Genomic DNA, 144179 nt, shown 5'->3' on the forward strand with positions numbered 1-144179 from the left:
TGAAAATAATTTAATTAAAGATCTTTAAAAATTGTCACAGCACACCTAAGATCCTTTCATGGCATGCTGATTGATGATCAGTGCTTTACAGGCTTGGGTCATGTGAATATGCTATACTTAAAAAGATCATTATAGTAGAGGGTCAGAAACAGTTGTTCCCAATGTTTGAGCTGTTATTTCTTTATGTGTTAGTGGAAAAAACAGATTTTTTTTTTTTTTTTTTTGATGCAGAGTTTTACTCTGTCACCCAGGCTAGAGTATAGTGGCATCATCCTAGGTCACAGCAGCCTCAGACTCTTTCTGCTCAAGCAATCCTCCTGCCTCAGCCTCCCAAGTAGCTGGGACTACAGGTGTACACTACCAGGTCCAGCTAATTTTTCTATTTTTTGTAGAGATAGAGTCTAACTCTTGCTCAGGTTGGGAAAAATATGATTTTCAAGACAATTTGTCTTCATTCATGAACCTCAGTGAAATACAGACAAAAGCACGTTTCATTTTACTTTTTTTTTTTTTGTTCTTAAAGTGGTTCTTACTTATTTTTTAGCCTTTGGGGTGATGCCTGGGTCTGTTTATTGAGGATGGGATAAATGAGGAACCCCAAAGTATCTGGTATTTATTAAGGGTGTTTCCATTTGTCACCCTATATAGTCCTGTGACAACTCTGTGAGTTGTGTGCTATGATCGTCCTTTTTATAGATGAGCAACCTGGCCCTTAGGGAACAAGACTTTTACTAGCCAAGTAAAATGAGAAAACCACCATCCAAACCCAGCTGCGCCTCCCGCCAAGGCCTGGGCCATTTCCACCTCTCTGAGCTTTCCTGGCTTCTTAACCTGCGCATGCTCCTTCCAGCTTCTAGCACCATGGATTCACACTGCACCACGGGCTGGAGACACTGGGGGTGGGGGTTGGGGGGAGGGCAGACGGCTACAATAATCTCCAGTTATAGGTTTGCTGTGTTTTCTGCTACTTTTCATTACGGATGCCAGATTTTCCTCCTTCCCTAAAAGCTATCTTTGGACATGTGTGTATGTAAATATATCTGGTTTGGGGTAGGAGGAGAAGTGAAAATGAAAGACAATCAAAGTACACATTAGATTCAAGTGTGTCATTCTGTGAATTCTGAGTGTCACTGATTCTATGAGGAATGCTTTCTCCTGCTTGAACTGCTCCAAAATCTCCGTGCCCACTGTGGGCTGTGAGCATCAAAGCTCAGGGAATCCATGTCAGACTTGGAGGAAAGTCTGGAAGGCAACTGTGGGGCACTTTTAAAAGAAACACAGCCTCACCCAAACTCTCCTAGAAGTTCTTGATGGCTCATGGTTCAACAGTATCTGGGAAGACATGGATATAAAAGGTCAAAGAGTGATTTTAAAGAGTTAGATTCCCACTGTGAAGAAGCTTTCAGTGTATCTTAACTCATTTACTTACCTATCTTTCCATCTTTGCATAGGCAGAAGAGTGATCTATGTCTAATAAATTCTAAGCACAAATAGGCTTAACTTTGGGAGGCCAAGATGGGAGAATTGCTTGAGGTCAGGAGTTCAAGACCAGCCTGAGCAGAAGTGAAACCCTATCTCTATAAAAAATTAGCTGGGCATGGTGGCATGTGCTTAAGTAGTCCCAGCTACTTAGGAGACCAAGGCAGGAGGATTGCTTCAGCCCAGGAGTTTAAAGTTGCAGTGAGTTATGATGATGCTGGGGTGACAAAGGGAGACCCTATCTCCAAACAATAACAGTGGTAACAACAAACCCAAATAGGCCTAAGAGAGCTCTTTTAAAATGTTTGAAAGATAAGTGATAAGAAAACACCATGACAGATATAGTTATGTGTCAGCGTTTTTTCTTAGCTCTTAATTAAATAATGGTGCATCTTATACTGTTGCAGTTTTAGATTCCATAAAATATGGTAGTAGTTATGTTTTATGTTTCAATAGTCATCAGTCTGTTTCTAATGGATTCATGGAAAAATATGTGAGCCATCTTGCCATTAAACTATTTTTGAAATCTCATGGAAGCCTGCCAATGTTTTTGCAATTTAGCTAAGAAGCTTTCTTGCGTTTGAAAGGGGAGTTCCAATATTGTAAGGCTATGTAAATTTTTGGTTAAAGTTTTTGCTAATCCTGGCTGTGTCCACAACAGAAATAAAATAAATGAAAGGTGAACACAGTTAAAAATGTTTGCATTATAAAATGTGTGTTCTAGAAAACAAAAAATTGTTTGTGCAAAGTTGGTATGGTTTTTATAAAATTATTTCAGTTCCAAAGCCTTGCCCATTTGCTCCAGTATTGACTGACTTGTGATTAGGGACGAGTAATTCCTTTAGTTGCCCCAGGTTGTCTCATGGTTTTATTTCTTAATATATTTAAATACACTATTTAGACCTTATCATTGGTGCTTCAGGTGTATTTATTTATATCATCTTTCTTTTAGAAAAACGCCATTATCATTGATGTACACAGCTATGATTTAATTAAAAAAAAGAAAGAAAAACACCATTATATCATAAAAAATTTTAACCTTAAATGAATTCCCACAGGCTTTAAATTTCATGCCGTTCATATCTAGGCATAAAGAGAAATCAATATATTCTGGCCTGAAGGGCAATGGACTTTGGATTTTGTCATGATTTTGCAGATAACAAGTGTCCTACATAAAATAGATCTAGTCTTTCCATTTTGTGCTATTTCTTTGAATATGACCACAGCTGTGCAGCCATCCTGTCTGGAATGATAGGACTTTCTAGGCGTGGAGGAAATGGTGTTTCTAAGAAAGCAGAACACAGACAGGTCTTAATATATGAACACCTGTATTAAACAGAGCCCCCTCCTAAAAAGAGCTCCTCTGTCTGAGATTTAGTGGGACTTGGTGTCTTGTTGGCCCCTCCCTCTCCTTGGTCCCTCTCCCATCCCCACACTGCAGCCAAGAGCTTCAGGGTCCCACCCTGTGAACCACGGCAGGAGCCCAGGGTCTCACTGCTTGTCACTCTCTTCCCTGCTGTCCAACCATTGCAGCTCCAGGTCTGGGCTGTAGAGTTTGCTCCTGCTACAGCAATAACTTGAAGGGAGGAGGGTTTCAGCCTCTCTGATCAGCTGGCTCCTTTACTTAAAACCTTTAACTGGCACCCCATTATCTTTAGAGTAAATTCCAAATCCCCTAAAGTGGCCTCTAAAATTCTTGACCCTGTGATGGTCTTCTAAGAACCTTCTCTCTCTGTTCCTTGCTCTCCTCATCAATTCTCTGGCCATCGGAACTCAGCTCAGTCCCCTGAAAGTGCTAGACTTTCCCTGGCTTCACTCCCTCTGCAGGAGGACTAGTGTGGGCTCAACTGGCTTTTGAGGGAATTCCAGAAACACACCCACCTCAAGCCTTACTGTTTTGATGAAAAAACAGATTCCAAACCAACGTTTGGGGCACAGTCTGCTGTAAGCCAGGGCCTGTACAGGTTTTGTTAAAGGAATCCAAGTTGGGCCTGGCAGCAAACTATTTCCTGCTGTAAGACTCTTTTAGAACCTTGGAAACTTCCACAGGGAAGGCAGTACCATTCTGTCCCTAGGTGTTGGGCGTGGGAAGTCATTTGGAATAGGTCTGAGCAAATGTTGATGAACTCCGACTTGGTGCTCGTAAATAGCATGAGTTCCGATGAGACTGCAGGGCATGGATAGGGTGGGTTGGACACTGGGCGTAGACGGCACACCTAGTTCCCTTGCAAGAAGCACCTGGGGCTGGTGTAAGCTCATTCTCTGTGGTTAATAGGTGTGAAATAGGTATTTATTAGCAGCCACTTTTCACTGTGTGGTTTATGTGAGTTTCCACCTTTTTTCTAACCTTGGCAGAACTAACCTTCCTTTCCCCGTAGTTCAAATATGTGCTACACAGCCCCAGCTTAATCTCAAGGCTTCTGGTGCTATAGAAACAAATGTTTCCTAGCGACTTATCAAAATCAGCTGTGACTTTTCTCTGGTGAAAGTGGAAGCCTGCTCCAGGGAGCCCTGGAATGATGGATTAGAGGTAGTACAACTCACAGAGGTACAGAATCTGAGATTGAGAGGGTTGGGTGGGGGTCGGGGGACCTTCTGAAGCATTTTCAGGCAGATGATAAAAGGGAAAACTCCAGGGCATCTTGGCTGAAGCATCTAAGGGATTCTCAGCAGAACTGGTGAGTGTGAGATGGGGGAGGGACCTTCTGTGTGTGTGGAGGGACTGGTGGGAAAGCCAAGTCTCTGCCTAAGATAATTACTGTTTACTGAGCACTCACCATTGGTCAGTGACTTACATATATGATCTTGTTCAATTTTCACAGAACCCTTCCATACGGACCACTGCCCCTGTGGGACACAGGAGGAAACTCACTCTCCTTTTCATTTATTTATTTATTATTATTATTTTTTTTTCTAGAGACAGAGTCTCACTTTATGGCCCTCGGTAGAGTGCTGTGGCCTCACACAGCTCACAGCAACCTCCAACTCCTGGGCTTAAGCGATTCTCTTGCCTCAGCCTCCCAAGTAGCTGGGACTACAGGCGCCCACCACAACGCCCGGCTATTTTTTGGTTGCAGTTTGGCCGGGGCCGGGTTTGAACCCGCCACCCTTGGTATATGGGGCCGGCGTGTTACCGACTGAGCCACAGGCGCCGCCCAACTCACTCTCCTTTTCTACATCCCGAGCCTGGTTCCCTCAGAGACCACAGCACAGGAGCCCTTCTGCCCCTAGTCATTTCCAGGGTAAGCCTGTGGAGATGCGGCTGCTTACCTAAAAGATCATAAAGGGCTTTGGAGCAGAGAAAGGAGACTAAGCGTACATTTCCAGACTTTTCTTCAGCATTCTTCATGATGCTGCGATTCAGAGATGATAGAAAACCTAGAAGAGCAATTACGCGCCCGGTCTGAGAGACTAACACAAGCGGATTAAGCCTGGGAAGGGGTGAGGGAGGGGACTGGACAGCTCTCCCCTGATGGACACATGGTGAGGGTGTACAGCACACCCCCGGGATGAAGGGCTCGACTGCCTCAACTTCAAGTTGAATTTTACCTTAGAAACACAAACAGTGTAATCTAATCATTGATACCTTCATGTTAATCCGAATTGAACCCTACTCAGCTCCCTGCCTTCCTACAGCTGCCTTTCTAGGCCACTTCTAAACTCCTTGCGCCATCCATGCTATTCCCTGCTGTAAAACATGTCAGTGGTATTGTTGCCTTCGGGGTAAGGTCTGGAGTCTTACTGTGGCTTTCCACAGCCTTTCGGACCCTTCATCGTCTGAATAGACATCCCAGTGTCCTGTAGTTTAAATGGCGGCAAGAATGCAACATCGCTTCGGAGAGACATCTGACCTGTGTCTGCAGGAGAAAGACGGCTGGGTGCCCTGCGGGAAGGCGATTGGCTGAGTGAGTCAGGACTTGGGTGCATGGGCCTTTGCTCAGCGCGTACAGCGCATTGTTCAGCTCCTTGTTATTTCCTGTAGAATCCTGAGCTTACTCGGCCTCGCCAGGGTTAAGATCAGTCTGGCAGCAGGCAGGACTTGGTATTCCTCTTTTACGCACCTTCCCATCACCCCAGGGGGAGGCCTGAGGTCCTAGGGGCTTGGACAGGGGGAGTTTGCCCTCTCTGCTTCCTAAATTGTGCAGCTGCATTTGGCTGTTGGGAAAAATATTTATTGAAGTTTGGCTGTAACTGGGAGAGTGTGACAACTTGTAAGGCACAAACGTTCTTTATCTGCAGGATGAGGTTAGTTTCTGTTTGGGCCTGATGTTTTTGAAAGAAGGAAATCTCTTTCATAAGCATCAGATTAGATACAGGAAGCATCCGCAGGACAGGGAGAAGCTGATAGAGGCAGGGTGTGAGGATCTTGTCATTGGTTACTATCGCCACCTCCTGGCTGCATTTGTGAACTACACAGCACGGGCTTGCTGGCCAAACGTATTAAGGTTTACTTAACTCTTCCACCACTCCCTTTCTACAAGTTCTCTGCGGTGCAAAAGGGAAATGAAAAAAGTTACTTTTTTAGATAGAGTATTTATCGTTATATTTCATATTAACTGTGAAAAAAAAGTAGACACAAGAATAAGGAATAAAATCATAGTGGATTTTTCTCATTGCGGGCCAATAGGGAAAAGGATTCATCAGAGCAATTTACTGTTACCTGAAGTGAACAGTCTTAGGAACAGTGTTCCTAAGATCACTCCCTAAAGACTTCTTAACATATTTAGGAAAATCTACCAGTCATTTTGGAAAATCAGAGCAAAATTAAGGGATTAAAGTGAAAATTGCAATATAAAAATTATTGAATCTAAACCATGTCTTTAAATTATGCAGTAAAAATTGGAGAATTTGATATCTACCCTCTTCATTATTTCATAATGGCTTTACACTTAGGCCCTTAGCCTCTAGAAATGTAAATTCTAAGTTAGATAAAGGATTTTTGTAGCATACGTGTAGTACACATACATTGATAGAGATGGGCTTTTTCAGTTATTTAAATTTTATATTTTAAGGAGGTTGTATTTTATCTGTAATATAAACAGTGCTGAGATCCTTTGGGGGGTGTTGTTAGAACTGTATTAAGGATACTGATAGAGAATCCTCAGAGCTCTCTCTCCCCTTCTTCCTCAGTAACAGGACCCCCAGATTCTAGCTCGCCCAATGGCCACTGTGTTAGTCTGGGTCCTCTGAGAAGCAGATGCTGATAAGGGATTCAATATGCAAAGGAAAGGAGCAAACAAACACACCACCTGATTCCCTGGGTTCCCCTAGGGCAAGTAAAAACTAGTTCTTTGCAGACCCTGGGTTAGGTCTCACAGTTGCAGTGAAAAGAACCCTAGGAGAAAACTCAAGAATAAAAATGGACAAAGTGAGACTTCAGACCGAAACTAATAGAAATGCTCAGGAAGTAAAGAAGGAAAAAGAAATCAAGAAACCAGAAAAACCTTGAGACCAGTTAATTAGCCCTTGGAGTGACCAAGAGATCTAGAGCTTTCCAAAATAATGAAGATCTCTTTTTTTTTTTTTTTATTGTTGGGGATTCATTGAGGGTACAATAAGCCAGGTTACACTGATTGCAATTGTTAGGTAAAGTCCCTCTTGCAATCATGTTTTGCCCCCATAAAGTGTGAAAGAAGAATCTTGAATGTTGACAGGCATGTCCAACAGGGGCCCATGGGCTACATGGAGATTATGTGAGGACTTTTCTGCTTATCTGTGGTGGCAGATATCACAAAAATTATGCATGGACCTTTTTTTTCTCATCAACTTTTGTTAGCGTTTGTGTATTTAATGTGTGGCCCAAGACAATGCTGCTTCTTACAGTGTGGTACAGAGAAGCCAAAAAATTGTATATCCCTTGCCCATTTTCTCAAACAAAGGAGCATAAATAGCTGGCAAGAGTGTCTCCAGATGGTGACAAGTTTGTAGGACTTTGCTGAACTACTCACGAGGCCAATCAGAGATGAAGAAGCCAGCCGTGGCCCTGTCCTCATGGAGAAACCCTACACATGATTCTGGGATACAGATGGAGGGACATCTTTGCAGGTCCTTCCTGTGCAGATGTGCTCGTATTTCCAACTCCTGAGTTCCAGCCCCAAGCCCGTGCCATCCCATTCACTTTGAGGGGCCTCTGTGGGCTTCTCCACCCATGAGCCACTTGCAGGATCCTTAGGTACCCAATGTGGGAGCCCTGGAGCATGAGCCTTCCTTGGCCGGCTAGCTCTATGCCTATTTCCTCCCCTTCTCCCAGTAGCCCCTGGCCCCCCTCCCACCCCACCCTGTAGCAGCCATTAGTTACTCTCTGCTGATAGTGATCTAGATCTTGAAATTGGAGTCAGAACCTGGGTCCCATTTATGTCTGAAAGCAACAGAATAACATGATATACACACTGGTGCATGACCCAGCCCAATGTAACGAGAATAAAATGTACAATGAATGAATGATCATGAAAAACTATGCAAAGAATTTATTGTGGAGAAACTCTGTTGGAGAAGATGAGGAGGGAGCTGGAGGAAGGCTGAGAAGGTTATCAGACTGAAGTTCAGGTCTGAGCCCAAGTGCAGGAGAGTGGGAAGGGGGGAAGAACATGGGAAAGGGAGGGTGGATGGAAGCATCTTGGGCTATAGAGTAGTTCTGAGGGAAGTTTGGCAAGCCTGTCAGGATCCTTGTGATGCACACATTTCAAAGATGACCCTCAGTGATCCCTCCTGGTTGCGTGGCCTTGTGTAATACCTTCCCTTGGAGGGTAGGCTAAACATAGTGACTGGCTTCTGCTGAATAGCATGTGGCCAAAGTGATGGTATGTCACTGTCTTGCTAGAGTCTCCCTTTCACTGAATCTTGTTTTGGTGAGGCGAGCTGCTAGGTTGGAGAGTCCCATGTTACAAGGAATTGTGTGTGACCTCCAGCCAACAACTAAGGAAGAATGGAGGCCCTCAGTCCAACACCCCTTAAGGAGTTGAATACTGACTACAACCACTATGTCAGTTTGGAAGTAGATCCTTCTCTAGTCAGGCCTCAGATGAGACCCAGCCCAAGAATATACCTTGGTGGCAGCCTTATGAGATACCTAGAAGCAGAGGACGCAGCTAACTTGTGCCAGATAGGTGAAATCAGAAATATGTGATGATATATGTGAAATGTGAAATGATAAATGTGTGATGTTTTAAGCTTACTAAGTTTGGGGGCAATTATATAGCAACAGATAGTGAATGTAGTCCTTGAGCTAATCTCTCTCATGAAAGAAGCTTTATGACTCCCGGAAATGAGCCTTAGTATTCCTTATGCACTCACTCATTAACTCAGAACAGCCTGCAGGAAATGTGGTCTCACTGCAGATGTTGTGATGGCTTTCAGAGTGCAGCAGCTGGGGACCTTGGATAATTATATTCCCTGTAATCAGAGACCTGAGAGGCATAATCTCATGGCTACCACAAACACTGAGAGATAAGGTTACATTTCTTATCCTCCCTTGGAGCTTGGGTATCTCTCTCTTGCTGGATCTTGTTCTCACAAAGCAAGCTGCCATTTTGGAAAGTCCCATGTAACAAGAAACTGTTTGCCTTGCAGCCAACAGGCAGGAAACAACTGAAGGCTTCCGTCTTCTGAGGTGTACACATGAGTTGTGTACACAACTTCCAAAGAGTCCTTAAAAGAAAATGCCTTTCACCTCCTTGTCCTCTCTTGTCTGTTAGTGGCTGGAATGTGCTGAGATTACTGGATCTCTAGCAGCTATTTGGGACCACATGGCAGAACCATGTGTAGAGGGTGATGGAGCTACAACATAAAAGAAATCTAAACCCCGCTATGGACCACTGTGGAGTGCCTAGGTTCATGGGAGAGAGAAATAAACTTCTAACTTGTATAAGTCACTGTTGCTTACAATAGAACTTAATCCTAACTGAAATAAAAATTCTACATTTTCTATGTAAAATCCAAAGGTTAAAGGGACAAATATTTCCCAGAGGATAAATCACAGCAAAAATAAAAATTTAATTACCCATGACTATCTCTGGGAGATGTAACTTGCTCTAAATGATGAAGGTGGTAGCAGATTTCCCCTTCCTGTTGCTAGGACGGTGTTCCACTTAGTTAGCAAGGACAAGAGAAGGAAACCATTGATGTTCTTTTTGGAGAAGTCTCTGAAAACAGCATGTGAGAAAGCAACTAAAAGCCCCCCACTGTGTGCCAGGCTAAGGGCATCAGCCTCAGAGGCTTAGAGTTTGATGAATGAAGGGACCAAGGAGGAAACCAGCTTGATTTTAATTGTCTATTACATCTGTCAAAAGCTAACTTTTTCTAAATGAATTCTTACTGAAGCTTTCAAAGCTTGAGAGTGCACCTGTGGCTCAGTCAGTAAGGTGCCGGCCCCATATACCGAGGGTGACGGGTTCAAACCCAGCCCCGGCCAAACTACAACCAAAAAAAAAAAAAAAAAAAAGCCGGGCGTTGTGGCGGGCGCCTGTAGTCCCAGCTACTCGGGAGGCTGAGGCAAGAGAATCGCTTAAGCCCAGGAGTTGGAGGTTACTGTGAGCTGTGTGAGGCCATGGCACTCTACTGAGGGCCATAAAGTGAGACTCTGTCTCTACAAAAAAAAAAAAAAAAAAAAGAGAGCATAATAAATATTACCCTTTGTTGAGCTTGTCATTTATTCGGCCCAGTACCTTTCTTTGGCTGTGGCACTGGGGGGTATTTTCTGGAAGGATATGGTTATCCTCTCTGATGACTTTCAAAACATGAGCTTACCCACCAAAACTTTTCATGGCTATGTTATCCATATCATTTTTAGTCCTCTCATGTATTTTCAGTGTGTGGCAACTTAAGGTTAGCTAATTCTATAACTTTATGAACTGAATCAGAGGTGAGGAAATGGTGTCATGGGAATCATGAATGCATGAACCTGGAGACCCACCAGTCTGCTCCTAGCTTTTTGGCTCTGCCACTCCACAGCTTATGCCATCCTCAGCAAGGGCTTAATCTGTAAGACTGTTTCTTCAATTACAGGAAGAAACAGGGGGATTACAAACAGTTCCTAACTCATGAGGTTACTGTGAGAAGTAAGTTTCATAATATGTGGAAAGTCTTTAGGGCTCGCAGAGTGCTGGGCAGAATCTAAATACACAGTAAGTATTAGCTGTTATTATTATTGTTATTGATATTAATACCTTAATCAAGTCATGTGCTATTCAGTACAGTATCCACTGGCCACTCAACATGAGGCTAGTCCAAACTGAGATGTTCTGTGAATATAAAATACAGATTTGGTTTTAAAGTCTTAGTATAAAAACAAGAATGTAAAATCTCTCTGTAATAATTTTAAAATATTCATTGCATATTGAAATTATAACATTTTGGATAATTGGATTAAATAAAATACATTATTAAAATGAATTTCACCTGTTTGTTTCTTTCTTTAAAAAAAATGACTGCTAAAAATTTTAAAATTACCCCTATGGTTTGCATATGAGATTTCTTTTGGATGAGGCCTCTGCAGACAGATGGGTTGGAGGTGGTTGTTAAGGGAGCCAGGAAATCATGGTTTACTTTATCAGTATCCAGTGGTTATTAGGGGATCAGACAAAAGAGTCAGAGGTCTGGGGAAGGAAATCTATTTCCCAAGGGCACTGTGGGTACAGATATAATTCAATTCCTCAGACACTGACTGAGTTCAAGGAGTGGTTGTGTCAGGAGCAACACTCAGTCCCATGAGTGAAAATAGGCTGGAAATCCAGCAGTTCAAGCAATGGGGACTTAGAGAGGTACAAATATCATCTGAGGTGGAGTCTATGAGCCAGGGTGAAGCATGTTGTTGACAAAGAACCAATGGGAAGTTGTTATCGGGGACCTTGAGACAGGAGGCCAGAAATCAGGGTAGGAAATCTACTTTCGAGAGACACTATTGGTACCCAAGTTCAATTCCACAGGTGTTGATTGAGAACTTACTACATGCCAGACCTGCTATTAGAAACTGGTAAAGACACAGTGGCTGCCTTCAAGGTGCTCACTGTCTACTGGGGAAAACAGATAAACAGACAATCATAGCACAGATTGATTAAGAGTTGTAACAAGATGCACTGGGAGCTCATAATGGGATAAACTAATCAATTTTTGTGGCTAAGGAAGCATTCGCTAGAGAAAGCAGTGTCTCTACTAAGACCTATGGGAAAGAAACTGGGGAGAGAAGGGAGAAGCACATTAAAGGTAAGGAAGACATGTGTGCTATGGCTGGGAGATCAGGAGAGTGTTGTGTGTTCCAGGAGCTGTGTGTGAGTCAGTGTTGGGCTGAGCAGGGCAAGAGGGGGGAATAGTGGGAAGTTGAAGAGAGGAGAGAACAGATTACAAGGGTGATGGCATCACAGATGGAGGTATTTGAGGGCATTGAGGTCTTTAAAAACTTTAAGGATGGGGGTGACATGACTAAATTTGAACTTTGACAGGCTCTATTTAGTTTCATTATGGGGCCTCTGGCTCCACCTCTACCCTGTTTCTCTCATTGAATTCAGCTATAAAACCTGGACAGAGTACAAGGAGCAGCTACTTGAGGACTCCAAAAAGTAAATAGTAGTAGGTGAATAAATAGAGGGCGGTGCCTGTGGCTCAAGGAGTAGGGCACTGGCCCCATATACTGGGGGTGGTGAGTTCAAACCTGGCCCCAGCTAAAAACTGCAAAATAATAATAATAATGATAATTAAAAAAAAAAGACTAGAATTTGATGTATTGCTCAACTAGTAGTGAGTTTACATTTTTTCCCCAGTAGTATTTCCTGAACTCAATACAACCTGAAACATGATACAGAGAAAGATCCAGGAGAAGCTCACTGGTTCAGGTTTGAGAAGCAGGAGAGGTGTTACTCAATGCTAAGAGAGAGCTGGGGAAATTTTCTTTTTTATTTCTTATCTTCGATCTTCTGTATCTCACACCCCAAGCAATCCTGAGGTGGCAGCAGAGACAGTGGCAGCAGTGGGGTCCCACAGGAGGGAGCAAACCTTTGAGGGAGGGGCAAATTTCTCTCCCACTGGAAGGGGACTGTGGTCCCAAGAGTATGGGCTGAACCCTTGTTGTTTTTTAAAATTCTTCATTTTATCTCTTGGTCCCAGATATGGGCTCAGTTGCAGCAAGTGCATGGCAGAGTGTGGTAAATAAAGTCCCAGCTTTCTAGACAGAAACAGAAAAAAGAGAGCCTCAGGGAGCCACAAAGCACTGGAGAGATTGTGGAGAGGAAGGATCTAAGAAAATCAACCTTAGAAAACTTGCTTTGTTTTCCTGAGCTCGCTCCTAAGCTGCATGCATTGGATCTGACCCTAAACAGAATTTTGTGCTGTAGTTCAGCACCCAGACTCACGACTGGATGGCATACATGTAAGACACATTTGAATAGCACTGCAAAAGTTTAGAAAATGACATTGACCTTGAAACTACCTAGACAGAAAGGTGGTTAGAACTTGCAGCCTGAATTCAACAGCATTTGCTAAACAAAGGAGTTTGCCTGCCTAAATGAAAATATCAACATTTTCCCTAGGTTCTAAATAAGACCCATCTAAAGCCTTATAATACAATATCTAAAATACTCAGGAAACCATACAAAATTAGTTAGTATACAAGAATCCAAGAAAATATTGAGTTACATAGGAAAAATAAACTCCAACAAATGTCAAAGTCAGGATATCACAGATGTTGAAATTATCTGACAAAGACGTTAAAGCAGCAATTACAAAAATGCTCAACACAGTAAGGGCAAACCCTCTTGAAATGAATGGAAAGACAGAAAGTTTCAGCATACAAATAAAGATACTAAATGGAAAAAGGAACCAAATGGAAATTTTAGAAGCAAAAAATATAATACTCAAATGAGGACAATTAATGACAATTAAGGTCATGGGGGGGAAGCAGAAAGAGGGATGGAGGGAGGGGGGTGGGGCCTTAGTGTGTGTCACACTTTATGGGGGCAAGACATGATTGCAAGAGGGACTTTACCTAACAATTGTAATCAGTGTAACTGGCTTATTGTACCCTCAATGAATCCCCAACAATAAAAAAAATATATATATAATACTCAAAATTTTAAAAACTAACTGAATATACTCCATGGAAATGACAAAAAGCATAGGTGAACTTGTATGCAGAGCAAGAGAAATGATCTGATATGAATGACAGAGAGCATATTCAGCTTGGAAATTTGTTATAACAGCTGACAATAGGACTTGGGAAAGGAAAACATTTTTAGCTCCTATTTAGCATCTCAAGAATGAACCTTGGAGAGCTCAGATCTTGGAGTTCATGCATAAGTGTAGAGAAGATGCCTATCATGGCTGTGAAGCTTGCTGCTCTTGGTATTAAAAAAAGGGGAGGGAATTTATTCCTTCTCATTCTTGTAAATGATAAAAAAATAGGAAAAAAACAGAAGAGGTAGCTGGTTGAAACTTTGTTGCAATTTTCTCTCTTTATGCTGGAGAGGATTAAGAGTGTCTGACAGTGGTGAGCTGGAACTGGTTTGTATTAGCACTTGAGAGCTGATGGTTTAAATTCCAGTAACTTTGCAAACTGATAGTTAAATAGAAGCTTGAGATTGGACATGGTTGGACTATTTATACCATGGTAATTGCAAACATTTCAAATCCCCAAAAATCCTGTTGTTAAATTACCAGCACACTGTTGGTGAAGATAAAATCAAAGAGAACACCAGAGTGGGTAGAGGAGTCAGGCAAGCTTTCTCTGTTTACCACATTAGAAAAATGCTATGCAGGGACTTAGGCCAGTGTGGGGTGACCCAACTTGGTAGTGTGACATGGTTGTATAGAGGATGAGACACTCTCAACCCCACCTGACAGAAAGTCAGTGAGTCTGCCATGGGCCCCACCATAGAGCCTGGGCCCAGGAACTCAGCCTCGGTGGTCTGTTGGCCAGCTAAAGCTGAGAAGACTGAGATAACTGGCAAGGAAGGGGCAAAGGTTAGTGGGGCACAGATATCATCAGCACACTGGCAGATCCAACAGACAAAATCAGCCAGGTTGGCCAAGACAGACAGGCTGAGGATAGTCCTTGGATTTCAAAGTCCCCTGATTCCACCATCATGAGATCACAGGAAGCTTCTCTCATGTACCAGATACCACCCTGGAAAGGGTGAGCATGGAGACAGCTTTCCCCTAAAACTGAGTACCAAAAGGACCGCTTAAGTTACTGTATCTAACAAAGGCTGAAAACCAGTCCATATATTAATTATATTTCCTGCATCCCCTGACAGGTGGGAGCTCAGGAGAAGGACCAGATCAGTTATAGACCAAAGCTGAAGAGACTATATTTTCATTCTCCTCTGTGACTGGTAGTGTAAATTTGCAATCCAGTGACACATGTAAAGTAAATGAATAGTATAACTTGTGCTTACTCAAATGTATAATTCATGAAGTTTTTTTTTTTCTTAAACAATCATTCTTCACAAACTGAAGTTTAGCTTTGCTTTTATTTTTTCAGATGGAAAAGAGGCTAGAGCTTATGTATTTGAAGAATTTGAAGACGGAATTACTAAATTTTGGGCATCTCTCCATAAGGCAGTGCTTTTCTCTGAGGTTAGTAAATCCAGAAACTAAACTTTTGTTATTTCCCTCTGGAATAACCAGGATTGGAGAAAGTTGCACATCTAAATCAACCCCAGGAGAGGTCAATTGATAGAAGAATACTGGGTTCATTTAGGTGCTATGAAAAATCAAACTGCCAGTGGATTAGAATGGTCAAAGTTATAGGAGGGCCAAAGAGATATCTGAGATAATTGAGTCCAAGAAACCGAGATCCAGAGAGGCAAAGGCACACACTGAAAGTCAATCCTTGATCCCATTTTATATAAGGAGCCCAGGATTAGACACCACCCATCTCCCTTTGCAGGGGAGTGTACGTGAGAAACCAAGTTACAATTATGGAACTGGACCAAGAATTTCATTCCACCTGCCGAGCAGTTGGCTTCTCCCCAGACGTCCATCTTTCAGAAACAGAAATTCTGACTCTTCTGATCCTAGTTTTCTAAACTCTGCAGAAAGACCACTGTGTCTGTCTTCGGTCATAAAATGTTTAATTCAGGGATACTGTTTTTCACTTAAGTGTAAAGCCAGCATACATTCTGGATTGTATTCAAGTATGTCACAAAACATTTAGTAAGAATGACAACAGATGATGGTCCCTCTTGTTAACATGCACTTGCTGTATATGTGTGAAGTGTTGCTTTGTGCATTTCACCTATGTCTTCATCCACAGACCTACCAACTGTCTCTGAGGGTCTGCTTGCTTCCATCTCAGAATGTGGTCCTTTGACCACAAAATGTGAACATTGGACATGATAGTACCCAATTATATTAGTTACCCATGGTCTGTGACCCTCTATACATATATCTTTACAGAGTTATGTGGCCGCCCAGAAATCTCATCTCTTCTCTCCCCACCACCAGAGGTGAGAGAAGAGCTTTTGGAGGGCTGGGGAGCCCATGGGATTGAATTTGGTTCTGCCGATAACCTACTCACCCTCTCACAGGGATTTGAGCCTCTGTTGTGGCTTGTGAGCCATCTTGCCAGCCACTTTGGAGAGAACTGAATTCTTGTTTTCAACAAGGAGGAGGGCAGACCAGAGGCACTGACTAAACATTGGAAATGTTTAAGGGAAATGTAATCTTCCAGGGATGCAAACATAATACTGAGAACTGTGTGTAAGGGATCTGGGTTTATTGTCACATCTGAAGATTTGGAGCCGTGGGCCCCTTCACAAGAGCTAACGGCGCAAGCAGCTTCGTGCTGCCCCAGGGCTGTGAGGAAGGCGGACCCATGTGGACAAGTTACAGTAGCAGATGCTGGCGGGACAGCTGGCCTGTTGCAGAGCTACTGGAAAACTGACTGAAATGGGAGAAATGACAAAGAAAAAGGACATAAAATGTCTTTACCCTGTTACCATACACGGTAAAGAGACTTTTTCAGGTGTATTAAGGACCTCTAGATGTGAAGACGATTCTGGATTATCCAGATACAACCAATGTAATCAGGGTCCTTAAAGGTGAACAAGGGGAAAGGAGAGACTCAGAGGAAGGTGTGACTATGGGAGAAAGGCACAGACAGATGTAACATTTTGAAGATGGAGGAAGATGCCAGGAGCCAAGGAATGTGGGTGGCCCTAGAAACTGCAAAGGGCAAAGAAATGGATTTTCCCCTAACACCTCCTGAAGGAAGATAATTCTACTTACACCTTGATTTTAGTCCTGTGAGGCCCATTTCAGATTTTTGCCTTCCAGAATTGAAAGATGATAAATTTGTATTGTGTACGCCATTGAGTTTGTGATAATTTTTTACAGCAGTGATGAGTAACTAATATAATTGGGTACTATCATGTCTTATGTTCACATTTTTTACTTTATAACAAGTAAATTTCCCTGTTACACCAGAAGGAACCTGAGTGCAGACACTGTGCTCACTCACCAGGCCTGGGCTTTGTTCACACAGTGCCCTGGCCTCCATCATTAAGCCTTTGGGGAGAAACTTAATGAACACTTACTGAGGAGGCCCTAGTTGCACTGTGAGTCCACACAAAGGGCAGGAAGGGCAAGCCAGACTGCCCCCCAAACATACATCAGCTGTGAGTGAAACTGTGGCCTTTGGGGACTTTGCGCAGCAGCCCTGGGGTGGGCAGGGAGGATGGAGACCTTTCCTGACATACATACACCTGAGCTCAGAAACATGGTTCTGTCAAGAACAGCTCTACTTAAATTACTCTGACCAGGTGTCAGCTTCAATAGTGGTAAATGGGTAATTTATTTAACCTCTTTGAACCTCATTCAAAATTCTTTTGTAAATGGGGATAGTAATATTTCACAGGATAGTGGTAACTTTTAAATAACCTAATTTATGAAAAAGTACCTAGCATAGCACCCTTAACAGCAAGCCCGTAAGAAGCATTTAAGAATGGAAGAAACCACTTAAAATGGATTCAGGATCAAGGTTCCCAAGGCCACTGATTGTCGGTGAAACACTATCTTCTCTCTCTTTTAGGAGTATTTGAACCAATTTATTTGCTTGCATAGCATCATAGTTCTTTGCTTCCTTCCTTTTTCTTCCTCAGAAAAGATAGATAGATGACAGAGACAGAGAAAGAGAGAGAGAAAGAGAGAGAGAGAATCTTCTTAGTATCTTAGTGTCATGAAGCCCCATGGGATGTGCTTCTCTGATAAGAGAACCTCAGGTAAAGAACCATTACCCTTAAAAAGAACAAAGCATTTGAGATACTTTTAAATTTTGAGAAAAATTATAAATTTTTATTATAGTGTCAATGTCTGACAACATTTCAGGATCAAAGAAATCTGAATAGACTTATTCAATAGAGGACACTTTGTAAAAATTGTTAAATTTTTGGGAAAGGCAACATTTTCTTTTCCTTGTCCAGGAAGGAAAATAAGTTCAGAGTGAACTCTTTTCTACTTTCTCAATTACAACATTTTTAATTCATGTATTTTAATTTTAAGTATTTTATATTTTGATAAAATAGAGCATAAAGTTTACCCTTTTGACTATTTTTTAAAGTGTTTTCTGGTATTAAGTATATTTGCTTTGTTATGTAGCCATCCCCACTATCTGCAGGACTTATTATCTTCCCAAGCTGACTTTTCTATTTTGTAAAATGCTGGTTGCATTGATGAATTTAGAGTCCACGTTTTCTTCTTGACTATATTTAAAATCATTCTAATGTTCTACATAAATATCTCGTATTTATGCATGTAGTTAAAAAGGACTCAAAGGAAGAAGGGAAGGGAAGAGGAAATAATATTTGGATTGCCACCACGCCTGACATGTTGCATATTCCACCCGATGATCTGTGAAGCAGATTGTCAACCCATTTTACAGATGAGGAAGCTGAGGCATAAAAATTAAGAAGCTTGCCTAAGGTCACACAGCCAGGAAGTGATGAAAGAAAAAAAAAGAAAAGAAAAAGTGGGGGGAGGGTAAGAAAAGGTAAAAGCAGAAGGACTTGGGTTACATGTGAACTTTAGGACTGTAGAGGTGCTAGTTACCAAAAGATACTTTCAAAGAAAACATTAGTTGGCCAGGTGCAGTGGATCACACCTGTAATCCTAGCAATCTGAGAGACCAAGGCAGGAGAATCTCTTGAGTTCGAGAGTTTGAGACCAGTCTGAGCAAGAGCAAGATACTGTCTCTACTAAAAATAGAAAAATTAGCTGGGTGTTGTGGCAGGAACCTATAGTCCCAGTTACTCCAGAGGCTGGGGCAGGAGGATCACTTGAACCTAGGAGTCTGAGGTTGCTGTGAGCTAGGCTGTTGCTAAGACACTGTAGCCTGGGCAACAGTGAGACCCTGTCTCAAAATAAAAAAAGAAAGAAAAGAAAAAGAAATCGTGAGTTTTGCTTTCTTGGGAATTTTTAAGGACTCATTATCAGTTCTTCTCCTACTTAGGGAGCCCTTTGACTGAAAGGCCCACTAAAGGCTTTCTATGACTGTGGCCACCTTAAAGAACCTCCATTGTTACTTGTCTTCATGAAATAGTGACAAAGATGAGGATGTGACACATCTACAGAGCTCACAACAATGGAACGTACAGCAGGCAGGGGAGGGTCTGGAGTGGGCTGCTCCTGACACCCTCGTTTTCCTGAAAATATTACATCTGAGCAGAGGATGATGGAGCTGAGACTTGAAGAGGAAACAGATGCTTCTGTATATGTAGAAATCCCTGGGCATGCTTCTTGGGAAGACTCAGTTCAAGCAATATTGTGGTATAATATGAGCCAATTTTTGTAGTCTCTGTGCTGCACATCATATGCTGATTATTCTGTCATTGTCCCTATTTAACAGATGAGGAAGCAGGACTCACAGCCTGTAGGTGTCCAGGCATTAAGGTCCATCTGTACCCCAGTCAGAGATGGTCTCTGCCCTGGTGCTCTGGCTGTCTGGTGTTGAAGTACCATGGTTATTCAGCCTGGCTTCACAAATAACTGACTTATGATCTCTTCTTGAGTCTCAGTTTCCTAATATTCTGAATAATGGGAATTATACCACCCACTTCATGGGATTTCTGTGAAGATTAAGTCAAAGTACCCACCTGACAATGCTGGCCAGATCATAGGCAAATGGTAGGGGTTGAATTGTGTCCCCCTCCCCTAAAAAGATTTGTTGATGTCTTGAGTCCCATTACTATAGAAAGTGACTCCATTTGGAAATGGGGTCTTTAGGGAGGTAATAAACTTAACATAAAGCCATGAGGGGGGCTCAAATCCAATAAGACTGGTGTCCTTATTAGAAGGGGGGATTTGAACACAGAAACAGCTCGGCATAGAAGGAAGATGACTTGAAAACACACTGACAGAAAGCTGTATGGAGACAGTGTAGAATGAGGCACCTCCAAACCAAGAATAGCTGGGGCTACTATAGGTGAGGAGACAGGCAAACACGGGTCCTTTCCCAGCACCTTGATTTTAGACTTCTGGGCCCCAGAACTGAGACAACTAATAGAGCACACAGTCAATGTTCTCTTTCTTTCTTAGACTATTAATTCAACAAATATTTTAAGCCAAGTGCTGGAGATTTTTTCAGAGGTGAATGAGATCCTAGTTCTGCTCTTGGGTTGCTCAGGTCCCAGTGGGGAAGAAAACAAATAAACAAGCATCTATAGGAGAATGTGCTTAGTGTCATGCCGTGGGCGAGGCAAGGGGAGAGCACTTCTGGACCCCCAAAGTGGAGCTATTATCCCTGCCTGGGCATCAGAGAATGACAGATTCTTTGAGGGAGTGATATTCCAAAAAATAATGGAGTTGTAGTTTTATTTGGAAACAAATCAGACTGTTATGATGAAAGGGAGTTAATGACTTTTTGTTGTTAAAATGGAACAAGTCCAGTTCCAAGTATATATGAAAAATGACAGAAATAAGCAAGATTAGATGGAACAAGATGATGTGTTTGTTTTACTTAGCAGTTCTACCTCCAGGATAACTTTGAGCTGGGGTGTTTCCTTATTAAGGTTAGGGATTGGTTGGTAGTGATAAATGGGCGCTGTAGCAGGGTAGGGTGATATTGAGATTAGGGACCATCAAAGAACAGTCAGAGACTTGTGTCTTTTGAGGCATAATATCCCCTTTGTATAGCTCTTTTTTCAATATGTACTGTATTTCAGGAGGAGATTCTAAATCATGGCCTGCACTGCTGGGCAAAGTTGTATTGGTTGTGGACTGCACAAAGGCCCTTGATCAAAAGACAGTGGGGACTGAAATTCAGCTTGTGCTCAGTTGCCCAAGCTGTGTGTCTTAGGATGCCCCTTTCTTTAGCACAAAGGTGCCACCTGCTTGCTAAATCATATGCCACTGATCCTGGTTCCACCCAGCAGGGCAGTGATTTTCAACTGGTGTGTGGTGAGAGGATCTTAGGTGTGCCAAGAAAAATTTTAAAAATCATTAATTAAGTCAAGGCTATTCTTAGTAATAAAAACAGAGGCATCACCCTACCAGACTTTAGTCTATGTTACAAGTCTACAGTAATCAAAACAGCATGGTATTGGCACAAAAATAGAGACATAGACATATGGAACAGAATAGAAAACCAAGAGATGAAATCAGTGTCTAGTTGCCACCTAATCTTTGATAAACCAAACAAAAGCATACAGTGGGGAAAAGAATCCCTGTTCACACAAATGGTGCTGGGAGAACTCCTTAACCACATGTAAAAGACTGAAAATGGACCCACATCTTTCACCACTTACAAAAAATTAAACTCAAGATGGATAAAAGATTTAAATCTAAGAGATGAAATGATAAAAATATTAAAAGAAAGTGTGGGAAAAACTCTTGACAATGTTGGACTGGGCAATGATTTTATGACAAAGATTTCAGCAGCCATTGCAACAACAACAGAAATAAACAAATGGGAGTTAATTAAGCTGAAAAGCTTCTGCATAGCTAAGGATACCAGTAAAGCAAAAAGACAACCTTCAGAATGGGAAAGGATATTTGCAGGGTCTGAATCTGACAAACAGTTGAAATGAGAATCTACAGAAAGCTCAATTAATCAACAAAAAACAAGCAAACAATCACATCTACCACTGGGCAAGAGAAATGAACCTTCTCTGATGAAGACAGAAGAATAACTACCAAACATTTGAAAAAATGCTCATAGTACCTGATTATCAGAGAAATGCAAATCAAACTCCCCTCACTTATCCCCAGTGAGAATAGCACACATCACAAAGTCTCAAAGCTGCAGATGCTGGCCTGGATGTGAAGAAGAGGGAACACTTTTACACTGTTTGTGGGACTGCAAACTAATACAACTTTTTAGAAGGAAGTATGGAGAATACTCAAAGAACTCAAATTAGACTCCCAATTTGATCTTGCAATCCCATTACTAAGTGTTTACTCAGGAAAAAAAATCATTTTATCATAAGGACTCTTGTACTAGATTGATTATCACAGCTCAATTTACAATCACCAAAATGTGGAAACAACCTAAATGCCCACCAACCTAGGAATGGATTAACATATTGTGGTGTGTGTATTCCAAGGATTACAGCCATTAAAAAAAGGAGACTTTACATCTTTTGTTTTAATCCGGATGGAGATGGAACACATTCTTAGTAAAGTATCACAAGAATGGAAAACAAGAATCCAATGTACTCAATTTTAATATGAAGCCAGTAAATGATTTAATACACACCAATGTAAGAGAAAAACTCAAGTCAATTGAAGGATTTTGGGGTCCTGACTCCAGGATCTGCTAAGACCTGTGGCACTGGTGTGATCAACTGAAGAAATATAAAGTTAGGAATGATGATAAAGAAAGAGGCGCAAGACACAGAATAGAATTTTCAAAGGTAGGAGCTCAGGGGACCACTGCCCATTTGTGGGCTCTGATGAGTGGCCCCAAGTTTCTGTTCCATTCAGCTTTTATTCAAATTTCTTCGTCCAGGTGGTAAGCTGAGGGAGGGAACAAAGACACCAGCAGTTTCTCTGAGTGAGCATGTCAGCTCCTATTGTTATTATTATTAACATTAAGGATTTGAGCAGTTTTGAGGAATCTGAAACTTGAGCCTTCTGTTGGGGAGGCCTCCTGTCTGGAGTCACACACACAGATTCCTAGGGAGGTGTTAAACTCTGCTAGTTCACTGTGGAGTAAAACACCACTGGTGTTAATCTCCTCTGAGGAATTGATGGGAGAGAAGGATACGTTCCTTCCAGAAGGAACGTATTAGTGTGCATTCCCACCAGCAGTGTAGAAGTGTGCCCTTTCCTCCACATCCATGCCAACATCTCTGATTTTGGGATTTTGTTATGTGGGCTACTCTTACTGGGGTTAGGTGATATCTCAAAGCAGTTTTGATTTGCATTTCTCTGATGATTAAGGATGATGAGCTTTTTTTCATGTGTTTGTAGATTGTGCATCTGTCTTCTTTAGAGAAGTTTCTCTTCAAGTCCCTTGCCCACCCTGAGATGGGATCACTTGCCCTTTTCTTGCTAATACATTTGAGTTCTCTGTGGATTCTGGTTATTACACCTTTATCGGAGGTATAACCCACAAATATTTTCTCCATTCTGAGGGCTGTCTGTTTGCTTTACTTACTGTTTTCTTGGCTGTGCAGAAGCTTTTTAGTTTGATCAGGTCCCAGTAATGTATTTTTGATACTGCTTTAATTGCCTGGGAAGTCCTCCTCATAAAATATTCACCCAGGCGGATTCCTTCAAGAGTTTTCCCTGTATTTTCTTCAAGTATTTTTATAGTTTCATGTTTTAAGTTTAAATCTTTTATCCAGTGAGAGTCTATCTTAGTAATGCTGAAAGGTGTGGGTCCAGTTTCAGTCTTTTACAGATCGCCAGCCAGTTCACCCAGTACCATTTGTTAAATAGGGAATCTTTCCCCCACTGAATGTTTTTAATTGGCTTGTCAAAGATCAAATAATGGTAAGTAGCTGGATTCATCTCTTGGTTCTCTATTCTGTTCCAGACATCTACTTCTCTGTTTTTGTGCCAGTACCATGCTGTTTTGATCACTATCGATTTATAGTACAGTCTCAGGTCTGGTAGCGTGATTCCTCCTGCTGTGTTTTTATTGCTGAGTAATGTTTTGGCTATTCGAGGTTTTTTCTGATTCCATATAAAATGAAGTATTACTTTTTCAAGATCTTTAAAATATGACAATGGAGCTTTAATAGGAATTGCATTAAAATTATATATTGCTTTGGATAGTATAGACATTTAAACAATATTGATTCTTCCCAGCCATGAGCATGGTATGTTTTTCCATTTGTTAACATCTTCAGCTATTTCTTTTCTTAAAGTTTCATAGTTCTCTTTGTAGAGATCTTTCATGTCCTTTGTTAGGTATACTCCCAAATATTTCATCTCCTTTGGCACTACTTTGAAAGGAATAGAGTCCTTGACTGTTTTGTTCGGCTTGGTTATTGTTGGTATATATAAAGGCTACAGATTTATGGGTATTGATTTTGTAGCCTGAGACATTGCTGTATTCCTTGATCACTTCTAAAAGTTTTGTAGTAGAATCCCTAGTGTTTTCCAGATATACGATCATATCATCTGCGAAGAGTGAAAGTTTGATGTCTTCTGACCCTATGTGGATACCCTTGATTGCCTTTTCTTCCCTAATTGCAATGGCTAAAACTTCCATTACAATGTTAAAGAGCAATGGAGACATCGGGCAAACTTGCCTGGTTCCTGATCTAAGTGGAAATGATTTCAATTTAACTCCATTCAATATGATATTGGCTGCGGGTTTGCTGTCGATGGCCTCTATTAGTTTAAGAAATGTCCCTTCTAAACCAATTTTCTTAAGTGTTCTGATCATGAAGGGTGCTGGATAAAAGCTTTTTCTGCATCAATTGAAAGAATCATATGGTACTTATTTTTTAGTTTGTTTATGTGCTGAATTACATTTATAGATTTACATATATTGAACCAGCCTTGAGACCCTGGGATAAATCCCACTTGGTTGTGGTATATAATTTTTTTGATGTGTTGTTGGATTCTGTTTGTTAGGATCTTATTGAGTATTTTAGCATCAATATTCATTAGTGATATTGGTCTATAATTTTCTTTTCTTGTTGGGTCTTTCCCTGGTTTGGGGATCAAGGTGATGTTTGCTTCATAGAATGTGTTGGGTAATATTCCTTCTTTTTCTATATTTTGGAAGAGATTTAGTAATATAGGTACTAGTTCTTCTTTAAAGGTTTGGTAGAATTCTGACGTAAAGCCATCTGATCCTGGGCTTTTCTTTTTAGGGAGATTTTGTATAGTTGATGCTATTTCAGAACTTGATATAAGCCTGTTAAACATTTCCACTTCATTCTGGCTAAGTCTTGGTAGGTGGCGTACTTCCAGGTATTGGTTGATTTCTTTCAGATTTTCATATTTCTGAGAGTATAGTTTCATGTAGTATTCATTAAGGATTATTTGAATTTCTGAGGGGTCTGTTGTTATTTCATCGTTACCATTTCTACTTGATGAAATTAGAGATTTTACTCTTTTTTTCCTGGTTAGGTTGGCCAAAGGTTTATTTTATTGATCTTTTCAAAAAACCAACTTTTAGATTTATTGATTTGTTGTATAATTCTTTTGTTTTCAATTTCATTTAATTCTGCTCTGATTTTGGTAATTTCTTTTCTTCTGCTGGGTTTGGGGTTGGAGTGTTCTTCCTTTCCAGTTGCTTGAGATGTCCCATTAAGTTATTAACTTCCTGTCTTTCTGTTCTCTTGAGGAAGGCTTGCAGTGCCATAAATTTCCCTCTTAGGACTGCCTTTGCAGTATCCCAGAGGTTCTGGTAATTCGTGTCTTGATTGTTGTTTTGTTCCAAAAATTTGGTGATTTCCTTCTTAATGTTGTCTATAACCCATCTATCCTTCAGCATAAGGTTGCTTAGTTTCCATGTTTTTGTATGGGTATGCAGGTTCCTGTTGTTATTGAGTTCAACTTTTATTCCATGATGGTCTGAGAAGATGCAAGGAATAATTTCTATTTTTTAAAATTTGTTGAGTTTAGATTTGTGTCCTAGGATGTGGTTGATTTTGGAGTTGTTCCAATGGCTGATGAGAAGAATGTGTATTCAGTTTTGTTGAGATGAAATGTTCTGTAGATGTCTGTCAAGTCCAGATGTGAAATGGTTAAGTTTAAATCTAAAATTTCTTGGCTTAGCTTCTTTTTGGAGGATCTATCCAGCCTTGCTAAAGGGGTGTTAAAATCTCCAACTACTATGGAACTGGAGGAAATCAAGTTGCTCATGTCTGTTAGAATTTCTCTTATAAATTGAGGTGCATTCTGGTTGGGTGCATAAATATTAATAATTGAAATCTCATAATATTGAGTATTACCTTTAACAAATATGAAGTGTCCATCCTTATCCTTCCTTATTTCGGTTGGTTTAAAGCCTATTGCATCTGCGAATAGGATTGCAATGCCTGCTTTTTTCTGCTTTCCGTTTGCCTGAAGTATAGATGACCATCCTTTCACCTTGAGTCTATATTTGTCTTTTAATTTAAGATGAGATTCTTGTATGCAGCAAATATCTGGCTTGAGTTTTTGTATCCAGTCAGCCAAACTGTGCCTCTTTAGAGGACAATTTAAACCATTCACATTAATTGAGAATATTGATAAGCTTTTTGAGAGTCCTGTGGACATTTTTAATCCTTTTGTGACTGTGGAAGTTGGAATTTGATCAAAATTTTCTGGGTGGGTTTACTTTTGTGGTGGAGGCTTACACTGTTCTTTATGGAGGACAGGTCTGAGAATATCCTGGAGAGCTGTTTCAGATATGGCAAATTTCTTCAACAAGTGAATGTCATTGAAGTATTTAATTTCTCCATTATACATGAAACTCAGTTTAGCTGGGTTCAGGATCCTGGGTTGAAAGTTATTTTGTTTTAGAGATTAAAAATTGATGACCCCTCACAAGAATGGAGAGGCAAGAATCCCATGTACTCAATTCTTTTACAAGGACAATTAATGACCTAATACACAGTGGGGGGTGGGGGAAGGGGAGAGCAGAGAGAGGGAAGGAGGGAGGGGGTGGGGGGTCATAGTGTGTGACACTCCTTTTGGAGGTGGGACACAATTATAAGAGGGACTTTACCTAACAAATGCAATCATTGTAACCTGGTTCTATGTACCCTCAATGAATTCCCAACAATAAAAAAAAGAAATTAAAAAGAAAAAATTGATGACCCCATGAGAGAGCAAGATGGCGGCTGAGTAACAGCTTCCTTGCATCTGGGCACTGTGAGTCTGGGGAGATAAGACTCCAGGCATCTCTGGCTGGTGGGGTCTGCCTATAATCATCCCTTTGAGGATACATGGAGTCAGCGAGGGACTTCTGGACCCCAAGAGGAGGACAAAAACAGTGGTAAACTGGCAAGTAATCGTGTGTGTTTGATCGGTCTAATCCCGCTGACAGCTGTAAGTGCAGTAGCAGCGAGACTGCAAACCGAAAAGGCCTTACCTGTGAACTGTTTTGGTGTTTTTGGACATGACACTCAGTTGAACTGCCTTGGGGAGAACTTGGGAAGGACTGTGGAGAACTTTGGGCATTGTCTGGGGCCCCAGACTGAGCCGCTGAGCCGGCCAGACGGAGCTAATAGTGTTTGGCTGTGGGCTCCAGGGAGCCATTGTGAGAGAACTGCCCTAACAAGGTCCGCCCTCAGGGTTGCAGAGCAAGGACTGGGTGGGAGCTAGTAACCTAGTGACTGAGCAGCCTAAAGATGAGCACTGAGCCGCCTTAGAGCCTAACCATCAGGGGCAGAGTGAGACTGGTTTTGGCACACTGGGTAAGTGGATAGCCACTTCACCAGTAATTCCAGCGACAAGCACTTTCCTGGGAAAGCTTCTGCTTAGCAAGTTTAGAAGCTTAAAGTATCTTTTAAGAGGGCTGAAGAGAGACTTAGGGTGTCTATCCCATGGGGTTTAGAAATCAGTGGAGGCCTCCAGTCGTATCGGCATTGTAATTAACATCTCAGACCCCAGAAGACCACCTGTTGCCCAGACAATATTCAACAAGATATATATAGTGCTTTGTTTTTGGTTGTCTTTTTTGTTTGTTTGTTTGCTTTTTGTTTATTTTGATGATGTTGTTGTTGTTTTGTTTTTTAATTTCAACCTTTTCCATACAGATTTTTTCTTTTATTTCTCCAGTTTTCTAGTTTAAATACAATCTCCCATCGCTCCCTTTTTCAATAACCAGAATTTCATTTTTGCTAGTGTTTCTACCCCTATTATTTGGTTTTTCACCCACTTTTATCCCGTAAAGTTTCCTGTTTGCTTGTTTTGGTTTGATTTATAACATTTTTGTCTTTCTTCTCTACTTGGTGGAGGTGGGCTACTGTGTCTGATCAGGTTAGCAAAGAGCTGCTGATCTCAAGGGAACAACCCAACTGGGCACCCCCCGAGGTTGGGGGTTTTTAAGGTTGTGTCAAAGTACCCTACAGTACATCTGTATTGCTTTGTCTCCCTATTTCTGTGCCTCTCTTCTTTTTGTCAATATTCCTTTTACCCACCCCCTCTCCTTTCTCTATTTTCTTTTTGTTCTCTCCTCCTTTCTTTCATCCCTTCTTGCTTTTCAACCTTCTCATCCTTCTGGTCCTATACCAAAAGGACTCATTGAAATCTTAGTCCACAGGCATGGGAACTTAAAGAGCAAGAGGAAGTGAAAGGAAAATTAGGGCAAGGAAACAGATAAAAGAAATCACTCATGAGGAAGAATCAGCAGAAAACTCCAGGCAACATGAAGAACCAGTCCAGAACAACACCTCCAAGGGACCATGAGGTAGCTACTGCAGAGGATTCCACCAATAAAGAAATGTTAGGAATGACAGAAAGGGAATTCAGAATACACATGATGAAAACAATAAAGGAAACTGCTAATAAAGTGGAAAATAACCAAAAGGAAATCCAAAAACAAAATCAAATAAGAGATGAACGATATGAAGAATATAGAAAGGATATAGCAGAGCTAAAGGAACTGAAGCAGTCAATTAGGAAACTTAAAGATGCAATGGAAAGTATCAGCAACAGGTTAGACCATGCGGAAGAAAGAATTTCAGAGGTAGAAGACAACGTTCTTGAGATAACTCAGATAGTAAAAGAGACAGAAAAGAAGAGAGAGAAAGCAGAATGTTCACTGTCAGAATTATGGGACCTTATGAAGTGTTCCAACATATGAGTTATAGGAATCCCAGAAGGGTAAGAAGAATGCCCCCAGAGGAATGGAAGCCATACTAGACAATATTAAAAATGAAAATTTCCCAAATATCACCAAAGATTCTGATACACTGCTTTCAGAGGGATATCGGACCCCAGGTCTCCTCAACTCTAACCAAGCTTCTATAAGACAATTGTGATGAACATGTCCAAAGTCAAGACAAAAGAAAAGATTCTGCAAGATGCCAGGAGTAAGCGCCAGTTGACCTACAGGGGCAAATCTATCAGAGTGACTGCAGACTTCTCTAATGAAACTTTCCAAACAAGAAGACAGTGGTTATCTACCTTTAATCTACTTAAACAGAACAATTTCCAGCCCAGAATTTGTACCCTGCTAAGCTAAGCTTTAAAATTGATGGAGAAACAAATCATTTACAGATATACAAACATTGAGGAAATTCGCCACAACAAGACCAGCTCTACAGGAAATACTTCAACCTGTTCTGCACACTGACCACCACAATGGATCAGCATCAAAGTAAAAACTCAGAAATTAAAGGACAGAACCTAACCTCCACACTAATGCAAAAGATAAAGCTAAGCAATGGACTCTCACAAAATAAGATGACTAGAACACTACAACACTAATCAATTATCTCAATAAATGTTAATGGCTTGAATTCCCCACTGAAGAGACATAGATTGGCTGACTGGATTAAAAAACACAAGCCATCCATTCGCTGTCTGCAAGAAACACACCTGGCTTCAAAAGACAAATTAAAACTCCAAGTCAAGGGTCGGAAGACAATTTTTCAGGCAAATGGAATTCAGAAGAAAAGAGGAGTTGCAATCTTATTTTTGGATACATGTGGATTTAAAGCAACTAAAGTCAAAAAAGACAAAGATGGTCTCTTTACATTGGTCAATGGAAAAATACAACAAGAAGACGTTTCAATTCTAAATATTTATGTACCAAATTTAAATGCTCCCAGATTCTTGAAACAGACCTTTCTCAGTCTGAGCAATATGATATCCGATAATACAATAATAACAGAGGACTTTAACACTCCTCTTATAGAGCTGGACAGATCCTCTAAACAGAAATTAAACAAAGATATAAGAGATTTGATAGAGACCCTAGAACAACTGTGCTTGATAGACGCATAAGGAACACTCCATCCCAAAGATAAAGAATATACATTCTTCTCATCACCCCATGGAACATTCTCCAAAATTGATCATATCCTGGGACACAAAACAAATATCAGAAGAATAAAAAGAATTGAAATTTTACCTTGTATCTTCTCAGACCATAAGGCACTAAAGGTGGAACTCAACTCTAACAAAAACGTTTGACCCCACACAAAGGCATAGAAATTAAACAACCTTCTGTTGAATAACAGATGGGTGCAGGAAGAAATAAAACAGGAAATCATTAACTTCCTTGAGCATAACAACAATGAAGACACAAGCTACCAAAACCTGTGGGATACTGCAAAAGCAGCTTTGAGAGGAAAATTTATCGCTTTAGATGCCTGCATTCGAAAGACAGAAAGAGAGAGCATCAACAAACTCACAAGCCATCTTATGGAGTTGGAAAAAGAAGAACAATTTAAGCCTAAACTCAATAGAATAAAAGAAATATCAAAAATCAAATCAGAGATCAATGAAATTGAAAACAAAAGAATTATTCAGAAAATTAATGAAACAAGGAGTTGTTTTTTTGAAAAAATAAATAAAATAGATAAACCATTGGCCAGACTAATAAGAAATAGAAAAGTAAAATCTCTAGTAACCTCAATCAGAAATGATAAAGGGGAAATAACATCTGATTCCATAGAGATACAAGAGATCATCTCTGAATACTTCCAGAAACTCTATGTCCAGAAATTTAACAATCTGAAGGAAATGTATCAATACTTGGAATCACACCCTCTCCCTAGACTCAGTCAGCAAGAAATAGAGCTCCTGAACAGGTCAATTTCAAGCACTGAGATTAAAGAAACAATAAAAAATCTTCCAACCAAAAAATGCCCTGGTCCAGATGGCTTCACAACAGAATTCTATTCTTCAAGGAAGAACTTATTCATGTACTGCAGAAACTATTCCAAAAAATTGAGGAAGAAGGAATCTTCCCCAACACATTCTATGAAGCAATCATCACCCTAATACCAAAACCAGGATAAGACCCAACCAACAAGGAGTATTTCAGACCAATCTCACTCATGAATATAGATGCAAAAATTCTCAACAAAATCCTAGCCAATAGATTACAACTTATTATCAAAAAAGTCGTACATCATGATCAAGTAGGTTTCATCCCAGAGATGCAAGGCTGGTTTAACATATGCAAGTCCATAAACATTATCCACCATATTAACAGAGGTAAAAATAAAGATCATATGACCCTCTCAATAAATGCAGAAAAAGTATTTGATAAAATCCATCCTCCTTTTCTAATTAGAACACTGAAGAGTATAGGCATAGGTGGCACATTTCTAAAACTGATTGAAGCTATCTATGACAAACCCACAGCCAATATTTTACTGTATGGAGTAAAACTGAAAGCTCTTCCTCTTAAAACTAGGAACCAGACAAGATTGTCCTCTGTCACCTTTACTATTCAACATAGTGCTGGAAGTTCTAGCTAATACAATTAGGCAAGACAATGAAATAAAGGGAATCCAAATGGGAGCAGAGGAGGCCAAACTATCTCTCTTTGCTGATGACATGATCTTATACTTAGAGAACCCCAAAGACTCAACCACAAGACTCCTAGAAATCATCAAAAAATACAGTCATGTTTCAGGATATAAAATCAATATCCACAAGTCAGTAGCCTTTGTATACGCCAATAACAGTGAAGATGAGAAGCTAATTAAGGACACAACACCCTTCACCATAGTTTCAAAGAAAATGAAATACCTAGGAATATACCTAACGAAGGAGGTGAAGGACCTCTATATAGAAAATTATGAAATCCTCAGAAAGGAAATAGCAGAGGTTATTAACAAATGGAAGAACACACCATGGTCAGGGATGGACAGAATCAACATTGTTAAAATGTCTATACTTCCAAAAGCAATCTACCTATTCAATGCCATTCCTATCAAAATACCAACATCGTACTTTCAAGATTTGGAAAAAATGATTCTGTTTTATATGGAACCAGAAAAAACTGCGTATAACTAAGGCAGTTCTCAGTAATAAAAATAAAGCTGGGGGCATCAGCATACCAGATTTTAGTCTGTACTACAAAGCCATAGTGGTCAAGACAGCATGGTACTGGCTCAAAAATAGAGACATAGACACTTGGAATCAAATAGAAAACCAAGAAATGAAACTAACATCTTATAACCACCTAATCTTTGATAAACCAAATAAGAACATACCTTGGGGGAAAGATTCCCTATTCAATAAATGGTGTTGGGAGAACTGGATATCCACATGTAAAAGACTGAAACTGGACCCACACCTTTCCCCACTCACAAAAATTGATTCAAGATGGATAAAGGACTTAAACTTAAGGCATGAAACAATAAAAATCCTCAAAGAAAGCACAGGAAAAACACTGGAAGATATTGGCCTGGGGAAAGACTTCATGAAGAAGACTGCCATGGCAATTGCAACAACAACAAAAATAAACAAATGGGACTTCATTAAACTGAAAAGTTTCTGTATAGCCAAGGAGACAACAACCAAAGCAAATAGAAAACCTACACAATGGGAAAGGATATTTTGCATATTTTGAATCAGACAAAAGCTTGATAACTAGGATCTATAGAAAACTCAAATTAATCCATATGAAAAAAGCCAAAAATCCCATATATCAATGGGCAAGAGACATGAATAGAACCTTCTCTAAAGAAGACAGATGAATGGCTAATAAATATATGAAAAAATGTTCATCATCCCTATATATTAGAGAAATGCAAATCAAAATCACCCTGAGATACCATCTAACCCCAGTGAGAATGGCCCACATCACAATATCTCAAAACTGCAGATGCTGGTGTGGATGTGGAGAGAAGGGAACACTTTTACACTGCTGGTGGGACTGCAAACTAGTACAACTTTTCTGGAAGGAAGTATGGAGAAACCTCAAAGCACTCAAGCTGACCTCCCATTTGATCCTGCAATCCCATTACTGGGCATCTACCCAGAAGGAAAAAAATCCTTTTATCATAAGGACACTTGTACTAGACTGTTTATTGCAGCTCAATTTACAATCGCCAAAATGTGGAAACAGCCTAAATGCCCACCAACCCAGGAATGGATTAACAAGCTGTGGTATATGTATACCATGGAATAGTATTCAGCTATTTAAAAAAATGGAGACTTTACATCCTTCGTATTAACCTGGATGGAAGTGGAAGACATTATTCTTAGTAAAGCATCACAAGAATAGAGAAGCATGAATCCTATGTACTCAATTTTGATATGAGGACAATTAATGACAATTAAGGTCATTGGGGGGGGGGAAGAAAAAAAAGGCGATGACCATCCTCTTCTAGCTTGAAAGGTTTCAGCAGAGAGATCTGCAGTTATTCTAATATTCTTCCCCTTGTAGGTGATGGTTTTCTTTCGTCTGGCTGCTTTCAGAATTTTGTCCTTCATATTAACTTTAGTGAAATTTATTAGGATGTTTCTGGGGAGGATGTCTTATTTGGGTTGAGTCATGCTGGAGTTCTGAAACTGTCTGCTGTCTGAATTTCAGAATCTCTTGGCATGTCTGGAAAGTTCTCTTTCATAATCTCATGTAGAAGAGACTCTGTGCCTTGTGAAGCCACTTCATCACTTTCAGGGATCCCTATAAGACGAATATTGATTTTCTTCAAACTATCCCAGAGCTCTCTGAGAGAGTGATCTGTTTTTGCCCTCCATTTCTCTTCCTCTATGAGAGTTTGGGAGTGTTCGGAAGCTTTGTCTTCAATGTCAGAAATTCTTTCTTCTGCTTACTCCATTCTGTTACTGAGGGATTATACTGTGTTTCTCAGATCTTTGAGGGCTGCAACTTCTTGTCTCAATGTGTCAAATCTTTGGTCATTTGGTCTTTGAATTTGTTGAATTCTTGAGATATCTTTTGGGTTACTGCTTAGAATTCTAATTTGATCTTATTTGCTATCCACATTCTGAATTCAATTTCTGACATCTCAACTATTCGTTTCTGCATGGGATCTTGTGCTGTGTCTGTCCCATTGATCCTTGGGGGAGTTGATCTACTCTGATTATTCATATTGCCAGAGTTTTTCTGTTGATTTTGCCTCATGATTGTTTTTCACCATTGCCTCAGGCCGTCCTCAGAGTTGGGGAGGTGTCTCTCCAAGATTAGACCTCAGCGGGATCACTCTATTGTTGCTGGATCTTTGTAGGGAGTGACCCTGTGTGGTTCCTGTGGGGCTGCCCCAGCCAGGGAGTTCTGGTTGTGGAAGCAGCTCCAGAGTGTGACACACCCAGATCCAGCAACAAGGTGGGAGGTGGTGCGCACAGTTCTGGGAGTGCCTGGCGCCCAGTGACTTTGGCACAGAGAGCCCAAGTCTCCAGCAGTCTTTGGCCAGAAGAAGGGCTATGCACAGAGGAAGGGAGGGCTCCAATGGGCACGTGGCTACCAGAGTCCCTGGCCAGATGAAGGGCCGGTGTGGAGGCAGGGAGGATACAGGAGGGAGGACGCAGGGCTGCACGGCTCCCACAGTTGTTGTTCAGGGCATGTGGAGGCCCGGGCATGGGTCACGAGTCAGGGGTCATGGTGCAGTTTTTATGGAGGTCTGGGCAGTGCCAAGCCCAGGTGTTTGAGGTTGCTATGAGCTGTGACACCACGGCACTCTACCCAGGGAAACAGCCCAAGCTTCCAGTGTGCCAAAAGTCGTCTCACTCTGCCCCTGAGGGTTAAGGCTGTAAGGCAGCTCATTTCCCGCCTTTAGGCTGCTCAGTCACTAGGTTACTAGCTCCCGCCCAATCCTTGCTCTGTGACCCTGAGGGCGGAGCTTGCCGGGGCAGTTCTCTCACAATGGTTCCCTGCGGCCCACAGCCAAACACTATTAGCTCCGTCTGGCTCAGCGGCTCAGTCTGGGGCCCTAGACAATGCCCAAAGTTCTCTGCACTCCTGCTCAAGCTCTCCCAAGGCAGTTTAACTGAGTGCCAAGTCCAAAATCACTGAAACAGTTCACAGGTAAGGCCTTTCCTGTTTGCATTCTCACTGCTACTTGTACTTACGGCTGCCGGTGGGATTAGGTCGATCAAATACATGCAACCACTTGCCAGTTTTCCATTGTTTTTGTCTTCCTCTTGGGGTCCAGAAGTCCCTTGCTGACTCCCTGTATCCTCAAAGGGATGATTATTGGCAGATCCCACCAGCCAGAGATGCCTGGAGTCTTATCTCCCCAGACTCACCGTGCCCAGTTGCAGGGAAGCTGTTACTCGGCCACCATCTTGCTCCACCTCCAGCTTACTTTTTTTTTTTTTTGCAGTTTTTGGCTGGGGCTGGGTTTGAACCCTCCACCTCTGGCATATGGGGCCAGTGCTCTACTCCTTTGAACCACAGGTGCTGCCCATCCTTCACCTTACTTTTAATTTTCCCTTTGTCTGGGGGTGCCCTCCCCTGCCAAGAATGGGGTCTTCAGTCCCCATTATGCCTGCACAGGTGAGGGGCAGGGGACTGAGGGAGCAGAGAGAAGGAAGGAGGGACGGGAATGGGCGTACTCTTACTTAATGGGCAGAAGGTTAGGATGTAGGGCACACTTCTTGGGGTGGAACACAATTATAAGAAGGACTTTACCTAACAAATGCAAACATTGTAACCTAATTCTTTGTACCCTCATTTAACCTGAAACAATAAAAAAAAAAGAAAAAAAAGATTATTAATTAAATTATTTTCCAAAGAAGTTCAAAGAACAGTAAGTATATTCTTCTTTTTACTTTTTTTTTTTTTTTTTTTTTGGCTCAACATAATTTAAGTGTGTTGTCAAAGTTTAACTATAGGTTGAAGTGTGCCAGGAGATAAAAAAGGTTGAAAACATTGCAATAGGGGCATCTTTTTCTAATTTACACAAATGTACTATCTATGTTAGTAGAATCCCAAGCATAGTTTTGGGGTCTGGCTCCCTGATGAGACATCTGTTTGTTTCAAAAAAAGGTCATTGTACATGTTGGAAAGCTGCCAAGGAATTTCTGCTATACAATTGGAGCCTGGCTCTACATAACCCTGAAGTGCACTCTCATGTCATTAGCTGCATTTCTACCTCCCAGTTAACTTCCTGCCCTGAACTCTTACTATGTGGCTTTTGGCTTATACACTTGAAGTCAAGGGTGCATCTGTTTTGTTTGGAGCCTAGAAAGCCAAGGACCACAATAAAGTTCTAAATAATTGGAGAATAAATGTGAATTATAAATAGTTTGGGTTCCTCGGACAACATTCTCTACAAATTCCATTCTCATTAAATATTTAAATGTCTGATACTTTGCAAATTACATTGAGTTTGGAGTTTCTTCTCCTCTACAACCACCCCCTGCCCCAGTTTTCTTTGGGAGTGAGGTAAATGGGTAGGGGGGCCAGGAGCTCTGCCCCCAGAATACAAACAGATGGTGAGGAAGAGACTCTATTCACAACAGGGGCAATGCAGCCCGTCTGTCTGAGAGCAGAGGGGAAAACGATGATATAGGGACAGTGCAGGCATCACAAGTAGATCCACATGGACATCCAGATGGCAGTGGGGGGAAACAGAAGGAGCTGGGGTGGAGTTCTGGGTAAGGAAATGGGGTCCGTATTCTGGTGTGGCTCCGAGGGGGAGGGGAAAAGCCTGTTCACTGGAGAAACTGGAATTTCTTGTGTGCCAATAGTCTATGGGTTCATACGAAGACATTTTAGCAGTAATAACTATAAGTATCATTGACGCCTAATCCTACCTGCATATTACAGAATCTCTTTAGGCTCTCCTTGTCTTCTACCCTGGTTACTATTGAAAGTCTCAAGAGTAGTTCTTTCATATTTCACCCTTCAGTACCCTGCTCCTGGGCTGTAATCCAAGCTTTTGAAGCTCTATGTAGGCAGAACCTCACTAGTGTTGTTTGGGGACAGCATGGTGCCTGTGACCAGGCTTGGCTTGGCTTCCGTCCCCTTTGTGCTGGGTCCTTCTGATTCCAAGAACAAGCCACGCTGTGTCCTACTCTCTTGCAGTCCCTTGTCATTGGGACTCCACAAAATGTTGCAGGTGCCCTAATGTTTCTCTGAATCCCTTGTAACATCAGCTCCTGGTTTCAGCTTCTATCTCCAGAGGGCTCTGTTAACATCCTAGGGGTGACAGGACACCAGGCCATCCTTCTGTCCCCAGGAGCTTGTCCATAGCACAGTGCCAACATCATCACTTCCACCCTGAGAATTTTCAGAAGAGATGGCATGGTGTTGTTTTCTAAGGTGAAAACCAGGTTCTTTCAAAAAGGCATGTTTATTTTTTTAGGACTCTTTTCAAGCTTTAAGTGGTCTCTGGTGATGAGCTGTCTGAGACCAAGGGTGGGTGTGACCAAGCTTTCCCATTAGTAATTTGTATCTGATTCCAAGATTCTGGAAGCTGGAATGTAACTGTGGGACTTCAATAAGTCAAAACACATGCAACATTGAACAATGCAAGCCAGTTTTAAAAGGAAAAAGAATCAGCCAGTTGCGGTGGCTCACACCTGTAATCCCAGTACTCTGGGAGGCCAAGGTGTGTGGATTGCCTGAGCTCCTGAGTTCAAGACCAGCCTGAGCTAGAGCAAGACCCCATCTTTAAGGAAATAGCTAGGTATTGTGGTGGGTGGTTGTAGTCCCAGCTACTTGGGAGGCTGAGGCAAGAGGATCACTTGAGCCCAAGAGTCTGAGATTGCTGTGAGCTATGATGTCATAGCACTCTACTGGGGGTGACAAAGTGAGAGAGAGAAAAAAGAAAAAGAAACAAAAATGGTTGTCAGACAGGTCTCAGGGTATACTTGTAAAGGGGAGAATAAACAAAACCAAACTAACACAGACAAATAGTTTGGTACCTTGGGAGATAAGAGTGGGAAAATTCAGTATGATAATGAAAAATTGTGTCTGGGGAATAGGCAGGAGAAATAAGAACCTTTCTCTTCTAAATGATTCCAGATAAGATGTTTGCCACCTGGCTAGCAGGGGAATAGTGGCTAAGAGCTATGGACGAGGCCATGTTGGACTTGACCAGGTAGGGTAGGGGAGTTTCTGCATTAACCTGTCTTTCAAAATCTTTCAAGTCATTGTCAAACACTAGGTAGGAAAAGTTAAAAACACGAGGGAGGAAGAAAAGTCCGAGATCATTTTCCTGGTTTCTGTGAAAGTTATGGCTCGTGAGTATTACTTTTTATTGAGTGCTACATCAGGCTCTGCAAAGTCAACATGAAAAGAAAGCTGAAGAGCAGAGAGTCCCAGATGGTTGGTGGCTGGGCAGGATCTCCCAGCACACATCCAGGCTGCTGTGGGGACTCTGTCTCTGGCATCTGGTGGCACCTCCTGCTCATACCCCTCAAGATGGCAGCTCTCTGCTCCTGATTCTCTGATTCTGTGCTCTGCTCCCCTGACTTAGCTTTGGTCCTGTGTTCTGACACTGCCTCCCTGTTCTAATTCTCTTTTCTAGCTGACTTTCCTCCCTTCATCCAATCCTCAGGAAACCCTCCATAGAACCTTCCATAGAACCTCACTCACTGGATCAACTTCCCAACTTCTACCCCTGGAGAGGACTCAGACCACACGAGTCAAACATGCAAAGAGGCGAGGACATGCTAGGTGAAAAGAATAAACTCTACCCAGGCAAGGGCACAAAAGCAGTTGTTCAGGAGGGTCACCAGGGTGCTCTTGGCAGGGGGCCAGGATTAGAGCGGTCATAGAGTATATGGGTCCCCAGCAGGTCTTAAGAAACACTTGCTGATTCACTGAGTATCAGGAATCACAACTGCGTATATGCAGAAAAGTCTGCCCTTTAGGGAAGTTTTCTTTTGTTATTAATATATACTTTATGTAGTCTGAAACTGAGTTCATTGCTTGATGGTAGCAGAAATGCAGGGTATCTCTGCTCTTGGGAATGCAACACCAGGGTTGATGTCCAAGGAGTCACAGGTGGGCACCAGCATCTCCGGTGTCCCAGCCTACAATCAAGGGCCAGCTCACTGGCCCCCCCCACCATGAAGCTAAGCCTAGTGCTATGCCCCCCTCAAAGCCACAGTGTCCAGTTCTTCTCTTTTGTTATTACCATGGTCTCCCCATCATAGGACAATTTCGATACCTTTCTTCCTCCCATTGGGTTCATCTGTGGGCAGCAGATATAAAGGTGTCCCCAGCTGATTGTCCCCTGTCATCCATTCTATCCTCACAAAACCCTCCATTGAACCCTCTAAGGAACCAGAAGGTAAAGTGACATTAAACTGAGATTATGTCACAGGCTGGGCAAGGGATTTGAAGAGAAACTTCTCTGAAGAAGACAGGCGCGCAGCCTACAGACATATGAAAAAATGCTCATCATCTTTAATCATCCAAGAAATGCAAATCGAAACTACTTTGAGATATCATCTAACTCCAGTAAGACTAGCCTATATCATAAAATCCCAAGACCAGAGATGTTGGCGTGGATGTGGAGAAAAGGGAACACTTCTACTCTGCTGGTGGAAATGCAAATTAATACATTCCTTTTGGAAAGATGTACGGAGAACACTTAGAGTTCTAAAAATAGAATTGCCATTCAATCCTATAATTCCTCTACTAGGCATATACCCAGAAGACCAAAAATCACATCACAACAAAGATATTTGTACCAGAATGTTTATTGCAGCCCTATTCATAATTGCTAATTCATGGAAAAAGCCCAAGTGCCCATCGATCCACGAATGGATTAATAAATTGTGGTATATGTACACCATGGAATATTATGCAGCCTTAAAGAAGATGGAGACTTTACCTCTTTCATGGTTATATGGATGGAGCTGGAGCATATTCTTCTTAGTAAAGTATCCCAAGAATGGAAGAAAAAGTATCCAATGTACTCAGCCCTACTATGAAACTAATTTATGGCTTTCACATGAAAGCTATAACCCAGTTACAACCTAAGAATAGGGGAAAGGGGAAAAGGGAGAGGAGGGAGCGAGGAGGTGGGCAGAGGGAGGGGGATTGGTGGGATTACACCTGCGGTGCATCTTACAAGGGCATATGTGAAACTTAGTAAATGTGGAATGTAAATGTCTTAGCACAATAACTAAGAAAATGCCAGGAAGGCTATGTTAACCAGTGTGATGAAAATGTGTCAAACGGTCTATAAAACCAGTGTATGGTGCCCCATGATTGCATTAATGTACACAGCTATGATTTAAGAAAAAAAAATTAAAAAATAAAACAAAATAAACTGAGATTATGTTATATAATATTCATTTTATAATCTGCATATTGTGCTTAATACAGTCCTCAGCAGGGATTAGCCACTGAATATTTATAGAAGGAAGAAAGGAAGGAAGGAAGGGAGGGAGGGAGGAAGGAAGGGAAGGAGAAAGGAGGGAAGGGGGGAAAGAAGGAAGGAAAAGGAAAGGAAAGGAAAGGAAGCTGAAAGTGAAAAGGCCAAACTATGTTGGTCACCTATCCATCCTGGTGGTTTTGACAGTGAGTGAACAAAGTTTTTATTGAAGAGCATGAGTGAATCAGGAAACTCAGCAGTTCAGCACTCCTTAAACATCCACGATCTCCCCTGCCTGCAGTGCCCTCATCCGTAAGTTAATCTAACCCTTTGTCAGCCTTCCTTTGGTTTTACGGTAGCTTATTTGCTGCTTGAGTTAACAAATTCAGCAAGCCCACAATAAATTTTGCCTTTATCATTAATATACATAGTCTCTAACCAAATGGCCAAGGTAACATCAGATAGAAAAAGCCTGGATTTGGAATCAGATGGATTTGAACACCAGCTGAGCTCATGAGCCTGGGGAAACCTTGTTACACCCCCTCAATCCTGTCAATAATATTCTCTGGCCATTTCTCAAATTTTCTTTCAGTGGAAGAAAAGGAGAGAAAGCCACAAGGAAATGAGCAAGGCTCCAGTGGTGTGGATGTTTTCTGTGTTTCCATCCTTGGTTGGGTTTCAGGCAAAACCAGAAAATATTGGCTGGCAGAATGAATCATTGTTTGTCGCTAAAGAAACATTCATGCATACACTCTTATGTCTAGCAGCAAGGAGACTGAGATTTTGGAGGAAAACATCTGGTTTTGTCACACATGTTAAAGGAAAGCTGGATACGAGGGGTGAAGAATATTTCAGGCTGGAGCATTTGAAGGCAGCTGAAGTCTTCCTTTCCAAAGAGAACCCCTGAAGACATTTACTGCATACAAACTAGATGTGAAACAACTCTGATAAAATGGGAATTAGACAGAGAAACTTGTTTTACTGGCTACGAAAAATACAGCCAATTCAAATCTGAAATGGGACTGCTGAGATGACAAACTCCCCTCCCTAAGGAGTAGGGGCTGTAATCAGCACGTGGCCCTTTCTGTTTTCTCACTAGCTATTTTGGGTTATTTTTTCTGAAGGCAGACATAGTTGTTACATTTGCAGATGTTACATTTAGTCCTTCACGACTCCAAGGAACCGTTTCAGGACAGAGAATGTGGGGTTGTGGGTGAGGGTTCTACAAAGGTTTGCTCCAATAAAATAGGAACATAAGAGAGCTTAAGTTAGGGAAAGGAGCTCTACAGGTGAACACCCGCTCACCCTAACATGTAACAACTCACTTTTATTGTGTGACATGCCAGGCACTGTTCTTGGTATTTTACATGCTTTCTTTTACTTAATTCTCATAGTATCTCTGCAAGGTAATACTACAGATGAGGAAACTGGGGGTTATGAAATGTAAGTCACGTGCCCAGTGAAGAGTTAGGAGAGAACCAGAACTCAAAAGCTGCCCTAATTCTATATAAACCCTTGACTTCCAGTATTATTATTATTATGTCCCTTGCTCTCCCTTTACCCCTTTGCAACTCCTCCTGTTTCCAAATGTGTGGTTTCAGTGGAACTAATTCTGATTCAGCTTCAGGGATGGAGCATGTGACTTAGGCCAAGCCAATCAGCACAGGATCAAAGTGATTGGTGATTATATGACCCAAGCCACTGTAATCAGAATGCATGGCAAGGATTTGGGTAAAAGTGTCTCTAGCCCACTGTGCTGTGGACAGTGAGGATGTGAGGTCTTCAACTACTGAAACAACTTGCTATTATAGGACTGCCTGAAGGTGAAACAAATTTTCAGGGAGACCCGAGGTGGAAGAATGGCAGAGAAATGCAGGTGAAGGGCTGATGACGTATGAGCCTCCACAGCAGACCTTGCTGACGTCTGAAGCACCTCGGGGCTTGGCAGTCCCAGGAGCTAACCAAGTTCCCATATGTTTAAACCAAGTTGAGTTGCATTCTGTTAGTCATAGCCAAATGTTTTCAGTGATGCAACCACTATCCAAGGGGCTCTTCTATATTCTGCCTAGCCTTCGTTAGGACCCTAGCCTAACGAAGCTAGAATTTCCTTAAAAAAAAAAAAAGAAAGAAAGAAAAAAGCAGTTCCATACAGAAGGATTGAAATTTCCCTTAACATATAGAGAAGGGTCAGTGGACACCAAAATGATTGGAATGGTTCAATTTTCAAAAGAGTTCTTTGAGAGTTCTGGCAGCCTGGTACAATTCTGAACCAAACCGTTACTTTTTTTCTTTTTCCCTTTAGGGAAGTTTATTGAGGACAAACGTTTGGAGTTCTTGATGGCAATATTTGAAATAGCAGAAATTCTCTTCCTAAGAAGAGAAGTCCATTTACGTTTTTTTTTAGACTGTGCGGGCCCTCTGACTCTGCCCCAGACACCACATGGTTGGCTGGCCTGAGAGAGCCTGGCTGGGAGTCTCTCACCTCCTCCAACACTCCCTGCTCCCAGGGCTGCCACCCAAACCCGATCTATGTTTCTATGTTATGCCAGGGTGTTAAATAATCATAATGACTCTGGCATTTCTCCTACCAGAGCTGTTTGTATTTCGTAGGAGACTACTGAACATTGCAATATTTTCTTAATTGACTGGAATGAAACTAAAGGTGAAATTTACAGACATTAAAAAAAAAAAGACATATTTGGGGGCAAAGAACCATTTTCTTTTTCTCTCAAATCACGTCCTTAGTGAGACTTCTATGTACTTGTGTGTTGAGTGTATTCACTATAACTAGGATCTGTTCCATATTATCCAAACCTACAGCCTCTGACATGTTTCCCCCGACCTTTATCTTCTTTGTCTCTCTCTCCCTCTTGCATACAACACACGCATACAAACTTTTAATTTAAAAAAGAGGGCAAAGAGACTAGAAAGGGAACAGTTGAGTTCTGCTGGTGCCTTGGGAAGGCTGTGACAGCTGTCCTGCACTGTTGGGACTTACAAGTACAGAAGCTACCCAGGGCCTTTACTACTGTTAGGGATGCTATTGACAAAGGAGCAGGTGCATGTTCCCAGCTAGAAGAAATGGCCAGGGGTAACAATCCTTTGCTGTTTCCGTTCATAACAGTATCACCCCTGTGTGTACTCAGAGGTTTGTTTTGGAGCCGGACATGACCATGTGCATCTTTTCTCCTGAGCACCATAGGCCCGGGTAAGGATGCTCCTATAATATCCCCCTCATAATGCAGAATACCTCAGATGCTGGTTATTTATTTATTTATTTGGGAGGTTCTTGCTCTGTTGCCCAGGCTAGAGGGCAGTGGCATCATCATAGCTCACTGCAGCCTCAAACTTCCGGGCTCAAGTGATTCTCCTGCCCATTGCCCTAAATATCTGGCACTATAGTAGCACACCACCACGCTGGGCTAATTTTCCTAATTTTTTTTTGTAGAGACAGGGTCTCACTTTGCTTAGGCTGGTCTAGAACTCCTAACCTGAGGCAATGCTCCTGCTTCAGCCTCTCAGAGTGCTAGGATTATAGATGTGAGCCACTGTGCCTGGCCAGGTGCTGATTCCAAAGTTCAGATTCACCAACCATTAAAAGCCTGCTATTCCAGGTGGTTTCATTACGTATGTCTAGTCATCAGTAGCAAGTAACGTTTTTTTCAACTATGGAATTTCTTCCTCTTTTAATCTCTAACATAGTAGCACTTTTATGAATATAAAAGACATGCAAATGATAAAGTCCACCCACCCATCCTACTCCAGCCCCTTAGCAGGAGCAAGAGAGCCAGATATTAGGATCAGGCCCAGTGGCAGTGGAAGGAGAGGGCAGGGCAGGGGGGCATAGGATGGCAAAAGGGATGTGAAACCCACCGCATGACCTGCACATCCCACGAGAGGAGAAGATGGGGGCTTCCGAAATGGCTCTGGCTAAAGGATGGGCAACTTGCTCATTTCTTGAGAGGCAAGTGCCTGACACACTAAGTGTTCAGCAGTTACTCCTTGAGTGAATTGGTGAACGCAGTAACGAGTGCCATAGTGTGCTGAGGTCAGGTGTCATCATGCATTGGGGATGAAGGAGAGATGAGAGTTTGGGTGAGAGTCTCTGTTGTCACTGTCCGTGAGGTTGCATCAGCTTTGTGGCCATCATGGTCCAAGGATGGGCACCTGCCTGGGAGAGGCAATGGCATGCTTCCCCAGTGCTCTAACTTTAATCAGGCTGTCATCTTCCTGGATTTCTTAGAACTGCTTAATGCCATGCTAGCATCTGGAGGAAATGACTTTTTAACTATAGCACTGTACTAAGATTCTTTGAACAAAGGGCAAAATGAACAATGTCGGGCTGGCTCCCTTTATTCTCAGTAACTATGAGCAGGTGCTCTAAGGAGTTGCTAAGTAGGTGAGTCTGGTGTGAGGGGACTAATTAGAGAAGAAGGGTTGACCCTAGAGACTGCTTAGTGACTACCAAAGGGCTCTTTAGAAGCAGATAATTTGGGGGGGAGGGAGAGGCTTCCTTATATCTGGAGCCAGGAGTCTGGAGCCATCTGGTCCTGGGGCTAAAATCAGTAGCTGCAGTCCTTTGTAAGGGCTCTCCCTGTCATGGGCTGGTTCTTCTTACATGGTAGGATCAGCCTGAGGAGCCTGGAGTTCTCCTGAGATGGAGCTTGCTGTGATTCTTGCTGCAGGCCACAGTCAGGAGCAAATGATGGTAGCATTGGCACAGGCCACGATGGAACGATTTTCAGTATATACCTCCAGCAAAACCTGGTATTCTCCCTGCAAGCGACACAGGTAAAGTGTTAGGCTTGTGAGTCACAGTGCAATCAGCCACTAAACAAATATCTACTGAGCACCTTCCATGGTGCTAGGTGCTGCTCTACACACTGGAGATGGTAGAGAAAGAGCCCTCCTCCTGCCATGCAGCTTATAGTCTCACTGGGGCAGACAACCATCCACACCATAGGGGACTATGTGGTGGTCAGACTCATGCAGGGAGGGGGTGGGCAGGAGCTGTAGGGGGAACAAAGTGAGTGCTGGCTTGCCATTTTAAGTAGGGTGGTCCAGGGAAGCCCTGCTGAGAAGGTGACCTGGAGGCAAAGGCCTGAAGGGGTTCTAGTGCTCAGTGCCACTATGGGCTGGCACCTTCACTTTGGAGGGGCAGTAAGGAGGCCAAGGAGGGAGGCCAAGGAGGGAGAGGAGGTGAGGCCATGGAGATGCAGGAGGCCATACCCTTGGGACTTCACAGGCCATGTTGGGGACATTGGTTTACACTCTGAAAGGGTTTTGGGTCTTGAGAGTTTTCCCCCAGGAGTGGCCTGATCTGATGCGTTTGTCAGCAGGATCCTTCTGGTTGCTGGTGCTGAAAAGACCAGGTAGGCAGTGGTTGTGGTAATCCAGGTGAGTGATGAAGTGACTTCGGGTAGAGAGTGGAGTGGGGGAGAAGGTGTTGAATTTCAGAGAGATTTCACAAGAAGAGCAGATAGGATCTGCTGAGGAAACCCTAGTGAGTGGGAGAGAAAGAGATGGTGTAAAAGTGACTCCAAGGGTCCTGGCCTGAGCAACTGGAAGGAGAAAGGTCATTTGCTGAGACAAAGAAGGACCCTGGGGGAGCACTGTTCAGCACAAAACCAAAATGCTCTAGACGAAATGTATCGCCACCTTTCAGGTTTCCTTTCTGGCAGTGACACTGCATAGAGGGCTCCCTTTGTTTATAGTTAGCTTTGAAGACCCTGTCTGAGAGCCCTGCCACTTGAGGAGTCGCAGACAGATCCCAGCGTGCAGCATGGAGCCAGTGCCTCACTGGCCAGGCAGTGCTGACAGGTTAGTAGACACTGATCTGGAGAAGAAAAGGCTCGGGGGAGGTGGAGTGTGGCCAGCAGAGCAGAGGGACTAAGGAGAAGGAGGCACAGGAGACCCCAGCTCACCTTGGAACTGCCTGTCACCCAAAGGAGGAAAGGGGTGTAGTTTGCACACCACCAGGGGGAAGGCATCAGTCAGACCACTGGACAGAAGTTGCATGAATGGTGGCCTTTGCTGGAAGAGAATAACTTTCTAGCCATTTGGTGAGGTTCAGAAGGGAGTGGACAGCCTAACACTGAAACAGTATTGGAGAGAGCCAGGCTCTGCTCTGGACAAGGGCTTGGGTGTGACTCTGTGATTCCAGAGGCTCGCAGTTGTCTTCTAGTTCAAATATTGAGAAGCTGTAATTTTAGAAACTGTGTTAGGAATTTAACCAAAGCCATGCAAAACTTTTGTGTTGTACTGAGGCCTGACTAGAAAACACTGGAGGATTCTAGAAGGGGAAGGCTAGAATCTTCTCAGCTATGGGAACAACACTAGCAGTGATCTGAGATGGTATCAAGATGGCACTGTGACTTAGGGACCCAGAGGCTGGGACGGAAAGGAAACAAACCCAGATATGACACTATGTTAAAGAGATTCTTTATGGAAAAGGACACCATTTTCCTGAGTCACATGCATGTTATGGAGACTGAACAAATAAGATTGAAAACAAAAGCATTTAAAATGATTACCTTTTTGCAATCCTTTTCATGTTTCATAAGGCTCTCTTAGGGATAGCATATTGAAAATTTATTGCTTATATCAGAGCAGCTTGAATTCAGCCATTTAGTAAAGTCACATTATTTTGAGTAAAAGGAATTAGTGGGAAATTCTACTCATGGCTGTGAGCCTTGTCAGCAAAAGCTGAGGACGTGGGCCTATTACTATGTATCACATTTATTTGGTGGTGGCCCCTGAGTAACAGCGAAAGCTGTACCTAGGGGGACATTGAAGTCTAGGGCTTTGTGTGTCTTCCTTTCTCTGAACGACCAGCCTCCGCAAGCACGAATCGCATCATGCGTGCGGCTGCCTCCCACACACAGCAAGCAGCGAAAGCCATATGGAGTCCCCACAGACATTGGCAATCCTGCCAGACAAGACACTGGCACTCCTTTCAGGAAAAGGTTGTATCCAGAGGATCCCCAAAAGTTCAATGGCGCGTAAAATGTTAAACACCAAAATGACAAAGCCATATGTCAAGCAATTTTAATGACCACTACAAGGTAACAGCTTTACTGGGAAAAAGTTTTCATAGTAATGGCTTATAGATAAATTTTAAGCTGATTGATTTCTTCCTCCTCCCCCTCAGCCTTCTTTCCTTTTCTTTCTTCTCCTTGACCTGTTCAATACAAGCATTTTAACCACACAACCCAAACCAGAACCTTACCTCGGGAATATCAACTCCAGGATTATTGACCGGGCCGGCATAGTAGATCTGCTCTGAAAAATATGTAAAGCATTGATAACATCATTCGGTCATTTAAAATGAATAGGATTCACTGATATAATACGTGATACACAGATGTGTAACAATTTTTGGCACTAAAATAGGAGTAGATAGAAATGCTTTCACTTCCTGACCCAGACTTATAATTCATTCATTTGTTCATTTATTCATTCATACAACAAATATTAGTGGCCCACCTACCATGTGGCAGCCCCTGGGATGCAGCAATGAAAAAAAGGTTTGTGCCCACGTGTTACTTATATCCTATTGACTGGCAATACAGGAATAAGTAAACAAGACGAGACCCAGATTGCAAAAAAATGCTAGTAGGAGCCATACAGGCAATGTGAGAGGGGGGTGGGGTGTGCTGGTTAAGGGGCCAGGCTGGAGCCAGGCTGCACAGGGTGAAATCCTCAGACTACACCTACAGGTATTTGGCCCTGGATAGTCATTAACTCTTTGGGCTCAGTTTCCTTCTTTTTAAGACGGGTAGGACAATGACAGTAACAGTGCCCACTTCACAGTGTTGTGAGGAATTAAGAGTTAATCAATGTAAAGCACTCAGAACAACATTTAGGAAACAGTCCCATGTACTGGCTAACCCTAGGAACCAAGAGGAACCAAGAGACAGCATGTTTCATGAGGGAGTTGGCCAGGGGAGGTTTCTGTTTGCAAGTGATATTCGAGTCCATCCCTGAAGGAGAAGAATGAACCAAGCCTTTAAAGCAGTTCTCAGCCTGTGGGTCGCCACCCCATTGGGGGTCAAACGACCCTTTCACAGGGGTCTCCTAAGACCATCCTGCATATCAGACATTTACATTACGATTCATAACAGTGGAAAAATTACAGTTATGAAGTAGCAATGAAAATAATTTTATGGTTGGGGGTCACCACAACATAAGGAACTGTATTAAAGTATCGCGGCATTAGGAAGGTTCAGAACCACTGCTTTAAAGAGCTGGAAGAAGAGCATCCCAAGACAACAGCATAAAGACAGAGGCTCAGATGTAGAAAAGAGTCTGGGAAATTGGAAGGGCGGAGGGAGCTGGTTCTGCTGATGCTCAGTGAATGAGAAGGACTACCTGGGAAGTGCTGGGAAAGACCAGGGGGCAACAGACGTTCCAGGACCCCAAGGACATGACTAGGAGTTTAGATTTCATTCATGGAAATGGGAAAGGTGTTAAAAAGTCAAGTGAAGATAGTTAATTTATGTTTTGTAGAGGCATTGTGTCATGTGGGGAGTAGATGGGAGAGGCCCAGAGAGTAGGCTATCTAGAGGCTGAGGTGAGTGATGGGTGGATGGGGGTGGTGGTGGAGACAGAGAAACACTAATGGGGTCATGGCTGTGGGAGACCAGCACTTGCTATACAGTGGGGGCCAGGGAGGGATTGGGGTGGAGCATCTGGGTAAGTGGGTGGGCATGGGGAGGGCATGTGTTTTTGTGTGTGTGATGATTAAAGAGCTCTACTGCTAGGGGATTGTTCCTAGGGGTCCTTGGAAGCAGTTGGATATAAAAACCTGGAATTTGGGGGAAGATGTAGGGATGGGGCTGTGAATATTGGGATCCTTAACAGAAGTCATTAGAAGGTAATAAAGCCATGGGGAAGGATGGGAACCCACAGGGGAGAGAATTCATAGAGAAGGGGACAGGGCCAGAATCACTCCTGATACCCTGCAGCATTCAGAATTTGGGTCTAGGAGAAGAAGCAAGCCAAAGAGGCCAAGAAGGAATGGTAGGGAGAGTGGAGGATGCCCAGAGAGGGGGATCAAAGAAGCCAGGAGATGAGTGATTTTCAAACAGGAGGTCACAAGCAGCTGCGTTGGATGCTACTGCTGAGAGTTTGCGTTAGAAGAGGACAGTCGTGTGCAGTGGACTGGGCACCATGGAGGCCGTTGAGTGACCCTGACAAGAACATCGGAGAGGTAAGAACCCAAAGGGGCTGGGTTTGAGAGAGATGTGGAGGTGGAACACAGGATCATTTTGCTGTAGAGAGGGGGCAGAACATGCAAATGATAACTGAAAGAGAGTGTGGTGCTAAGAGTGGCTTGCTTTTGTGTTTAGGATGAAGACACTGAACCATATCTATCATAGAAAGGGAATGATCTTGTAGAAAGAAACAGGGAAAAGAAGAGGGGATAACTGAAGGCATGGAGAGTTTCAGAAGGTGGGGAGGAAGGCATTTGCCTTGGACAGGAACCCAGAAATTACCCCCATTGTTGTAGAAGAGAAAAAAAGAACAGAGAGAGCTTAAGTGCAGGCCAATGGCTCCCGTCTGATGACTTTGCTTTCCCAGTGAAGGTCATGGCAGACAGGTAGAGAGACATGGACAGTGAGGCCCTGTGCTGGTCAAGTAGCAAAAGAATGCCCACAGTATTTACCATGGACAATGGGGGAAGAAATTCACTTGAGAAACATAGAATTATTTCTAGGCAGTGTTGAGTGCTTTTTTTTTTGAGGTTGGTGGCCATGAATTTAAAAATGCTCCAGTCAGCCCAGATACACATTTCTTCAGCAACATTCAGTAGTTCTGATGCAGGAATAGAGAAGGTCAATAATTGGTTTGGAGTTTTGCTGATGGGAAGGGTAAATAGAGAAAGGCAAAGCTGTCCGGATAGATGCAAGGAAAAGTTCACAATAATACTAGGCCATGGACTTGGAGGGGATTAAAGAAGAACGTGATGGCAGGAGGGCGTGGTTGGTAGTACAAAAAGTGATGGGGTCAGCTAAATAGAATTTCTGTTGTTATCAGTAAGCTCCTAGAACTGGCAACCTGGAAGAACACGAGGAAGCTGGAGGGCAAGAGGCTTGATGTTGGGGTTTCAGAAGCAGTGCCCTTTTACAGGCCATGACAACATCCTGGGTTGACATGGGAGGGGTGGTGGTTGAGGTGAAAAGATGGACATGGTTGCTGGAGGTAAGGAGATGAAGGAACTGAGGCATCATAGTGCTGAGTGGCCCATCCATTTCCATACTGAGGCAAGCAGGAAAGATGACTCCTTGACCAGCTCCTCAGATGATTGCTGCCTCCTCTGTGATTCCTCAGCACTGGGAAGTTAGCATGTGATAAGCATTGTGCTAAGAGCACAGACCCCAGGGTCAGACTATCTGTGCTTGGATCTTAGCTCTTCTTCCTACCCAAGGTCTCTGAGTGGTGTATGCAGGCCACTATCACCAGAGGGCCTACCTGGGGTGCATGTGTGGTGCCAATGATTTGCACACCTGAGAGCACACCCTTCACATCCTAATCTATGTGAATGGTGCCCCCAGGAGGGGTGCAGTCAGTGGCCAACTTTCCAGTACACAATTTTTTTGCAGGAAATTATCTTCTCTCCAGTGGATACTGTCTAACCCAAGCCAGGACAATCAGAGTAGAGGGACAGAGAAACCCCAGCCCCATCTGTTCTGGCAAGAACACAATTTGAATTCTTCAGTCTCTGGAGCTGCCCACTTTCTGCCTGGTGTTCCAGCCTTCTCAATGATTCTGTGACTCCTCGATAGCCTTTCTAGAAATTCTCTTTGCATTTATTGGCTGGAATGGGCTTCTACGGCTTGCACCGCAAGGATGTGACTGCTGCAGGCGTGAGCAAGTTGAGAGCACTGATGCTGCATGAGGCCCAGCATGGCTACAGGGCAGAGTCTAGGAATGAGGACTGGCTATGCCAGTTCCTCTCTGGTCAGGCCGGGTTCCCTTGCGGGTGTTTTATACCAGCTTTATGCTTTTATAGATGGCTCTCTGGTGGCAAAGTGCAAACGATGTGACCTAGGAAGCACAAAGACTTGAGTTTGAGTCATAGCTTTCCTATTCACTAGCATTTGCTTAACCATCCTGCCACTCAGCTTCTGTGCTTGCAAAATAGAAATAAGAACACCTCCCTGCAGGGCACTAAGAGGACTAAGAGGACTTGTCTCCTTGTCACTGAGCAGAATGGGATCCCCAGGAAGGGGAGACACAATAGTTATTAGTTATATTATTATCCCCCAGCTGAGTAGTGGAACGGCCATTCCCTTGGTGCAGGTTGAAATACATGAGGAGATTGGGTTTTGGAACCTCTTTGTGCACAATTGCTAAATTCTAAACTTCTGTTTAAAAAAAATGGGTGAGTGTGACTCTTTGAAGAACACCATTTGAATGGTAGATAACATTTTGTTATGCTCATTTAATGCCCCAAGATTTGTTAATTTGTAGCCTTCACTATTAACAGGTTCCTTACCGGGGTGAAAAGTTTTCATTAAATTTGTCTTTTATACTTTACAGTTTCAACTGGGGCTCATGAAGTTCTTCAGACTAGCTTCAAGGAATTCATGAAGCTGTCTTTTTTTCTGCGTGTGTGTTAAACTGATGAAACAATACCTAAAATTAAATTCTCACTCCTTCCTTTCTCAGATCCTTTCTGATTCTGAGATTCCTTTAATTAACATTCTCACACACAAGTACTATAAAAAGAGCCCCAGTGTTTTTGTACTCACTCCTTCCTTTCCTTGGTTTGAAATCTTTATCAGTTTTTAATGTGCAGTGGATTAAAACAACTCACCTCCCTGGTTTTGAACACAGAAAGTCATTTCTGAATACGCTGAACACTGGCTTTTTAAATTTTTTGACCCAGATCTTTGGGTTGCTGTCACTTACTGTCTTTTTAGAGAGGAACTGGTTTTTAAATTGTGGAAGTGAAAGATCCCAATGGTGTTGGATGACGTGAGGTGGGGACCTGTGCTGCCTTCTGCTGATGTGAAAGAGCCTGTTAGGGACACTCTGTCCATTTCCCAGACCTCGCTAGGATCTCATTGGAATTTGCTCCAATCCTTCAAATTTATTCTAAAATTGTCTTCAAAATTTAAACAGTATTAGGGCTCTTGACAGCATAAAATACTTAGAGTTGCAATTTATGATGACCAGGCCAATTTGTATATCCACAACAAAGACTTCAAAAAATGATCACTTATTCATTTACTTGGCATTTTGAGCACTTTCTTTTTTTTTCTTTATATAATTAAATCATAGCGGTGTACATTAATGCGATCATGGGGCATCATACACTGGTTTTATATACCATTTGACATATTTTCATCACACTGGTTAACATAGCCTTCCTGGCATTTTCTTAGTTATTATGTTAAGACATTTATATTCTACATTTACTAAGTTTCACATGTACCCTTCTAAGATGCACCGTAGGTGTAATCCCACCAATCATCCTCCCTCCGCCCATCCTCCCCCCTCCCTCCCCTCCCGCTCCCCTTTCCCCATATTCTTAGGTTATAACTGGGTTATAGCTTTCATATGAAAGCCATAAATTAGTTTCATGGTAGGGCTGAGTGCATTGAATACTTTTTCTTCCATTCTTGAGATACTTTACTAAGAAGAATGTGTTCCAGCTCCATCCATGTAAACATGAAAGAGGTAAAGTCTCCATTTTTCTTTAAGGCTGCATAATATTCCATGGTGTACATATACCACAATTTATTAATCCGTTCGTGGATCGATGGGCACTTGGGCTTTTTCCATGACTTAGCAATTTTGAGCCCTTTCTCTACTTGCTGAGCCCAGTGGGGTGAAGGGGAGGAGGCAATATTTCCTCAGTTATAAGGAGGAGTGATTGACAAATAACATTTCTGTGTATTTAAGGCTAGCACGTCTATTATCTCAGCTAGTTATTGTGTGTGGTAAGAAGTGACATGCATTCTCTCAGCAAATTTCAGGTATGCAGTCCATTATTATTAACTATTAACTATTAACTGTTAACTATTCACCAGGCAGTACACTGGGTCTCCTCTTACCTTTTGACCACATCTTCCCTTTCCTCCCACCCTCCAGCCTTTGGTAACCATCCATCTACTCTCTCTTATGATGAGCTCAAGTTTTTTTTTTTGTTTTTTTTTTTAGATTCCACACACAAGTGAGACCACACAGTATTTGTCACCTTATTTCATGTAGCCCAACATCCTCCAGGTTCATCCATGGTACCACACATGGCAGAATTTTCTTCTTCTTCTTTTTTTTTTTTTTTTTTGAGTCCGAATCATATTCCATTGTGTCTATACCACATTTTCTTTACTCATCCATCTATCAATTCTGTTTTCACATTTTGGCTACTGTGAATAATTCTGTGGGAACACTTGCACACTGTTGGTGGGGAAGTAAATTGGCACAGTCACTATGGAGAACAATATGGAGTTTCCTCAAAATGTTAAAAGTAGAACTACCATATGATCCATTCATCACACTGCTGGTACACACACATAAATACACACACACAAAGGAAAGGAAATGGGGGTGTGTTAGAGACATCTGCATGAAGGGAGGTGATGTTGACCTGGGGGTGGGGGACACAGGCCTCGCTCTGCCCTGCAGAGGATGAGCAAAGTGGGAGGAAGTGGTGTATGGGAAGGGCTAGGGTGCAGGAGGACCACAGAGAAAAGGAGGGGGTGCTCCAGCCCTACCAAGAGCATCATCTCTGGAGGGGCGGGATGGGAGGCTTGCTATATTTTAGTGAGCTCTAAATACGGTCTTCCTTCCTCCCTATTTCTGGATGTTTCCTGAGAGAACCAGATCTGCTCCCACCTGCAGCTCTGCTGTCTTTAGTCTCTGACCCTCCATCGGGGGTGTGCTGTTTCCTTTTCTCATAAGATGAGGAACTTGTTGGTTAGGACACTTAAAGTATTTAAAGTAATAATGAACTTGACTAGGCGTGGAGACCACTGCCCTCAGGATGAACATGGCCACAGGCAAGTGCCTTGGGGGCCCTAAAGGCTTGAGGTTTCATCAAGGTTTTAAAGGATTCCAGCAGTGTAGGTAGGTAAGCTTCAGGCTAAGCCCAGACACAATTATAATTTTGTTTATAATTTAAAAAAATTATATTTTAGTGTGTGTTAATTTGGCAGCTGCCCAAGCTTTCAGGCTATTCACCTGTTATCTAGAACTAGAGCCTCCCATTCCCTTACTTCTCTCCTGGGGCTCAGCACTGTAGGCCCTATTCCCTGTTCTCACTGTAGGCTCAGAGGGACCCTGTGAGGCCAAATATAGGACACAGAATGGGGCAGAGATCCAGCAGAGCCCCACCGGGCCAGGCTTTGCAGTCCAGGACTGTGCTGGGTCCCCCTGGCAGATGCATTTGGTGTCTGATGCCACATCCCCTCAGCCCCTGGTGAAATCCCTGCAGCTGTGGTGGCCAGCCACCCCATGTCAAGTGTCTGCCATCTCTGCACACTACTGTGCTTCAGTTTCCATGTAGGGCAGCTGGAAAGTGCAAGGCTATTAACTTCCGGGGGAAGTTCTCAACTGAGAAAGACTGGGTCTGTAGATCCTGCCACAGCCTTCAGACCTCAAGGACAACTCTGAGACACATGTGAGTTCCCCAAGGGTTGCAGCGGGATGGGGTCGTAGCTCCCCAGGCTGGGAATCATCCTCCCTGATGCCTCATCACTTCCTGTTTCTCCCCCTCTCCCCTGCTCTTCCTGGCACCCTGTCCCAATGCACTATTTACTCCCAAGTCCTTGAAGGGGAACCCCAAATTAGGAATACTTCCTGGCAGATGGTGCGTCTTTTTCTAATGTGTCCCAAGGCCATGTATAAGCTGGTGGTGGCCCTAGAAATCCATGATGTCCATGTCATAAGGACCAGGAACTGTCACTATGTCATGTCCCCTCACAGCCTTCACATGTGTAGTTGATTAAGAATTAATTAATGATGGGGAGATTATGCTGATTACCTGGGTGGTCCCACTGTAATCACAAGGATCATCATAGGAGGGGGCAGGAGGTCAGAAGAAGGACACTAAAGATGCAAGAAGAGTGGAGTGATGTGGCCACAAGCCAAGGGAGGCTGCAGCCTCTGGAAACTGCAAAGGAGAGGAAGCAGATTCTTCCCTGAGCCTCCAGGAGGTATGCAGCCCTACTCACATTTTGATTCTAGATTTCTGACATTCAGACTGTTAGAAAGTAAATTAGCATTGTCATAAATAAATTTCTAAGTCCTTAGTAATTTGTCATAACGTCAAAGGAAACTAATATAATAGTCTTAGATTAAAAAGGGGGATCCAAGTGGTCAGTTTGAAAAGAGCCAAGAGTGGCAGCTTGTTTGTATTTGCGCTGCCCACAAAGGGCCCTTCAGAACCATGATATAGACACAATCTGGGATTTGAGCAGAAAAGAAATCCCTTGGGTTCAGGGCTGTGCCAGAGAGTAGAATTTCTAACATAAACAAACATAAATGTAATGTAATGTAACGTAACATAGCATAACAAAACAAATGAGTTCCAGACAGAGTGTAAGAAAAAAATTTAGAGCAGCATAGAAACTCCTAGGTCAGATCTGTCCCACAGAACTTTCTGCAGACTGGGAATGCCCTGTATCCACACCATCGAACACAATAGCCGCTATATGTCTGGTGCCACTGGTTAATAAAATATTTAACTTAAAGCTAAATGCTTTAAATAGCTACATGTGGCTTGTGTCTTCCATATCGGACAGTGTAATTCTAGATTAACATTGACTAATGATATTATAATATGAGTCAGGTGTGCAATTTTAAATTTTCTAGTAACCACATTCCAAAAACAGAGAAAGGAAACAAGAGAAATGAATTTAATAATACACTTTGATTTATCTAGTTATTAAAAATATGGCCTATTCAGCATAGAAACAATGTAAAAAGCATTAATGAGATATTTGCATTATTTTTCTTCATACTTTCTTTTCTTTTTGCATGAAGCCTTCACAATCTAGATGTATTCTACATGTAGAATGCATCTTACTTTGGTCCAGTCATGCTGCTAAGGCTTGGTAGCCACAAGGTCCACTGCCTGGACAGTGCCAACAAATGTCATTGATGAGGGAGTCTAGCAGGGGGAGTGACTTGCCTTTAGTTTCATTCCTCCTATTTGGCTTCTTTGTCTTTGCTGCCCAGGTTTCCTCTGAGAGACACATAAATTCTGCCAGCTAAGCAAAGAGAATTTAAGTCCCCCATCCCCGACCTATCCTTGGATTTCTATGGACAAACACTCAAAATGCAACTTGTAAATTGGTGATGGGAAGAAGGAGAAGAAATTGACTTGATCTGCAGAAACCTGGGGGGCCCTAGGAAAGAACCATTTGATGGGAACACTACAAAGACATCACAGGGGGCTGTTTCTCCAACTGGGGGGCTCCAGGGTCCATCCACATTGGAGCCCTCAAGGTGCTTAATTTGTTAAAACACAAATACCGGTGACTCTGGGATAAGACTAGGGAGCCAAGAGTTGGCCTTCTTAATTAGCTTCTTAAATGATGATGACATGATGAGATTTTGCTGTAGTCTTCTTAGCCTTGAAGATGGAGGGGTCATCTGTAAGGACCTGAGAGCAGTCTCTGGAAGCTGAGAGTGACCCCAGCTGGCTGCCCACCAGGTAATAGGAATCTCAGTGTCAGCTACACAGAGCTGAATTTTGTTAGTAATCCAAATGAACTTGGGAGTGGTGTCTCTTCCAGGGCCCAGTTCAATTGACATCTTGGTTTTAGCCTTGAGATACCCGAGCAGAGAACCAGATACCCAGAGCCTGCCTGGACTTCAAAACTACTCTTCCCAAGACCTTTGAAGGGTGAGGATGCCAGTGAAGAAAATATACCTGCTGCAGGCTTCTCCCTTCTCTGGAGGGTGAACTGTTTGCCACTTTGACATGAGAAGAACATGCTTTGGGACCTGCTAGTCCAAGAAGAGCTAGAGCCATATGGAGCTGACCTGGATGCAGACCCCATCTTGGAACCAAGCCCCTCTGGGTCCAGCATAGATCAACCCAACCTCAGTGATGCTGCCCAACACGAATGGCTGACTACTTTTTACGGTAAACTGCCAAAGCAGGGGTATTCAGTAATTGCAGTTATTTCTATTTTGCTCAAGAAAGTCATAGTCCTAGTACAAAGAAATGATAAATGTGTGAGGTGATGGATACGCTAATTACCCTGATCTGATCACTATGTACTCCATGAATATGTACAATTATTATTTGTCTATTAAAGACTGAAATTAAAATACCAAAAAGAAAAAGAAAAAATTACGTGAATTTGTGAAATTCTATGCATTCATAACAAGGCTTATATTGTATAGAGGCTCATATTGTCTTAGAAAATTAGAATTGCTTCTTTCCTAGGTTAGCATTAGTCTTAGGTGCTCGAGTCAACTAACATAAAGAATTGACTGATGTCAAAGGACAGTTTTAACAGATTACTGGCTCATTTAAAAACACCCTTGAATTTGAGGACAGAGAGCTATCAGAGTCCTTAATAGCCAACATGTATCCTCTCACTTTGCTCAAGAGTGCTCTTTGCTTCATCACTGCTGGTACCCTCTCCAAGGTGGCCATTGTTTCTAGTTCTCTTTCTTGAAGTTTGTGAGTTTTCTGCTAATGCAATAAATAAACTATTGTTTTTGTTGATTCTGCCTGACTTTGCAGCAGCAGCTGCTGCCCAGTAATCACAAGACCGGAAATCCATTGGCAGCTTGAAGTCTATAGCTAAAGAATAAAACACAAAAACAAGAAAGGCCTGGAGGCCAGATGATAGGGCTTTAAATTTCCAATTCTTTGAGAAATGTAAATAATACTCTTTTCCTAGGGGAACTAGAGGGCCAGGGAGACTCCACCATTGTCAACCCCAAGAGAATAGCCAGGGAGACTACATTGTCAACCCCCAGAGAATAGGCAGGCTTACACCAAAGGCATCTCCCTGCTGGTCCTAAGGAAACAGGTTTTAAACTTTTATGTCTCAAAGGCTCCTCTGTCTCTCCAGGTGCCTTGCTAAAATGCAGACTTCCACTCTGAGATTCATGATGACTTGAGAGGCTCAGAAATCCATTGTCAGCTGCATATAGCAGCTACCACTGACAACTTATGGAGTGGTTACTGTAAGCCAAACACCAGTCTAAGGGCTTGGCATATATTATCCCATTTTATCCTTATGATAATCCTGTGAGGTCACTTATATTTTCCTTATTGTACAGGTGAGGAAACTGAGGCTCATAGAGATTAAGTAACTTGCTTGAGGTCACATAGTGCTAAGTAAAGTAAGTAGCGGTAAACGTTCAGCTCTAGGCAGGTCTGTCTGGAAGTCTGGCTTCCAACCCTGTGCTTATCCACCAGGCTAGTGGTTTTCAAAGTGTGGTCCTTGGACCAGAATCATCAACCTCCCCTGGGGACTTGCCAGAAATGCAGTCAGCATAACTTAATATTCTTCAAGGTAGCACCTGCTTGGAAGGTGGTTTTGCCCTGGCTTCTATCACAGCAAAGGAAGGTATAGGCATTTTGCAGAAAGCACTTGTGGGAATTTTTCTGGATGTAGGTAGTAAGCAGATTGCATTCCCATTGTTCCTCCTAAATTCCCTCCACAAACCTGCAGAAAGGAGCACAGCAAAGCAGAAGTAGAGGGGACGATAGAGATCTAGCTGATGGAGTCGGAGTTGCCAACCTTAACAAAACTCCTAAGACTGCATTTTGAATAGATGTAGACAGTGAGATTGAGAAGTCTCTGCAGTTCATAATGCTAAGAGGATTGCCAGATGCAGGTGTCCAGTGTCAACAAGGACCAAAAAAGAAACACCCTGGATAATGAAAAGGAGAAAAGACGGGTAGCTATGAGCACCCACTGTGACCACACCGTTGACTTATTTGTACATGTAAAATCAGTGAGTAGTCATAGAGTTCCTCAGCTGCAGTCAGGGATATCTGCCTCGTGGGCAATGTGCTGTCAGATTTTAAATATACTTCTCAGGGGATCTACTGTTGTGTATTGAAATTCATCTAATTATGATGTATTCCCCACTTTGGACAAACAGAGAAGGAAAGTTGAAATTTACCCAAAGACAAACCAGGGACCAGTTTTTTTTCTCTACTAAAGGATTCTTCAGTTTGCAAAAGGTGTCATTGTAATATTTCTTTTAATTACAAGCTTTGATAATTAATGTGTTTAAACTCAAGTCCTAACCTATCTTTTTTCTGAAGTTTACGTATTTTATGAAGTGAGGTACGTCTATACCTATCGTATGCATTTCACAATAGATTTTGCTTATACCGAAAAGTGGCTCATGCTGGGACAGCAGCTCCATGAGGCAGTAGTCTTTATAGGCACATTGTCTTCTGTGCCTCTCTAAGGTACTGACAAGAACGTGGAATCAAGTCCTCCCAGCTTTTCATGGCGTGGCACCATGTGAATCACATCTGCCAAGGTTTCAGAGAGAAGTGCATGACCTATACATCCCCTAGTTTATAATTATATATACCCAGTGTGTACACACAAGCATATACACACACAATGTAATTGTTGAACTCCCCTAAGCCTTTACTTTAATCTCAGGTGATTTTGGCAATTGGTTGGGTACAACTGATATCCACAAATCAATCTATGAAACAGTAAACAAATTATTTTTTCAAGTCAATTACTCAATTAGTGTAATGAAATCAATACCACTTGGCCTGGGTTGGCCTACCCTGGTGAAAACTCACAGAGGTTTCAGAATCTCTCAGAACCAGGTTTGACAGTTGATATTTCTCTTGTTACAATGAGTGAAAAATCATGTGTTAATCCAATTTGCTCTATGGCCTTAATCTGAGTCTTTACTAAAATCCCTAGACTCATTTCCAGTTCAGAATCTTTCTTCTCCATGGCCCTTCACAAAATATTCTAGGTGGCCAAAATGTGAGCTGCCTTTGAGTGATTTCTCCCCATGTTTTATTTGAGGGCAGCATGTCATGGTAGGGCTTGTTCTTACTTTCCAGGTTGACATTTGACGTTGATGCTCGACAGTAAGTCCTACGATCAAATGTTGGCTGTATTTAATTTCTTGTTTCACTCTCATCCTCTTGACATGGGCTACTCTAGGAAACTCCTTGAACAAATGGACCTCATTGAGAATTGACACCAAGATGTGTCAAATGCTTGACTAGTCAGAGACTGAAAGGGCTACAGAAAACTTGACTTGATCCCAAGCCAGACAGGGCTCTGGGGGTGGGGGTGGGGGTGTGAGGGGTCCTCATCGGTGGTGCTGCTTAGTGCTGACAAGCCCCGACTTTGAGAGAAGTCTCTGTGTCAGATGGTTGTGGGATATAGTCTTATTGGGGCCAAGGGGACAGACCACACCTTGGCGGATGGATGTCAGGTTTCCTCAGAGCAAGTGGACATTCCCACAGTTCCATATTCTGGCAAAAAGTCAAGGCAGGGGCAGAAAATAAGAATTTTAGAGGCTGACATGATCAAGATAAAAAAACCCCAAAAAACTAGAACAACACAACTACAAAAGACTTGTTCAGTCACTGGTCAGAAAATCCTGGGACCCGAGCAGGTTGGCAGAAAGCCTTGGCCGCCTCCCCGGCTTCCAGGTGAGCCTGTTTGTATCTGCATCTCACTTCTGAGTTGTTTCTGTGAGAGACCCGCCCTGAGTTTACAAAGCAGCCCTGTGCTTTGCTCAAGCTGTCCCAGCCCCTGCATCAAGGTCCCTCTGGTAGGAGAGAGGAAGCCAGAGAGGTTCCCTGCCTTGACTTCTAATGTGCCAGCCATATCACAAATCTTTTCTTACTTAGTCTCCACTGTTATCCAATAGAGAATTATGATTACTCCCATTTAATAAATGTAGTAACTGAGAACCAGAGAAACGAAGTAACCCTCCAGAAAAGAAGGGGTTCTTCTGTGCTCAGCCTGTCCATGGCAGCTGTGGAGAGGGAAGGAGGCCATGGGCCTTGCTCCTTGGCTTTGCCACAAGGTACTTTCTTTCCATCCCCTGATGCTCTTAACCAGTTTTCCTATGAAGTTCCCTTTGCCTCATATCTAATTTGTTGGCTCTGGCCTTATATAGCATAGTTAAAACAAAGGTGTCACGTTTTCCTCAGTATCCAAGAGCTGAATGATTTATGCTGTACCTCAGGTCAAGCATTCACCTGTGTACCTGTGCTCAGTGATTCGTGCTGACAGTCCTGAAGTCTGACCGATCATCTAGAGAGCTTTTCAAAGTTTATTGTGCAACAGAACAGGAGTGTGGCCATTTATGGCCTCAGGGCCAACTACCCAGGGCCTGTTGTTGAGCAGATAAGAGCTGAGGATGGTTTTTATTTTTATGTTTTTAGATGGAAGGAAAAAAAAATCAAAAGAAGAAAAATGATTTATTGCACAGAAAAATTCTATGAAATTTAAATTTCAGTGCTCACACATAAAGTATTCATGTCCATTTATTTTCATATTATCTGTAGGGACTTTCACACCACAAGGACAGAGCTGAACAATTGCCAAAGAGACCTATGGCCTATAAAGCCTAAAATATTTGCTATCTTGTTCTTTCCAGAAAAGGTTTGCCAACCTGTAGCCCAAAGAGCTTTTGAAATGCTGATGTACTAAGCCCCAACCTCAGTTTCTGACTCAGCAAGTCTAAGTGGAGACATAAAATGTGCCATGTCTAAAGATTTCCCAGATAATGCTGATGCTGGTGTGAGGACCACACTTTGAGAACCATTGCCTTATAATAATGGCTGGCAATGTCCAGAGATAATCATTGGATCCCTGTAACTTGACATGTCATTTAAGTCCTTTATCTAGTCCCAGTGGAGGGCTCAAATGACTTCACTTCTCCTCCCCCAGAGTTTGAATTATGTTTACAGAAGATGAGTAGCAGAGGGGTTTAGAGCTGGAGAGAAATCTAGCTTCACCACCTGCTGGAGCTGTGACCTTCTGTGAGTTACTTAGCCTCTCTGAGACTCAATTTCCTATCTATTAAGATGAGGCTGTACATAGGAAAGAAAAACAAACTATTTACTCCTATTGTATTTTCCACAGACAGCACTTTTAGTCACCAAAATGTGTGGAGATTTTAATCCTCATATCAACCAATGCTCCAATACCAGCTGGGTTTCCTACAATTCCATTCAATTCTGATACTTACTAAAGTCAGCACAGACCCCAGAGGTGAAGGGCTCAGTTCTCTAAGACTATTCTTCCCGCTTATTTCAAACATCAATTGCAAGTAGTAGGTTCCTAGGTTACTCACAACTTATGTCCAACTTGGCTGCAAATCAGAGGCTCCCATGACCCCCCGCTTCATAGGATAATTTGCTAGAATGGCTCACAGAACTCAGAGAAGCACAGTCATGCGCTGCATGATGAAGTTTTGGCAGATTATGGTCCACATGTAGGAGGGAGGTCTCATCAAATCATGATGAAGTATTTTTACCGTACCTTTTTAGATGTTTAGATATACAAGTGTGTACCACTGTGTTACCATTGCCTATAGTACCATGCTGTCCAGGTTTGTAGCCCAGGAGCAATAAGTCGTACCATACAGCCTGGGTGTGCAGCCAGCTGTGCCATCTAGATGTGTCTAGGAACATTCTGCAATGTCCACACAAGAAATAAATTGCCCAACGATGCATTTCTCAGAACAGATCTCCATTGTGAAGTGCATGACTATGCTTACATTAACCAGTTTATTATGAAAGATATTTCAAAGGGTACGGGTGAATAGCCAGATAAAGAGGTACAGAGAGCAAGGTTCGTGGGAAGGGGTGGGTGCACCACGATCTAGGCACCTTTATGTGTTTATCAGCCTAGAAACTCCCCACACTCCATACCTTAGGGATTTTTATGGAGGTTTCATCATGTGGACATAATTGACTATTAACCCTATCTGCAGCCCCTTTGCCTTTCCCAGAAGATGAGGGTAGAGCTGAAAAATCCAAACTTCTAATCATGCTTAGTCTTTCTGGGGGTTAGCCCCCACCCAGGAACACCAAGAGTTACCTTATTTTAAAAAAGGCACTCTTATCACCGAGGAAATTCCTTGGAATTCAATAGCTTTATGCCAAAAACTGAATCAAAGATCAAATATTAGAACACAAGATTCTCCCAGCATCCCTACTGCTCAGGAAATTACAAGGGTCTTAGGAGCTGCCTGGAAGTAGGAGAAGACCAAATATATATATCCTACTATAAATCATAGTATTGTAGAGGCTAATAACAATAGATTCTATACTTTGTAAGGTTGGGGCAAGTGGTAAATTAGTAAATACGCATATGTTCTTGGAAAGGCACCTGGTGCACGCTGAGAGCTGTGACAACACCAGTTGTTACTGTGAAGCCTGCCTGGGGCTAATGTGGTGCTCCTCAACCTTGGCTGAATATTGGACTCCTCTGGCTTAGTTCTGACTCCCAGAGATTTTGATTTAATTGGTTTAGGGTATGACTGGGGTATTGGGATCTTTGAAATTTTGAAGGGAGATTATAATGGAGCACTGTCCAATAAGAAATAGAGAGTTGCATATATAATTTTATGTTTCCTAGAAGCCACATTTTAAAAGGTAAAATTCAATAATATGTTAAATAATGATGTCATATTATTGATAAATAATATATTAATGGTAAATTCTATTTAACTCAATATATCCCAAATATTATGATTCCAACATATAACCAATATAACAACGATGGAGACATTTTACATTCTTTTTTCATACTATATCTTTGAAACTGAGCCTGTATTTTATATTTAAAGCACATCCCAATTCAGACTGGCTACATTTCAGGGGCTTAGTAACCACTTCAGACTTGTTGTCGCTGCACAGGACAGCACAGGTGTGACTAATGTACAACCCAGCTCGAGAACCATGGGGGAAGGGCACGCCAGGTAGTTGTAGACCGGGTAAAGCTACCTAACTATGTGTGGGTTCTGCCAGCCTTACTATGCTTGACTCTCCAGGGAGTTGGCTGCAGCTTCTCTCCTTAGGGTGAGTAATTAGGTGTGGTCATTAAAGACATTTCAGGAATTCCAATCTAGTCTTAGAAACTGATGTTCAGTTTATGGAGTCAGTTTGAAATCTTCAAGATAAACTGCAGCAGGTGAATTTATACATCTTGATGGTACCACAGGAGAGGGAGACTGAGGAGCATTAACAGAGCAGAAGGCAAAACAGTGGCCAGTTTTATTTTCCTCTCAGTTGAGTCTGCAGCTCAACTCTATGCAACTCTCTGATTCAGAACTTTCTATGCAACTCCATATATCCCTGAGTATTCTATAGGCTGTGATTCTCTTTGAAAACTCTTAGATTTATTTTATAGGAGAAGATAATTCACCCTATTCTTTCCTACAGTGAAAAACTAACATTTATGAATAAAGTTGCAAATTTATTCTAAAAACAAAAGAGATTTTCAAAAAAGGCAAAAATAAAGCTCTATAGTGCCACTGGTTAGAGACACGAGCACTATTAGCACCTGAGCGTGTGCTTTTCAGAGCTTTGGGATGTATATCCTTACAAACATTTTAATTAAAAAAGGCTTCAGTGCAGAGTACTCTTGTATAGCATGCTCTTGTATAGCATTCTTCCTCTCCTTCTTCTTCTTTTTTTAAGAAATGAAGTCTTGCTTTGTAGCCCAGGTGAGAATGCAGACATGCCATCACAGTTCATGGCACCCTTGAATGCCTGGCCTCAAGCAATCCTCCTGTCTTGGCCTACTGAGCAGTTGTGACTACAGGCATACATGCACCACTACATCTGGATAATTTAAATTATTTTTTATAGAGACAGGCTCATGCTATGTTGCTTAGCTTGGTCTTGAATTTCTGGTCTCAAGTGATCCTCCTGTCTCAGACTCCCAAAATACTGGGATTATAGGCATGACCCACTGTGCCCGGCCAGCCTAGAGCATGCTTCTTTGTCATCTAATATTCTTATGAGTCTATTTTCATGTATTTTAACAATCTCCTATGACATCATTTTTAATCACATCATATTATACCTTTGTTTGGCCGAATAACGACCTGCTTAATCAATACCTTATAAGCCATTTAGGCTGTTTCTCTCAAATTGCTAATCATACCATACGTGATGGTACTAAAAAAGCAACCTTTGGTCTTTGAATCCAATGTGCTTGCTGCCTTAGAGCTCTCTGAGGAACATGCAGAAGAAAAGGAGAAAACACTTTGTGCCTACAGCCTCACCAAGCCTGATCTATTTTGTAGTTTTATCTGGCTTGGAGAACAGCCAGTGAGATGCAGTTTGCAGAGGCAGGCATAGTAACGCTACGAAAATGATACCAAACAACTCAGCTGCAACTGACACCACTGTGCCGCCCACAGTGGACACCAGGTTTCCTCACTGCTCTGCTAAGAAGGACCTGCAGACCTCAGAGAGACTCAATTTCATGCTTACTGTGTCAACAGCAGCTTGAGGTTGGGTTGGATTGACTTTCCCTCTCCCTGGTGCCATTTTTCTCCCCTGGTGCTCTTAATATTAACCACATCTTTGGAATAGAGCCCATTCCTTGGGTTAAAAAAATGGAATCACCCAAGATGCCTTCGAATTTAAGATTTTAGTTCCCTTGTCTTATATACTTTACATAATTGTTTGTTCATGAAGTATTTGTATATCACTTTTCTGATCATTACATGACGTTTCCTGGTAATTCCCCAAGTGCCAGTTTCTCAGCCTGCCTGTGCAGTCATCATCCCCACTGCAATATAGAAATAAATGGCTGCAGAGCTGCCCAGAATTCAGATAAGGTAACGATCAGCCTTTTGAGCTGCTAAACTGAATCAGATACCTCAAACCATCTGAGGGAACAATATCTCTTCTGTTTTATTAATTCTACTAAAACTACACACAGAGGAAAAAATAGCGAGGTTTTCTTAACCCTGGAGGATTAAGAACATTTACTGTCGACTATGATTCAATGTGCCTTGTGTCTCTGTACCATGCATAAGTGTCATTGACCACTTTTGAGGCAGACAGGTGTACTTGCCTTCAATCCATTGTATATCCATGTGTAAATTCAATAAAGTAAGTATTTACAGTGTCTTTACCCTGTACCAGCACTCTTGGCCATGTCTGCGGAAACAGAGATGGTCAAGATGGTCAAGAAGTCAGAAGTTTAACAGGGGAGACACACATGCACACACTAACTTTAAATTCAACTCCAGCTGAGATAAGGGCTGAGGGGGAAGTAGGAACATGAAGCCCCTGGGGCACCAGGGATTATTTGGCTGTGGTTGGAGGAAGGCTTCTGAGAGAAGGTGACACTTGAGTTAGGTCGGAGGGAAGACAAATGTGGAGTGGGGAGAAGAGGCTAAGAGGACCATCCAAGCAACTTCATGTATGTTCAAAGGCAGGCTGCGGTGAGAAAGTGGTGAACCATTTGTAAAGGCTGTTACCTAGGGTGTGTGTGTGGGAATGGGGCAAGATGCAGCTGCAGAAGAGGCAGGAATCAAATTGGCGATGAACTTTGGTCAGTGATGAACTAGACTTTTTTCTACAGAAGAGGGGGGCTCTTGAAGGTTTTAATTAAACCACGAGGGCAACTCAGGATCTTGGGTAGGCCAGTAGGTGAGGACGAGGCAGAGAGGAGAAGTGGGGATGGGAGGGGTCCCTTCTGGGGGGCATATGGAGGCGGTAAGAGGTTAATGAAAAGGGGGCTAGTGTTAATATAGTGGATTTCTCTTCTCTATTTGGAGTCTAGCTAGCTGATGCCCAGATCAGTCAATGACCCAAATGGGAAAGGCTGTGACATGTAGTGGGCTTCATTTTATTTTCTTTTTCCAAGTCCATTGCTATATTGAGGAGAATTTGCCACTAAAGAGGCTGTTGAGGGGAAACCTGGAAACATTATGAACTTCAATGGATTTTTGAAAGTTCTTGATACTATCTGCAGCCAGCCACTTTTTATAAGGTGTTGCTATCCCCACTAACAATTTTCTGTTTGTAAAACATCTCACACACATCATTTTGTTTTGATTTTCATGTAGGCTTGATCATGCATCAGCCCTATCATGAGGCCACAGCCTTCATTTTGACCCCTATAAGGTCAGGATTTTGTTATGTTTATGATATAGATGCTGCTAAGTAAGGGTAAGTTTGTCCACAGGTAGGGCTAGTGCTGGGCTGTGGCCTGGGTACCCCAACCTCAGATACAAGCTCTTGGTCATCTGGGTGGGCCCTGCAAGCAGTGAGCCAGATGGATGGCTTACCTCCTTTCCTTCTTCCACAGAAAGAAAACTTGGGCTGGTCCTCCTCACAGATGGGATAGGAGAAATTCAAAATAGATGACCCTTTAGAGATAAGAGCTATGTCAAGAAACAGCTCTTTGATATCATGTCCTGAAAGAAAGAGAATAGTTTCATTATTATTATCTGTTTCATCACATATCAAAGGCTGTTTATAACAGCGTGAGCTATGGAGCCTTTCAGTTCCTTTAGTATGCTCTGTGTTGGGAACAGTTTTCTTCTTTTCTTGGCAAATCATCATTCAGGCAATGCTACAGGGGATTGTGATGATGACCCTGGGTAAAGGAAGGTGGTCTTTTCTCAAACTCTACCTATTAGGGGCAAGGTAGTTAATTTGCTGTGCTCCCCTACTCTAATACTATGGCCTCTTGATATGATTTATGCATGTCTGGCTTCTAGAACTTCTCAGCTACATAGTACTATTGATCCCCATGATAGGGCTGATGCATGATCAAGCCTACATTTTCCTCCTATTATTGCCAGGCAAACACTGCACCATGGACACAAAGGAAGCTTCAGAGGCTCTATGGTGGGTGGCTTTTAATTCTCTCTGCCTTTTTCTCCATTCTTCCCTTTTATGTTTCACCCACTGCTCCTTCCATTCCTCTTTTCTCTCTTTCTTTTCCTCCCCAAAGAATTTCTTCAGCTGCCATAGCAAATATGGTTGCAAGATTCTAGAAATGAAAAGATGCATGAGAATTCTTGATCTCTGGGAATGTTCCCTCCATTTCTCTGAAATGATTCCACATGCAAAGTTTATTAAATCTTTCTGCTCTGGTTTTGGTAAAACTGTTTTAGAAAAGGAGATACTCTGGTAGCAATAGCAAATATATCAACACTGTAATGACACACTCATAGAACAATTAAATAGTCAGAAAGTGGTCTAGCTCATCACTGGGGTTGGGAAAAAGATATTATTTCTCCTCTTTGCCTGTGTCAGGTTTAGGAACTTACATTAGCTATTTGGGATATGAAATAACACAAGTAACAAACCGTGCTTCTGAGTAGATGTGTTTATTGTTGAGATAACTAAGCAAAAGCTCTCTCTCAGGTAGACATCAATGTTTACTTTCAAAATATTTTCCTTTGTTTTTCTTTTTCCTGGCCAGGTATACTGATGCCAGGCGCTTGTATTGTACAAATGAGTACTTAGATTCTTTTTAGTACATTAAGTATAGCATTAAATGAGAGTTCTACCCTACCTGGATATTACCTAGAGAGAGATTTGAAAATTAAAGTGGAAAAGAAGTTAATTCTAGAGAGTGGAAGAGGAACAGTAGTTTAGCCAACCATTACAGTTAATATGAGTCATTGGATGTATAAAGTCGGAAGAGGCTGTGCAATGTTTTATTTTATGCCAATCATTTTTACTTACTCAGAATAATTCCAAATTTAATGTTGAGATTTGATTTTAAATGTTTGGAACACTGGTCCATAGAAAAGCCAAAATCCTGTAATGGATCTGCCAAGAAGAAAACAAGAGATTAGTTGTTGAGTACACTGTATGTTCTACAAACTCACATTCAAAATTTGTATACCAATACTAATTGTTTCTACACAAATCACTAAATTTTATTCAAAAACATATTGTCCAGTGATTTTTTTTTTTGTATAAGTCCATGATTTTTTCAGCACCTTCTACCAGTCTTTTCAAAGTCAATGTCATGTTCCTCTGACAACAAGCACCCTGCCTGTAAAACGGGCACTGTGTCTTGCTTATTGGGTTATATCTTTACTTGTGGAGGTTTTTATCATTTAAAATTTTAATTATTGTTTGAATTCTTTTAGTTCTTGTGCTTTTGGTCTTGAAAATTATTCTTTGATTACACAGCACATTTCATGAAGTATTTATTATTATAATTAAAATAACGGGAGATACACATAGACTTTCAAAGTCAAGACCTACCTTTGTAATTCCATTTCATGCTATCCCATCCCACCCTACTCAGCGTAATAATTTTCTCCAAATATTCCACTACATGAAAAGCATTGTGTTAGATATGAGAGGGGCTATAAAGATAATATTTTTTCACATAATTTTTGCTCATTCAAAAGGTTCCAGGAGCTCATCTATGTCTCAAAATAAATCCAGACATGATCTGTTGGCCCCACCTTTCATTCTTGACATCATGAGTCCATCCTCCATGCACACCCAGCAAATGCCTACCATGTTTGATTTGCTCCAGGGCTTTCTCCCATTTGAAACAGTCTTACTTCTTTTGGCCATTATCAAAACACTCAGGTCTTACTCCTTCCCTTCTGGTTTGTGAAGGCTTCCGTGACAACCACCCAAATATTCTTTTGCTTCTTTGAATTCTTAAAACAGTATGCCTGATGGGAGGATCACTTAAGGTCAGGAGTTCAAGACCAGCCTAAAGTCCACCACACTCTAGCTGGGACAACAGAGTGAGTCTTTGTCTCAAAAAACAAACAACAACCAAATGAAACCAAACACACCAGTATGCCTGAAATTCTTTTTAAAGAATATCTCTGAGGATAGTACACATATGTGTTAAACCTTGCTTTTTGCTTCATGGTTTATCCTTCGACACCTAATCTAAATATGGGATTCCTTAAAGACCGGGGCTGGTTCTTTGTTTTGTTTTGTTTTGCATTTCTTTTTCCTTTATGTTTCCCACCGGGCCTGAAAAAGGAGACCCGTTTTTGGTGGAATGTCTACCCTGTACTAATCACTGAGATGTGAACTTTGTAAGAGTTTCCACTGAATTCTCTAGACTCTTCAGAGCCTAGCACAGAGCCTGGCAGTTGGATACACTGTAAACACTCCACAAATGTATATAATAAATGGGTGGGTGTGCCATGTATTAAGCTGATTCTCAGCTCCAAATTCAGCCTTTTGTCCTTTGCTTTGAAAATCGGAAGCACTCTGAAATCATATTTCTCCCTTGCCACCTGCTGGTCAAAGTACCAGGGGGAGAAAGAGGCGAGAGCCAGAGAAGAAACTTGACTTGCTCTTTCTTACGTACTTGCTGAGAGTGTCACTGGTGATGGTCAATCACCATAGTAGTGGCAGTTAGTTCCCGTGTTCAGCTCCTTTCTGCACCTTCCCAGGATTAGCTGTGGCTCAGCTTTGTGGATAAGTAAGTTTCTGCAATAACATTCCTCAGCCCCACAGGGTTCTTTCAAGCATCCAGGATCTAATCACTCCAATCTCTTCACTTTGCTCTCCCAGCCCTTGCGGTGGTATCTGCTTCTTCACTCTTCTTTCTTTGCTTTTTTAGTTCTCAAGTCTATTCCCTATATTAAATTCTCCCTGTTAAAGTAACCAATATGGTCTCTGTTTTCCTGACAAGACTCAGTGCTAGAATAAACAACAATCTGGGGAGATATGTATGATTTTTCTTATTTCACTGATGGAAAAATATAGATTCAAGAGGATAGTACTAAGTTATCCAGATTCCTGCAGTAGAAAGTGTTAGAGTCAAGATTCAAAGCCAGAGTTAAAAACAAACAAATTGTTGCCTGGCATTGTACAGTGATACCCACAAAGTAGAACCTTAAATACATATGTTAATTAGTTGATTTGTAAGATTGCCCAGAATATCTTGTGTGCAGGCATATGGCATCTGATAGTCCTATTTCACAACCAATTTCCATTTTAGCATAGCTATGTGCTTACATTTGCCAATGATAGTGTTCCAGACAGTTTTATCATCCACACTGCTGACTTGAAAGATTCATCATTGTCCATGGCATATTCCATGAAAAGAACTACTTGGCAATTTCAGCCTTGCAAATCTAACATAGGGGCAATTTTGTTTGATCAAAATCCCTTTGGTCTGGTCTAAATTTCCCAAGAGGGAAAGCTCTTCTTTCTTATACTCATTGGATTCTTTCCTAAGCATCTTTGTGCTCTCTCAGGGCTTCTTTTACCCTGGGAAATAAGAGCAGGAAGTATGGAGATGGTAGTTCCTACACTGGACAGAAGCCATGAAGCTTTGACTAATTCAGCTACACCTAGGTATGTTCAAGAACTGGTAAAAAGGACCGTAAGAGGTCAGTGAGCCAAGACTCTGGGTGGGAAGGGACTATATAGTTGGCAGTCAGTTTTGAAAAAGGCAGAGGCCAAAGAATATATGTTTAGGCAGGTGCATTCCCAAAATTGTGGCTAAATTTAAGTTGCCATCTGAGGCAAAATAAAATAGGCTAAATATGCATTGCTTAGTTAATTAGCAGCTACAGAATTACATTATATGACTATAAATATTTTATAAACTGACGAAGGGCAGGAGAAGGCAACAAAGCATCTCCTTGGTACTAGAAAAATATTATTGTTAGGAAAAGAATCTTAATAAGGAACAAATTTGCAAAGAATGTAGTAGGTTGCTTTTCTCTGAGGATATGTATAAAGAAGGAGAAAGGCAGAGTGCTTAAAAAGTGCTTAAGGGTTTGGTGAGCTGTCCTAGCAGTTATTTCAAATTTATATGCCAGAACAATGTCTTTGAGTGTAAACACATGGTTTGTGGTCCTCTTGGGAAAAATGACATCAGTTCCTCCCCGTCCTCCAGCCCCATCTCCATAAACTCATAACCTTCTCAGTATTTATTTGTATTTCCACTCAGGCTCTGAGCATGCTGTATATTATGTTACATTTGTTTGTATGCCTCTGTTATTCCTCTGCCAGCTGCTGCAAGGGCAAGTTCCTCAGTGCCAGGGCTGAGCATAATGTCTTAACATTATTCTAGGTTCCAAATAATTGTTTGCTGAATGAATAATTGAGGTTGTTTATAGCACATTTGCTGAGAAGCTAAACGCAGGATTTCTCAACCTTGTCACTATGGACACGTTTTTAAAGATCATTTTTTTGTGGGGGGCCATCCTGTGTACCATAAGATGTTTAGCAACCTCCCTGGCCTCTACTAAATGCCAGTGCCCCTCCCAACCAAAATGGTCTCCAGACATGACCAGAGTTCCCTTGGGGGACAAACTCACTCTTGGTGGAGATAACTGCTTTAAAGAATTACCTTCTTAGTCATCAGCATGCCCACACTGCCCCATCCCTGGGTGTGAGGGCCCTGTAAGCCAGCTGCGTGTAAATCTTGGCTCCAGGATGGCAGCCAGCAGCATCTGCTTTGCATACTAAGGGCAGCAACAATCACATCCCTCAGTGAAATGTTTTCTTGCAGATTCACAGAGTAGAATAGAGCTGGATGAACAAACTGGGGTTATAGAGCACAGGGTCTTAACAAATCTCAGTTCCAGGGACATTTCTGAGCCTGTACTCTATCAGTCACCTGTGTTCTCTTGGGTAGGGGTAGACCTGAGCAGCTGTCCCTGAGAGGACAGCCTTCCCTTGGTGGCTTCTAGCTAGCAGTGGCCATACAACCAGAGTTAGTAGGAAGAAAACAAAATCCGACGGCATAGCCTCTGGAGCTCAATTCTCAGAGGGTGGTGGGCATGCCCAGGTGACTCTGCTGGGCCCCTGCTTGATTTACTCTCATGCAGCCCAAATGCTTGGAGGTATGCTGGGTCTGTGGACCTGCAGCCTCTGTGTTGCTGGGTGAGGGGTGGTCTGAAGTGTATGTGGGATGAAACTCTCAGCTAGCTAGTCTCGTTTTCCATAGGCCATAGCTATGCCTAAGGTTTTTGTCTTAAACTTTCTATTTTGAAATAATTATATATTTTGCAGGAAGTTGCAAAAAGATACAAGAGGTTTCACTTACCCTCCCAAACTTTATATTTTGAAATAATTATATTTTCACAGAAAGTCGCAGAAGTTTCAGGTGCCCTTCCCCCATGGTACAATGGTACTTGTAGGACAGTATCAAAACCAAGACATTAATGTTGGTCCAGTCTGCAGAGCTTATCCAGATTTCACCAGTTTTATAGACACACACGTGTGTGTGTGTGTGTGTGTGTATGTGTACATGCATGTGTCTGTTCTCACAGTTATATCATTTGAGTTAAAACTGTTAGAAATTCCTTCTCCTGCGGAGAAGAATGCTTACAGCAGAGGCACTGTGGAAGGGAGCTGACCTTCCCTCTAACCAGCCTCTCCCATACTCATGTCCAAGTGCAACCCAAGTTTGTCATGACTTTCCTGCTATGTGTAAGTAGTCCTCTCTCCTTCCCTTTCTCTTCTCCTCTCCTACCCCTTTCTCCCTCTCACTTTTCCTCTATCCCTCCCTTTCTGCTTTTCTCTCTCCTTTTCTGTTTTTCTCTCTACCCTTCTCTGCAGTACTTAGATCTGACTTTGTCCCAAGATCCACAAGACTGAGTTTTCTTCTAACATACCTTGACCTTCCTGGCTTGTTTCCTATAACCTAAATTACTTTGAGAGCTGGTATTGTTTCCTGCATGTGCTGTTGACAGAAAGCAGGCTGATGTCAGGAGAACGTTAGATAGAATTTAGCATGCTGCTGAGAGAGGCGTGGCTTGGAGGTCAGAGAAGGGCAACAAGGGGCTGGGGAGCCCTCCCCATCTGTATGCAACTTGGAGGCTCTCGCAAGATGGACTCCAACAAACTCTTTATGGAGGGAAGAAAAACATGAGCAAACAGAATGTAGGTAGAACTGGTCTGCTTCTGGTTGCTTAATACAATGGTACTGGATGGCTGTTTAATAAAGGGGGGCGCATTAAGGTTCTCTAGGGAAACAGATCACTTGGCACTCAGGAAGGAGTGTCTAAGTGTGGTTCAGCACCTAGGCATAGCATCATTCAGAATTCTTTTCCAAATAAAATAACAAACAGGCCTTGCTTTTGACTTCTTACTTTATGTTGGCTGATTCACAATTCTGCAAACTTGTACTCTGCTTATGATATGGATCTAGTTGGGCACAGATCTAAATGTTTGCTGTCTTGCTTGGCTATAGTTTGACTGGAGTGTTTTACTTTTCTTGGATGACTTCACAGAATAATATTCAAGGGTCATGGTAGAGAACGATGCACGAGGCTTTGGTGAAATACCCTGCTGCAAACTCATGACCACCACAACACAAAATTAACTTTGGTTAATGAGTGCCCCCACCCCTACCCCTCATACTCCCTGCCTTTGTAAAAAAAAGGAATAGTTTACAGTTCAGCAAATGCATTCTAGCTATGTTTTTTTTTTTTTTTTTTTTACTATTATTTCCTGATCTTTGCTTCTTTCCACCTGTCCAATCTTATTACTGTAGAGGGGCACAGCAAGGCTCCCTGATGGGTAATTATTTCGAACAACAGTGTAATAGTTCTACTCCCATTCCAGTCTCTCCAGGCACCATTTCATTGAGAATTGATGTACACAGTTGAGACATATGTACAGTCTGGCTTCTTGTTTCTTCATTGAACATACGTAAATGGTGTATTAAAAAGGTTTAAACATGGTTCTTGATATCAAAGGCAACAAAAATGAAATTAACATGGTCACAGCAGGAAGTATACTGTTTGTGAAATGAGAGAGCAAGAACTTAGACACCCTATGGAGCTCCTGGTAACCTTGGAGATTGAGTTTTTGAGTAAGATGGTGGGCTTGCGCTGTCCAACTGAAAATTCTGAATCCCCCACTTGTCTGTTTCTAGCTGCAAATGAAATGGAATTGATTAATAACAGCCTTTTTATTGTTAGAAAAGGGGTAGGAACTCTGCACAGCCCTTTAGTCTCTGGATCTCCTTCTCTCAGAGTATCCTGAGTTTGGCTTCCATCAGCACAGGAGCATATGGCCTTTGTACCATCATATGAATATTGGAGACCATAAGAGATAAATGGCAATGAAGATGAGATTCTGCCCAAAATACCTTGCCAAATGTCTCAAGTAAATAATCACCCAATTGAGATTGTTGTGCTTGATTTTGTGCATTTCAGGAGTAGGTTGACAAGGGTGACTAAGTGCACAGTTTTATTGCTTGTTACCAAGAGGGTAATATGGTATCAGCTAGCATAGCACAGGAACACGTGGGTGACAGGGAACTAGAACCTCTCTTTTGGGGGAGAGCACATCTTAGGGGCTTGGGAATGGGAAGAGCAACTTAACTTTTCATTCCTTTAATTGAGTACAACCTGTGGTCTGAAACAATGACACCTCAGGGATACAAAGACAAATCAAAAATGCTTCTGACCTGACCTGGATTATAATACTTCTATCATCTAATTTTGATAGCACTCAATGTGAGATGCATAAATACTCTAAATCTCTCATCCATAGTCACTGCAGGTCAGCATGCAGGGGTGTCCAACCTTTTTTCTTCTCTGCCACATATGGGAAGAGAAAAAGCTGTCTTGGGCCATGTGTTAAATACATAAACACTAATGAAAGCTGATGAGCAAAAAAATGAATCATGCATACTCTTCATGATATCTGACGTTGCAGATAAGCAAAACAATCCTCAAATAATCTGCATGTGGCCCACGGGCTGCAGGTTAGACACCCCTGGTAGGGTCTTCTGTGGACTCATTCTATACCACCCAGCCCAAATCTCTTCATTTTAAACACAATCTTACTGACAGTGTTACTATTCCTTCTTACAACATTATTTATAAAAATTTGTCTAATGTACTGCTGACTCTGGGCAAGGTGCTGTGGGGACTAAGTGTAGAGGAGGAGTTTGACCAGGCCAGTTCACCCAGAGCCACGCTGTCAATTAAGTAGTAACCATATTATCAGAGCTCCCCTAAGTCTAGAAACATCAGAGAAACTTGACTCTTGAGCTGAGTGCTGGTAATTGTTTAACCTTCTGTTACTGATTCAGAGTCAATCCATGTGGGATAGAAATCGGATAAAAGCTAGTCTGTTTTGTTCTTATAATGGAAGAGTAGTCCCCAGAGCATGTTTCCCCACTGCTGATTTGTATTTCACTATCAGAAGACCTCTTCCAAGGGAGTCTGGCTTGGGAACACTGGGAGCCATGGCACTGTTTGGTGATACAAAGACAGAAGAAGGATACCCCTGTCACATTTGATTTCTGCATTTCCTACAAATCTGTCCATCTCTTGGCAAAGGATGAGCATAGGGACCATGATGTGCCCGGTGGTTTACTTGACAAGTGTGTGTGATGATATCTGGGACTTTTCTTTACATGCTGAAAATGCTAAAAATGAAATCCCTCCTGCTTCTTAACTCATGAGCTGAGAATGGCTTAAAAGAAAAAGCTAAGGTGCCCTTGGCATTCAGTATTGTGGAATATGATGGGTAAGTGAGTAGGGCTTGTCAAACTGGCCAGGAGACATCTGACACCAGGCCCATCCTTGCTCATTATTAGAACTGGATTTGAACCAAAAGTACCAGGAGGTTCTCAAATGTGTTTGAATTGTTGATTCTCTCAGCAGTCATTCGAGTGGCCAGGGCATAAGATGCTAACATCCCTGTTGGGCAAGTAAGAGCTCAGGTCTAAGGCAGTGAAGTGACTCTGAGCACTGCTCCCTGGTTGTTGTGTAGCTGTCACGTCGCGTCAGATTAACTAAAAGAAAGCAGTTGAGATTTAGGTAGAGAAAAAATAAGTCAAAACACATGTGCCAGCCCCTGCTTGTCTTAGGTTTCAGGTTGTTTACAGAAAGGGACAAGACCAACTGAGCTCCTAGGTTGGCTAAGATTCTTTGCTAGGATCACAAAGGTCATGTTACTGTGCAAATGGGGCAGCTTTTCCCAATCCAAAGGACATGGGATAGTAAAGAGGAAAAAGCATTAGAAGTTCTTTGTAGAAATTAAGAAAAATAATATATGTAAAGTATTTGGCCAGTGCTGGGTACAAATTAGACACTCAATAATTGGGCAAAAAAGGGTGGATTCTGTTTAAAGGGGCAATATTGACTATTCTCATTGTAGCTATAGAAAATGAAACCAATTTCTTTTAAAATTTTTCTTGTAAGAAATTATGTAAGAGCACTGTAGGGTTAAAAATACTTCAGTTAACTCTGGTATGTATATAAAATACCTGGCCTAAATCAAAGTAGTCTGAAAAATAGTTGTATCCTAGTGGAAAGCCTCAAGTCTATTCAAGTTCTTCAAAAATAAAATGCCATTATATGCCGCTACACTACAGGTCAAGGAGGAGGGATATCCAAGGGTGTCACTTGCTGATAGTTCCTGATGGTCTCAGGTATGTCCTATAAGCATGGTCACCACACATCATTTCTTATAGCTAAATGGCATTCACATGATAAGCCACCATTCAACTTGGCTCTGAGATTTCAATAATAAAGCTGAAACGCGGTAGTATGATAAATATATTCTTGCCATGCCCTGTATTAAGCTCTCCAGTACGCTTCACGATCCTGATAGGTATCAGAAAACCAGGGGTATTTCCCTATAATAGTTATACCAACCATCTCCTCTGGGTTCTGTCCGATAGGAAGACCACCTGGGTAGGTGCCTTCCATGCTGCTTAGCTCTCTGCTTATCCCTCTCGTGATGCTTTGTCTTTATCTGGATTTCAGGTGATTCCTGATATTCACCTAGATTGAGAGTGTTGATTCCATTCAGAGGTTGTTCCAAAGATATATGACCATCCACACAGGCAGATTCAGAGTCAGCTGAAAAGTTGACTATCTGCAGAGCCTTCCAAGTAAGACTTATTTCCTTCTCTCTGTGAAGAATTCATGGAGCTGTAAGAATCACTGTCACTCTCAGAATGTCTGTTGGGTATGACTTGCCAATATCTGGACTCTTTCCAGCAGCTCTATTTCTCACAAAACCATTTTGAGGATTCACAGTCTGATCCCCAGGCCCCATTCAGTGCCCGATGATTTCCATGGGTTCTTCTAACCCCTCTTTAATGTAGTGTTAATAAGCCTCTACCAATTTTATAAAAATGTCAAAGTGCAGGGCTGATAGATTTTAAAGAAAGGCAGGTAAGGGATTTGGGGGTGTGACACTGATAAACCTTCTGTGACCTGGTGCTGACTGTTGGCAGAGTTCTCTCCAGTGGTCTGAAGAAAATTCTTCAGTTGTTCTTTTGATCACATGGCACAGCCCAGTTGTTTTAGAGACAGTTCTTTTTCTGTAATGCCACGCTCTGGGTGGCTTTCCACAGGAAGCTTTTGTTTGCTATTATTTTTTTTATTTGACTGACTGTGCAGAAGCATTTCTAGGGTAGGTGCACTTGCTAAGCCATAGGTATGCACAGAAGCTTTAACTTCCATTCCCAATCTAAGATGTACAAATCAGATATACAACCAGACAGATTCACCTTTTCAGCATCAGTCCCACGGGAAGTCAAATTTGTGGAAATGAAGGCTCTGCAATGAAACCGCTTCAGTTTAGCCATGGTATCAAGACACTGATTCTGACTCATGTTGCCTGAAATGCACCCCACAGGGAAGCCTTTAGAAGAAAGGGTATCAGCCAAACATTGTGCTCTGCAGGGCAAATTAGGAAAGATTAGAGCTTGATTAAATGGAATTCTGCTGAATAGCTCCAGTAAATGCTGAGCCTTTCCTCAAAAATTTTATGGACCAAAGGGATATGAATTGAGAATTTTGTAATACTAATTTAAACCTATCAGACTTAGATCACTGAAATTCAGTCTTACAAAAGTGGGATCTCTTATGTACTTCATCAAAATGCTAGCCAAAAATTTGGGTAAGTTCTCATACTGCCAACATCAATTTACCAGAAGGCAAGGAAAAATAAATACAATTAATTTCCTCCCAGAAGCTGCCTTCTTCTAAGTGCTTATCTGCTTCTAAGAGACATGTATTGCCTGGGTTCAAGCAGTCAGACTGTATAAGTTGTTTAATTCTTCTAGGAAATCCAAAAACAATATGCCATTTTTTTTTGCAGTTTTTGGCTAGGGCTGGGTTTGAACCCGTCACCTCCGGCATATGGGGCTGATGCCCTACTCCTTTGAGCCACAGGTGCCACCCTACCTTTTTTTTTGACAGTGTGGCTATATTGCCCAGGCTGAAGTGCAGCGGTGTCATTGTAGTTCACTGCAGTTTCAAATTCCCGGGGTCAAGTGATCCTTCTGCCTTGGCCTCATGAGTAGCTGAGACTACAGGTATGTACTGAGAGGATGGCTAATTTTTCTATTTTTAGTAGAGATGGCATCTTGCTCTTGCTTAGGCTGGTCTTGAACTCCTGAGCTCAAGGAATCCTCCCACCATGACCTCTCAGTGAGCTAGGATTGTAGGCAAGAGCCAGCACGCCCAGCCTACATGAACTTTTTAAGTGTGATTTTGTCTTGTGATAATGGAGTCCCTCCAATAAAGATGTAATACTCTAAGACTTCCATTAGATTCCAATAGCTGTGACAACAGAATGTATCTGTATGGTAATCTCTTTACAAGAGCCAAGATCAAAATCTGGGTACTAAGGTTTTCATGAACAAGAGAGTCCAAAGTAATGGTGGAGAATACAGTTTTTCCCAGTGCTGATTTAGCCTGAACAGTTAAATCGGGCTCAAGCCGCTCCAGCCCCAGTGGCAAAAGCAGTGACTTCACTCATAAGCCTGGGCCAGTAATGTGTCCTGGTGCAAGTCTGCAGGCTGCCCATGTTGTGAGCTGTCCAGAGGTTCTGCACTGGCCCAGGAGTTGACTCCATGGGCATAGTGGTGTTTGTTCACAGCCACGAAGGACTAAGGCCATTGGGGCTTCAAACCCACTGCCATGGTAACTGTACCATCAGAGCTCAAGAATTCTTTCAAGAAAGACCAGGCTTTACCTGGGTGGGGGTTGTGCAACAGCTCCTAGGAGAAATTTTTTTCTATTTGGTTTCCTGAACATCAAGTCTCTGCCAAACACTGTCCTAGGCAAGAAGAGGTTTAAGGTGGGGATCAGGAATGAAGAGGACAGAGCCACATGATGGAGAGGATGCTGGTGCTCCACCTTGGAAGTCAGGAAGGCCCTGGTTGTCACTTGTATAGCTCTTATCACAGCGAGGCGCTGTTTTAAGCACTATACACCTATCCATTCAAATCCTTTCAAAAGCCTTCAGAAATGGATACTATTATTATCACCTGCATATTAGAGTTGAGGAAAGAGAGGCAAAGAGGGTTTAAGGGCATGTGAAGGTCACAAGTCTAGTAAGGGGCTGGAGTCTGATCTCAGACCATCTGTGTCCATAGAGTACACATATGACTGCTTTTTACCAACTTTAGGGTGGAGAAAAGAACACGTATGAAAATGCTGAGGTCCTCAAGGCTATGTTGTTTCTGGGAACATCACATTTGCCAACAAAAGCTCTTTGTGAAATCAAACCAGTTGTGCTTTTGCAGCATTCACCTTAAATCATATAAATGCAATCAGTTCAGGTGCTTCCTTTGAAAGACTGGCGGTCAGAGGTGGGTGGTGTTTTCTTGGACATGCACAGACATTTAAGGTCCTCTAGAAAGATCTTGGGAAAGCCATAAAATTTCCTTTCCTCTATCAATTAAAATGGTAAGAAAGGTAGATGTCTGTCTTCTTCCAATATGTTTACAAAGAAAGTACCAACTTTGGTAAAACACAAGTTTCTATGGCTGTTGGGGTTAGGAAAAATTTCCACCATTGTCACTGGCCTTCATCTTGCAGGCAAGCTCAGACATTCTCACCCTTTGACTGACTTCACTAAACACCTGCCCATAACTTGGAAATGAATTTTTATACCATCCATGTCCATAGTTTGACAACAAAACTAGTTTATCCTTTATAATTACATGCACATACCATGCCCCCAATCCAAAACCCCAGCCCTATCACTTTGGCCTTCTAGGCTCACCATTGTAGGGCACTCTGTCTTGATGTGTTCCTAGGAAGAGGTGCTTCCTCTTAACTCAGCACATACATCAGGGTGGCAGCTAACAATCACCTTACCTCACTGAGCTTCTATTTTTCTCACCATAGAAATGGGCATTATTTTAGGCTTGCTGCTTTCTTCTTGCACCCATCTTCTCAGATGCCCTAGAGACCAGATTCTGTGGGCTCAGGGCCTGAATGTACACGGTACAGGCAGAGAGATAGAGAGCCTTAGTTTTAAGAGCTCGAGGCTGTGCTTATTTTTTCCTTTTAACTTTCCCTTTAACTTTCTTTTTTCCCTTAACTTTTTATTTATTTTTTTATTAAATCATAGTTGTGTACATTAGTATGATCATGGGGCACCATACACTTGGTTCATAGACCGTTTGACATATTTTCATCACACTAGTTAACATAGCCTTCCTGGCATTTTCTTAGTTATTTTGCTAAGACCTTTACATTCCACATTTACTAAAATTCACATATACCCTTGTAAGATGCACCATAGGTGTAAGCCTATTAACTTTTTAATTTGAAGTAACAGACGCAGGAAGTTGTGCAATGAGTTCAGAGATGGCCTGTGTATCTTTCGTCTGTTTCCTGTCATGGTAAAATCTTACATAGGATAGCAGAACCAAGACATTGACACTGGTACAATCTACAGCCTGTATTCACATTTTACCAGTTTTTACATGCACTCCTGTGTTCATGTACATAGTTCTATGCAATTTTATTGCCTGAAAGCACCATTACAATTGAGATACAGATACGTTCTGTCACTATAAAGGATTTCCTCTGTGCTCTCCTTTGATAATTTATGTAATTCAAGGTGAATGCCACAAAAATACATCTGACTTGATTTCACAAAGGGCTTTTCTTGGCAAATGTGGAGTTGAAGGATATTTGGCCAGTTTTTGAATATTACGAAGGGAGCTGTCATGACCATTCATATGCAGGTTTTTATATGGACATAGTTTTCATTTGTCTAAAATAAATTCCCTTTAGTGAAAGCATGTTTAATTTTATAAGAAACCACCCACTGGTTTTCCAGGGTAGTTGTGTGTTTTATATTTCCTTCCAGCAATGTAGGAAAGATCCAGTAGCTTGGGTCCCTTCAAAAGAGAGACTTGTTAGAGAAGCTTGATCCCTAGGAGAAATCCGGGAGGGAAATAGGTCATCCAATGTGAGGTCAGCAACTTCTATACCCTCTCAGCCTACAGAGATCTGGCAAGACTCCTCTATGAAATGAGAAAGATGTCCTCAGGAATGACAAAATAATAGGTGCTACGAGGCACACCAATTGCCATGCTGATACCTGTCTAGGAGAGGGGGTGGCATGGATGCCTGTGGCAGCTGGTGTCTTGGCTTGGTCAGAGCCCTTCTTTACAATGCTGAATTCAGGGTCCCCAGAGGCATCCTGACCACATTCGAAGGCCTACAGGACAAGTGTTAATTCTTTTTTTTTTTTTTTGCAGTTTTTGGCCAGGGCTGGGTTTGAACCTGCCACCTCCTGGCATATGGGGCTAGTCCCCTACCCCTTTGAGCCACAGGTGCCGCCCTTTAAATTTTTATTTTATTTATTTTTTTTTTTAATTTTTTTATTAAATCATAACTGTATATAATGATATGATTATGGGGCATCATACACTCACTTCATAAACCATTTGACACATTTTTATCACAGTGGTTAACATATCCTTTCCGGCGTTATCTCAGTTACTGTGCCAAAACATTTACATTCTACATTTACCAAGTTTCGCAAATACCCCTGTAATATGCACCACAGGTGTGATCCCACCGATTCCCCTCCCTCTACCCACCCACCCCCTTTCCCACTTCCCCCTATTGTTAAGTTGTAGCTGGGTTATAGCTTTCATGTGAGAGTCCCAAAGTAGTTTCATAGTAGGGCTGTGTACATCGGGTATTTTTTCTTCCATTCTTGGGATACTTTACTAAGAAGAATATGTTCCAGCTCCATCCATGTAAACATGAAAGAGGTAAAGTCTCCATCTTTCTTTAAGGCTGCATAGTATTCCATGGTATACATATACCACAATTTATTAATCCATTCGTGGATCGATGGGCACTTGGGCTTTTTCCATGACTTAGCTATTATGAATTGGGCTGCAATAAACATTCTGGTAAAAATATCTTTGTTATGTTGTGATTTTTGGTCTTCTGGGTATATGCCCAGCAGAGGAATTACAGGATTGAATGGCAGATCTATTTTTAGATCTCTGAGTGTTCTCCATATATCTTTCCAAAAGGAATGTATTAATTTGCATTCCCACCAGCAGTGCAGAAGTGTTCCCTTTTCTCCGCATCCACGCCAACATCTCTGGTCTTGAGATTTTGTGATATAGGCTAGTCTCATTGGAGTTAGATGATATCTCAAAGTAGTTTTGATTTGCATTTCTCTGATGATTAAAGATGATGAGCATTTTTTCATATGTCTGAAGGCCGTGCGCCTGTCTTCTTCAGAGAAGTTTCTCTTCAAATCCCTTGCCCAGCCTGCGATGGGATCCCTTGTTTTTTTCTTGCTGATGCGTTTGAGTTCTCTGTGGATTCTGGTTATTAAACCTTTGTCAGAGTTATACCCTGCAAATATCTTCTCCCATTCTGAGGGCTGTCTGCTTGCTCTGCTTACTGTGTTCTTAGCTGTGCAGAAGCTTTTTAGTTTGATCAAGTCCCAGTAGTGTATTTTTGAAGCTGCTTCAATTGCCCGGGGGGTTCTCCTCATGAAATACTCACCCAGACCAATTTCTTCAAGGGTTTTCCCTGCATTCTCCTCTAGTATTTTTATAGTTTCATGTCTTAAGTTTAAATCTTTAATCCAATGAGAGTCTATCTTAGTTAATGGTGAAAGGTGTGGGTCCAATTTCAGTCTTCTGCAGGTTGCCAGCCAGTTCACCCAGCACCATTTGTTAAATAGGGAATCTTTTCCCCACTGAATGTTTTTAATTGGCTTGTCAAAAATCAAATAGCGGTAAGTAGCTGGATTCATCTCTTGGTTCTCTATTCTATTCCAGATATCTACTTCTCTGTTTTTGTGCCAATACCATGCTGTTTTGATCACTATCGATTTGTAGTAAAGTCTGAGGTCTGGTAGTGTGATTCCTCCTGTTTTGTTTTTATTTCTGAGTAATGTCTTGGCTATTCGAGGTTTTTTCTGATTCCATATAAAACGAAGTAATGTTTTTTCAAGATCTTTAAAATATGACAGTGGAGCTTTAATAGGGAGTGCGTTGAAAGTATATATTGCTTTGGGTAGTATGGACATTTTGATAATGTTGATTCTTCCTAGCCATGAGCATGGTATGTTTTTCCATTTGTTAACATTTTCAGCTATTTCTTTTCTTAGAGTTTCATAGTTCTCTTTATAGAGATCTTTCACGTCTTTTGTTAGGTAAATTCCCAAATATTTCATCTTCTTTGGCACTACTGTGAATGGGATAGAGTCCTTAACTGCTTTTTCAATTTGACTGTTGTTGGTGTATATAAAGGCTACCGATTTATGAATGTTGATTTTGTAACCTGAGACGCTGCTGTATTCCTTGATCACTTCTAGGAGTTTTGTAGTAGAGTCCCTAGTGTTTTCCAGATACACAATCATATCATCTGCGAAGAGCGAGAGTTTGATCTCTTCTGACCCTATATGGATACCCTTGATCGCCTTTTCTTCCCTAATTGCGGTGGCTAAAACTTCCATTACAATGTTGAAAAGCAATGGAGACAATGGGCAGCCTTGTCTGGTTCCTGATCTGAGTGGAAATGATTCCAATTTAACTCCATTCAATATGATATTGGCTGTGGGTTTGCTGTAGATAGCCTCTATCAGTTTAAGAAAAGTCCCTTCTAGACCAATTTTCTTGAGTGTTCTGATCATGAAGGGATGCTGGATATTATCAAAAGCTTTTTCTGCATCAATTGAGAGAATCATATGGTCTTTGTTTTTTAATTTGTTTATGTGCTGAATTACATTTATAGATTTACGTATATTGAACCAGCCTTGAGACCCTGGGATAAAACCAACTTGGTCATGATGTATAATTTGTTTGATGTGTTGTTGGATTCTGTTTGTTAGGATCTTGTTGAATATTTTTGCATCTATATTCATTAGTGATATTGGTCTATAATTTTCTTTTCTTGTTGGGTCTTTTCCTGGTTTGGGGATCAGGGTGATTATTTGCTTCATAGAACATGTTGGGTAGTCTTCCTTCTTTTTCTACATTTTGGAACAGGTTGAGTAATATAGGTACTAATTCCTCTTTAAAGGTTTGGTAGAATTCTGACGTGAAACCATCTGGTCCCGGGCTTTTCTTTTTAGGGAGGTTTTGTATAGTTGATGCTATTTCTGAACTTGATATGGGTCTGTTCAACATTTCCACTTGATTCTGGTTAAGTCTTGGAAGGTGGCGTGCTTCCAAGTATCGGTCTATTTCCTTCAGATTTTCATATTTCTGAGAATAAAGTTTCTTGTAATATTCATTAAGGATTTTTTGGATTTCTGATGAGTCTGTGGTTATTTCATCTTTGTTGTTTCTGATTGATGATATTAGGGATTTTACTCTTTTTTTCCTGATTAGGTTGGCCAGAGGTTTATCTATTTTATTGACCTTTTCAAAAAACCAGCTTTTTGATTTATTGATCTCTTGTATTATTCTTTTGTTTTCAATTTCATTTAATTCTGCTCTAATTTTGGTTATTTCTTTTCTTCTACTGGGTTTGGGGTTGGAATGTTCTTCCTTTTCCAGTTGCGTGAGATGTCCCATTAAGTTGTTAACTTCCTCTCTTTCCGTTCTCTTGAGGAAGGCTTGCAGTGCTATAAATTTCCCTCTTAGAACTGCCTTTGCAGTGTCCCAGAGGTTCTGATAGCTTGTGTCTTCATTGTCATTTTGTTCCAAAAAATTGGTGATTTCTTTTTTTTTTTTTTTTTTAATTTGGTCAGGGCTGGGTTTGAACCCGCCACCTCTGGCATGTGGGACCGGCACCCTACCCGCTGAGCCACAGGCGCCACCCTGGTGATTTCTTTCTTAATCTCATCTCTGACCCAGCTATCATTCAGCATAAGATTATTTAACTTCCATGTTTTTGTATGGGTATGCAGATTCCTGTTGTTACTCAATTCAAGTTTTATTCCATGATGGTCCGAGAAGATGCATGGAATAATTTCTATTCCTTTAAATTTACTGAGGTTAGACTTGTGACCTAAAATGTGATCAATTTTGGAGTAAGTTCCGTGGGCTGATGAGAAGTATGTGTATTCAGTTTTGTTGGGATGAAATGTTCTGTAGATGTCTACTAAATCTAAATATTGGATGGTTAGGTTTAAATCTAAGATTTCTTTGCTCAGCTTCTTTCTGGAGGATCGATCCAACACTGCCAAGGGAGTGTTGAAATCTCCAACGATTATGGAGCTGGAGGAAATCAAGTTACTCATGTCTGTTAGAGTTTCTCTTATAAATTGAGGTGCATTCTGGTTGGGTGCATAGATATTAATAATTGAGATCTCGTCATATTGAGTATTACCCTTAACAAATATGAAGTGACCATTCTTGTCCTTCCTTACTTTTGATGGTTTAAAGCCTACTGTATCTGCAAATAAAATTGCAACACCTGCTTTTTTCTGATTACCATTTGCCTGAAATATGGATGACCATCCTTTCACCCTGAGTCTGTATTTGTCTTTTAAGTTGAGATGTGACTCTTGTATGCAACAAATATCTGGCTTGAGTTTTTGTATCCAGTCAGCTAACCTATGCCTCTTTAGAGGACAGTTTAAGCCATTCACATTGATGGAGAGTATTGATAAGTCTGGTGGAATTTTGGGTATCGAGTTTTTCAAAGGTCCAGTGGACATTTTTAATCCTTTCGCCAGTGTGGAAGTTGGAGTTTGATCCGAAGTTTCTGAGTGAGTTTACTTTTGTGGTATAGGATTGGGTTGGTCATTGTGGAGGATAGGTCTGAGAACATCCTGAAGAGCTGGTTTAGTTATGGCAAATTTTTTCAACATATGAATGTCATTGAAGTATTTAATTTCTCCATCATAGATGAAACTCAGTTTAGCTGGATACAAGATCCTGGGTTGAAAGTTTTTTTGCTTTAGGAGATTAAAAGTTGATGACCAGCCTCTTCTTGCTTGAAAAGTTTCAGCAGAGAGATCTGCAGTTATTCTAATATTCTTACCTTTGTACGTTATAGTTTTCTTTCACCGGGCTGCTTTGAGAATCTTCTCTTTCATGTTAACTTTAGTGAAGCTAATTATGATATGTCTGGGAGATGGCTTATTGGGGTTGAATCGTGCTGGGGTTCTGAAGCTGTCTGCTATCTGAATTTCAGATTCTCTAGGCATGTCTGGAAAATTTTCTTTCATAATTTCATGTAGAAGGGCCTCTGTGTCCTTGGCAGCCACTTCATCCTTCTCCGAAATTCCTATAACCCTTATGTTGTTTTTTTTCGAATTATCTGAGAGCTCTCTGAGTGAGTGATCCGTTTTTGCTCTCCATTTCTCTTCCTCTTTGAGAGATTGGGAGCGTTCGAAGACTTTATCTTCAATGTCAGAAATCCTTTCTTCTGCTTGCTCCATTCTGTTACTGAGGGATTCTACTGTATTTTTCATATCTTTGAGGGCTGTAAGTTCTTGTTTCAGTGTGTCTAAGTCTTTGGTGGTTTTGTCTTTAAATTCGTTAAATTCTTGAGACAATTTTTGAATTTCTCCTCGAATTCCTAATTCCATTTTATTAATCTTGTCTGCAAACCAAATTCTGAATTCGACTTCTGACATCTCAGCCAGTTGTTTATGAATGGGATCTTCAATCACATCTGCCGTATCTTTTCCTGGGGTGGTTGATCTATTCTGGTTGTTCATGTTACCAGAGTTTTTCCGCTGATTCCGCCCCATGGTTTACTCCCTTTGGTTTTTCCCCTGGGGTTTCATCGAGTGCCCGTACAGTGTTGTGGCCTAAGAAACTGGGGCCCTGTCTGGTGTGGTGGAGCAAAGTGGTTCTGTCTTGTTTTCAGCTGGTTTCTGTTCGATCCTATTGCAACTTCTACTCTGGCTTGAAGTCTCAGCGGTGTGGAAAAATCAGCAATTAAGTCACCCCGCCTGCCCACCTCTGGCCCCAGTTGGAAAAGGAGAATCAAACCTTCCTACAATCGCACACCCAGGGCACCGCCTGAAGAGTCCTCAGTCTATTAGTCCAGTTCAAAAGGTCCGAATCAACTGTCTCAATCGGCACTTGTCTCGGGTGGAAGGGTTCAAGAGGTCTCTGGGAACTGGATCACAGGGGCCTGGTGACTCCTCTGACACAGCTCACCCCAGTGCAGCGTGGAGTCAGGAGGAGCCACCCAGCAAACAGAGCAGTCTGGGAAGGTTGACGTCTCCTTCCCCACTTTGCCCCTCCGTCGGACCCAGTCACTGGTATCTCTGCAGATGGCTAACCCAGTTGCCTGCAGTGAACAGACACTCCAGGGGTTTGCACCTGCCTGAATCGCAAGGAAGTCTGCCAGGCCCCCGCAGACTGCCGCTATCTAGCAGGAGGAGATGGGGCCTGACATCTTTGAGTGTTTGATGCAGGTGATGGGAAGGAGGTGTTCACTCAGGCTTAGCCCCGTCCCTGATGGATGCTGCTAACAGAACAGAACAGAACAGACAACTTTGTGAGGTTCTGTCTCTGTTCCTGTCGTCGCCTACAGGAGACGGGCTGTTTTGAGTTCAAACGTCTTTGCTGCTGGAGAATTGCGTCTGAACACCTCTCTGGGTCGGCCCGCCCTGGAGGCTTCCGGGTTTGTGAGCCGTGTCACCGGTGGCCTCCTCTGGTTGCCCAGGGAGACAGGGGGTGTGGCCTCAGAATATCCAGAAGTGAGCGTTCTGCCGTTAAAGAAAAAACGGCTGTTGATCTACCTCCAGGGAACTGCTGCTCTGGTGTGGGCACTCAGGCGACCCTTTTCTCCTCTGTCCCGCGCCCCAGAGTCAGCACTGAGCGGCCGCAGTTTGTGCTGGGTCCACACCCCTTAAGAGATTCCCCCAAGAATCAGAACTCTTGGGGGATGGGCCCCCAGACCCCGATTGGGAGTGGGGCGGGGTGAAGCTAGAGTTTCATTCAGTTTCACGCAATACTACGGTCCGGGGAGGGCTCCTGCACTGCACCGCAGGGAAGTGCCGCCAAGGCTTGATTTCCCCTCAGCAGAGTGCCCTCTCCTCGCTCACGTGTCCCAGAGTCAGCGCTGACCTGACGCAGCTCAGGCACTGTGCACTCCCCTCGAGAAATCACCCAAGGAGCCGAACTCCTGGGGGATAGGCCCTCAGACCCCGAGTGAGAGTAGGGGTTCTCAGCTCTCAGAGGGGAGGCCAGAGTCCGATTCAGTCTTGGGCCCCGTATGCCCGGGGAGGGTTGGTGCACTGCACCGCAGGGAAGTGCCGCGAGGCGTGACTCCCCCTCAGCCCGGTGCCCTCTCCTCACTCGGCGTGCCTCAGGGTCAATGCTGACCAGTCGCAACTCGGGGACTGTCCACTCCCCTTGAGAAATCACCCAAGGATCCGAAGTCCTGGGGGACAGGCCTCCAGACCTCAGTGGGCGGGAGGGGAGCGCCGGGGATTCAGGGTTGCCGGCAAAGGATTCCCAAAGTTTTATTCAGCCCCATGTCCGGCAGGAGAACACCACGGCACCCCAGTAGGGGAGGTAGGTCCAGTTTTTAGAAGGTCTCTCCCGTGGAGTGTAGTGGGAGGGCCTTTAATTTCTGCCCGCTTGTTCAATTGTGGGGCTCTAGAGCCGGTCTCATGGGGGAGGGGGACTCCCGTCCGCTTGGTGGTGGATTTTGTACCTTTTGTTTGCGTCCTTGTGATCACAACTTGCCTCAGCGGTGTTGATGTGCGTTCTTCAGCCTTCTATCTTGGTGAGGCTCAAGTCCACCAGGATACTTACTAAATTCCTGTCCCTTAACTCTCCTTCTGGACGGGAGCCTTTGTTGAAAGCTGGCTTCAGTCCGCCATCTTGTCTCCCACCTAAATTTTTAATCATTGTATATATTTACGAGTTTATTTCTAGCATTCTCCAAATGCTTTCTAGTATGAAATTGGTATAACATATTTTTCTCCTTGCTCTCCACAGATGTGGCAATGAATTGTCCATGGCTGCTGCCTCCAATCCTTCTGCAGACCCATGAGAGGAAAAACATTAATTTGCACTTTGCCTAGGGAGCAATTCTGTTGACAGAACTAACTCATAAAGACCTTTTTTTAGTCTGTACTACAAAGCCATAGTGGTCAAGACACCATGGTACTGGCACAAAAATAGAGACATAGACACTTGGAATCGAATAGAAAACCAAGAAATGAAACTAACATCTTACAACCACCTAATCTTCGATAAACCAAACAAGAACATACCTTGGGGGAAAGACTCCCTATTCAATAAATGGTGTTGGGAGAACTGGATGTCTACATGTAAAAGACTGAAACTGGACCCACACTTTTCTCCACTCACAAAAATTGATTCAAGATGGATAAAGGACTTAAATTTAAGTCATGAAACAAGAAAAATCCTCAAAGAAAGCATAGGAAAAACACTGGAAGATATTGGCCTGGGGAAAGACTTCATGAAGAAGACTGCCATGGCAATTGCAACAACAACAAAAATAAACAAATGGGACTTCATTAAACTGAAAAGCTTCTGTACAGCCAAGGAGACAACAACCAAAGCAAAGAGACAACCTACACAATGGGAAAGGATATTTGCATATTTTGAATCAGACAAAAGCTTGATTTCTAGGATCTATAGAGAACTCAAATCAATCCACATGGAAAAAGCCAACAATCCCATATATCAATGGGCAAGAGACATGAATAGAACCTTCTCTAAAGATGACAGACGAATGGCTAACAAACACATGAAAAAATGTTCATCATCTCTGTATATTAGAGAGATGCAAATCAAAGCAACCCTGAGATATCATCTAACCCCAGTGAGCTAACAGCTATAGGAGTGAGCTTGGAAGGGATCTTTTATGGCCTTCCCATTGCTGCATAATTGCACAAGTTCGGGAGCAGATCCAGCTCAAGCCAAGCTGGAGATGACGAAAGTCCACATGGATCATGCTGTACCAGACACCCAAATTCCTGCTCCAGAGAAGAAAACTGTGAGATGATAATGCCTGTTGTTTCATGCTGCTAAGTTTTAGAGTAATTTGATATGCAACAATAGAAATCTAATACATTCTTGTTCCAAATTATACATTATCACCATCACATTTACTAATTGTTAAAATCTGACAATTCTTTGCTTGCTGTTCCATGTTACATCTCGAACTTACTTCTGGGATCAGTATTTCTTTCTAATGTACCCTTTAAAGTTCTTTGGGTGGCAAGCACTCTAGATTTGTTTGTCCAAAATGCCTTTAGTTCTCTCTTAGGATAGAATAACATTTAGCCTGATGTAGATATAATTCTAGGATGATTGTTACTTGCTCTTTTCTCTGAGAATATAGCTGTTGTAATTTGTAAATCTCCCATCAGTCTGTAACTTCTTATTAGGAAATTTCTCTAGTTACTTTTACCAAGTTCTTTTCCTTTGGCGATTTGTGGTTTTATCCTGATTGGTCTGGTAGTGAAAATTCCTTTTATGAATCTGCATGAGAATTGTTGAGTTTATTGAACCTGGAATTCATGTCAGGCATAGTTCTGGAAAATTTCTAGCATTTTTCTTCAGAAATTTGCATTTTCCCCAATTATTCTATTTTCTTCTATAGCTCATAATTTTCATTTCTTTATTTCTCTGTGATATATTTTTAGTAATAGCTCTGGACGTTTTGTCTAGTTCACCAGTTCTTTCTTCAGCTATGTTAAAATCAGTGTTTTAATGTAATCATTTTTTAATTTTAACAATTAATGTTTCATTTTATAGATCTTTAATTTATTCTTTTTCTGTTCTCTCTGATTTTGTTTTGATATTACAGTTTTCCTCATCGTGTTTTGGATTTTCTCTTTTATTTCTTCAAACAAGTTATGCTTTTTTTTTTCTGAGACAGAGTTTTACTATGTCACCCTTGGTAGAGTGCCATGGTGTCATAGCTCACAGCAACCTCAAACTCTTGGGCTTAAGCAATTCTTGCCACATCCTCCCAAGTAGCTGTGACTACAGGCGCCTGCCACAACACCCAGCTATTTAGTTGTTGTTGTCATTGTTGTTTAGCAGGCCCTAATCGGGTTCGAACCCACTAGTCCTGGCGCATGTGGCCAGCGCCCTAACCACTAAGCTATGGGTGCTCAACCAACACTTTCTTATTTTGCATTCTATATCTTTTATTTCCAAAATCTATTTTATTTAGGGGCATAATTCTTCTGTTTGGGTTTTTTGCTGACTCTTCCTCATAGTGATTTATTTCCTTATAATTTTAAATTTGGGGTTTCAAGCTCATGGTTACACCTCTAGATATCCAATGAAATGTGTCCACCAGAGATGACTAACATTTTCCTTTGCCAACATGCCTCAGATGCACCCAATCAAAAACTATTGCCTCAGATGCACCCAATCAAAAACTATTTTAACTTGATTTCTAGGCTTGGGATTTTCTGAACCATAAAGGTAGTATACTTGCATATATTTGGGCCACAAATCTGATGATATTTTACCTAGATAACATAGTTTTATAGAAGGCTTATTTTTATTTTCCCTAGGAATCAGGCAGAATTAGATAAATATTCTTATCTTCTATTTAGCCTAAAAGTGTTTTTTTTTTTTTTTTAAACTTCTTGTCTCTTAAATTAGGGAAAAGGAAAAAAAAAAGCATGGCTGTAATTTTGAGAGGTTGGAGCTTCCTTGAGGAATCAACTTTTCATCTTGTACAGAGCAAGGCATTGTTGCCAAACTCATAAATAGCCGTTACAGGCTAAATTCTGGTTAATGGAGAAGGATAAAATTTTTGAGGGCAGACAGACAGCTTCAGTATTGGTTTTCCACTCTGCTTTTTTTGGATTTTGCTTTGTTTTGACTCCCAGAAATCTCCAATCACTTGCAAGTTTAGATATCCATTAACAAAGACTTGGGTCACATTTTATTCATTATTTTCAGATATTTGATGGCAAGGCAATTTTTCTGGATATATAGACCAAAGATTGCCAACTCCTTACAGTTTCCCTAGGTTCCCAGGTAATTTTTTATGGACTCTCTTGGTCTCTCTTTCACTGGTGTTCTGTTTGTAAGTGCTTTCATGCATGTCAGAGATCTAAATGCAGAAGGATTCTGTAGCAGGGTGTCTGTGGTCTGAATGATCTTGTCCCATCAAATTCTTCTGTTGAGGAAGGCGGAGCAAGATGGCAGCCGAGTAACAGCTTCCTTGCATCTGGGCACCATGAGTCTGGGGAGATAGGACTCCAGGCATCTCTGGCTGGTGGGAACTGCCTATCATCACTCCTATGAAGATACAGGGAGTCAGCGAGAGACTTCTGGACCCCAAGAGGAGGACTAAAACAGTGGAAAACCGGCAAGTGGTCGCGTGTGTTCAATCCGTCTAAACCCGCCCACAACTGTAAGTTCAGTAGCAGCGAGACTGCAAACCAGAAAGGCCTTACCTGTGAACTGTTTTGATGTCCTTGGACTTGGCACTGAGTTGAACTGCCTTGGGGAAGGCCTGAGCGGGAGTGCGGAGAACTTTGGCCGTTGTCTAGGGCCCCAGTCTGAGCCGCTGAGCCAGATGGAGCTAATAGTGTTTGGCGGTGGGTCACACGGATCCATTGTCAGTGATCTGTCCCGGCAAGCTCCACCCTCAGGGTCGCAGAGCTAGAAACGGGTGGGAGCTGGTAACCCAGCAACTAAGTAGCCTAAGGGTGGGGTTTGAGCCCCTTGCAGCCCTAACCCTCAGGGGCAAAGTGAGACCGTTTTGGCACACTGGGTAAGTGGATAGCCACTTCAGCAGCGATTCCAGCGAGAAAGCTGGGAAAGCTTCCGCTCAGCAAGTTTACAAGTTCAAAGTGCCTTTTAAGTAGGCTGAAGAGAGATTTAGGGTGTCTACCTGCTGGGGTTTGAGAAATCAGCAGCCTCCAGTCGTATCAGAACTGTGACTAACATCTCATACCTCAGAAGACCACGTGTTGCCCAGACAATATTCAATAACATATACAAACTGCTTTGTTTTTGGTTGTGTATTTTTTTCTATTTTTTTTGTTTGGTTGTTTTTTTTGTTTGTTTATTTTGACATTGCTGATGTTCTTTTGTTTTTTTAATTTCAATCTTTTCCACACAGATCCCTTTTTCTTTCTCAATTTTCCTAGTTTAATTATAATTTCCCATTGCTGCCTTTTTTAATAACTTCAACTTCATTTTTGCTAGTGTTTCTACCGATATAATTTGGTTTTTCACCCAATTTTATCCCCGTAAAGTTTTCTGTTTGCTTCTTTTGGTTTGATTTATAGCATTTTTGTCTTTCCTCTTTACTTGGTGGAGGTGGGGTACTGTGTCTGATCAGGTTAGCAAAGAGCTGCTGACCTCAAAGGAACCACGCAACTGGGCACCCCCAGAAGGTGGGGTTTTTTAAGGTTGTGTCAAAGTACCCTACTGTACACCTACATTGCCCTGTCTCCCTCTTTCTGTGCCTCTCTTCTTTTTGTCAATATTCCTTATACCCACCCCCTCTCCTTTCTCTATCTTTCTTTTTTTCTTATCACTCGGTCCTCCTTTCTTTCATCCACTTTTTTTGCTCTTCAACCTTCTCACCCTTCTGGTCCTGTAACCCTTAGTCCACAGGCACAAGAACTTAAAGAGCAAGAGGAAGTGAAAGGAAAATTAGGGCAAGGAAACAGATAAAAGAAATCACTCATGAGGAAGAATCAGCAGAAAACTCCAGGCAACATAAGAACCAGTCTAGAACAACCCCACCAAGGGACCATGAGGTAGCTACTGCAGATGATTCCACCAGGATAGAAATGTTAGGAATGACAGAAAGGGAATTTAGAATACACATGTTGAAAACAATGAAAGAAATGATGGAAACAATGAAGGAAATTGCTAATAAAGTGGAAAATAACCAAAAGGAAATCCAAAAACAGAATCAAATAAGAGATGAACGATATGAAGAATATAAAAAGGATATAGCAGACATGAAGGAACTGAAACAGTCAATGAGGGAACTTAAAGATACAATGGAAAGTATCAGCAACAGGTTAGACCACACAGAAGAAAGAATTTCAGAGGTAGAAGACAAAGTTCTTGAGATAACTCAGATAGTAAAAGAGGCAGAAAAGAAGAGAGAGAAAGCAGAACGTTCACTGTCAGAATTATGGGACTTTATGAAGCGTTCCAACATACGAGTTATAGGAATTCCAGAAGGGGAAGAAGAATGCCCCAGAGGAATGGAAGCCATACTAGAGAATATTATAAAAGAAAATTTCCCAAACATCACCAAAGATTCTGACACACTGCTTTCAGAGGGATATTGGACCCCGGGTCGCCTCAACTCTAACCGAGCTTCTCCAAGACACATTGTGATGAACCTGTCCAAAGTCAAGACAAAAGAAAAGATTCTGCAAGCTGCCAGGAGTAAGCGCCAGTTGACCTACAGGGGCAAATCCATCAGAGTGACCGCAGACTTCTCTAATGAAACTTTTCAAGCAAGAAGACAATGGTCATCTACCTTTAATCTACTTAAACAGAACAATTTCCAGCCCAGAATTCCGTACCCTGCTAAGCTAAGCTTCAAAATTGACAGAGAAATCAAATCATTTACGGATATACAAACATTGAGGAAATTTGCCACAACAAGACCAGCTCTACAGGTAATACTTCAACCTGTTCTGCACACTGACCACCACAAGGGATCAGCAGCAAAGTAAGAACTCAGAAATCAAAGGACAGAACCTAACCTCCACACTGATGCAAAAGATAAAACTAACCAATGGACTCTCACAAAATAAGACGAATAGAATACTACCACACTTATCAATTATCTCCATAAATTTTAATGGCTTGAATTCCCCACTGAAGAGACGTAGATTGGCTGACTGGATTAAAAAACACAAGCCATCCATTTGCTGTCTGCAAGAAACACACCTGACTTCAAAAGACAAATTAAAGCTCCGAGTCAAGGGTTGGAAGACAATTTTTCAGGCGAATGGAATTCAGAAGAAAAGAGGAGTTGCAATCTTATTTTCAGATACATGTGGATTTAAAGCAACTAAAGTCAAAAAAGACAAAGATGGTCACTTTATATTGGTCAAGGGAAAACTACAACAAGAAGACATTTCAATTCTAAATATTTATGCACCCAATTTAAATGCTCCCAGATTCTTGAAGCAGACCTTACTCAGTCTGAGCAATATGATATCTGATAATACCATCATAACAGGGGACTTTAACACACCTCTTACAGAGCTGGACAGATCCTCTAAACAGAAATTAAACAAAGATGTAAGAGATTTAAATGAGACCCTAGAACAACTATGCTTGATAGACGCATATAGAACACTCCACCCCAAAGATAAAGAATATACATTCTTCTCATCACCCCATGGAACATTCTCCAAAATTGATCATATCCTGGGACGCAAAACAAATATCAACAGAATCAAAAGAATTGAAATTTTACCTTGTATCTTTTCAGACCATAAGGCACTAAAGGTGGAACTCAACTCTAACAAAAATGCTCGACCCCACCCAAAGGCATGGAAACTAAACAATCTTCTGTTGAATAACAGATGGGTGAAGGAAGAAATAAAACAGGAAATCATTAACTTCCTTGAGCATAACAACAATGAAGACACAAGCTACCAAAACCTGTGGGATACTGCAAAAGCAGTTTTGAGAGGAAAATTCATCGCTTTAGATGCCTACATTCGAAAAACAGAAAGAGAGCACATCAACAATCTCACAAGAGATCTTATGGAATTGGAAAAAGAAGAACAATCTAAGCCTAAACTCAGTAGAAGAAAAGAAATCTCCAAAATCAAATCAGAGATCAATGAAATTGAAAACAAAAGAATCATTCAGAAAATTAATGAAACAAGGAGTTGGTTTTTTGAAAAAATAAATAAAATAGATAAACCATTGGCCAGACTAACTAGAAATAGAAAAGTAAAATCTCTAGTAACCTCAATCAGAAACGATAAAGGGGAAATAACAACTGATCCCACAGAGATACAAGAGATCATCTCTGAATACTACCAGAAACTCTATGCCCAGAAATTTGACAATCTGAAGGAAATGGATCAATATTTGGAATCACACCCTCTCCCTAGACTTAGCCAGGATGAAATAGAGCTCCTGAACAGACCAATTTCAAGCACTGAGATCAAAGAAACAATAAAAAAGCTTCCAACTAAAAAATGCCCTGGTCCAGATGGCTTCACTCCAGAATTCTATCAAACCTTCAAGGAAGAGCTTATTCCTGTACTGCAGAAATTATTCCAAAAAACTGAGGAAGAAGGAATCTTCCCCAACACATTCTATGAAGCAAACATCACCCTGATACCAAAACCAGGAAAAGACCCAAACAAAAAGGAAAATTTCAGACCAATCTCACTCATGAATATAGATGGAAAAATTCTCAACAAAATCCTAGCCAATAGATTACAGCTTATCATCAAAAAAGTCATCCATCATGATCAAGTAGGCTTCATCCCAGGGATGCAAGGCTGATTTAACATACGCAAGTCCATAAACGTTATCCACCATATTAACAGAGGCAAAAATAAAGATCACATGATCCTCTCAATAGATGCAGAAAAAGCATTTGATAAAATCCAGCTTCCTTTTCTAATTAGAACACTGAAGAGTATAGGCATAGGTGGCACATTTCTAAAACTGATTGAAGCTATCTATGACAAACCCACAGCCAATATTTTACTGAATGGAGTAAAACTGAAAGCTTTTCCTCTTAGAACTGGAACCAGACAAGGTTGTCCTCTGTCACCTTTACTATTCAACATAGTGCTGGAAGTTCTAGCCAATACAATTAGGCAAGACAAGGAAATAAAGGGAATCCAAATGGGAGCAGAGGAGGTCAAACTCTCCCTCTTTGCTGATGACATGATCTTATACTTAGAGAACCCCAAAGACTCAACCACAAGACTCCTAGAAGTCATCAAAAAATACAGTAATGTTTCAGGATATAAAATCAATGTCCACCAGTCAGTAGCCTTTGTATACACCAATAACAGTCAAGATGAGAAGCTAATTAAGGACACAACTCCCTTCACCATAGTTTCAAAGAAAATGAAATACCTAGGAATATACCTAACAAAGGAGGTGAAGGACCTCTATAAAGAAAACTATGAAATCCTCAGAAAGGAAATAGCAGAGGATATTAACAAATGGAAGAACATACCATGCTCATGGATGGGAAGAATCAACATTGTTAAAATGTCTATACTTCCCAAAGCAATCTACCTGTTCAATGCCATTCCTATCAAAGTACCTACATCGTACTTTCAAGATTTGGAAAAAATGATTCTGCATTTTGTATGGAACCGGAAAAAACCCCGTATAGCTAAGGCAGTTCTTAGTAACAAAAATAAAGCTGGGGGCATCAGCATACCAGATTTTAGTCTGTACTACAAAGCCATAGTGGTCAAGACAGCATGGTACTGGCACAAAAACAGAGACCTAGACACTTGGAATCGAATTGAACACCAAGAAATGAAACTAACATCTTACAACCACCTAATCTTTGATAAACCAAACAAGAACTTACCTTGGGGGAAAGACTCCCTATTCAATAAATGGTGTTGGGAGAACTGGATGTCTACATGTAAAAGACTGAAACTGGACCCACACCTTTCCCCACTCACAAAAATTGATTCAAGATCGATAAAGGACTTAAATTTAAGGCATGAAACAATAAAAATCCTCAAAGAAAGCATAGGAAAAACACTGGAAGATATTGGCCTGGGGGAAGACTTCATGAAGAAGACTGCCATGGCAATTGCAACAACAAAAATAATAAACAAATGGGACTTCATTAAACTGAAAAGCTTCTGTACAGCTAAGGACACAATAACCAAAGCAAAGAGACAACCTACACAATGGGAAAGGATATTTGCATATTTTCAATCAGACAAAAGCTTGATAACCAGGATCTATAGAGAACTCAAATTAATCCACATGAAAAAAGCCAACAATCCCTTATATCAATGGGCAAGAGACATGAATAGAACTTTCTCTAAAGATGACAGACGAATGGCTAACAAACACATGAAAAAATGTTCATCATCTCTATATATTAGAGAAATGCAAATCAAAACAACCCTGAGATATCATCTAACCCCAGTGAGAATGGCCCACATCACAAAATCTCAAAACTGCAGATGCTGGCGTGGATGTGGAGAGAAGGGAACACTTTTACACTGCTGGTGGTACTGCAAACTAGTACAACCCCTCTGGAAGGAAGTATGGAGAAACCTCAAAGCACTCAACCTAGACCTCCCATTCGATCCTGCAATCCCATTACTAGGCATCTACCCAGAAGGAAAAAAATCCTTTTATCATAAGGACACTTGTACTAGACTGTTTATTGCAGCTCAATTTACCATTGCCAAAATGTGGAAACAGCCTAAATGCCCACCAACCCAGGAATGGATTAACAAGCTGTGGTATATGTATACCATGGAATACTATTCAGCTATTAAAAAAAATGGAGACTTTACATCCTTCGTATTAACCTGGATGGAAGTGGAAGACATTATTCTTAGTAAAGCATCACAAGAATGGAGAAGCATGAATCCTATGTACTCAATCTTGATATGAGGACAATTAATGACAATTAAGTTTATGGGGGGGGAAGCAGAAAGAGGGAAGGAGGGAGGAGGGTGGGGCCTTAGTGTGTGTCACACTTTATGGGGGCAAGACATGATTGCAAGAGGGACTTTACCTAACAATTGCAATCAGTGTAACTGGCTTATTGTACCCTCAATGAATCCCCAACAATAAAAAAAAAAAAAAAAAAGAAAAAAAAAATTCTTCTGTTGAAACCTATTCCAATGCAGGAGCTGCTTGCCCTTTCTAGCATGTGAGGAATGCGCTAGAATGGCTAGCACAATGTGCTAGGTAGAATGTGCCACCTATGAAGCAGAGAAAGAGCCTTCCCCAGACACTGAATCTGGTAGTGCCTCAGTTTTAGACTTCCCAGCCTCCAGAATTGTGAGCAATAAATTTCTGTTGTTTATGAACTACCCAGTCTAAAGCATTTTGTTATAGCTGGCTGAATGGACTAAGACATATGCATTTATTTCCATCAAAGATTTCTTACTCCAAACACCCATAACCCTCTTCTTGAGTGGCTTCTCTGGATGAGAGGTGAGCTTGTCCAGTACACAGTTAAGCCAGAAGCACTGAGAGTGAACACCTCCAAGTAGCAGCGCTCAACAAATAAGCATTGATAGACCAGAACCTCAGTTTCTTCCCCCTTTATATATGACATCTTTAAGGTATGTCCCACAGGGGTGTCCCAAGGCCCCCACAAGAACGGGAGTGAAACAGCCTTGGGTTGAGGCAAGTGCCATTGTCCCTGCTACTTTCTGTCATAAATTGCAACTGACCCTCTGCAGTCATACTTTGCCTTTTGTATGAGAGTATTTGCATGTTTGATTGTTGCTCTCAATCTTCTGGCTTGGGCAGAATGCAGGGCATGACTGTGGTTTTGTAGGAAGTTCACTGTGCCCTCCTCTCTCTGGCCTGTTCTCCTACCACTGCTTTCCAGAATTCTGAAGATCTAATTCTGAAGAAAGCTCTGCTGAGATCCTGAGATCAGGCGATGTTTGCATATGAGGCTCCTTGCTCATTATTTTTGTTACTGGATCTAAAATCTGAGGTGCATTTTTGTTGGGACACTTGATACTTGTTAGTAAGCCTGTGCTCTGTTCAACTGATGCTTTAAATAAACCAAAAGCAACTAGCAATTTTCTCATGTATTTTTGAAAATGTGCACACTTATTAATACACAAATTTCCCTTTTGTTTTGTTAGAACCAAAGCCAAGTGTGAGGCAGAAAAGCTCTTGTTCACTCTGGACAAATTATCCACCTGTCTGCTTTCCACTCTGCTTTGATTCCAGACAGCTCAGTGTAGGTCAGGCTAGGTTTATTCTCTGGAGACTTGAGGCTTCTAGTAGTTCCCTTCTGGAATATCCTCCATCCAGTGATCCAAATCCAAGTCAAATGATCCCAGTTGTGAGGGCTGCAAGGATTCAGGCATTTTTCTGATGGACAAAGTTGGTTGCGTATGGCAAGCTTTTTTATATAGAGAGAAAAGATCAGAAGAAGCATGCTCTGGCATGCTCTGACATGAAGTTTCAGGCTTTAGGAGTCCAAGTCGTCTGCTGTATTTTTCTTGAGTGTCCTGTCATGGTTACTGGTTTTCTAAAGGCTGCTGGATCCTTACTGAGGCTTCTATCACAAAACAAGGCAGCTTATTCCATACAACCTCTTGCTTATGCTGCTTTATGAAAATATGTCTTTCTATATGAAGTCAGCAATAACAGTAAATTAATGGAATTGTCAATCCTTTTAATATTATTAAGGAGGCTCCAAAAATCTTTTTTCTGTGCAAAGAGTATTGGGCAAGGAGGGATGTGGGCAAATCATGCTAAGAAGATGACAACTTAGAAAGAGGGTCCTTTGTACTTGGATATGGGGTGTGCAAGTGAGGGTTTGAGTTTGGTTTTGTGATACTTTTAACCTGAAATGAGGTAAGTCCCCTTCACATGATGGCTTTCATGATTGAAGAGGAAGCAGAGCTTGCCTGAGAGGGTCCTATTGGGTTCTGCTGCTGATTATATTTGTGGCTGTGGTTAGGACACATTGCCTTCAGAGGTTCCTCTTCTGAGCATGGGGTGCTTGGCTTGGAGCCCTGAGCCTCTGAATGTGTCCCAACTCTATAGGAGACCCCAGTCTGCCTGTGGCCAGGGACTGACAGAATGCTGACCCCTCCTTGTGCAGGCTTGTGGAGAAACAGCCTTGTCATCCTGCAATGTCTCCCTGACACCCAAATGTTTCATCAGCAGCCACAAGGCATTCTCTCAAAGACCACAGCTTCACACAACATCAAGCTGACACCCAAGAGCTGCTCCAGCAACCACTTCATGTTGGAGCATACTTCCTTTTTTCCACAGTCACTGGGAACTGACAAAAAAGACCAAAGTCCTCTATGACCATGGTCTCTAAACCCCAGGCTATGGACCATGGCATTAGATTCATACAGAAATGTGAACCCCATTGTAAACTGCATGTGAGGGATCGAGGTTGTTGCTCCTTATGAGAATCTAATGCCTGATGATCTGGGATAAATGTACAGCATCATCCCCAAAACATACCCCACACACAACCCAAGTCCATGGAAAAATTGTCTTCCATGAAACCACTCCCTGGTGCCAAAAAGGTCGGGACCAGTGCTCTGTGACTACACTGGTCATGGCATTGTGAACAGACCATCCTAGTGAGGCCTGTTATGCTCATCTCTGACAGAGAGTGGTGGGTTGGGGAAGTTACTCAAGCATTTTCTCCTCCTCTGGTTGGGGGAATGGTATTAACAACTCCAGGCAGTTGCTGGGAATAGGAAGACATGCCTCATCTCTCATGACTGTTTTAAAGAATTACTGAGTGGGCGTATCAGGGTGGTAACAAAGATGGAAGGAAACTGGGTCACATCTCAAGCACTCGATGAGCATGGAGCCTCATTCTTAGTTATTTGGAGGCTCTGAGTGTTTCCATCCATATGGATAGACCAGAGACAACTCTGCAGTTTTCTCTATCTTTGTAAGTAAGTAGGAGTAGGGACAAAGAGTGGTGAATGAGCCAGCTAGTCTTGGAAAAAATGGAACAGAAGGATGGATCAGCTTAAGTGTTCCCACATAAAAATTAGGCAGAGAGCCAGGTGAAAGTCAAATGAGCATGAGTGATGGCACAGAATATGCAAGCAGAAAAGGATTCAATGCCCTGTTCTAAGATGATGAATTAGCTAAATGTTGTAAAGACGAGCCTTAACTATGCGGATAAAATCCATCATCTTCTCTTAAATGACCCTTCTAATTATATAAAGGTGAGCACGGCAGGTGTAAGTTTCTAATGATGCTTGCAGACCTGGTCAATATTTGATGGTGTTATGACAATGAATTACAAGACAATGATCCAGCACAAATGAAAGGGCATATTGTTCAAGGAAAAAGCAGCAGGGTAGAAGGGAACTTAATAAAAGACTTAAATGGACTTAAGTATGTAATGTAAAGTTTAAGTAAAGATAGCCCAAATTGCTGACTGGCCACCAAGCCCAGAATCAATTGGTTGGTAACTCAAACCCTACATCCCCAGCTGATCTGAGGGAGGGTTTTTATCATTGGCCCATTCCCCAGGGTGCAGACCACTATTGGTTTGTGGCCTGTTAGGAACAGGGCCACACAGCATCACTGCCTGAGGTCGGCCTCCTGTCAGAATCCCTTCTCCACCACTATCCATGGGAAAATTGTCTTCCATGATACTTGTTCCTGGTGCCAAAATGGCTGGGGACTGCTGTGTTAGATGACTGTCAAAGTATTGAAATAAGTATTACTATAACCTCAAGAAGGTATGGGGATATATAGAATGTATCACTACAGAGGTAATGAAGAAATAAATGAAAATTCATGGTATCGATATTTAGAAACAACGTCAAGAAAAAGAGTAATGAGGAAAATGATAATATGTGTGTGTTCTGTCTGCTTTCGAAGGTTTTTGAAGCGGTTAAAAAAATGCGCTGTATTCAATTAAATGCTTAAGACAATTCTCTTAATAAATTTGTGGCCAATGTACACATGTCTTCAAAAAATTAATTTGTTACATTTGCTAAGTTTTGATTTATTAATCGTGTAAGTAGTGTTTAATTGTTTAAAGGGGCAGACTAAACTGAGCGCTAAAACATACAGAGAAGCCCTTTGAATAAGAAAGATCCTAGCTATGGGGAAGGATTCTTGTGGTTAACAGGCAAAAGGAATCCTGATAATTCTGTGCTGGGTTTCTCACTGGGGCTGGAGCAGTTTCCATCTGGCCAGAATTGGAGACATGAGGTTTCAAATAAGGAAGCCCTTTGATGGCTCTCTGGCTGAGCAGGCAGCCTGTGTGAGTCACAGACTGCAAATTGTGTTTGGAAAGGCCAGCAGGGATTTCTGGGCCAGGGATTCTTTTCTTTTATCTCCTAGCCATTGGATTGGTGACCAGTCACTTCTGTCCTGAAGGCAGAGAGCCCTGGAGGGGGACTGTCTTGGAATTTCAAGAAGGAGCTCACAATGATCTGTTCTCCGATCCCACAGAGTGGGCTGGTCGGTGCTGGCTGCGCACTGCCCAGTGTGTATGAATCACCCCTCAGTCTCACACAGACGGATATGCAAATACTCGTTTCCTGGTGGATCCCAGCATACTTCTTCCACCTCCAGAACAAAGCAACTGGGTCAGGACCCTGGGATAGTACCTTACAAGGAATCCCAGGAACGGAACTAACCCAGCCTAGGTGGCATGCAGTTCTTGGCCCATCATCTTTTTCTTTCCGTGAAAAGCCTGGCCTTCCTTGTGTTTGAAGTTTTGGAGGGAGCCCCTGCCTCCCCAGGTGCTGGGCCTTCCACCTGTGCCTGCTCTGAACAGCTGACCTCGCTCCCCAGTGGCGGGGGGCTGCCTCACCGAGAGCCTGGCATTGTTGGGCTCTTCCAGGTGTTCCAGCTGCACAACAGGAGCTGGGAATGGGCTCTTTCATCCCCACTTTCCTCAGCTTCTGGAGAACAAAGAAAGCTGCTCTGGGCCCCACACTGCCTCTCCTGCAGCCCTGCGTCTGAAGCCATGCCTGGGACTTCATAATCACCGCTGCTTTGGAAACATGTCCTCTGTGCTGTAGTTTCTACAAAAAATGGCTGCTGGGCTGGAGGACAGCCAGCACCCCTTGCCAAAGATTCTCCTCCCCATACATGAGCAGAGCTGCCCATCTTGACTCTGCCTGAGGATAGAAGAGGAGTGAGCAGTGTCTTTTGCTTGCAGAAAGAACCTCTTCAGAACCACAGATTCTTGGCTTTTCCCCCATCTCTCTGGGGCCCTATTCACTAAGTTACTTTTAGCAGCTCCTTTAAAAAGTGTTTGCGAGACTCCCAAGGATGGAAACCCAGAGGATCCTGGTGGTTTGGTCCCAGAAACACACAACATGGTTCACTTCCCTCCCAGCTTTTTTTTTTTTTACTTTTATCCAGCATTTTAAAAATCTGCACTGCAACGCTGACATTTTTGTCCGTCTTTATCAACTTTCTGTCTTGAAATGTGGGCCATCAGACCCCACCCTGCTCAAGGCAGTCAGCCGTCAGATCCTGCATACCCAAAGTTATCCCTCTGGAATTGCATTTTTGTGTCCCTAGCTATTTCACTTTCTTTAATCACACAGTTTTATATCCCTGTATGGCCTGGGATGTTTTTCTTTTTCTTTTTTTGATGATGCTATTCCTTCTGTGTTTGCTGCATCCTCCATTTACTTTAGAGTTATTAGATTCTAAGGAAAGTAGTTTTCCCCCATCCCTTTTCCCCCAGGGCAGCTTTTAAAAATTAGTCTATGAACGTGTTGTCAATATGCCTTGCTTGTTTGTTCTGCTACACGGCTAGGTCATTTGCAGCTCACTCTTGTATTTTGGTCAAGATGTTGCCAGCTTTGTTTTGCATTCTTGAAGTCTGATGAATTGTCCTATTTGGCTACCTTGATGGATTATTCAGATGCACATGACTTGATTTAGACTTCATAATTAAGAGAATTTTTGGAGGTCAGATAAAGTGCCCGCCCTGCAGTAAGTTCAGAAACATGTGAAACCTATTTAGGCAGATGTCGACAAGGCTGGTTGTTTTCGAGGAGAGAACAGGTGCTGATTCCAAGTTTGAAGCATGGTGACCAGATGCCATGATAACCTGACCCCAGAAACTCCCTGGGGCTGGCCAGGTCCCCGAGAGAACACTCACAGCCCTCAACACACTGCTGAGATGGGCTCCCCTACCCTTCCTGCTCACCAACTACTCCATGGAGGGAACTGTTGCTGGGGGTGGGAAATGGGGCTTCCCCAGGACATAAGCATGCCTCCTGCATGGGGGGGGGGGCGCTGATCATTAAATATGCTGTTCTTTATGATAAGAGAATGGCTCTTTGTTTGCTTCTTTTAATTTGGGAGATGCCATTTCCAGACACCATGATGCAAGAAAAGAGCAATTGGTACATCTGGCTGGAAAACACAGGGGTGGGGCTATTTCTCCTCTGTGGCTGCCATAGATTCATGAGGGAGACTTGCGATGTGCCAAGTCAGCCTGGCTCTGAAGCACATAGGGAGGAGGGGGCTGAGGGTTGGCAACAGAAAGGAAGACAAATCTCTCCCTCCCCCCTTCCTCCCCAGCTCTTGCCCCTACTCCTTCCCCTTTCTCGTCCCCTCCTTTCTTCCTCTTCTTCTGTCACCTGCTCCTCCTCCTGCATTTCCCCTCCTCCTTCCCCTCCCCAGTTCTTCTCCTTTTCTTTCTCCCCCTCCTTCCCTCCTTTTTCTTTTTCCCTCCTCCTCCCTCTCCCCTCTTCCTTCTCCCCTTTTACTAGTCCGCATACAGCTTAGGGCTCTCCCCCTTTTACTTAAAGCCGTGGTTCTCAACCTTCCTAATGCCGCCACCCTTTTCGTTGGTACTCCATAACTGTAAGTTTGCTACTGTTTCGAATCGTAATGTACATGCCTGATATGCACAAGACCCCCAAAGGGGTCGCAACCCACAGGTTGAGAACCGCTGACTTAGAGACTTATCTTTTGAGGTGTGTTTTCTCCCTGGCCTCCCCTGTCTCTGGGACCAGATGACGTGGATTCCTGTTAGATTCCAGGCTGCAGCTTTTAAGGCCGTGAAGTCAGACACTTGGGTTTATAGCATACTCAGGTACGCTACTTTATCAAAGTACTTACTATGTATATGTGTTTCAGGGACTGCATTTAAAAAAAATGGAGATAAACATCCTACGTCCTTCACGGGGCTATTTGTAAGGATTAAAGAAGGCCTTACCAATGGAAGGACTTTATCAATTGTAAAATGACGTGCAGAAGGGAGAGATTATTCTGGCCGTATGGTTCTCTGAAAGGGTCCTACACATTTTTTTGTGGTCATGGTGGTTTTGCATGAAGTTCACTGGTCCATGCAGCCCCTTTATGACTGGCATCATTTGAAAGACCCAGAACTTGAGGCTGTGATCTTATGAAGACATGGAAAGATTTCTTCCTACCCTTGACCAGGATCAGCAAATGTTTTCTATAAATTTCCAGATGGCTAACATGTAAGGGTCTGTGGGCACGAGGTCACAGTCATACTGCTCAGCTTTGCCGTGAAGCACAAGAGCGACCGTGATAAGAGAATGAGCACAGCTGTGTTCTGATGACACCTTATTTATGTTTCCAAACATCCTCTATTTATGGACACAAACATTTGAATTTCATATCATTTTGAATTTTATATCATTTCCATGTGTCATAAACATTCTTCTACTTTTGACTTTTTTTAATCATTTAAAAATGTGAAAATCATTCCTAGCTTATAGGCCATGCAAAGCCAGCATTTTTCTGGCCTGATGGCTACAGTTTGCAGGCTCCTGCCCTGCTCTGCTCCTAGAGGCACGTCTATGGCCAGGTACACTGTGAGGAGCAGAGAAACTGAAAGGGCACAGGAAGGCAGGTGTCCTGCAGGTCCTCCTCAGCCCAGCTGACGACAAAGCATGTGAAATGACCTTGCTGGGGTCTACGCTCAAAGCTCCTGTCTGGGAATATAACTCAGATCTCTGCTATCCAACCCTTATCAGAAACCCAGTAACAAAACCCAGAACAATGGCAACAATACTAATACAAACGGAGGATGGCCTGGAGGACACACAGCTCATCCACTCTTACACACAATCTAACTTTCTCCCTCAAGTTAAGCCAGCACTGCGAGTGCCAGATGCATGAGAAGTTCTACAAAATCTTCCCTGATTCTGGGCTCTCAGCCTGCCTCCAGAAGCACTGTGTGAAACAGCAGCATGAGTCCCTATGTCATCTCCTGTGAGACCCTGTCCAGGATGCCACTACTCTGGACCATCCCCTTGATGCTCATCATCTCAGTATCAGGAAAAGCTTAACATCTTAAAAATTGGTTTTATTTTAGATACCATGTCGTTTCTTTATTCCATTTGACTTTAAGGAAGTTCATAGTCAAATATGCTTCTATCAATTGTAAAATACAAAGATTTATTGAGTGCGTAGTATGTTCTGAGCACCATTCCTATAGTCCTTTTCATGTAATCCTCACACTACATTAAAAAAATTTTTTATCAGCACTGTAGGGCTGATAAAATATTCTCCCTACAAGATTAGGCTGAATAATGATCCCCAAAGATGTCCACATCTTAATCCATGGAACTGTGAATGTTACCTTATGTGCAAAAAGAACTTTGCAGGTGTGATTAAGGATCTTGAGATGGGGAGATTATCCTAATCACAGGTGTCCTCATAAAAGGAAGAAGAGGGAGGTTTGACATAGAACAAGAAAGCAATTCGACGAGAATGCTACACCGCTGGCTTTGAAGATGGATGGAGAGGCCCTGAGCCCGGGGATGCAGCTGTACAAGCTGGAAAGACAAGGAAACAGGTTCTGTCCCAGAGCTTCTGAGGGATCCAGGCCCTACCCACACCTTACCCAGTGAAACTGATTTCCCAGAACTCTCAGAGGATAAAGGTGTGTCATTTTAAGTCACAAGATAGAAACTTATTATAGCAATTGTAGGAAACTACAAATGACCACTTTACAAACAAGGGTATGAGACCTAGAGATATTGTCCATGGATTTGGATGAGCTTTCCTGACTCTAGATCCTAAGCTCTTATCTTCATCCTGCCTCATCTGTTACACGTATCCAGGCCTCTCCTGCCTTACAATTCTTAGTCTGTTGGGCAGGTATAACAAAAGGCTAGGGCGGGGTGTTAAACAAGCAACGTTTTAATTTCCCACAGTCCTTGAGGCTGGATGTGGGAGGCCAGGGTGGGCTCTTGGAGAGGGCTCGCTTCCTGGCTTACAATGGCTACCTTCTTATTGTGTCCTCACATGGTGGAGGGAGGGGGAGATCTCTGCCCTCTTCTCATAAGGGCGCTAATCCCATGTATGAAGTCTCCAGCCTCATGAATTAATTACCTCCTAAAGACCACACCTCCTAATACTATCACATGGGTTGAACAGAAATTTTGAGTAGACTCAAAAATTCAGTCCATAACACTTTTCCTTATTCTTCCCCTCACCCTGATTCTCTCACTACTGCCTATTTCCTCCTCCAATCACATGCATGTCTGTAATCACTTCCCACCTTTGTGTACTAGAGGCAGCATATGGTAAATACATTAGTGGGCATTTGTAGCATGTGCACGGGTCCCTGGGACTTGCTCTGTGACTTGGTGGAGGCAAGGATCCCTAACTGCATGTGTTCCCCCTTTTGCTTTGGTAAAGACTGTGGCCCTTTTCTTTCCTATAGCACTAACAGCTGGCCAGGGTAGGACTTCTGTTTTTGCAGAAAATTATGTTCACTTCCTGGTTGGTATTCAGAGCCTAGTAGCTGCTTATGAAGCTCCTTCTTTCTCTTCAAGGATATTAAGGCTGTGGAAATGACGCCAACTCGACTCTTGTTCTTTTCCTGAGTTATTGTTCCCGGTTACAAACCTTGTTTCCTGCTTCAAATAGCTTCCAATCCACTACCCAAGTTGCTATTTACAACCTGAAGGATCTTTCCAAAATGTGGCCTCCTCATTGCCAAAGGTAGGCAGTCCACCCTGCCTGGGGCCCTGCCCATACCTCCCACCTCCTCTCTCACCTACTGTGTTTCCAGCCCTACGGCAGCTCCCCAGACTCTAGCCTTGTCACACTGCCCTGCTTTCATGCGTGCCACTCTCTCTCCCAAGTTCTCTTTCCCTCACTCCTTCCTTATTTCCTCCTTGCCTGCTTACAAAACTCCAGAGCAGGGAGATCTGGAGTGTGGGCTCTGGAGTCAGGCAGCTGGGGATCAATTTGTTTTAATTCCATAAATGTTAACTCAATGCTTTGTCTCCCTTTTGCCCCTGGGGACGTACTTCTGCCACTAATTGTTGTGTGGCTTTGGAAAAGTTGCCTAACATCTCTAACCTTCAGTTTTACACGTCTGCTACGTAAGGATGATCTTTGTAAAGCACTGAGCATGGTGCCTGCCATGAACATGAGATGTTATCATTACCAGTAAAAGTCATTAGGCTTTACCTTAGGCTGGGTGGCTCCTTCCCAATCTCCTCTGACCACCATGTGCCCTGGTACATGATGCCTGCCTCCACTGTAGCCCTTCACGACAGGCACTCACCCTGTTGTTCTAGTGTCTGATCCACCCACTCCTCTTGGATGTGAACGGCACCTCCTGCACTTCCTTAGCCCCAGTTCCTGACTCCATGGTGCAGCTCCTCCTCGGAGGAAGGAGCCATCCCCAGATGGGCAGTTAACATATTTTTCTTCTTTCCTGTCTGTGCCCAGTCCTTGTGTCTCTGCTGGTCATGACTTGAATGGATGTGCCAGACTTGGCTGCAGGCTGAGGGAAAGTCTGGGGGACAGATCAGCCCTGGCAACCCTTTTATGTGGGGATGTATTGGAAGCACAAACTCTGACTAGTCCATTCATTGCAAATCTTGCTTCCCATCTTGCACCTAAAATGAATGGGATGCCAGTGGTACAGTGTCCCACCCTCAAGGGAAAAGAGAGTAATGAGAGAAGCACTTCCAGCACCCAGCCATTTGTTCTCTTTTACTATTATTTTTTACTGTTTTTTTTGGGCGGGGGGTGGGGGCGGGCATGCCAATGTTCCTTGCCAAGTTGGGCAAACAGCCCTGGTGACCACCTCTTTGGGTGGCAGTCTCAGGGATCACTGTTTTCTCAAGTGCCCCATCTTCATTATGGCCCAGTTCAGCGTGAGCCAAATCAAGATGCTTCACCTTCACCCCTTCCCACCTCTGGCAGTTCAAACAGCGATTTGCCCCCCTCTCCCTTCAAGTGGCAGATTTCATAGTGTCTTGCCATATCACAAGCCAGTCCCCTCTGATCTCCAGAGGGAATCTGGAATCATGTCCTGTGGGCTGAGGGCTGAGTGGGCTGAGTCATGTCCTGTCCCCCACAAATCTACATGTTGAAGTCCCAACTTTCCATACCTCAGAATGTAACTGTCTTTGGAGATGGGGGTCTTTAAAGAGACGATTAAGTTAAAATGAGGCTACTATGACAGGTGTCCTTATAAGAAGGAGGTGCACATGGGGGTGACCGTGTGAGGACACAGGGTTAGGATGATTATCTATAAGCCAAGGAGGGAGACCACAAGAGAAACCAACCCTGCTAACATCTTGATCTTGGATTTCCAGCCTCCAAAATTGTGAGAAAATTAATTTCCACTGCTTAAGCTGCTCATTCTGTGGCATGTTATTGTTGTCGACCAAACAAACCAAGACACAGCTCAAGGGGTTGGCTCTGATACTGATTACTGCAGTTCACTCCCTTCTATTCACTGAATTGCAATTTTTCTGTTGGTACATCAGTTTGACTCACTGGGGTAACAATCACATCTCACTCTTTTTTTTTTTTTTTTTTTTTTTATTTCTGGCTCTAGAGAAAACCCTTCCACTGATAGCTGCACGCTAAGTGTTTATAGAGCTCCTCAGTGTTACTGCTACAATAGAAGCTCTGGAATTGTCCAAGGAGGACAGGCATCTTCTCTTTGGGGAGAAGTAACCTTTTCACTCCATTTGCAAACTGTATCAACTGGAAAGGAAGCCCGGGTGTACAATTCTGAGGGCAGGCCCTTAATGGAAGGCATCTTTTCCTAATTTTCAAGTGGTGAGGTTTCATGATCTGGTAAATTCATTGATCATTTTGTTCTTTTGGGGGGCTCTGTGGGATTAGTCAATTGCTATTTTTACACTCAATTTCTCTTTCTTACCATCTTTGCCACTCTCATGAGGCTCCTTCCTGCTCAGGGCCAGCCCCATGCTCCAGCCCCCACAGCTTCCTTCTCAATGAGTCCCGCATGGCTTTCCAGACTCAATGCAGAGAAAGTGTTGGGCTGCTAGTTCCCTCTCCCCTCATCCACTCTAGCTAAGAACTTAAGCAACCCACATCTGTAGACCTTAATTTCCCCATAAACACAAATGAATGTTTCAAAACTCCTTACCACAACTCTGGTAGAGCACTTCCAGGCCTCCATTCCTGCAGGCCACATGTGTGGGCCAGGCTTCCCCGCTGCCTCCGCCACTGCTGCTGGGAGAAATCAGAGTCCAGATGAGGAGGACGGCTGGGAAACCCTTCATGGTGAGGGCCCGTGCGAGACCAACAGAAAAATAATAGGCACAATGAAAAGACCTCAATGGCTCTTCCTCTTCCCTCATGAAGGGGGTGGCATGTTCAGTTTCACTTCTCAAATTTTAGGCTCCTGAGGAACCACTGTCAGAAGCAAAATGCAGTGAGCAGAGGCATTTGAATAACTGTTCCCCTAGGACCTTGAATCTGCAGGGTCTGGTCTGAGATAAGTTGCACGTTGACTTTCTGCTTTAACAGAGAGTGGGCCACCAAATTTGCGTGGACTTATTATGCCTGGGCCCCTAAGAACAGCCCCTGTTTGAGCCCCCTGGTGGAACTGTAAATCCAGCAGAGAGAAACCATAGGCCTCCTGTGTTTTCCATCAACAGCCCCCGTGTCTCTGCAGGCTCCCGGTGTAAGCTGTGGACTAGGGACCTGGCTGGGGCCAGTAGGCAGCACTGGGCTGTTTGAGGATGGCAGGATGATGTCTGGAATCTGGAATGAGGCCTTTGCCCTGTTGTTGCTTTTCTTTCTTCTGGCTTTGGCTCCACTCTAAGGGCCAGTGAATTTTCCAGCTGAGAACAGGACCTTGTTTGAGCAGCAGCCGATGTGGTCTTTGAACATGAGGTGGAGGGAATAGGCCTGAGAAGTGAGCCCTGTTCAATTTCTGGGTTTGGCCTGATGGAAGGAGCAGGAATGGTGGGAAGGCAGGGCTGCTTTAATGATTTTAATTGTTGGGAGGTCATCAATGTTACATCCCATTTTCTTTTCAAAACCAAGATTTGTCTTCCGTCTTCCATGTATCTCTGTTGTCCTGCTTCAGGACAGCAAAGTTCAACTCCAATTCCTCACCCTGTCCCAATTCCATCTTAGTTAAAGAGAACCAGAGTCAGGGCCAAGACTGGCAGCTTTCAGGAGCCACACAAAACACTGTTTCCCCTGGGAGAAAAAGCATTTTTCTGAGTGCACTAGATAAATTGACTATCGCCATCAATGGCTAAATAAGAATTAGTGTCACCTGAAGTTAATTACCAATGAGGATAATCAAATACATTGATTGAATTGCGGATAATTTGGATTTTGGGGGAGACATCAGGGAGTCCTCATATGGGGAAGAGAGAAGTTTGGATTGATTTTTTAGGTTCCCCTTTGCAAATAAGTTCAGTGTTGTTGGCTTTCAAAATGTGGTCTGGGGAGATGACAGTAGCAGCTTGCACTAGGAGCTTGTCAGAAATGCAAATTCTGGGCTGCACACAGACCTACTGAATCAGAAAGTCTAGGGAGGGGCCCAGCATTTGGTATTTCAGTAAGTCTCAAGTTTAAGCACCACTGGCTTCTACAGAACGCAAAGTGGAAGTTGAGCCACCTTGTGTGGAGGGAGAGGTGGTTAGTCACTGAGAGGAGACAAGGTAGCTCCACTTGGCCCATGTGAGCAGAAAGCAGCTCTGCTGGGAGCAGGAGCTTGGGAGCGCAGGCTCCAGTGGTCATGGCCAGAGCCATGGCGCTGGTGAGAGTGTTGTAATCACTGATAGGTCCAGGATGGAAGACAGAAGCTTTCCCTGGGGACATCTGCATGCTCCAGGAGTTGCTGAGCCAGCTCTGAATGTGTAAGCAAGGAGAGCAATTGTGGGCAGACCTTCCTCCCCTACAGAGCACAGTGTGGGCAACACCTCCAGAGAAACCCAGGAGCCCAGAGCAGGAGCAGACACCTTCACAGAAAGCTCTGGGCAGCTGCAGCTGCAGCGTCATAACAGAAATACCTTAGTTGGAGTGGCTTAGATGACAAGCATTTATTTATCAAAGTTCTGGTAAATAATCAGATTTATTTATTATAAATAAATCCTCAGATTTATTTAAATTATCAGGTTTATTTATAATACATAAATCTTCCCTTGGCTGGGAAGTCCAGGATGAAGGCTCTAGCAAATTCCGTGAGAGCTCTGTGGTTCATAGAAAGTGCCTTCTTGCTATGTCCTCCTCATAAGGACACTAATCCCATTTATGAGAGCTCCATCCCCATGACCTAATCATATCCCAAAGGCCACCCCTCTTAATGCTGTCACCTTGAGGGTGAGGATTTCAACATTTGAATTTGAGATGGGCACAAACATTCAGTCTATTCTGGAAACCAGGTAATTTGAATACAAGGCTACAGATTTTTGTGAATCAAGGACCTGGCAATAAAAAGAATCTTCATTCAGGGTAAGCATTGGTCCTTGGAAATATTCAATACAGTCCATTCAGAGACCATGTAGCCCAAGAATAGTGGTTCTCAGACTTGAGTGGGCGCCAGCATCTGCTAACAGCTTGTGAACACACAGATCACTGCGCACCGCCCTGGAGTTTCTGATTCTGTAGGCCTGGGGTGGAGCTTGAGCATGTGTTTCTAACATGCTGCTGATCTGGACACACTGTGAGAATTTTCTCTTTAGGTCATAGAATTTGGTATGTTGCAGAAGGTACAATTTTTTTAAAAAAATTTATTAATCATATGTTATTTTGTTATATGACAGATGACTTTTTATGTAACACAGCATACCCACATAGGACAAAAGAGTAAGCCACTTCCTCTAAGGAGTTATACTGACTTGTCCTACCTGAAAACAGGGCTTGACTGAAATTATTAACTGTGGCTGGTCTCGCTCAGAAATTAATCCATAATGATGTGTTGTGGAATTCTTTAAATAGAAGATTTGTAAATATGTTCTTTGAGAATGTCCTATTCCCTAACTATAGAATAAAATAAAAAATAAAAATAGAATAAAAATTAAAAATCAGTTTATGCAAGTTATTTAAAATATGGTTCTATCCGTGTAATGGTAACCATCATACTGCCAGGCTTTTGATATTGCATTCCAACCTTAGCCAGCTGTGACTGAGGAAGCTGTGCTTCTGGTTTTGTCCAGATTGCTCTTCTACTTTTGGGACAACCCTCTTTCTCTGTGTCTCATGTTGTTATCTTTTCTTATTTTTTATTTTTATTTATTTATTTTGCTGTTATCTTTTCATAGAGGTGAACTTGGAGATGGTGCCTTTCTTTTTGTGCAGGGCAAAATTGTTCTTATCAGGATTGCTGTCACTCGAAATGTCCTTAAGAAAAAAAAAAACTTTAGAGTTTAAGGAGAGATTTTAAGAATCAATAATGGTGAGACTCTGGGGACAGGAGTCCAATTATGTAAAGACATAAGGGCGAACCTGCTCCACATGAGAAAATATGATGTTCCAGAAGGCAAGGGAGAAAAGAGAAAGAAGTGGAGGGATGGAGAGAGGAGATGCCAGTGGGTGAAAGGCTGGTGTGGGGGAGGAGGGGCAGCTTGTCTGTAGGTGGGGCAAGCCAGAGGTCCCTCAAGAACAGATTCTGAATTGCTTGCTATACAATTGCAGTGTAACAGCCCCCTCTGCTCTGCAGCACAGAAGTTCAGTGGAGACAGACTTGTATACCTAGAAATGATTGTGAGTGTGTGCACGTGTGTGTGCACGTGGGTGAGGAGGGAAGAGTTTCCTGTTTGCATCAACGTGGTGTGAGACAGAGGTGGAGGCCATGGTAATGCAACCCTGTTGGGAAAGTGATTCAACCTTGGGGTGGGCATCACACTTCCCCAGGACATGGAATGAAGTTCAGGTCAATATTATCTATTTCACATGCCAGCAGGTGGCAGTAGCCTGAACTAGTCTTTGACAGTAAATATTGATTCTTTAATACTAAATGTTACAATAGCAAATGTGCCTTCCCTATCATCTATATTCAATGGTGGCTGCTTTCTTCTAGTTCCCCTCCCATATTTATGATGTTAGGTGACATTTCCCCTTTATGGAGCACTGCCACGTCGCTTCTTTCTTCTGTGGCCTCTCCCTGAGTTTCTGCCAGGCTGCAGTGGGAAGAGACAGGTTTGAACTCATCTTGCTTTGTCTTCTACATTGAGTGCAACCTGAAAACTGCTCCCATACTGTGCAGAAGTCAGGAAGCCAGGCCACTTGCTGTGTGTCACCATTTAACACCCCCTGGGCTGACCGATGAGGTTTACTCTGTAGCTATTTTCACACTCTCTGTGATGTGGGCTACGTGTTTATCCCACAGAATTGGTGCCAACCTACTGAGCTTTTCAGTAGACTTCTGGAATCCTCGTCACACAGAAAGTGTGAGATGCTCACGGAGTCCCTTGGGTGCTTGACATCACTTGTTTATGTTTACTTTCTACAAAACCGGGGGAAAAAATCATCTGTCTCCCTGCTTTAAATGCATTCACTACTTATTCAATAAATATTTATTAAGCACTTCTGACATGCCAGCTACGGTTCCAAGGACTAGGATGACAGCAAAACGAATTCTTTGTTCTCGTATAGCTTACCTTCTAGTGGGAAGAGATGATACATCTTTTAGCACTTTTTTTGTTTTTTGAAGTGACGGGGTCTCCCTGTGTTGTCTAGGCTGGAGTGCAGTCGCATGATTGTAGCTCACTGTGGGCTCTAACTCCTGGGCTCAAGTTATCCTCCTGCCTCAGCCTCCCAAGTCCCTGGGATTACAGTCATGAGCCACCACACCTGGCATATTATTTAATAGAAGAGAACAGACTTTGCTTCTTGAAAAACTACCTGGGTTTCACATAGATAATTGGACTAGGCTTTCTGAAATATTTTCATCTGGCCGTTGCATATACACAATAACTGTTTTTTCCTGTTACTGCCACTGGACTGGCAGTATTTGGAATAAGATAACTTACCCTTTGGATCAGACCTCCAGGAATTTTCTTGACATTTTTCTCCTAAAAGTGGCTGCTGGGTGTACCCAGAGTTTTCCTGAAGAGGTCTATGAAGCATTTCTGGTTCAGAATTCTTCTGAAGAGGACTTTCCACTCCCTGAAGTAGCCCAGGGTGATAGCTTGTCAGGGTTTTACAACAACTCTTTGCTCCAGGGACAAACTGCAGAGGCCTGTGTGAAACACAGCCTCCCCTCATTTCCTTGTTCTTCCCCCATTTGTTCATCATTATTAATGTTTCATTGTTCGGGGGACATAATTTACAAAGTACTTGGTTTCTGAATGGCTCTACAAATTCTGCACAAACTACAAACAGAAAAGCTTTTTGTTTGCTTGAGGAACACATATGCTGGGCCAGGAAAGAAGTGGGCACTCTAGGTCATTCTGATCAATTTTCCAATGATGAAAAGGGCAACAAATTGCAGTAACCGATCAAAGCAGAGAAAATTGCTCTGAGACTCAGAGAGAGGAGCTCTCTAGCTTGAGAGGACCGATGTTCATGTATCAAAATTCTCTATAGCATGGGACAAATTAGCAATTTGTAGTTCAGACTCTGCTCCTCAAATTGAGAATTCTCTAGGTAAGACTGAAGTGATCTCGGTAAGGTAAAGGAAAAACATTAGGGAGGAAACCAGAAATGGGCTAAGGAATGGAAAAAGTTCTTTTACATGGTACTGTGATAGCCCCTGGGTTCTGGCCTCAGCGCATACTTCCAACTCCATTGGTTTCAGAACCTCCAGCTGTGATTATGGGATTTTCACTTGTCATATTTAAGCCAAGTCGTTAGAGAGCAGTGTCGCTGGACTGACAGTATTTGGAATAAGATAACTTACTTATTCTTTAGATCAGACCCCTGGGAATTTTCTTGACGATTTTTTCTACTGAAAGTGACTGCTGGATTCACCCAGAATTCTTCCAAAGAGGTCTGATGAAGTGTTTCTATTTCCAAATTCTTCTGAAGAGGTCTTTTTATTCCCTGAAGTAGCAAACTTCCCCAGAAGTAATTTTGACATATAAATAATAATCTTTGAAGTAGCCTGTGTTTTTCCTCTTTTGAAATAAAGGAGAATATCCAAAATGTACTGAGCTCCTATAATGTGCTGGGCAGTCTTCTAAGCACTTCATATATATATATGTATACATATGTGTATGTATATATGCCCTCCCGCGTTTAATCCCCACACAGCCTTACAAGGGAAGCACAGCTCCATCATTCACGCCTTGCCCTCTGCCTCCCCACCCCTTAACTCCAGCTCTGCAACTCTGAAATCTCAAAGTCTTGAAAAAGGATGCCTTTTTCTCCTCCTCCCCCTCCTCCTCCCCCCTCCTCTTCTTCTTTTGGTATGTATGGTGGAAAAATTGCATTCAAATTGATGAGGCTATTTGTAGTTTTCATTTATTCCACCTAAATGAATATTACTTTGTTTCACTGCAAAAATATTGACAGGGTTGGTTAGAGGTTAATGGGTTCTTTACCAGACCCCACTAGGGGTGTTATAAAATGTAAACTGTATTACCTTTCTAAAATCAAGAAACCACAGGGATTTTAATTATGGCGGTCTGGACCTCTGATCCTCATTCTCCAGGTGAGGACACTGAAGCGTAGTTAGTTCTGTGTCCGCAGTCACGTACCTGTGGTAGCGCTGTTGAAGGTCAGTCAGTTAGATTCCAGAATCCAAGTTCTCCCTCCTTGAGAAAACAGCCCCTTCACTACTATGCCCAGTGGTTTGCTAATCTTCCCTTCTCGTGGTGTCTGAGAAAATGATCCCCACCACTTGGAAACTGAACTGACCCATGTGCTTCAAGAGCCAAGTTTCTCTATGTCAGGTGGAGGCAGAGGGTGGGAAGTGCAGAAGCACAAAATCGCAGGGGCTTTGTGGGCAGACCGGCCGGGGCTGACACTGGCCGCTACTCTGATGTACTGGCAAGTCACCTATGTTACACTCCCTAAATGTACGTTTATCTACCTATAAAAGGTCAATAAAAATCAATCAACGGCAAATGTTTTACAAATATTTTTATATTTAGGGGAACCCAGAGACCTGGAGGTGCCTCCCAGTAGTTCAGTGTGCAAGCTCTCAGCCAAAGCCTCACAGGCCCCACGTGTAAAGAGTGAACCTATAAGTTAGTGACTATGTTCTCATTAACAATGTAAAATGGCAATGCAAAACAGGATTTTGAAGGTTCCGACAAGAGAGGCCATGGGAGGTGGCCGTGAAACCAACCGCCCTTGCAGGAGTCGAATGAGTGGCACCTTTCCTGTCTCCACTGGACATGGGTGGAACAAAGGGTCAGCAGATTTTACGGCAACCTGCTTAATAGTCACAAATTGAGCTCTTTGCTTTTTCTTTGAAGCTTGGACATGTCAGTTCCAATTGTAGGGTTATTGATGAGCAAAGTAAGAAAAAAGCACTTTGTGATTTTCAGGCCAGATGGTGTTTTCTATGGCTGTGGCCTCTGCTCACCTGGAATTTGATTGTGTTATAAAGTCCCTGGGCCTTAATTCTTACTTCTTGCCCCCAAAGGTGGTCTTTTCTTCATTTGAGTTTTTGATGTGCAAGATTGGAGATGGTCCCCATGAAGGGGTTAAAGGGTGAAGTCACCGAAAAATGGTCAGTCGGCCACACTGAGCTTTCATTCCACTGCGTGTGTCATCCCCAGTCCTACATAGGTTCCTCGTGGCCTCCCAGGATCTACCATGGTCCCTCTCAAATCCAGTCTCCAAGCTACACCCAGAGTTATCCTGTTGGAAAGCGCACGTGTTATGGGACACCCTGCCAAAGCCTATCGGTGGTGTTCCCCAGATGAGCATGCCGGGCTGGGTTTGCTTTGCTTCTCGGCTCTCTCTCAGTGTGCAAGCCCTGCTGGGCTGCCTTCCCTGCCCTGGCATATCTAGCACATGCTCTGGATGGCTCTCATCCCCTTCCTTGACCTAATGCCCATACTGCCTTGGGAGTGCAGCTCAGCACTTGCTTCCTGGGATAAGTGGCTCTGCAATGGCCCAGCAACTCCCCTACAATCGGTTAGTCCAGCCCTGTGAGCTCTGCCTCTGGTCAGCTCTGCTCAGGGTCAATCACACACCAAGGGAGCGCTTTTCTCCCCTCTTCCTTCTTGTCTTACCTTCTGTCTATTTCTCTTCTGTCTATTTCTCTCTTTTCTTTCCACATTATTGTATGCCTGGTAGCCTAGTACAGAATAAGTACTCAGCAAAATATTTTAGATTTAAATGGATGAAATATAGAATGGGGAGGTTCATGAACTTGTCTTTTTGGCAAGTTCCCCATGAATTTGTCTTTTTGGCCTAGGTAATGAGACTTCTGGACTTGGGCCAGCACAATTAAGGCAGAGTGAGGGGCTTCCCTTAACAGAAAGCCATGACCTCCAGGAAGTCAAGACAGTACACCACAGTTTCTGTTTGCTCTCTTTTGGCTTCTTATTAGTAAAGTAATATTAATATATTCTAGTTGAAGAATTTGGGGATATACATGCCAACCCTCTCCTGTGGGGCAGGGAAACTGAAGAAAGAGAAAAAAAAATCACTCATCATCTCAAGACCCAGATATCACCACTGCTGATAACCTGTGAAATATCATTTTAGTACACACACAAACACACACACACTCTCACGGTCATGCCGTACCAACCACACATACTACAATATACCACACTGCTTACATGGGTCATTTAGAATTCTTCCATGATTGTCTTTTAATGACTGTCTAGAATTCTACTGTCTGGGTTGACCATGACTTATTTAAACAGTTTATGCTTTAGACACTTACTAGCAAAATAATAGTAGATTAATAGCAAGGTAATAAGAGATAATTCTATAATGAATTTCATTATTATTATATTTTTGTGCAGTAATGATTAGTTTTCCATGGGGTAAATTCCTAAAAGGGAAACATGTGGTGGAAGAATCACGAGATTGTTAAGGTTGTTGACAAATGCTAGCATATCATTTCCAGATATGTTGGACAGATTAACAATCTCATCAGCAGCTCGGAATTATTATTTTTAAATATTTTTGTTAACTTGATAGATAAACATTGATTTTACCTTATATTTATTTGAATTTCTTTCAGCACAAGTACAAGTTGAACACTTTTTCACATTATTACTGGACTTTTGTATTTCTACTTTGGTAGATTCCTGTGTATGGTTATTGCCTTTTTTTTTCTATTAAAATATCACATTTAAATGAAAGAAAGAGAAGGTAAGAGACTACTGAATTTAGACCTTTATTAAAATTTAATTCAACAAACATGTATTATTACCTTCTTTTAGCACAGAGCCCTTCATCCTTGGATAAACAGTGTTAGGGTCTGGTGCAGGTAAAGAAAATCCTACAATGAGATTTGTTTTTTAAAATTTGTTAATTTTACTCTGAGGATGATGCCAACTATTAATAAAATATACTATGCTAATAATGTATATATAAAAAGAAAACATTTCCTGGCCTAAGATATGGTATTTGCTTGGGTAATTTTTGATCATTTGTAGATGACTAATTTAGAAGTCATGAAGAAAAGGTGACTTCCATTGGTCCAGTCGCCATCCTTGACAATGAACAGCCAACTCCAGACTGCTGCCGCTGCTGTCACAACTGCAACTTGGAGTGTACAGAGGCTCTCCTGGGAGAGCCTCTGAATGTTGGGTAAAGGCAATTGACTCTGTGTGATTAATTCCTTACATTTTGAACTAATAAGAAATACTATTGCTCAGCAATTACATTCTTTCCAGCACAGTACCAGCAGAGGACATGTTGTAAGAGTTGCACGAGGTAGGTGGAGTCAGACAAACACAACCCAGTCTGCCTCCTCAGCAATGACCACTGTATATGACCTTGGCAAGCACAGACTCTTACGTGTAAAAGGAAGTTTATTAAACTCATGTTTCAGCTTTGAAAACAAAACAAAACTGAGCATGTACAGAAAGTGTGTGTTTTATATATAGTGTGTGTGCATACATATACACACAAGGCCTGATGATTAAGTTCACGAACTCATCCTAGGATAAGCGTTACATATGTCATTGCTGAGTATTACTGAGTATTGCTCAGTCACTTTTGAAGTACACCCCTTGGGAAGATATGGAATGATGCCAGTGCCTAGTCCATCATTCAAAGCAATCTTAGAACTCTTTCTGGGGCAGCCATCAGAGCAGTTGTCTATAGCACACAATAACACACAACAATAATAATGAACACCACTCAGCAAGACACCACCACATGTTGACATGAACCATAGCTGTGAGACACTGAAATACCAAGATTATAAAACCTTACTGAGTTGCTTGTACAGTGCTCCCAACTTAAGTGCATAGTGGTAAGTTTCCGAACTTATAGTGTCAGGTCTTGCTTTGAAGTGTGGAAATGATTTTGAAGCATAGAATAGGTACTGGTGTTGGTGCATATCTTCCCAAGAGGAGTACTTTGAAGGTGACTATAGTGATAATCAGAAATAGAGGGAGGGGGATTGAAAGGATCACATCTGTGGTGCATCTTACAAGGGTACATGTGAGCCTTGGCAAATGTGGAATGTAAATGTCTTGGCAAAGTAACTAAGAAAATGCCAGGAGGGCTATGTCAACTAATGAGATGAAAATGTGTCAAATATTCTATGAACCAAGTGTATGGTGCCCCATGATCATATTGATGTACACAGCTATGATTTAATAAAAAAAAAAAGAAAAGAAATTAGATACGTAACACCTTTTCTAGAATGAGTTCTCAAACTTAATTGTCAGACTTAATGTATATGTGTGCATACACACACACACACACACACACATATATGCCTGGTAGCCCTCATTAGATATAATTCTCACTCTAAATTTAATTAGGGGCTGAGTCATATAAACACAGTACTTTTCAAAAAGAGTACTAGTGAAGAAAATACCAACAAAATATCAGTTTCTAATAGTACTGGGTGTAATTCTGAAGATTTGAGTTTCTTAGTGAGCAAGTAGAAGATGACTTTAAATGAGAATAATTTACTTCTGACTGATTAGTAGAGTAAAACCTACTAATTTTTGAAGAGAATGGCTGCGTCAGAACTATATTCATAATTTTCCCAGTCTGCTTTGTTGCTGTTTTTGCCAAGGAAAAAGATCACACATCATAGTACAGACTGGTACATAGCGACATTTATATTTTTACCCTAGTGCTTCTGTCTACTTTCTTATTTCAGCCTCATAATAGCCATTTAAGTAAATAGTCAATATGAATATGTCTGGCTTCTCTGTTGAGGAAAAGAACTTTGTCATTCACACTTGAATCCTTGCTGCCTTGAATAATGTCTAGACCACAGCTCATGGTCCTAAGTATTAGTAGACTGAACAACAATAGTAATAAACAACTAACTTATCTTTTTGAGAGCTTCCAACATACCAGGCAGTGTGGTTTACATGGGAAACTGAAGTTTGAAGCTATTAAGTAATTTGTCCAAGGTCTCATAAGGGCAGAGCCAAGATTCAGATCCACGCCTAATCCATTTTCCTAATATCCAAATCCATTTTCCTAACTATAATACTCTACTGCTCCAAGTAAATGAGTTAGCAGATAAACAAACTATATGATAAAGGAATAAGTGTGGGATGAGAAAGATAGTTTTCTTGTCCAAATTCACAAAGCATACTGTTGGGTTTGGAACTAGAACTCTGTTTATATTGCTCCATCTTTCTTCTTCTTGTATTTTATCCCATCTAGAGATGAGATTAATCTTTAATGCTTAAAAATGTTATTTCTTCTATTTTTTGCTTTTTTTTCAGTCCTATCTTCTGAATTAATACCGTATCCCTTTAGTGTTCCGTTTCATCTCCTTTTTTGGCTTTTTAGTTATATCTCTTTGGTTGTGGTTGTTCTTGAACTTTGCTGTCCAATAGGCTAGCCATTTGCTACATTAGCACTTAAAATGTGGATAAAGTAAATTGACATGCACTGATGGTTTAAAATACACACTGGCTTTTGAAGAGTTAGTATAAAAAAGAACGCAAAATAAATATCTCATTAATAAATTTTTTATGTTGATTACATGTCGAATTTATAATATTTTGAAGATACTAGGCTAAATGTAATAGTAAATTTAATTTCTTCCATTTCTTTTATATTTTTAATATGGCTGCTAGAAAACTTAATATTTAGGATCTGGCACAGCGGCTCACACCTGTAATCCTAGCACTCTGAGAGGCTAAGGCAAGAGGATCACTTGAGCCCAAGAGTTTGAGGTTGCTGTGAGCTGTAACACCACAGTACTCAACTTCAGGGTGACTGAGTGAGACCCTGTCTCAAGAAAAAAGAAAAAAAATTCAAAATATCTGGCTTATATTATGTTTCTGCTCTAGGGATTATAATAATGCATCTATGATAAACTTGCAATAATACATTTGCATTTAACTATTTCCATTCTTTGTTTTATTATGCACATTTAACTTCTGCGTATGTTACAAATCTCAATGCATTGTCGTTATTTTTTAACTAGTTCTTAAGAACTGTGAAGGTACAGAGACTTTATCCTACTTACAAGCTGGTAGGCAATCTATTACTACTTAATGGATGTTGATAGTAGACATGAGACTCCCGGGTCAGAGACAAAGGACATTTTAGAATAACGTGCAGCATGAGGCTTAGCATATTTGCATTGATTCTCCTTGCCTCCAAGTGCCACATGGGCAATGTGGTGGGCCCAGATGGATGCTACACACACAGAGTGTTTGTGATGCATCTAAGGAAGCCAGTGTTGAGGGCTAGCACTTTTTGATGAAGCAGTAAACATTGTAGAAAGCAGCCAACAAGCCAGTCTTCCCATCACTGGTAAGGGAGCAGTTCCCCAGTGTTCACACTATCGTTGCCTTGTTACTGAGTTACCAGTCACCCTTGTTTAGCTATAGAAACTGCTCCTTATCAGAAGACAGAACAGTCTTGCAATCTGGCACATGCTGTAAGAACTTGCACAGATGCTCTAGGCCCAGGGTGATTGCCTCTCTCAACAACAGTCAATTGTTTCTTAAAGCAATTAACAAATGAGGAAAATGATCTTCATGTTTATTTACATATTTACCACTTGGTGTGCTGCATTGTTTTATAAGAATCTTAGTTTCCATCTATTATTATTTCCCTTCAGCCTGAAGAACTTCTTTTAATGTTTTCTGAAGTGCAAATCTGGTGGTAATGAATTCTATTAGGTTTTGTTTATCTGAAAATCTCTTTATTTCACTTTACTCTTGATGCTTTAACTATACATAGAATTCCAGGTAACTGTTATTCTTCTAACAGTTTTTTTTTTTTTTTTTTTTTTAAATTTTTTTTTTTTTTTTATTGTTGGGGATTCATTGAGGGTACAATAAGTCAGTTACACTGATTGCAATTGTTAGGTAAAGTCCCTCTTGCAATCATGTCTTGCCCCCATAAAGTGTGACACACACTAAGGCCCCACCCTCCTCCCTCCATCCCTCTTTCTGCTTCCCCCCCCCATAAACTTAATTGTCATTAATTGTCCTCATATCAAGATTGAGTACATAGGATTCATGCTTCTCCATTCTTGTGATGCTTTACTAAGAATAATGTCTTCCACTTCCATCCAGGTTAATACGAAGGATGTAAAGTCTCCATTTTTTTTAATAGCTGAATAGTATTCCATGGTATACATATACCACAGCTTGTTAATCCATTCCTGGGTTGGTGGGCATTTAGGCTGTTTCCACATTTTGGCAATGGTAAATTGAGCTGCCATAAACAGTCTAGTACAAGTGTCCTTATGATAAAAGGATTTTTTTCCTTCTGGGTAGATGCCCAGTAATGGGATTGCAGGATCGAATGGGAGGTCTAGGTTGAGTGCTTTGAGGTTTCTCCATACTTCCTTCCAGAAAGGTTGTACTAGTTTGCAGTCCCACCAGCAGTGTAAAAGTGTTCCCTTCTCTCCACATCCACGCAAAGATTCTGTTATATTGTCTTCTGGTTTACATTGAATATGATGAGAAATTAGGGATCATTTTAGTGATCATTCCCCCCCCACCCCCCATTTCTTATTTCTTTTTTCTTAACTGCTTTAAAGATTTCCTGTTTATCTTTGTTTTTCAGAAACTTGATTATAATGTGCCTTGGATAGTTTTACTTGTGTTTATCCTACTTGGAGTTCTTTGAGCTTCTGGAGCTATGAATTGAATTACTTAAATTTTTGGAAAAAATTAGGCTATTATTTCTTTAAAATATGTTTCTGCTATATTATTTACCCTCTCTCTTTCTGAGACTCTGATTACTTTCATTGTCAGACAGTGTGATACTATCACATAGATCACCAAGATACTGTTCATTTTTTTCATCTAATTTATCTTTGTGTTTCAGTTTGGAAAGTTTCTATCTGAAATTCAAATACAGTTTTGTATTTTAAATAATATATATTTTTAATTTAAAAATTTTAACTAGCTCCTTGTTACAATTTCTTTTTCTCTGGTAATACCACCCATTTGTTCACTCATTATGTTGAGTCTTTTTATTTTTACATCCTTAATTATAATTATAATAATTATTCTAAAGTCCTTGTCAGCTAAACCCAATATAAGAGCCATCTCTAGGTGTTTATATTAAGTGACATAATATAGGTTAGATTTTTCTACTTCTTTAAAGTATCTAGTAATATTTTTCATACTATGCTGGGCATTGTGAGAATTTGAATTATGTTGAGGGCTTGAATTGTTGACTTCCGTCAGAGAATTTTAAACCTCTTTAACAGAGCCTTGTTAGCAAAAATGTTGAGCAGTTAATCCATTGAAGCTCAGCTTGATCTTGGTTTAGTTTTTTTTAGTATGGGCCTAGAATAACCTTTACTATAAAGCTAGAGGGGCTCTATCTCTGAGATGTATCTTTTCTTGGGTTTCAGTTGAATTCCTAGAGTTTTTCCACTCTGGATGGTCAAACTCTAACACTCCTAACACTGAGTAACCTTCAGAATCTGTCAGTTTCTAGCCTCTCTTCAATTACTTTTTGTGAGGTTTTATTGAATGTTGCCCTGGATATGTATAACTTAGTATTTAGGCAAAGAGTTAAGAGAACTCATGAAACTTCAGTTACCTTGGCACACTCAAATTCTGCTGTGTGTTTTCTCACTCCAGTTAGACTGAAGCTTTGTTTTGGATGTTACTTCTCTATGCCATAATTTAGAAAGTGCTCTCCAGGGAGAAAGCCAAGAGGATGAAGATCTCATGTTGTTTTTCTCTTATTTCAGATATTTTAGCCCCACACTGCCTGTTGTCTAAATATTGAAAATAATTCCTTTATATATTTCATGTAGTTTTGCAGTTATTTCAGGTAGTGGGGTAAGTCTGATGTTCATTACTTCATCTTGGCAAAAAGCTCCTAGAAACTTCAGATGAAGATTTTTTGTTTGTGTGTTTAAACCTGAATCTGCCTCATTCCAAAGCTGATGTACTTTCCCCTATACTCCAGGCTGGTAGATTTCATAGCTCAATAAAATTAAAAAGTTAGGATTATATATAAAAACCCATAGGTAATATTGTACTCAATGACAAAAGACTAAAATCTTTTCTCCTAAGAGCAGTAGAAGACAGAGAATTCCCCTTTTGCCATTTCTTTCTTTTTTTTTTTTTTTATTGTTAAATCATAGCTGTGTACATTAGTGCGATCAAGGGGTACAATGTGCTGGTTTCATATACAATCTGAAATATTCTCATCAAACTGTTGAATGTAGCCTTCATGGCATTTTCTTAGTTATTGTATGTAGACATTTGTATTCTGCCTTTAGTAAGTTTCGCCTATACCCATTCTAAGATGCACCATAGGTGTGGTCCCACCCATTACCCTCCCTCCACCCTAATCTCACTTCCTTGGCCCTTTCCCCATAGTCTTGTGCTATAGTTGGGTTATAGCCTTCACTGAAAGCTATAATTTAGCTTCATAGTAGGGCTGAGTACATTGGATACTTTTTCTTCCATTCCTGAGATACTTTGCTAAGAAGAATATGTTCCAGCTCCATCCATGTAAACATGAAAGAGGTAAAGTCTCCATCTTTCTTTAAGGCTGCATAATATTCCATTGTATACATGTACCACAATTTCCTAGTCCATTTGTGGGTCAATGGGCACTTGGGCTTCTTCCATGACTTAGCAATTGTGAATTGGGCTGCAATAAACATTCTGGTATGGATGTCTTTGTTATATTGTAATTTTTGGTCTTCTGGGTATAAACCTAGTAAAGGAATTATAGGATCGAATGGCAAAAGTTTTGTAGTAGAATCCCTAGTGTTTTCCAGATATACGATCATATCATCTGTGAAGAGTGAAAGTTTGATCTCTTCTGACCCCATGTGGATACCCTTGATTGCCTTTTCTTCCCTAATTGCAATGGCTAAAACTTCCATTACATTCCATTAAAGAGCAATGGAGACAATGGGCAACCTTGCCTGGTTCCTGATCTAAGTGGAAATGATTTCAATTTAACTCCATCCAATATGATATTGGCTGTGGGTTTGCTGTAGATGGCCTCTATTAGTTTAAGAAATGTCCCTTCTATACCAATTTTCTTAAGTGTTCTGATCATGAGGGGATGCTGGATATTATCAAAAGCTTTTTCTGCATCAATTGGAAGAATCATGTGGTCCTTATTTTTTAGTTTGTTTATGTGCTGAATTACATTTATAGATTTATGTATAATGAACCAGCCTTGAGACCCTGGGATATATCCCACTTGGTTGTGGTATATAATTTTTTTGATGTGTTGTTGGATTCTGTTTGTTAGGATCTTATTGAGTATTTTAGCATCAATATTTGTTAGTGATATTGGTGTATAATTTTCTTTTCTTGTTGAGTCTTTCCCTGTTTGGGGATCAAGGTGATGTTTGCTTTGTAGAATGTGTTGGGTAATATTTCTTCTTTTTCTATATTTTGGAAGAGGTTTAGTAATATAGGTACTAGTTCTTCTTTAAAGATTTGGTAGAATTCTGATGTAAAGCCATCCCGATCCTGGGCTTTTCTTTTGAGGAAGATTTTGTATAGTTGATGCTATTTCAGCACTTGATATAGGCCTGTTCAACATTTTCACTTCATTCTGGCTAAGTCTTGGTAGGTGGCGTACTTCCATGTATTGGTCAATTTCTTTCAGATTTTCATATTTCTGAGAGTAGAGTTTCTTGTAGTATTCAGTAAGGATTTTTTGAATTTCTGAGGGGTCTGTTGTTTTTTCATTGTTACCATTTCTGATGGATGAAATTTGAGATTTTAGTCTTTTTTTCCTGGTTAGTTTGGCCAAAGGTTTATCTATTTTATTGATCTTTTCAAAAAACCAACTTTTGGATTTATTGATCTGTTGTATAATTCTTTTGTTTTCAATTTCATTTAATTCTGCTCTGATTTTGGTTATTTCTTTTCTTCTGCTGGGTTTGGGGTTGGAATGTTCTTCCTTCTCCAGTTGCTTGAGATGACTCATTAAGTTATTAATTTCCTCTCTTTCCATTTTTTTTTTTGTAGAGACAGAGTCTCACTATACCGCCCTTGGGTAGAGGGCCGTGGCGTCACACGGCTCACAGCAACCTCTAACTCTTGGGCTTATGCGATTCTCTTGCCTCAGCCTCCCGAGCAGCTGGGACTACAGGCACCCGCCACAACGCCTGGTTATTTTTTTGTTGCAGTTTGGCCGGGGCTGGGTTTGAACCCGCCACCCTCGGCATATGGGGCCGGCACCCTACTCACTGAGCCACAGGCGCCGCCCTCTTTCCATTTTCTTAAGGAAGGCTTGCAGTGCTATAAATTTCCCTCTTAGGACTGCCTTTGCAGTATCCCAGAGGTTCTGATAATTCATGTCTTCATTGTTGTTTTGTTTCAAAAATTTGGCGATTTCCTTCTTAATCTCGTCTATAAGCCGTCTATCCTTCAGCATAAGGTTGTTTAGCTTCCATGTTTTTGTATGGGTATGCAGATTCCTGTTGTTGTTGAGTTCAACTTTTATTCCATGATGGTCTGAGAAGATGCAAGGAATAATTTCTATTTTTTTAAATTTGCTGAGGTTAGATAGGTAAAATTTGTGATTTTAAAATTTGCTAGGATGTGGTTGATTTTGGAGTATGTTTCCTGGGCTGATGAGAAGAATGTGTATTCAGTTTTGTTGGAATGAAATGTTCTGTAGATGTCTGTTATATCCAGATGTTGAATGGTTAAGTTGAAATCTAAAATTTCTTTGCTTAGCTTCTTTTTGGAGGATCTATCCCGCCCTGCTAAAGGGGTGTTAAAATCTCCAACCACTATGGAACTGGAGGAAATCAAGTTGCTCATGTCTCTCTTATAAATTGAGGTGCGTTCTGGTTGGGTGCATAAATATTAATAATTTAAATTTCATCATAGTGAGTATTACCTTTAACGAGTATGAAGTGTCCACCTTATCCTTCCTTATTTTGGTTGGTTTAAAGCCTATTGCATCTGTGCATAGGATTACAACACCTGCTTTTTTCTGCTTTCTATTTGTCTGGAGTATAGATGACCATCCCTTCACCTTAAGTCTATATTTGTCTTTTAATGTAAGATGTGATTCTTGTATGCAGAAGATATCTGGCTTGAGTTTTTGTATCCAGTCAGCCAACAAGTACTGGAAGTTATAGCCAGTGCAATTAGGTAATAAAAATAATAAAAGCTGTTCAAATTGGAAAAGAAAGAATGAAATGATCTCTGTTAGGAGATGACATTATTATACATGGACAACCCCAAAGATGAGACATATGCATGCGAACATGTAAACTGAGTTAATAAATGAATTTGGCAATATGTAGGATACAAAAACACACACAAATCAGTTTTACTTCTATTCATTAGCAATGAACAATGCTAATTACTTTATCATGGCATCAGGAAATTAAGAAATCAATTTTATTTACAACAGCATTGAAAAGAATAAAATAGTTAGGAATACACTTAACCAAGGAGACAAAAGCCTTGTGTAGTGAATAGTGTAACATTTTCAAAAGAAATGAAAGAAAATATAAATAAGAAGAAAAACATTCACATTCTTGGATTGAAAGATAATATTGTTAAGATGTCAGTACTACCTAAAGTAATCTACAGATTCAATATAATTCCTATCACAATTTCAATGCATTCTTAATATCCTTAATTGTAATTATAACTGTTGTTTTAAAGGCCTTGTCACCTAAGCAGTCGAAGAGTTAAAAAAAATTTTGAAAAAGAAGAAGAAAGTTGGAGGACTCACATTTTATGATTTCAAAACTTACTACAAAGCTGCAGTAATCAAGAAAGTATGGTACTGGCATCAAGATAGGTATGTTATCCAAAGGAATAGGACACAGACCCCAGAAATAAGCCCTCACATATATGATAGATTTCAACATGGGGGCAAAGAACATTCAATGGGAAAGGACAGCTTGGTAAGCAAATGATATTGGGAAAAATTGGATATCTACATGCAAAAAAATAAAGTAGGACCTTTACCTCATACCACATACAAAAATTAACTCAAAATAGATCAAAAGCCCAAGCTAAAGATCTAAAACTATAAAAACCCTTAGAAGAAGATGTAGGAGGAAATCTTAATGACATTGCATTTGGCAATAATTTCTGGGATATGACACCAAAGGTACAGGCATGGAAATAAAAAAAAATCATAAATTTGACTTCATAAAAATTTATACCATTTGGACATCAAAGGATCCTACCAACAGAATAACATGATAACCAAATGAATAGGAGAAAATATTTACATATCATCTATCAGATAAGGTACTCATATCCAAAATCTATAAAGAATGACTGCAACTCAACAACAAAACAAACAATGCAAACAGGCAAAGGACTTGAATAAGCATTTCTCCAAAGATGATCTATAGCACATAAAAAGATACTCAATGTTCATCATTCATTAGGGAAATGTAGATTAAAACCACAATGAAATACCCCTTTGTACCCATTAGAATGATTACCAAATATACAATGGAGCAAATGTTGGGCAGGATGTAGATGTGAACTCTCAGGTATGCTTCTAGAAATGTAAAATGGTGCAGCCACTATAGAATACAGTGTTGTGGTTCCCCAAAGAATAAAACATAGAATTACCATATGAAACATCAATTCCAATGCTAGTTATACGTCCAAATGAATTGAAAGCAGATAATCATACCCATAGTTCTGTACCAGCATTTATAGCATTATTCACAATAGATAAAATGCAGACAGAACTCAAATGTCCATCAACATATGAATGGATAAACAAAATGTAGTACATGCATACATTTGAATGTTTTTCAGCTTTAAAAAGGAATAGGATTATGACATACTACAACATGGATGAGCCTTGAAAACATTGTGTTCAGTTAAATAAGCCAGATACAAAAGAACAAATGCATGATACTTACATGAAGTATCTAGAACAGGAAAATTTATGTTGACAGAATAGTCTACAGTCATATCACCCTGAATGTGCCCAATCTGGTCAAAAGGAGGACTGGAGGTTACCAAGGGCATGGGGGTGAGAAAAGTGAAAAATTGTTTGATGGTTACAGAGTGGCTGTTTGGGTTGTTTAAAACATTCTGAAGTGGTCCTGATGGTTGCCCAACATTATGAATATAGTTAATGCCATTGGATTGTATGTTTAATGATAGTTAAAATGGTTTTAAAAAATTGGGCTAACCTAGGGTTGCCAACTTTTTATTTTGCAATAAATGGAATTAGAAAAGAAATTCTAAACTATCATTCACTATTCCTATAATTGTTTTGAAAGAAAGGATATTTTAATACCAAAAAGGGGAAGAAAATGCATTCTCAGACTAAAGCAGAGTTCTTCACAGTCAAGACAGTTGGTAAACCCACACTGACATTTATATTATTCTTATTTTTATTATTTTGCTTGGACCTTGTAAAAAATGTTTTGTGTACTTGTGGGTAAGCATTTTGGTTTTACTGATCATTACCTCAAAGGCATTTTGAGAGGTCAGGTGTAGTGGTTCACTCCTGTAATCCCATCTCTTTGGGACTGGAGGTCAGGAATTTGATATCCTTTGAGGCCAGGAGTTTGAGACCAGTCTGGCCAACATAGTTAGGCCTCTGCCTCCATGAAATAATTTTTAAAAATTAGCTGGGCATAGTGGTGCCTGCATATAGTACCAGCTACTCAGTATCAAACCCTTTCTAGGAGTTTAGGTATGAGTCAGGAGGATTGCTTGAGCCCAGGAATTTGAGATTGCAGTAAGCTCTGATAATGTTCCTATACTCTAGCCTGGGCAATGGAATGAGACCTTGTTTCAAAAAAAAAAAAGGTATTTTGAGTTGAATCAAGGAATCCAGGGCCATTTTATAGTGGCATAGAACCCTGAGAGAGCCTATGTAATATAGTCTAAGTTCTTTTCATTATCCCTGGAATATATAATATACGTTTTATGCCGAAATTATTTATTTATTTTTGAGGAAGTGGGACCACAGGTGCCCACCATAACACCCAGCTATTTTTAGAGACGGGGTCTTGCTCTTGCTCAGGCTGGTCTTCAACTCTTGAGCTCAGGCAATCCACCCATCCCAGCCTCCCAGAGTGAGGGGATTACAGGCATGAGCCACCATGCCTGGCCAATGCTAAAATTTTATATGTAATTTTTACAATCGTCTGACATGCTGAGATATGCAGCAAAGACATGGATATTCTGGTAGTATACTTCTATACCATTTGTATATTTTACAATAACTATTTAGCACTTGTGCAATTTAAAAAGAACATTTAAAAATACTGTTCAACTGGTTGGTTCAAATAGAGGTTGTTATTTTCATTTTTAATGTTTTTTTTTTTATCAAACCTTAAATAAGATCTTCAAAGTCAGCTTCCTATTGTAGTATCACCATTTGGGGGTTTTCTTTCATTTGCACACTGTCCATGATAACAGAAAATTTTAAAGTAATTATCTTTCGTGATTTTTGCAAGAGGGGGCTGTTTTTCATCTGTGGTAAGTTGTCCTTGGATTAATATAAGATGTTAAAACTGATCTGTAAGGAGATATTTAAACAGATCAATGTGTCTTTGTTAAAATATAAATTGTGGAAATATGTAAATATTTTCTCCTTTGTTGAACAGAAGAAGAACATTTCTCCTGAACATACCCCAGTGTTTGAATTTTCTCCAAGGACAAAGCTTCAGACATTTGGAGAAAATGGAGGGACATACTTGAAGGAATTACTGACACTTTATTAGCTTAATCTCAGATATGCCTGTGGCTTAGTTCTTTGGGGAGAATGGCAGAGCCAAACCCTTTCTGGGAGCTTAGATATGAGGCCATCAAACTTTTGGTGGCTCCAAATCGTATATCCTAGACTTTCCTTCACTGGAGATAGGGGAAGCCTATTTGTGTTGAATAATTTTGTCTAGAAGGTCAGTTGCAAAAAGAGAAAAAGTGGACAAAACTGCTTTCTACAACCTTTTTGCAATATCCTTCATATCCAAGGCTAAAACCTCCACTTAATTCAAACTGAGAACAGATTTTAGAATGTCAGGAACAGCTGAGAAGTGATTCTCTGAAAGTATCAGGGCTCAAAATACTTGTCAGAATGGGAGAACAAGGAGAAAGCAGCGGTACTCCAGCTGTTCAAATAGAAATTGTTGCCTCCAAAGGATTCCCTTTAAAACAAGCCATTGCTCCTCTTTCTCCCCAGTCGGTTCTCTGGAAGACCTCTCCCTATTTCCTCTCAACTACCGCTTCCATTCTGCAGACTTAGAAGTGGTTCTTAACTCTACCTCTCTCTTTCCTCACCACAGTGTGTGCAAAGAGCAGGAACCAAAAAGGATATGCCCAGTGAAGTATCCAGGCTTGAATTCTGTGCCTTGAGGTGAATCTCTCTGCACACAGCCCCAGTCCTTTATACATAGTATGTGCCACTAGGATGAGGATTTTTATATTCCTAGTTTTATGAGAGGATTTAGAGAAGAGGTCCGTGAAAAAGCACCAATTGCATAGTAGGCCTTAGAAAAATGTAAAATACACACACACACACACACACACACATCAAAGCCTTATTTTTTGCATCGTTTCTCAGCTCCACCCCTCCTTTGCTGCTTTGTGTTCTCACTGCCCTCTCATTCCCTCTCGGTGCCCATGACCTTGCAGTTGAGCTGATGGAATAGCTTCTGGTCTGGTCTCCCTGCCTGGAGTGTCTCTTTCTAAGTCGTCCTCTGGGCCATGGGGACAAGGTACCCTGAACCCCTCCAGACACTTGTCTTCCCCAGCACAGAACCCTTTGCATGTTCCTATCTACCTTTAGGGTGGTGGCCAAACTCCTTGATCTGGTGTTCTTGGCTTTCAGAGTTGATTTTTCCAGAGTTGATATTCCCACCCTTCCCCACAGGCTTCTAGCTTCACACCACATGGTTTGCCTTGTCTTCTCTTTTTAAGCAGGCCCTGGGGGATCCTAACTCTGCCCACCACCGAGCTGCTTTTCTCCAGCTTCCTGACTTCTTTACCTCCCCTCTGCTTCACAGCTACTTTTTGTGGACTTTCCCCAACTCTCCCTAAATGGTCTCTCTCCTCTGACCTCAGTTGTACTCATGACTTGGCACTCATCAAAGGTTGTGTCCATTTTTATATAGGTCTGTCCTTTCATCTGCATTTAGAATTCCGTAAAGGACTGTCATATATAACTTCAGACCTTAATCCAACAGAGTGCTTCAGGGGATCAATAGATCTGGGTTAATGAGGATAAACTAACTGGAGGGTTTAAGAAGGTTCCTCTGATCCACCCCAGCAGCCCTCCTGATGCTTGTGGCTCTGTCTAGCTGACAGGGGTGTCTAACCTTTTTTTCCCCTGCTCCATATTGGAAGAAGAAGAGTTGTTTTGGGTCACACATTAAATACACAAAAACTAATGAAAGCTGATTAGCGCGTGCACACACACACACACACACACAAAAGGTCCTTGCATACTTTTCATGATATCCAGCACCACAGACAAGCAAAACAGTCCTCACAAAATCAGCATGAGGCCTGTAGGATTCCAGGACACTGGCTGGATAATCCTGGTCTACCATGATCCCTGCTACTATCTAAACACAGGCTTTAATGTTTGTTTATTCTTTTGTTGTTTGTTTATTCTTTATTAAGTTTTTATTAAGCACCTACTGTATATTAGGCACTGGGGTAAGCCCTGATGGTGCAATGAAGAAAGAAAGTATTTCCTAAGTCTAATTTTCTTTTAGGACCTTTATTTCAATTCACTTCACAATGACTTGGAGGAGGGCAGAGGTGAACCGGGTTTTGTGGAGCACAGAGCTTTTGCAACTGATGAGCCCTCTTGAAGAAAACAAATACAAATGTGCAAATATGAATGAGTGTTTAAGTCCACTATTTGAAATGATAAAAGAAATAAAACACTATTAAATTTAAAGCACTGACAAATGCCACAAACATCGCAAAGTACATAAAAATAACATTTTAATTTGTTTACTCTCTGGTTTTTCTCTGTAAGTATTTGTTTCTCCCAGATTTCTTTTGACTTTCCTCTATTCAGAGGGCAGTTTTGTAAGATTTTCCTATAAAGAGACTTAGGAGGATATTTAGTCTTTTCTTCAACATTGTTGATTGGATTCATTATTAGTATTGATAGTTTACAAAAATTAATTTTCTTATTTTCCCAGTTAGTTACTGGTAAATTGTTAGTATTATTGTCAAATCTGGGCAAACAACTATTGAGTTTCTTTTATATATATAATAGCTGTAAGATTTAAGGACTTTTCAACTTTTTTCATATTCTAATTAATCTCTAAAACAATCTGAGTTGAACCATGAACCATTTTCTTTTTTTTAATGAAGGCCTTTATAGAGTGACTTCTTAAGTGTTTTTAGATTATTGTTGGTCTCAATGGGTTGTGCCAATTCATTAAGCGTTTAATCTTCTCTTACTCTGCTTACTGAACTCATCCTTCATTAGTTGAAATATCAAAGAGCCCAAACAGTCTATGCTTTACTTCTACTCAAAATGTATCATTTCCTCTTAATGTGTCACTGCCTTTGGTCTACCACAAAGAAAAAAATTTATTTTTGCTATAATTGTTTTTCAGTATGAGTTGAAAAGTTCTCAATACTGATTGGATTGCTCACTTTATGACTTCTGTTTTATATTCCATTAATTCTTAGCTGGAATTTTCTCTTAGCTTTGTGAAACACAAATGAATGATGATTATAATAGATGCCCTTTTCTATACTCAGGTTGGGACTCTAATATTCCACTTGTTTTATCAATATATTCTAAAACCTCTTTCCAGATTGCAGGTAAAATGGTGTTTTTAAACTTTATCAAAAACCACTCTTTTTACAAAAGAGAAAGGGAAAAAGAGATGGTTTGTTTGTAACCGTTAGCAGAATCATCAGTGTTTTTATAATATGAGAGAACTTCCCTTTTTCCTTGGTGCCTGTAGGGACTGAATCTTCCACCTATAATGATAAAATTCTGCTAATTGGAAACATTTCTCACAGATTCCATCCAAACCTGGTTCTCTCCCATGACCCACACATCTCTGAGATTTTGTACTGAGAAGAGTCTGTAAGACAATGACCTCTGGGCTTGAACCATTAGTCAGTATTGATGGGTCATCAGAGTGAGTATAGGAGCATTCTGGAAGCAATCTCTCCAACCAGAACCACTAACAGTGACTTTGTATGTAGAAGTGACTGGGAACCACAAAATACACCCCTCTTGACCAACAGAATGGGTGCCCAATCCAGTATTTACTTAGCACCAGCTCCAAAATGCCTTCAGCCACTCCTTACTACCAGAAAGGGCTGGGAAGGAACTGGGTGGTGAGGGCCAGGCAGCTGACTTCATCGTGTTCACACTGAGTCTGCCTTAGCCAAGGGCAGATGTTTGCTTTGTGCTGACTGCTGAGGACTGGAGTTCTTTAGAATGGTGCTGCTCAGGGTGAAATCTACAAACCAGCAGCACCAGTGACTTGGAGATTGCAAGGGTACAGATTCTTGAGCCCCACGTCAGACCTAATGAATTAGAGCTGAGAGGGTCTTTAGGTGGTTTGAATTTAGGTGCATACTAAAGGCTTGAATACCATTGCTTTGGAATTATGCTATCCAATATGGTAGCCATTAGCTATTACATGGTATTCAAATGAAATTTAATTAAAAGGAAATAAAATAAAAGTTAATTAAAATGAAATTAAATAAAAAATTTCTCAGTAGCTCCACATGGGTAGGGGCTACCTTACTGAGCAGTGTAGATATTGATTGTTCTAGCACTGAATCTCTTTTGGGCACTGCTGATGCAGAACATGTGTCATCCAGGTTTACCTGCATTCCAGCTCCTTCCCACTCAGGGCAAGTTATATATCTCAATATAGCACTTACCACATTTTATCAACATTATTTATTTATATGCATACCTCTCGACCTGTAAACTGTGTGAGTTCGGGCCTCTAGGTTATTCATCTTTATATACATACAGCCTGGCCTTGAGTCAAATATATAGTAGTTATTAAGTACATGTTTGTACAATAAACACATAAATGAAATACATTAAGATAAACTTTTTATCAAAGGATCTAAGTTTCTTCAGTAATTCTAGTTTACATGTTTATCTTGTATTATGCAAGAATGTCCTGAATTTATTATGAATGCTCTGATTTGGGGGGAGACTAGAGACTAGATCCCCTTGAATTTGATGAAGCCCCCTAGCCTCAAGTTTTTATTTTTACTCCAACGGGTAAATGGGACTGACCTCTAGTTACTATGACTATTTTGGAAACGTATTCTTTAGTGAAATAATCTCTCTCTCTTTCTCATTTTTCCAGAAATCCCAAGTTGTTCTTGAAATAAATAGTACAGATGGGGAAAAACACTGATGATAATGCCATTTACTCAATAACACTAAGATAAGAGCCAAATTATTTCACCTACTTAAATCATTTTTATCTAGCTCACTAAAGAAAGATAATTTAATTTCAGGAGATTGGAAGCATTGATTGAGCTGTTAGTCCCTAAGGCATGTATTATACAAAGCGGACCAATGAAAAAGGAATGTGTTTTTCATCTTTAAGAGATTTATAGCCAAATTTGGGAGAGTTGTTTTTTAAAATGTAACAATTTCCCCCAAAGTTGGCACCCACAGGACAACGAAAAAAAGATAACAGAGGAGCTGACAAAAAGTGGCCCTTGGGTTTGATGCAGTATCATCACCTCTCAAACCTGCAGTCCTTGTTCTGAAGCCAAAGGCTACAAGAGCCAAGGACTTGCTATGTCCCCAGCTGATAATATTTCAAGTTGTACAGACCTTTACATATTAATTATGGCCATTATAATAGGGTGCACCAGCTATGCATGATTCTTCCCCTCTGGGATGAAAGAGATGTAAAAGAATTTTAAAATTTGATTTTAATAAATATCTCAGTTTGGTCTTAGTGGTTATGAAATTGGGAGGAATTTGTCTCCATGCATTCCAGCTTTTTCTAATGTCTAATAATAAGGAACAGGCTCAGGCTTCTCCTTCATCTCCATCAGGCTATACTCATACAATGTACCATTTCTGCATGACAATCTCACCCCATTCAGCTTTCTTCCAAGTCCAGCCACATTTATTTACCTGCATTTGCTTGCACCAAAGGTGGGGGAATCCTCCCTACAGGTGGGGAAGGCTGGCTGGGGAGAAAGGCAGAGAATCCCAGGCTGGGCCTAGATCCCAAAGAGATGAGAAGGGTATAGGAAGGATGAGACAGGGATACCTGGTCAATACTATTCAGCTAGGTCTCCTCATCCCTGTTCTCGGTGAAAAGTTTAGGGTGTACTCACATTTCAAGTCTTTGGTCAACACGTGCTCTTGTTTTAGCTTGGATGCTTCACTGCTGCCCAGATCTGTAAAGGAGAATCCTGAAAGTGAGACCCAAAGCTCATTTAGCTCCATTTCTAGAAAGTGTACCCCCGTGACATCACAGACAGGAGTCCAGACCCACTCACAGGAGGTGAGAAGCCCTGGTGAAAGAGGTGTGGATTCAAGGGATGAGCAGACCTGGTTTCAAGCCCATCTCTACCTCACAAAGGCTGACCTCTCTGAGCCTCTGTTTCTCCATGTGTAAAGGGTGAAGTAGTAGGTAATAGTTATTGATGTTTAAAACTGTAGTTTATACATTTCTAGTGCTCAACAGCCCCATGTGGCTAGTGGCTATCATATTGGATAGTATAGATATCGAACATTTCCATCATCATGGGGCTTTATAAATCCTCTTCTCAGCAAGTGATAGAACTACTAGACAGAAAATCAGCAGGGATATGGACTATCTGAACATTATTGACCAACAGAACATATGTATAGAGAACACACCACTCAATACCTGGCGAATATACTTTTAAAAAAAACTTCCACAGAATATTCACCAAAATAGAGCATGTCATAGAACAAACCTCAGTAAATTTAAAAGAATTAAAATTATAGAGTGTGTTCTCTGACCATAATGGAATCAAAGTAGAAAGCAGTAACAGAAAGTTTCTAAACACATGGAAATTAAAAAACATATTTGTAATGTCAAAGAGGAAGTCTCAAGAGATATTGACAAAAAGATAGAACTAAATAAAAATGAAAACACAAAATATATAAAAAAAAAAACCCCAACAACAAAAAAATCCCCCAAAGCCCTAAGATTCGGCTAAAACAGTGCTGAGAGAGAAATTTTGGCTCTAAATGTTCACATTATAAATGAGGAAAAGTCTCAAATCAATAACTTGCACTCTTACTTCAAGAAACAAACAAAAAACCCCCAGCAAAATAAATCTAAAGCAAGCATAACAAAGGAAATAATAAAGATAAGAGCAATAATCAATGAAATAGGAAAAAATATTGACAACAAAATTGGGATCTAGAGGTCTTGCAGCCATTGAAAAGGTAAGGAAATACTATCAAGAACTATTTTCCCATAAATCTGAAAACTTAGAAGAAGTTGGGAGACCTTGAAAATGACAAACTATCAAAATTCATACAATATAAAATATAGTAGTCTCCCTTTATCTGTGATTTTTGCATTCTGCAGTTTCAGTTACCTATGGCCATGGTTACCACAGTTCCAAAATATTAAGTGTAAAATTCCAGAAATCATACATTTTAAAGTGCTTGTGGTTCTGAGGCGTGTGATGAACTCTCCCACCATCCTGCTTGGTCTGTCTTGGATGTGAATTACCTTTTTGTCCAGTATTTTCATTCTACACCACCTAGCCATCAGTTACTTAGTAGCCATTTCAGTTATCAGAACAGCTGTTATAATATTGCAGTGCTTGTATTCAAGTCATCCTTGTTTTAGTTCTGAATGTCCCCAAAGAACATAATAATTTGCTAATAATTTGAATATGCCAATTGCTTCCTTTAAGTGAAAAGGTACATTTCTTGACAAAGAAAGAAAGAAACAAACAAACATATGCTTAGGTTGCTACTGTCTATGATAAGAATGAATCTTCTACCCAAGAAATTGTGAAAAAGGCAAAAGAAATTTGTGCATAGTATACATGTACACACACACACACATATATGTACATACAGTGGGTTTAGTTCTATCCTTGGTTTCAGGCATCCACCGAGGGTCTTGGAATATAGCCCCTGGATAAGAGGGGACTACTGTAAATAATCCAAATACCCCCATATCCATTAACAATTTCAAATTAAATTTATAATTAAAACCATCCTATAAAATAAATCTCTAGCCTCCAGTGGTTTTACTGTATGTGTTGAGGGCCCCCTCAAGACTGTCTAGGTTCAGTGATTTGCTAGGAGAACTCCCAGGGTTCACCATATTGTTTTACTCATGACTAAGACTGACTACAGTGAAAGAATACAAAGCAAAGGCAGCAAAGGGAAAGGAACATTGGGCAATATCAGGAGGAAACAAAGTACAAGTGTTCAAGTGCTCAAGAGTCATCTTCCAGGGGAGTGAAACAGGATGCTCTTAATTCTGCCAGCAGCAAGCTGTAGCCATGTGTGTGAAGTGGTGTCTACCAGGGAAGCTCACCTGAGCCTAGGAGTTGAGGGTTTTTAGAAGAATTGGTCACATAGGCATATGGCACCTGGAACCCAGACCACAGTCACTGAAATTGCAGACACTCAGAAGGAAAGAAGGTGTTCAGTATAAACTACATTATAGACCTACCTACCTAGCACTCTTGGTCCAGTGAACCACACTTATCAATCAGAGAAAGTATTATATCACTACAGGAAACTATTTATCCATCAAGTTTTGAAGATAGTAGCCCAAGGTCTAACCTTGAAAATAGGCCTTTTGGCGTGGCTCTCTGGAAATGCGATTACTTGCCCACGGCCGCCTGCCCCAGGTGGCCTGCCCACATCCTGTGCAGAGATGGCAGACAATCTGGGAGATGAGTGGTGGGAGAACCACCCGGTTGGAGCAGTGAGCAGACCAGAGGAGGAAACTGACTTGGAGCTGTTAAATAACTTGCCAAAGGTCATACTATTAAAAAGTGGCACCGAAGAGGTGCGCTGTGATCTGCACCAGCCAGGACCTCTGGAAGAGCTGGGCCGCCACCCGTGACCTGTGCCTGCCCAGACTTCCATATGAGCAGCGCCACAACCCGGGACCTGCCCTCTGCTGGCCCTGACCAGGAACTCCGGGAGCCGTGCAACCCCTGTCCTCCCTCCTGTACCCTCCCTGCCTCCACAATGGCCCACTCATCTGGCCAGGGACTGTGGTAGCTGCGTGCCCTCCAGAGCTCTTCCTGCCTCTGTGCTGAGCCCTTCTCCTAGCCAGAGACTGCTGGAGCCTTGGGGCCTCTGTGCCAAAGTCACTGGGCGCCAGGCACCCCAAGAACTGTGTGCACCACCCCCCACCCTGTTGCTGGATCCAGGTGTGTCATGCTCCACAGCTGCTCCCACAACCAGAACTGCCTGGCTGGGGCAGCCCCAGAGAAGCTACACAGGGTCACTCCCGACAAAGATCCAGCAACAATAGAGTGATCGCACTGGGGTCTAATCTTGGAGAGACACCTCCCCAAATCTGAGGATGGCCAAGGGCAACAGTGAAAACAATCATGAGGTGAAATCAACAGAAAAACTCTGGCAATATGAATAATCAGAGTAGATCAACTCCCCCAAGGAATAATGGGGCAGACACAGCACAAGATTCCATGCACAAACAAATAGCTGAGATGTCAAAATCGAATTCAGACTCTGGATAGCAAGTAAGATCGAATTAGAATTCGAAGCAGTAACCCAAAAGATGTCTCAAGAATTCAAAGACCAAATGACCAAAGATTTTGACACATTGAGACAAGAAGTTGCAGTCCTTAAAGATCTGAGAAACACAGTAGAATCCCTCAGTAACAAAATAGAGCAAGCAGAAGAAAGGATTTCTGACATTGAAGACAAAGCTTTCGAACACACCCAAACTCTCAAAGAGGAAGAGAAATCGAGGGCAAAACAGATCACTCTCTCAGAGAGCTCTGGGATAATTAGAAGAAAACAGATATTTGTCTTATAGGGATCCCTGAAAGAGATGAAGTGGCTTCACAAGGCACAGAGTCTCTTCTCCGTGAGATTATGAAAGAGAACTTTCCAGACATGCCAAAAGATTCTGAAATTCAGATAGCAAACTCCAGCATGACTCAACCCGAATAAGACACCCCCCAGACACATCAAAAAATCAATTTCACTAAAGTTAATATGAAGGAGAAAATTCTGTAAGCAGCCAGACGAAAGAAAACCATTACCTACAAGGGGAAGAATATTAGAATAACTGCAGATCCCTCTGCTGAAACCTTTCAAGCTAGAAGATGATGGTCATCAACTTTGAATCTCCTAAAACAAAATAACTTTTAACCCAGGATCTTGTGCCCACCTAACCTGAGTTTCATTTATGATGGAGAAATTAAAATACTTTAATGACATTCACGTGTTGAAGAAATTTGCTGTAACTAAACCAGCTCTCCAGGATATTCTCAGACCTATCCTCCATAAAGACCAGCATAATCCCACCACCAAAGTAAACCCACCCAGAAAATTTTGATCAAATTCCAACTTCTACAGTCGCAAAAGGATTAAAAATGTCCACCAGACTCTTGAAAGGCTTATCAATATTCTCAATTAATGTGAATGGTTTAAATTGTCCTCTAAAGAGGCACAGGTTGGCTGACTGGATACAAAAACTCAA

At 41.6% G+C, this 144179-nt stretch overlaps 1 protein-coding gene across 4 annotated transcripts; it reads right to left on the reverse strand.

Annotated features, from left to right (window-relative positions):
- Positions 1 to 40175: 40175 nt before the first annotated feature.
- Positions 40176 to 112369, reverse strand: LY86 (lymphocyte antigen 86). 4 transcript variants are annotated; one of them, XM_053602720.1, is made up of 5 exons: positions 112170 to 112369; positions 68716 to 68802; positions 67305 to 67433; positions 47284 to 47336; positions 40176 to 44831 (listed from the first exon to the last, which is right to left on the reverse strand). In XM_053602720.1, exons 1-5 carry the CDS (start codon positions 112303 to 112305, stop codon positions 44748 to 44750), a joined length of 489 nt encoding a protein of 162 aa, XP_053458695.1. In that variant the 5' UTR covers positions 112306 to 112369; the 3' UTR covers positions 40176 to 44747. The 4 variants fall into 4 exon arrangements, with proteins under 4 accessions (XP_053458695.1, XP_053458697.1, XP_053458698.1 ...); XM_053602722.1 differs by lacking the exon at positions 40176 to 44831 and adding an exon at positions 44848 to 45555; XM_053602723.1 differs by lacking the exons at positions 40176 to 44831; positions 47284 to 47336 and adding exons at positions 57388 to 57828; positions 100993 to 101145 and having other exon boundaries at positions 112170 to 112294.
- Between the last annotated feature and the right edge of the window lie 31810 nt (positions 112370 to 144179).

The sequence above is a fragment of the Nycticebus coucang genome, chromosome 9, assembly GCF_027406575.1.
Source record: "Nycticebus coucang isolate mNycCou1 chromosome 9, mNycCou1.pri, whole genome shotgun sequence".
Lineage (NCBI taxonomy): Eukaryota > Metazoa > Chordata > Mammalia > Primates > Lorisidae > Nycticebus > Nycticebus coucang.

Bases quoted from the DNA above. Each gene is read 5' to 3' on its own strand.
- LY86 (XM_053602719.1), bottom strand. From the start codon at position 112,305: ATGAAGGGTTTCCCAGCCGTCCTCCTCATCTGGACTCTGATTTCTCCC. The intron at 67,434-68,715 runs GTAAGTAAAAAT...TCTTTCTTTCAG, and splicing joins TAAATTTGGAATTATTCTGA to GACATGATATCAAAGAGCTG. The intron at 57,829-67,304 runs GTAAGCCATCCA...TTTATTCTTTAG, and splicing joins CTGTGGAAGAAGGAAAGGAG to CTATAGACTTCAAGCTGCCA.